The 144,179-nt window shown below is 41.8% G+C and overlaps 2 protein-coding genes and 1 long non-coding RNA gene across 8 annotated transcripts in view; 2 read left to right on the top strand and 1 right to left on the bottom strand.

Annotated features, from left to right (window-relative positions):
- Positions 1-7,745: 7,745 nt before the first annotated feature.
- On the bottom strand, positions 7,746-81,763 carry LOC122558478 (11-beta-hydroxysteroid dehydrogenase type 2-like). The gene is made up of 5 exons (XM_043707106.2): positions 81,358-81,763; positions 77,582-77,794; positions 66,140-66,325; positions 13,099-13,236; positions 7,746-10,565 (listed from the first exon to the last, which is right to left on the bottom strand). The coding sequence occupies exons 1-5, from the start codon at positions 81,638-81,640 to the stop codon at positions 10,213-10,215; spliced, it is 1,173 nt and encodes a 390-aa protein (XP_043563041.2). The 5' UTR covers positions 81,641-81,763; the 3' UTR covers positions 7,746-10,212.
- LOC148147352 (uncharacterized) lies at positions 10,445-51,847 on the top strand. Its single transcript, XR_015759971.1, has 3 exons — positions 10,445-10,582; positions 13,146-13,277; positions 51,604-51,847. It is a non-coding gene; the product is annotated as an uncharacterized LOC148147352 (long non-coding RNA).
- Positions 81,764-91,647: 9,884 nt separating the features above from the next.
- The window catches only part of zdhhc1 (zDHHC palmitoyltransferase 1), a 61,801-nt gene continuing 9,269 nt past the window's right edge, over positions 91,648-144,179 (top strand). The window contains exons 1-8 of one of the 6 annotated variants that reach the window (XM_043707108.2): positions 91,648-91,729; positions 104,116-104,334; positions 111,345-111,520; positions 113,107-113,208; positions 120,279-120,403; positions 131,455-131,610; positions 134,172-134,284; positions 142,977-143,062. In XM_043707108.2, the coding sequence (XP_043563043.2) occupies positions 104,116-104,334; positions 111,345-111,520; positions 113,107-113,208; positions 120,279-120,403; positions 131,455-131,610; positions 134,172-134,284; positions 142,977-143,062 (977 nt within the window). In that variant the 5' untranslated portion in view covers positions 91,648-91,729. The other 5 variants (XM_043707110.2, XM_043707109.2, XM_043707112.2 and 2 more) reach the window with 5 other exon arrangements.

Consider the following 144,179-nt stretch of genomic DNA (forward strand, 5'->3'; position numbering starts at 1 on the left):
GACTGCACATTCTTGCTTACAACAACAATCTTACACCCAATTACTGCACAAGAATCTATCTACCTCTGCCTTCAAATTATTCAAAGACTCTGCTTCCAGCACATTTTGAGAAACACTGTTCCAAAGACTCATGATCTCTGGGAGGATAAAATCTCCTTAACTCTTTCTTAACTGGGTGACTCCCTGGTCAAACACTGATCCCTGGTTCTACATTCACCTGACAGAAGAAGCAAGCTTTCGAGGTACAACCTGTCAATACCACTCAAGATCTTATATGTTTTAATTAAGTTGTGTCTTACTCTTTCAAACTTCAGTGAATAAAATCTCACCTGGTCCAACTCTTCCTCATAAGACAACCTGACCACTCCAGTTATTAGTGTAGTAACCTTCACTGATCTGCTTCCAATGCATTTGCAATCTTCTTTAAATAGGGAGACCAATACAGAACAAATTACTCCAGATGTTATCTCACCCATTCCTTGTACAACTGAAACATTAGCTTCATACCTTTGAAAGCATATTCTCCACCTGGCTTACATGCTTTATTGACCTAAATTAACTAGGAAACTTCTTGAATAGTTGCCTACGTATGTTGTTGATGACTAAGATCCTTGATATTGTGATTTTGGGTACATTATTATAGAATGCTAAGAGTAACTGAATTCAAAGTGGCAAAATCAAAGCTCTGTATCACAGATGAATCACAAGTAAAAAAAACACTGATTGTTTAATGAATCATTCTTCTGTATCAGTGATTCCAAAGTTTTTCAGTAACATGGCATACCTCGATGAGACAGACAATTCCATAATACATCTACTTTTCTCAGTTGAATTGATTACTCATAAATGTTGCATTTGCTTGCATTTGCTATGGTTATTGTCTTACAAGAGACGTCTGCAACAGTGGACATATACGTTAAAGAAGGATCAAATGCTTAAATGTTTCATATTTCATAATGACACATTTTCAAAATCTGCTTAATTCAAATATTTCTAACTATTCATGAATCTGTTCCACACACTGCATTGAATTCAATGAATCACAGCAAAACACAAAGTACAGTAAATTGCAATTTACCAGGTTTACAGAAACCTGGTTCAACCAGTGATAAAGAATAAGAAATTGGGACAGGAATAGGCTTTTCAGACCATCAGGCCTGCTCTGCTGTTCAGTTGGCTCATGGCTGCTCCGACAATCCTCATATCTGCTTTCCTACCCTTTCCCGTAACTCTTGACTCCCCCCACCCCTCGACCTCGATCAAGAATCTATCTCAGCCTTAAACATACAGAAGGACTCCACCCCAATAACTCTCTACGGCAAGGAGTTCCTAAGACTCACAACCTTCTGACAGAAGAAATTCCTCCTTATCTCAGTCTTAAATTGCCACCTTTATTCTGAGACTGTGCCCTCTGGTCCTAGATGCCCCTATGAGGGGAAACATCCTCTCAACATTTGCCCTGTCAGGCCCCTTAAAAATCCTATATGTTTCAATGAGATCACCTCTCATTCTTCTGAGTGAAGAGAGTGCCAACCTGTTTAGCCTTTGCTCATAATACAAGCCCTCTACACCAGGGATCATTTAGTAAACCTTCTCTGAACTGCCTCCAATGAAACGATATCTTTCCTACCCTTATCTTCCAATCCCCTTCAAATAAGGGCCAACATTCCATTCACCTTCCTGATTATCTGCTGCACTTGTGTACCAGCTTTCTATGTTTCATGTACAAGTACTTCCAAGTCCCTTAGTGTTGCAGCCTTCTACATTTTCTTAATTTAAATTATATTCTTCCAAAATGAGCAGCTTTACATTTTTTCACATTATACTCCATCTGCAAACATTAGCCTGCTTAATTAATCTATCAATATCACTCTGTAAACTATTTGTACCCTCTCACAACTTGTCTTTCCATCTATGTTTTGTCATCTAAAAGGTTGGTTACAGTACATTCACTTCCTTCCTCCAAGTCATTACTACTGTAAATAATTGCAGTCCCAGCACTGATTCCTGTGGAACCCCACTGGTCACAAGTCACCAATCTGAAAACCAAAACTTCATCCCTTTAGTATGGGCACAGACCATTATGATCTGAAGAGGAATTTATGAAATTCAAAGAATTCATGAACTTTGTTCACATGAAATTCCTATGGCAGGAAATATAGGAAAATGCCTTACATGGAGAAGACTACACAATTCACAACCTCCTTGATCTGTAGAATGTGGCTGTCATCACAATATGTGGAAGAGTTTTGGAATTAATACCTACCATGTCAGTGTTCCTTCCTGCAGTGCTGATTCCGTTGCTATTTTCCATTTTCATTTTGTACTGCATCATGGGCTTGCACACGCTGATGCATTATTTTTGAAATCCTGGGAGAGATATCTATACCGTCCCTAACCAGTTGCAGTAATGAGAGGTGTGGTTTCAAGATACGAACGATTCTTCTAGCTTTATTACAACTTCTGTTTCTATTTGACAAATAGGTTTTTGCATCCCTGGCACCCTATCTTCCATCCTTCACAAAAATGATGATGGAAAAAGCCTCAAAAATCGAATCATAGTGACATCGTCCATTATTTCATTCTGCACTGTTGGGTTGCATTCTTTGTTGATTGAAATTTATTTATAAAATCTTTAAATCAATTAAGGAAGAGACGTTTTTCTTTACTCTTTCACAGAGTGAAGATATCGCCGGCTAGGCCAGCATTTGTTGCCAATCCCCAATTTTCTGTGAACTGACTGGTTTGCCAGGTCATTTCAGACAGCAGTTAGGAATCAACTACAATGTTGTGGACCATGTGTCGGCCAAATCAGGTATGGTGCCCGATAGAGGCTGGGTTATTAAGTATATTCAATGGTGAGAGAGACAAATTTTCATGAGTAATGGATTCAAACAATCAGCAAGGGGAAAAGGCAGAAAAGTAGAGTTGATCAGATCAGTCTTGATCTCGTTAAATAGTGAAGCCAACTCGATGGGACAAATGGTCTACATTTGCTCCTACATTTTATGCTTTTCCCTGAAGGTTATTAATAAACCGAATGGGTTTTTATGACAATTGACAATGGTTTCATGGGTACCATGACTGAAACAAATCCGGATATATTAATCGAATTTAAATTCCATCAGCTACTGCGATGAGATTTGAACCCAAGTTCTGAGAACATTAGTCTTTGGGGTGATGTGATGTAGTAATTCAGAGACCCAGGCTAGAGGTATTAGAGTTAGAATCAGGCTTATTGTCACATGTACTCAAGTACAAGGGATACAAAGTTGCCGTCTCCAGTGCCATCTTAGGTACAAAGATACTTAGATACAAAATCTTGGGTATAAATTAGAAAAATGAAAAAATTAAGTTAAAAGGTCAACATTACAGTCCTTATGAAGCTAGGTACAAAGATTGCCAGGTACAAAATCTTCAAAGAAACATCTTCAGCACTACATGTGGGATGAAAACGAGAACATGGAATGGAGAAAACCATTGTATACACTTCTTCCTTTGAGTTGGGACATAAATTTCCAAAATTTAAGCAGTTATGTAGATTACAAAGTAAATATATTATTGGAAGTAAATATATCAGAAGCATATTCTGAACAAAATCATTTTCAAAAGTAATGTTCCAATCTCAAATTTCAAAATGTTTTTTCTAAATTAAACAGAAACTAAAACACTTATTCTTACATTTGTGATGTATCAAGAATTAAACAGCTCATATCTTGGCTGCTGAGTCCTTACCATGCAAAAGACCTAGTACTTGACACAGGCATGATCTAAAATGTTCATTCCTTTGGAGGAAATCCACCCCGTTCTAAAGCTTTGTTGTATCAAGTACCCAAATGTGAGCAGAAGGCCCAAGAACAAGCACTCTTTCTAAATGGTGTTGCCCACTCATTGCTGGAGTTAGCCAATTGTTGAAAGCAATGATATTTTAATCCTTGATTCTTCTCCCTGATATATCTCTAGACACTAACTTGCCTCTTCAGCAGTCCTGAAAAAAAGCACAGGGATAAGAATCAAAGGCCCATGTTGACTTTCATATCTACCACCAATGATTCGTTGATATATGGAGGCCTCAGAAGGACACATTTCTGTCATCAAGTCACTGCTAAGCCTCCTCAGGCAAATCTTTACTGTCATTAACAAATTCATATTTATGGTAGAGGAGGTGATGTGGAGATGTTGGAATGGGATGGACAAGGACAGAAGTCACATAGCACTAGGTTATAGTCCAAGAGGCTTATTTGAAATCACAAGTTTTCAGACCGCTGTTCCTGATGAAGCATCCTCACTAACAACGTAGGTAGGAAAAGAGATTGGGATTCAAGGCAGAAATTCAGGGAGCTAGAGTGGAAACTTAGTGCTAGAACAGAGTTGTTATCTCCTGTTTGTTGCCCGTGCCATGTGCTAGTGAACCGAGAAATAGGGAGAGAGAGAAGTTGAACAAGTGGCTACAGGGATGGTTTCAGATACCTGGATAATTGGGGCTCATTCTGTGCTAGGTGTGAACTCTACAAACAGGATGGTCTACACCTGAACCAGGGTGGGGGGAAACCAGTATCCTGGGGGAATTTGTTAATGCTCTTTGGGATGGTTCAAATTAATTCAGCAGGAGGATGGGAACCTAAATTGTAGTTCCAATGTCAAGGAGGTTGAGAGTAGTGAGGTCAGAAATGAGATTTCAAGGTCGCAAGAGTTCACCAGCAAGCAGGAAGGTGGTTTGAAGTGTGTCTACTTCATTGTCAGGAGCATTTGAAATAAGGTGGATGAACTTGCAGCATGAGTTGGTACCTAGGACTATAATGTTGTGGCCATTTCATAGACATGAGTAGAGCAGGGCCAGGAATGGTTGTTGCAGGTTCCAGGATATAGATGTTTCAGTAAGAACAGAGAAGATGGTAAACGAGGGGAAGGTGTGGTATTTTTAGTCAAGGACAGTATTACGGTGGCAGAAAGGATGTTTGAGGACTCGTCTGCTGAGGTAGTTTGGGCTGAGTTTAGAAACAGGAAAGGAGAGGTCACCCTGTTGGGAGTTTCCTATAGGCCTCCAAATAGTTCCAGAGATGTAGAGGAGAGGATAGCAAAAATGATTCTGGATAGGAGCGAGAGTAACAGGGTAGTTGTTATGGGGTCTTTAACTTTCCAAGTATTGACTGGAAATACTATAGTTTGAGTACTTTAGATGGTTCAGTTTTTGTCCAATGTGTGTAGGAGAGTTTCCTGACACAGTATGTAGACAGGCCAACAAGGGGCGAGGCTACATCGGATTTGGTACTGGGTAACGAACCCGGCCAGGTGTTAGATTCAAAGGTAGGTGACAGTGACCACAGTGACCACAATTCAGTTATGTTTACTTTAGCAATGGGAAGGGATAGGTATATACTGCAGGGCAAGAGTTATTGCTGGGAGAAAGGTGATTATGATGCAATTAGGCAAGATTGAGGATGCATAGAATGGGGAAGGAAACTGCAGGAGATGGGCATAATTGAAATTGGAGCATATTCAAGGAACAGCTACTGCATGTCATTGATGTGTGTACCTGTCAGGCAGGGAGGAAGTGGTTGAGTGAGGGAGCCGTGGTTTACTGAAGAAGTTAAATCTCTTGTGAACAGAAGGAAGAAGGCTTATGTCAGGATGAGGTGTGAAGGCTCAGTTAGGGGGCTTGAGAGTTACAAGTTAGCCAGGAAAAACCTAAAGAGAAAGCTAAGAGGAGCCAGGAGGGGACATGAGAAGTTGTTGGCGGATAGGATCAGAGGAAACCCTGAGGCTTTCTATAGGTATATCAGGAATAAAAGAATGACTAGAGAAAGATTAGGGCCTGTCAAGGATAGTAGTGGGAAGTTGTGCATGGAGTCGGAGGAGTTAGGGGAAGCACTAAATGAATATCTTTCATCAGTATTCACACTGGAAAAAGAAAATGTTGCCGAGGAAAATACGGAGATATAGGCTACTAGACTAGACGGGATTGATGTTCACAAGGAGGAGAGGTTAACAATTCTGGAAATTGTGGAAAGAGATAAATCCCCGGGCCGGATAAATCCCATCCAGCCCAGGGACTTATTCTAGGATTCTCTGGGAAGCCAGGGAGGAGATTGTAGAGCTTTTGGCTTTGATCTTTATGTCATCATTGTCTACAGGAGTAGTGCCAGAAGACTGCAGGATAGCAAATGTTGTTCCCTTGTTCAAGGAGAGTAGAGACAACCCTGGTAATTATAGACCAGTGAGCCTTACTTCAGTTTTGGGTTAAGTGTTGGATAAGGTTATAAAAGATAGGATTTATAATCATGTAGAGAGGAATAAGTTGATTAGGGATAGTCAACACAGTTTTGTGAAGGGTAGGTAATACCTCACAAACCTTATTGAGTTCTTTGAGATGGTGACCATGAGATGGATAAGTGTAAAGTGGTCGAGATGGTGTATTTGGATTTCAGTAAGGCGTTTGCTAAGATTCCCTATGGTAGGCTATTGCACAAAATACAGAGGCATGGGATGGGAGGTGATTTGGTGGTTTGGATCAGATATCAGCTAGCTGAAAGAAGACAGAGGATAGTGGTTGATGGGAAATGTTCATCTTGGAGTTCACTTACTAGTGGTGTACCGCAAGGATCTGTTTTGGGGCCACTATTGCTTGTCATTTTTATAAATGACCTGTACGAGACCGTAGAAGGGTGGGTTAGTAAATTTGCGTATGACATTAAGGTCAATGGAGTTGTGGATAGTGCTGAAGGATGTTGTAGGTTGCAGAGCTGGGCTGAGAAATGGCAAATGGAGTTTAATTTGGAAAAGTGTGAGGTGATTCACTTTGGAAGGAGCAAGAGGAGTAAAAAGGCTTAAGATCAGATTCTTGGTAGTGTAGATGAGCAGAGATCTTAGTGTCCATGTGCATAGATCCCTGAAAGTTGCCACCCAGGTTGATAGGGTTGTTAAGAAGGCATACGGTGTGTTAGCTTTAATTGATAGAGGGATTGAGTTTTGGAGCCATGAGGTCATGGTGCAGCTGCACTTGGAGAATTGCGTACAGTTCTGGTCACCACATTATAGGAAGGATGTGGAAGGTTTGGAAAGGATTCAGAGGAGATTTACCAGGATGCTGCCTAGTATGGAGGGAAGGTCTTATGAGGAAAGGCTGAGGGACTTGAAGCTGTTTTTGTTCGAGAGAAGAAGGTTGAGAGGGGATTTCATTGAAACATAAGATAATCAGAGGATTAGATAGAGTGGACAGTGAGAGATGGTAATGACTAGCAGGAGGGGTCTTAGCTTTAAATTGAGGGTGATAGATATAAGACAGATGTCAGGGGTAGTTTCTTTAATCAGAATAGTAGGGGTGTGGAATGGCCTGCCTGCAACAGTAGTAGACTCATCAACTTTAAGGGCATTTAAGTGGCAATTAGATAAACCTGTAGATGTAAGTGGAATAGTGTGGATAGATAGGTTGTTACAAAATAATCTGAAGCCTATGGTACCAGAGGGCTGCATTGTAATATTCGATGTTCTATGGTACAGGAGACGCACTGCATAAGAGATGTGGTTTTAATAGAGATAAGTGCAAGCTGTTGTCATGGGTGGTTTCTCCGTGCTGGTCCTCTTCTGACCAGTTACTGCAGTCTTCGATATAGCTTCACTGAGACAAGAAGAAAATAGTTGTGCTGCCAGGGCTTTCAGGGTGAGGCTCCATACCTTTCATTAACTATCAAACTGTCTATGTGCAACAATGCCTTGTAAAAGAACAGTTCACAAAGAGCTTGGAGGATTTTTTAAACATTTGTATTTAACTTTTGAATGGCTTTTTGATTTATTTTCCAAGACCAGACTTCTTTGATCTGTACATCTTCACATTATACAATAAAAGCACGATTATATTGCAGCCAAATTAATTCTAATCACTTATGTGCCTGGATATATTGAAGGTGGCAAATTCTCATAACTTTGTTTTCCCCAAGTTTGGCTGAAATTCATAACATAATACAAAATTAGTGCACAAGATTAGAAATGTTAGAAATCATTAATTTGCAAAGGGAAACCTTGACAAAAAAAAAAGGGGCCATGGTTACAATACAGGACAGTAAATCAACGCCAACAAAATACAGGAGAGAAATCAAATTTAATTCACATACAATATCCCTCGCAACTGTGTCAATAAGCATAATGAAATTGGATTCTGTGCTTTAGACTTTTCAGTCCCATTTCAACAGTTTTCCAACAGATCGGAATAATAAATTGTTCCCACAGCAGAGTGCTAGCTGTCTGCAAGTCTCACAGTGAGATCCAATCTACTTTAAGAACAAAGACTCATAGGTTTCCAGCTATGCAGTTGCGATTGGAAATCATGTGCCTTAAGGCACCAAAAGATCTGAAAGTGCCTTGCTGGAACTTACCTGGTTCCCCCAAAGATTCAGTTCAAGCCCCACCATCAGTTTTCTTCAGGCATCCAACCGCTTGGGTTCCCAAAAATTAGCTGATGGGAGAAAGTAGCGCAAAGCCTGGGATGATCCTGTCCAAACACACTACTGTGCAGTTACTTCTGGTACAAAGAGAAAGTGAGGGCTGCAGATCAGAATCAAAACGTGTGTCGCTGGAAAAGCACAATAGGTAAGGCAGCATCCGAGGAGCAGGAGAGTTGACGTTTCAAGCAGAACCTCTTCATCTGGAATGTGATTTCCTGATGAAGAGCTTATCCTTACATCAACTCTCCTGCTCCTCAGATGCTGCCTGACTCGATGTGCTTTTCCAGCCTCTCAGTTTTTGACCCTATAACCCAATCATAACTTCAGGAATCCCAGATAATCTTAATCCCAGACGTCAGATATCTAACATAAAAGGGTCAATACATAGAGTCAGAGATGTACAGTATGGAAACATACCCTTCAGTCCAACCCGTCCATGCTGACCAGATATCCCAACCCAATCTAATCCCACCTGCCAGTACCTGGCCCATATCCCTCAAAACCCTTCCTATATACCCATCCAGATGCCTTGTAAATGTTGCAATTGTACTAGCCTCCACCACTTCCTCTGGCAGCTCATTCCATACACGTACCACCCTCTTCGTGAAAAAGTTGCCCCTTAGGTAACTTTTATATCTTTTACCCTCTCACCCTAAACCTATGCCCTCTAGTTGTGGACTTCCCCAACCCAGGGAAAAGACTTGGTCTATTTATCCTATCCATGTCCCTCATGATTTTATAAACCTCTATAAAGGTCACCCCTCAGCCCAAGCCTACTCAACCTCTCCCTATAGCTCAAATCCTCCAACCCTGGCAACATTCTTGTAAGTCTTTTCTGAACCCTTTCAAGTTTCACAACATCTTTCCGATAGGAAGGAGACCAGAACTGCACGCAATATTCGAACAGTGGCATAACCAATGTCCTGTACAGCCACAACATGACTGCCAACTCCTGTAGACAATACTCTGACCCATAAAGGAAAGCTTACCAAACACCTTCTTCACTATCCTGTCTACCTGCGACTCCACTTTCAAGGAGCTATGAGCCTGCACTCCAAGGTCTCTTTGTTCAGCAACACTCCCTAGGACCTTACGATTAAGAGTATAAGTCCTGCTAAGATTTGCTTTCCCAAAATGCAGCACCTCACATTTATCGGAATTAAACTCCATCTGCCACTTCTTCACTGTTTGATCAGATGGGTGGAGAAGAACATTTAATACATATCTTTGCCTTCGATGCATGTGGAGCTGGAAACGTACAGCAGCTCAGACAGCATCCGAGGAGCAGGAAAGTCATTTTTCGTCAGACAAAGGTTAAAGGTTATCGGCTTGAAATGTTGACTTTCTTGTATCTTGTATGTTATCTGACATGCTATGCTTTTCCAGCTCCACATGTATTGACTCTGGCTTCCAGCATCTGCAGTCCTTATTGCCTCCTACATAAAGGGACTCTATTTGATTTTCCTTTTTACTCTATCTAGAAATGAGGCATTCTACAAAAACAGTGAAGAAGAACATTCATTACATATCTTTGCCTTTGCTACTTCGTTACCATATCCATTTCATCAGCCACAGAATTAGTATTAATGTCCACAAATTGCTTTAAATGAGGCATCATTATTCACTGCTAACACATCAATTTACTTTCCAGGTACAATGTTCAGCTCAACAACAAACTAACTTACTCAATGTGGCCAGCAAAATTACTGATTGAAAACTTAATAATTTGAAAGCATTACATATAAAGCACAAGCCTCAAGCATTTAGAGTTTCATTGGCTGTTGTTAACCTTTCTTGCACCTTTTGGTGAAAGTCTATGAGCAATGAAAACTTGATTAAGAACAGTATCAGTGACCAAAGAAGGCAGGAAGTAGTAGAGAACTTTTAACACATCAATCACAAACTCAGTGGTGTATCTCGGCTTTGGGTATTGTGCTAACAAAGCCGTGACAATTGTGTCAATAACTGGGCCAACGTGCTGTCGGAAAAGTGGACCTATTGACGTGATCCTTCGCTGAATTTCATCAACATATTCTTCTCCATAATCGTGAAGGAGTTCTGGAGAGAGGCCTTCCATAAGTTTTTGATGTTGTTGCACCCAGAAGTTGACATTCCCAACTTGTGCTTTAAATACAAAAAAGGTAAAAGACTATTTGCATTCTCTTATTTATTCACCTTCTCTGATTTCGGTTAATAACCGAGTCCCAGGACTTTACATACTATAACTTTGTTGAATTCTTTTTTACAAAGTACTGAGCAAATTTGTAATATTTGTAGCCTAAGCAAATAGGCTGCCTTATTATTCTCAGAGTCAATTTTCCTTCAGATTTTCAAGCTTTTGGATTGATTTCTATACAATGTGATAAAAATGAGATAAAGGGTTGATCTCTTGCTAATGACCATCAATGGCTCACTTTGCACAGTCCACTTCAAACTGCTCATTATCAACCCTCAAATAACCTAACTTTGACCATACATATTATCATAGAATCCCTTACAATGTGGAAAGAGGCCATTTGCCCACTGAGCCTGCACCAGCCTTCTGAAGACCATCCCATCCCTGTAACCCCACATTTTCCATGGCTAACTCACCTAACCTACATATCGCTAGACACTATGGGTAATTTAGCCATCCACCTAACTTGTGCATCTTTGGACTGTGGGAGGAAACCAGAGCACCTGGAGGAAACTCGCACAGACAGGGGGAGAATGTCTGTGGGAAGTTTGCACAGTCACCCAAGGCTGGAATTGAACCTGGGTGCCTGGTGCTGTGAGACAGCAGTGCTAACCACTAAGCTACGGTGCCATCCAAGTTTTTTGAGCATGTTCTAACCAGTTTCATGCCACTTGTCCCAAAATTCAATTTTCAAATTCTTTCAATTTACATTGTTCCCTGCAAAAAACCATTAAAGACATTACAGTCATTCTTTATAATTGTGGCTTACTCAGCTTCTTTGCAATGTTCAATGTGGCTGATAACTCCATTGTCAACTTTCATACCTTCTCCATGTTCTACCTTTGTGGGACTGTTGTTACTTGATTCCATTCCTACCTTTCCCAACATAGCTATTACACTGCAACAATAGTTATTCCGATAGTTCAGTCTCTGCAGTAACAGAGATTCTGTCCATCACTCCTTTGTCTCACTTGCACTTTGCATTTAGCTACAGAGTCAGTTTGTGCATTCATGCTGACAACGCCAATGTTTGCATCCCCACTACCACTCATACCCCTATCACCACACCTTTTTGTCGTTTAACTGCTTATCTGCCTTCAAGTCACAAATGAGTCAGAAAGAAGTTTCCTCCAACAACAATTTCAATTAGTATAGTACTTTTTTGTCATTAAGCATTTCAAGGCTCTTCCCAGCCACAGAGGCAATATTAGGACAGAGGTGATATAGGTTTTAAGGAGCACCTTACAAGAAGAAAGAGGTAGCTGTCAAAAGAAATGTAAGAAGGAATTGCAGAGCCAATGGCCAAGGCAGCCAAAGAGCCAATCACCATTTTTTGATTATATTCATTTGTGGGATGTGGATGTCACTGACTGGCCTGTCCCTAGTTGCCCTTGTGAAGGGGATGGTGAGCAGCCTTCTTGGGTTGCTGAGGGTTGATCCACAATGCCATTAGGGAGGGAATTTCAGGCTTTTGACCCAGCGATATTGAAGGAACGGTGGTGAGTGGCTTGGAGGGAAACTTGAAGGTGATGGTGTTCCCGTATATCTGCTGCTCAGTCGTTTTCGATGCAAGTGGTCATGGGTTTGGAAGGTGCTGTCTGAGGATCTTTGTTATGAACAGTCTGGAATATTATCAAGCAGTTGTTCAGGGGAAGGATGGAATCAATAGCTAGAGAAGTGAGATTGGAGTGTATGCATAACAACAATGGCTTCACATTTACAAACATTTAATTGGTCAAAATATCTCTAATGATCAGGAAAACTCTACCATTTTATTTAACTCCAGCCAAAAACTCTACCTTCTTGCCTGATACATGATACTTCAACATCTTGCTGAAAAGGTGTTTCAAGTTCCATTCTACACAAACACCCTGACTACTATTAATATCTATTTGCCCATCACTGTCACATCAACTGAGTTCCAGTCCTCCTAGGAATCCCCTCTGCTCCCCCACCTTCACTGGTTTACAACTTTCAACCTCCTGGATGCCTGTCTGCTGCCAGTGCCTCATAGCTCTTCAGCTAATTATCTTATTAACATCCTCGTCTGGAGCATGCTTTTTACAAACCAGGCAATGCCCATTCGTTCCTCGGTGAAGTACATTGGGCGGCACGGTGGTTAGCACTGCTGCCTCACAGCACCAGAGACCCGGGTTCAATTCCCACCTCAGGCGACTGACTGTGTGGAGTTTGCACATTCTCCCATTGTCTGCGTGGGTTTCCTCCAGTTTCCTCCCACAGTCCAAAAATGTGCAGGTTCGGTGAATTGGCCATGCTAAATTGCCCAAAGTGTTAGATGAAGGGGTAAATGTAGGGGAATGGGTCTGGGTGAGTTGCGCTTTGGTGGGTCGGTGTGGACTTGAAGGGCCTGTTTCCACACAGTAAGTAATCTGAAAAAAACCTATCTTGTTCTAAATACATTACCAATGCAAGTTGTTGTTAGGTGCATTAATTGTTCTAACTAAATGCAAAGTATTTTACCGGTTTTGGTAGCACCAGGTTGGATAATGGATATGTTTACTCCCCAGGGTTTCATCTCTTGACGCAAAATGTCCGAAAAAAACTCAAGTGCTGCTTTGGATGCTCCATATGCTGACATGCCTCCAAGTGGTAGTTCCCCTGTGAACCAAAATCAGTCAAGAGATCAGTCAGAATGCAAGGCAAGAATGCTTCTGCTGTGTCAACTGATGAATGGCAAGCGAAAGGATGATCTAGAACATAGAACAATACAGCACAGAACAGGCCCTTCGGCCCACGATGTTGTGCCGAACATTTGTCCTAGCATAAGCACCCATCCATGTACCTATCCAATTGCCGCTTAAAGGTCACCAAAGATTCTGACTCTACACTTCCACAGGCAGCGCATTCCATGCCCCCACCACTCTCTGGGTAAAAAACCCACCCCTGACATCTCCCCTATACCTTCCACCCTTCACCTTAAATTTATGTCCCCTTGTAACACTCTGTTGTACCCGGGGAAAAAGTTTCTGACTGTCTACTCTATCTATTCCTCTGATCATCTTATAAACCTCTTTCAAGTCACCCCTCATCCTTCGCCGTTCCAATGAGAAAAGGTCGAGAACTCTCAACCTATCCTCGTACGACCTATTCTCCATTCCAGGCAACATCCTGGTAAATCTTCTCTGCACCCTCTCCAAAGCTTCCACATCTTTTCTAAAGTGAGGCGACCAGAACTGCACACAGTACTCCAAATGTGGCCTAACCAAAGTCCTGTACAGTTGCAACATCACTTCACGACTCTTGAATTCAATCCCTCTGCTAATGAACGCTAATACACCATAGGCCTTCTTACAAGCTCTATCCACCTGAGTGGCAACTTTCAAAGACCTATGAACATAGACCCCAAGATCCCTCTGTTCCTCCACCTTACTAAGAACCCTACCGTTAACCCTGTATTCCACATTCTTATTTGTCTTTCCAAAATGTACAACCTCACACTTGGCAGGGTTGAACTCCATCTGCCACTCCTCAGCCCAGCTCATATCCAAGTCCCTTTGCAGCCGACAACAGCCCTCCTCACTATCCACAACTCCACCAATCTTCGTATCATCTGCAAATTTACTGACCCACCCTTCGACTCCCTCATCCAAGTCATTAATAAAAATTACGAACAGCAGAGGACCCAGAACTGATCCCTGCGGAACTCCACTTGTAACTGGGCTCCAGGCTGAATATTTACCATCTACCACCACTCTCTGACTTCGACCAGTTAGCCAATTTTCTATCCAATTGGTCAAATTTCCCTCTATCCCATGCCTCCTGACTTTCTGCATAAGCCTACCATGGGGAACCTTATCAAATGCCTTACTAAAGTCCATGTATACTACATCCACTGCTCTACCCTCATCCACATGCTTGGTCACCTCCTCAAAGAATTCAAATCAGACTTGTAAGGCAAGACCTACCCTTCATAAATCCGTGCTGGCTGTCCCTAATCAAGCAGTGCCTTTCCAGATTCTCATAAATCCTATCCCTCAGTACCCTTTCCATTACTTTACCTACCACCGAAATAAGATTAATAGGCCTGTAATTCCCGGGGTTATCCCTATTCCTTTTTTGAACAGGGGCACAACACTCGCCACTCTCCAGTCCCCTGGTACCACCCCCGTTGACAGTGAAGATGAAAAGATCATTGCCAACGGTACTGCAATTTCCTCTCTTGCTTCCCAGATAATCCTAGGATATATCCCATCAGGCCCGGGGGACTTGTCTATCCTCAAGTTGTTCAAAATGTCCAACACATCTTGCTTCCTAACATGTATCTCCTCTAGCTTACTAGTCCGTTTCACACACTCCTCTTCAACAATACGGTTCCTCTCATTCATAAATACTGAAGAAAAGTACTCATTCAAGACCTCTCCTATCTCTTCCAACTCAATACACAGTCTCCCACTACTGTCCTTGATCGGACCTACCCTCATTCTCGTCATTCTCATGTTTCTCACATACGCATAAAATGCCTTTGGGTTATCCTTGATCCTATCCGCCAGAGATTTTTCATGCCCTCTTGGCTCTCCTAATCCCTTTCTTCAGGTCCCTTCTGGTTATCCTGTAACCCTCCACTGCTCTGTCTGAACCTTGTTTCCTCAACCTTATGCAAGCCTCCTTCTTCCTCTTTACAAGACATTCAACCTCCCTCGTCAACCAAGGTTCCCTCACACGACCATTTCTTTCCTGCCTGACCGGTACATACATATCAAGGACACATCGTATCTGTTCCTTGAAAAAGTTCCACATTTCCACAACATCCTATGCTCCCAACTTATGCTCCTCAGATCCTGTCTTACAGCATCGTAATTACCCTTCCCCCAATTGTAAAACCTACCCTGTTTCACGCACCTATCTCTCTCCATAACCAAGGTGAAAGTCACAGAATTGTGGTCACCATCACCAAAATGTTCACCCACTAACAAGCCCATCACTTGTCCCGGTTCATTACCGAGTATCAAATCCAATATGGCCTCCCCTCTGGTCGGACAATCTACATACTGTGTTAGAAAAGCTTCCTGGACACACTGCACAAACACCGCCCCATCCAATCTACTTGATCTAAAGAGCTTCCAATCAATATTTGGGAAGTTGAAATCGCCCGTGACTACCCTGTGGCTTCTGCACCTTTCCAAAATCTGTTTCCCAATCTGTTTCTCCACATCTCTGCTGCTATTGGGGGGCCTATAGTAAACACCCAACAAGGTGACTGCACCTTTCCTATTTCTGACTTTAGCCCATACTACCTCTGAAGGCAGATCCCCCTTGAATGCCTTTCTGCAGCTGTTATACCATTTCTAATTAGCAACGCCACCCCCCCCCCCCCCTTTTTTACCACCCTCCCTAATCCTACTGAAACATCTGTAACCAGGAACCTCCAATAACCATTCCTGTCCCTCTTCTATCCATGTTTCCGTGATGGCCACAACATCGTAGTCCCAGGTACCTATCCACGCCTTAAGTTCGCCGACCTTATTTCTGATACTCCTTGCGTTGAAGTATATGCACTTGAACCCATCTCTGTGTCCGCAAGCATTCCCTGTCAGTGCTACCTTCTTCAAAGCCTCCCTACATTCTTGGACATCCTGACAAACAGCTAGCCGACTTGCTGGACTACAAGTCCGGATCCCATCCCCCTGCCAAATTAGTTTAAACCCCCCCGAAGAGTGCTAGCAAATCTACCTCCCAGGATATTGGTGCCCTTCTGGTTCAGGTGCAACCCGTCCTGCTTGTACAGGTCCCACCTTCCCCAGAATGCAGTCCAATTGTCCAAATAACTGAAGCCCTCCCTCCTACACCATCCTTGCAGCCACGTGTTCAACTGCACTCTCTCCCTATTCCTTGCCTCACTGTCACGTGGCACCGGCAACAACCCAGAGATGACGACTCTGTCTGTCCTAGCTTTCAGCTTCCAGCCTAACTCCGAGCTCTTGAATGACCTCCCCACCTCTCTTCCTACCTATGTCGTTGGTGCCAACGTGCACCATGACTTCTGGCTGCACACCCTCCCCCTTAAGGATTCTGAAGACACGGTCCGAGACGTCTCGGACCCTGGCACCCGGGAGGCAACAAACCATCCGAGAGTTTCGCCCATGCCCACAGAATCGCCTGTCCGTCCCTCTAACTAGAGAGTCTCCTATAACTAGCGCTCTCCTCCTCTCCCCCTTTCCCTTCTGAGTCTCAGAGCCAGATCTATGATCCAATTAATTAAGTCAGAGAGATAATTACACAAAATTAAAATTAAGATGGTATGGGAGACAAACCAAATGGCTGGAATAACATGATAGATATAAGAGTTGCATGCCAAGGATCTAACCAAAGTAACAAGTAATCCAAAACTGTACAAACTAATTAAGGTAGAGAGATCATAACAAGTTATCAAGGTGGCGTCAAAGCAGAACACAAGATTTTGCAAACACAGAAGAGAGTATGGTGAGGTTACATGTAGAGCAATATGAACCCAAGATCACAATTAAGGTGTCTTCACGGGTACGGAACTTGGCTATTGGTTTCTGCTCAGTGATTCTGTATTGTGTACCTTGAAGGCTACCTTGGAGAACGCTTACCTGAAGATCAGAAGCTGAATGCTCTCGACTGCTGAAGTGTTCCCTGACCGGAAGGAACATTCCTGCCTGGCAATTGTTGCATGGTATCCATTCATCTGTTGCCATAGCATCTGCTTGGTCTCACCAGTACCCCACGCCTCAGGGTATCTTTGCCTGCGGCATATGAGGTAGACAACGCTGACCGAATCCCATGAGTACCGGCCGTGTATGTGGTGGATAGTATTTGTGGCAGTAGTATTTGTGTCGATGATCTGACATGTCTTGCACAGGCTGCCCAGGACAGGGTGTGAGGTGTTCTGGTCAAATGTTGTCCTGAAGGCTAGGTAGCTTGCTGCAAATGACGGTCTGTTTGTGGTTTGGCAGTTGTTTGAAGGTAAGAAGTGGAAGTGTGGGGATGACCTTAGAGAGATGTTCATCATCATCGATGACATGTTGAAGGCTGCGAAGAATATGGCGTAGTTTCTCTGCTGTGGGGGGCTGTATTGGATGACAAAGGGTAGTGTATTGGTCGTGTCCTGTGTCTGTTTTTGGAGGTGGTCAATTATGTTTTTCGCTGTGGCATGTCAGAACTGGTGATCGACGAGTTCAGCATTGTATCCCGTACTTATAAAGGGCAAATTTCAGCATCTTTAGGTGTCTGTTGGGTTCCTCCTCATCTGAGCAGATCCTGTGTATGCCCAGGACTTGTCCCATTGGAGTAGCTTCTTTAACATATTTGGGGTGGAAGCTAGAGAAATGCAGCATCGTGAGGTTATCTGTGGGCTTGGGGTAGAGTGAGGTACTGAGGTGTCTGTCCTTGATGGAGATGCGCGTATCCAAGAATGAGATTGATTTTGAGGAGTAACCCTTGGTAAGTCTGATGGTGGGATGAAACTTGTTGATATCATAGTGTAGTATTTTAGTGATTCCTTACCATGAGTCCAAAGGAAGAAAATGTTGTCAATGTATCTGGTGTAGAGCGGTTCAAATCCCACTCTTAGGCTGGATAACAAAAATTAAAGTGGACAGTGCAGTGCAGTATGGAGTGCTGCACTGGCTGAGGTACTGTCTTTCAGACTTTGCACCATTGGCCTGCTAGTGCGTACATTAAAGACTTGCACAGAAGGAGAGAAGAGAAGTTATCCCTGATGTCGTGGTCTACGTTTACCTCTCAGTCAACACCACACAGTATCTGGTTATTTCCACACAGCTGTTTGTGGGAACTTTTACAGGTGGCTGCCTCCTTTCCTACATTACAGGGATAACTACACTTCAAAGAACACATTGGGAGATCTGGTGGTTGTGAAGAGCACTGTACAAGTCTTAAGTTTATTTGTCTTTTCATTAATGTAAGAGCACACACACACACACACACACACACACACACACAGGACTGTCTGAGCAGGATAAGCACAAACTCTCTACTGTAAAGTCTGGCAGTGTATGGTCTCAGCTCCCCACTAGTGTCACACCTAATCTATATTTTCATCCCACAAGTCTCGCTGCTGTAGTATCATCAATTGGTCTCCTTGACCTGATGCAAAGTCCAACTTGCACAAAACAGCACTGGTTCACATCTCCTTGTCAACCTCAATTGGCATTCAGTCTTTCAGAGAAAATTCCATACCCCGTACTAAAATCTTATCCTGGTCATACCCAACACTTGAATAGCAGCCTCCCTAGTCCTTTTGACTTTGCTCATCATGCCATGTTCTTCTGTTTCTGGTCGATGTTGCTTCCATCCTTTCTAGAAATAGGATATAGGATTACATTTGATGAAGAAAGAGGCCATTTAGCCCAACTGATCTGTATTGATATAGCCCCACATGAGTTACTTTCAACTCTATTTCATCTAATTCGAGCTGCATATCCTTCCACTCCTCTCTCTGTTATACTCATTTCTATTTCCTTTAAATACCTCAAAATATATAACCAACTATCCAAAATTCTCTCCTTAAATATCTTCATCATTCCACTACATCATGCATGCCTTGATTAAAATTTGCATTGATTACCAGAGTAGGTAAAAGGGAGATATCACATCAACAAATTCAGCAGCAGTCCATGAGAAAATATCCTAAAAGAGAGAATAGCAGTTTTTGCTTGCACACTGGGACTGGTTAATTGAACTGCAATAGTGAGTGATAACCCTGTGTGTTCCTTTACAAGGTGCATGGAATTCTAAAATTGTTTCAGAAAGCAGTTATTTAATGGAACCTTTCATTTAATATACAAAAGTGCACTTGCAGTGCAGATGTGAATTTGGATGGATTGCTTGTGTGAGCACATATTGCTCATCTGAAAGTACTGATAAGTTTTCAAGAACATTAAGTGACCATGTTCAGCAGCCAGGGTTGCAAATAGATCACTTTAATATGCAAAATATTTCAGTTATCTGAAAAAAAAGAATTGGATCATCACTTGCATGTTCTAGAGCCCAAAGGTCATATGCAACTTTGCATAGCTAAATATTGACAATTTAAAAGGCTCTTAGCAAGGTGATTCTAAATAGCACTCAGAGTTCAAACTTGAATGAGTTCCTGTGTTTTGAACTTGTAAAAATACAATTTGTACTCAATGTTGCAAGGTACTTGGAGACAAGAGATAGTATGGGTAATATAGTCCAAATGAATAAATTCGATACATTTTGGAGTGCAGCTAATCACAGAAGCAGATAACCTTTGCTAAATATTTACTTAAACAATGCAACATAAGATTTCCAGTTGAGAGATTTTTCTCTGAGCTAACAAGAGGTGTGATTGTTCAAGGGCAGGATAATAACCCCTAATGTGAATGGGCCATGTGGGGATTAAAATGTAGCTCTTCTATAGTGGAATGAAGGTTTCAGGAGTGGTGGATGAATGTGGCATGTGAGCACCTTGTATTACTCCCTAAGGTACCATGCCACATTATCACATCCTCAAAGGCTAAGTTTTAAAGAGTGTTTTAAAGGGAGAGAGAGAGAGAGAGAGAGAGAGAGAGAGAGAGAAGTGAAGATGTTAAAAAGAGAGTGCTCCAAAATTTAGGGTCTAGGTAGCTGAAGGGATGACCACCAATGGAGAAATTGTTACAAATCAGGAATGGACAAGGAGCCAGAATTGGAGACCTGAGGGAAAGGGGAGATGGGAGCTAGCAGAATGTATGTAATAGGATCGAAAGGTTATGGTGAAAGGAAAAGGGCAAGGCTGTAAAGGATTTGAAAAGAAGGTTGAGAACTTTAAATTCTGAGATTTGTTGAACTAAACGTGAATGTTGGTCAGACAGTACTCAGATCATTTCTCAATAGGCTTCATGTATGTTTGGAATATGTTGACTGGCAACTCATCCAGCACGTTCAACATTCACTTCCATCACTGCTGACACTCAGTAGCAGTCGTGTTTACTGTCTACAAGATGCACTGCAGAAATTCATCTAAGCCATTGATCTGTATTACCTAGAAGAATAATGGCAGTAGATTCACAGGAATACCACCACCTAAAAAGGTCCCCTCCAGATCACACACGATCTGACTTGGAACTATATCACATGGTCAAAATAGGGGAACTCCCTCCCTAACAGCCTGGAGGGTAAACTTACAGTACATGGACTGCAGGTGATTTAAGAATGATTTGGAGGTGCCAGTGTTGGACTGGGGTGTACAAAGTTAAAAATCACACAACGCCAGGTTATAGTCCAACAGGTTTATTTGGAAGTACTAGCTTTCAGAGTGCTGCTCCTTCATCAGGTGGTTGTGGTGTATAGGATCTTAGACTGTTGGACTATAACCTGGTGTTGTGAGGTCTCGAACTGAGATTTAAGAAGGCAGCTCATCAGCACCCTCTCCAGGGCAATTAGGGAAGGATAATAAATGCTAGCCCAGCCAGTGACTCCCACATCCTATCAAGAAATGAAACAAACAAAATGTGGGTGGCTGAGCACCTCAAACATTCAAAACTCGATTCAATTCTCTGGACTCTAAAAGAAATCCATGGCTTTCCATGCCCCTTCTCTCAGCTGCAATGCCTTGGACTCTTCGTCCTAATATCCAGCTTACAACATGGAGCATTCTGTCAAGTCCTTCGTGACTGCCTACTATTACACAACTTTTGCTGTCGACCCATTGACTATTGTACCATTCCTAATGGCTTCAGGTGGAAATCTGAATTGAAAAAACAAAATACTTTAGTGGATCTATGCCAATTAGTACACTCACCCCAATACTGTTGAAAATATCACAGTTCCAGTAAACCAATTTGGTAACAACTTGAATATGACAGATTCAGCTTTTGGCAGATTAATTCTGCTAACACACTGATTCCAGTGGCTGAAACTAGAGTTGGTATCACTTGAGCAAATCTCATCTTGTGGTCACAAAGGTAGACAGTATAGACATAGAATAAAGTAGAGGCTGAATTTGGAAACCAGAATTGCAAGAGGCTTCAAGTAGTGAAATAACAAAACTGTTCAATGCAGTCATTAGATGGAAAACAAATCTGAGACTGGCCCCATCAAACAAGTTTACAGACAGGGACTCCAGCCATCTCAGGGTGAACAGTGCCATCCCTGATGAATTATCTTGAGTTACCTTATGATCCATATTTCGGGTAGGTTCTGGTGGTCTAGAAGAAGCCTCAGTGACACCATTCTTGTTTCTGAAACAGGACATTGTGGATTTAAATACCACTCTGGAGACTTAAGCACATGAACGGAGTCTTACTGTACTGTGCAATACTGAGGGAATATTGCTCCAGAGGTGCCAATTTCCAACTGAAGCTCGAACAGCTATCTCACGTGCATATAAAAGATGTCAGGACACTCTTTTTAAGAAGAATTCAGCATGAGATTCTCCCCAGTATACCTCAACCACATTGTTGATTTGATTTATTATTGTCACATGTACCTAGGTGCAGTGAAAAGTTTGATTTTGCACGCAGTACAGGCAGATCATGCCGTACAAAAAGTGCATAAGGGTAATAGTTTGATCACAAATTAGCTACATTAAATAATTGGCTACACTTTAAAAATATTTCATAAAATACAGAACATGAAAGGTATTTATATAAATGCAAATTTTTAAAAAATGTGTCGATCTTTACAAAGATGATCATTTTCAGCCTTCACAGAGTCAAAGAGTCATACAGCACGGAAACAGACCTTTTGATCCAACCAGTCCATGCTGAACATAATTCCAAGCTAAACACTTTAGTCCCACCTGCCTGCCCTGGGCCCATATCCCTTCAAACCTTTCCTATTCATGTGCTTATCAAAATGTGTTTTAAACATTGCAATTGTACCCACATTCACTACTTCCTCAGGAAATTCATTCCACATGTGAACCACACTCTTGTGTAAAACATTTGTCCTTCCTATCTTTTTAAAATCTCTCTCCTCTCACCTTAAAAAAAGTGCCCCTAGTCTTGAAGGCCCCCATCCTAGATAACTACCATTAACTCTGTCTATACATCTCATTATTTATAAACTTCTATCAGGTCACGTCTCAACCTCCAATGCTCCAGTGAAAAAGTCCCAGCTTTTCTTTATAACAACTCTTCCATACCCAGCAACACCTGGTAAATCTCGTCTGAACTCTATCTAGCTTAATAGCTCTAGCTTAATCTTATAGCTGGGCGACCAGAACTGGACACAGTATTCCAGAAGACGCCTCACTGACGTTCTGTACAACCTCAACATGATTTTACAACTCTTATGCTCAAAAGAACTGAGCAATGAAGGTAAGCATGCCAAATGCCTTTTCAACCATTTGCGTCTATGACGCAAATGTCAAAGAACGGTATTCCTGCACCTCTAGGTCCCTCTGCTCTATAAGACTACCATTAACTGTATAATCTTTACCCGAATTTGTTGTACCAAAATGCAATACCTCGCATTTATCCAGATTGAGCTCCATCTGCCATTTTTCAACCCATTGACCTATTTGACTAAAGATCCCTTTGTAATCTTAGAAAATCTTCTTCACTGTCTACTATGCCACTAATGTTGGTGTTACGCAAAGTTATTAACCATGCCTTCTATATTCTCATCCAAAATCATTTATATAAATGACAAATAAAGCAGGACCCAGATTAGATCCCTGTGGAACACTGCTAGTGACAGACCTTAATCTGAAAAGCAACCCTCCACCACAAGTGTCTCCTGCCATTAAGCCAATTATGTATCCAATTGGCAAGCTCCCCCTGAATCCCATGTGACCTAACTTTACTAATTAGTCTACCATGCAGAGCCTGGTCATATGCTTTACTAAAATCCAAATAAACAATGCCTACTGCTCGGCCACCGTCAACATTTTTGGTAACTTCCTCAAAAAAAAAACTCAATCAAGTTTGAGAAAGATGATTTTCCTCACACAAAACCATGCTATTCTGAAAGAAGTTGTGCCTCTCCAAAATGTCCATATCTTTTATAATCGCCTCCAACAATTTACCCACAATGGAAGTCAGACTGACAGGTCTATAGTTTCCTGGTTTTTCCTTATAACCTTTCTTAAACAAAGGTATATTAGCCATCCTCCAGTCATCAGACAGTTACAGATAATGCAAATATTTCTGCAAGAGGTCTTGCAATTTCCTCCCTCATTTCTGGGGTACATTAGTTGAGATCCTGGACATTTGTCCAGGGCTATATTTCCAAGACCTCCCAACCTTCCTCTTCTGTAATGTGAATTGTTTTTAAAGCAAAGTTTATTTCTCTGCATTCTCTAGAATGTCTTTCTCCATAGTAAAACCTGACATGAAATATTAATTTATAGTGTCTCTTTTATCTCCTGGGGTTCAACATAAAGATGATCTCCTTGATCTTTAAGGAGCCCTACATTCTGTCTTGTTACCCTCCAAAGGCAATGATAACAAAAATGTGGCAGGCAACAATTGACAGAGATCCAGATATTATAAATACTATAAAATATAGTAGAAGATTAGATTGAAGTGGGAGGAAAGTTGATGTTGAGAACTTGAGAAGTTGGGAAAACTTCCAGCACAAAATGTCAGACAAGACAGTAGGATAAATGGTTATGATGCATTCATTTAACTTTCTCATTACACATCCCACCTAGCACCAGTCTTTCAGATGCTGCTCAGAGCTCAATTAAAACTGGCCACAAACTGCCATTACATATAGGTCGATAAGAAACAGAATTAGTGTAGGCTTAGAGCTTGGTTTTTTGAAATAAAAGAAACATTTGGTCATTTCTTGCCCAGCTTGATCTCCAACCTAGAGGTTTTTCAGATCGAAAGTTGCGTTCAATTTGACTTCTCATTTGCCTTCCAACTTTTCCAACCCCAGTCTTGACAATGTTCCAGCATAAAAAACTCTTGATCACTCAACTAGTTTACACAAGTATAAACAGAAGCAATGAATGTTGCAGGAAAATGTTAATACTATTAATGTGAAACAGTCTCCAAAAGTTCAACAGTGAGACAGATTTTCTTGTTCCAGAGACCACACACAGCCTTTCTGCAGCCGTGACTTTTAAGACCAAGAGATACAACAGTAGCAACACTAAATAAATTAACAGCACTTTTCAATCGTGACTTAATTGCCATTCTTTTATTCTTGCTGGGATAGTATCCACGAATTCATGACCTTAAACTGGTCACATGCTGTTGCTTGACATATTTCTATTCCTAAGCTAGCTCACCTCTGGGAAAAGCACAAGGAAGCAGGAACACATCCAGTGGACTGAGCCCTCACACTCCCCACATCCAAAGCTGCTGCCATAGATATTCTGCCCAACATTTCAGTCCTCTGGGTTTTTAGCTCTCTCCAGAGATGCTGCTGGATTGGCCAAGGGGTTCCAATATTTTCTGTTTTTATGTACAAAGTGTAACTTTTCCCCCGTGAGTAATGTCGACATTATGTTAGCCTTTCTAAATTGCTTTTTGTACGTGCTTGCTAGCTTTCACGATTTCCACATGCTCACCAACATTTCCTTCCTCCTCCCCATCTCATTTTTCACTCCACATTTGTCTGTCTTTCTTGGATCCAAAGTGAATGAGCTTACAGTTCCTCAAATTGCACTCCATTTGCCACAATTGTGCCTGCTCAGTTAATCCCTAAATTTCCTGCTACAGCTTCCTGCTCCCATCCGCATAATTTACTGTCTTGCAACTTACTGTCATCCACTAATCAGATAGTTAAATTTACCCATTCATTCAAATACATAATAATTCATAATAGAAAATGTCTCTGACAACAAGTCATACTGTAATTACAATCCTCTTGCCAAAATAGCAATAACAACAGTACATGGAGGCTGAGTGCATACTGCCCACATAATTGTTTCTTTGCTTCAGTGTAGGTATATGGTTGGCTCTTAGCACCAATGCACAATCCCATGGGAGGTAACCTAATTATTATTTTCTGTACAATATCAAGATACGGATGGTGTGAGCATACTTTACAAATGTTTCTACAATTGTTGGTCCTTGTGTAGTTAATTATATGCAACACTGGAAAAGGCAGTATGAAGAGACAAAACCACAGCGCTGGATGCCAAGTTTTAATGTTTTCAAGCAGGTGTTCTATATATTTTTGCAGTAATTACATTGGGGTCATGCATCGATATTGGTGAAAAATCCCTTCTTCCTTAGGCACAAACTTTTAATTATGTTGTAAATAAACTGGCTGTGTCAAACCAACCCATCTGTGCAACTACGTTGAGAGTTTTGAAACCTTAAATGATGCACTTCATTCATTTCAAGCCCAAAATGTTTTCTTTAACTTCCATCACAATGTGTTCTACAAGGATTCAGAACCAAAGTTTGTGAAAAGATTTGTAGCTCGGGTGCTCGTTGCTGTGGTTCTGTTTGCCGAGCTGGAAGTTTTTGTTGCAAACGTTTCGTCCCCTGTCTAGGTGACATCCTCAGTGCTTGGGAGCCTCCTGCGGTGGTGTTTCCTCCGGTGTTTATAGTGGCCTGGCCGGTATATTGGGTCCAGGTCTATGTGTTTGTTGATGGAGTTTGTGGATGAGTGCCATGCTTCTAGGAATTCCCTGGCTGTTCTTTGTTTCACTTGCCCTATAATGGTAGTGTTGTCCCAGTCAAATTCATGTTGCTTGTCGTCTGCGTGTGTGGCTACTAGGGATAGCTGGTCGTGTCGTTTTGTGGCTAGTTGATGTTCGTGGATGCGGATCGTTAGCTGTCTTCCTGTTTGTCCTATATAGTGTTTTGTGCAGTCCTTGCATGGGATTTTGTACACTACATTAGTTTTGCTCATGCTGGGTATCGGGTCCTTCGTTTTGGTGAGTTGTCTGAGAGTGGCTGTTGGTTTGTGTGCTGTTATAAGTCCTAGTGGTCGCAGTAGTCTGGCTGTCATTTCAGAGATGTTCTTGATATATGGTAGTGTGGCTAGTCCTTTGGGTTGCGGCATGTCCTCGTTCTGTTGTCTTTCCCTTAGGCATCTGTTGATGAAATTGCGAGGATATCCGTTTTTTGCGAATACCTTGTATAGGTGTTCCTCTTCCTCTTTTTGCAGTTCTGGTGTGCTGCAGAAGAGGAACACCTATACAAGGTATTCGCAAAAAACGGATATCCTCGCAATTTCATCAACAGATGCCTAAGGGAAAGACAACAGAACGAGGACATGCCGCAACCCAAAGGACTAGCCACACTACCATATATCAAGAACATCTCTGAAATGACAGCCAGACTACTGCGACCACTAGGACTTATAACAGCACACAAACCAACAGCCACTCTCAGACAACAACTCACCAAAACGAAGGACCCGATACCCAGCATGAGCAAAACTAATGTAGTGTACAAAATCCCATGCAAGGACTGCACAAAACACTATATAGGACAAACAGGAAGACAGCTAACGATCCGCATCCACGAACATCAACTAGCCACGAAACGACACGACCAGCTATCCCTAGTAGCCACACACGCAGACGACAAGCAACATGAATTTGACTGGGACAACACTACCATTATAGGGCAAGCGAAACAAAGAACAGCCAGGGAATTCCTAGAAGCATGGCACTCATCCACAAACTCCATCAACAAACACATAGACCTGGACCCAATATACCGGCCAGGCCACTATAAACACCGGAGGAAACACCACAGAAGCGCTTCGCAGGAGGCTCCCAAGCACTGAGGATGTCACCTAGACAGGGGATGAAACGTTTGCAACAAAAACTTCCAGCTCGGCAAACAGAACCACAGCATTCAGAACCATTTCCAGGAAGCAAGAGGTTTTTGGAAATATTATATACTACAGAGAGAATTGAAACAGAGGTGAGGTAAGATGAGGGAGCTGTATTATTGTTTGTAATCTGTTCCTCAAATACTTTAAACAGCTCGCCATTGCAGAAGTCATTTTTGGCACTTAACTTTACAACTAAAATTAAACTTCAATACAAATATTTAGCTGCTCACTGCAGAACAAGATAAAAACAGGCGAACTCAGCCAATTAGTCCAACTTAGATCAACCATCAAAAAAAAAGCTCAAGAGGGTAATTTCCTTCAAGGATTTGCCATGAAAATTCAATCCCTGACCCCCACAGACAGCTGCATTATGGATGATGTTTTGAAAAATCATTTCAAAGCTTTGGTTCAAACTGTTCTCACTCAAACATTTTGAGAATGAGAGAATATAGTTTTAACATAAACAGCAAAAGAAGTAGTCATGACATGAGAAAAATCCATTCCACAGTGGGTGGTTAGGATCAGATTTCAAAGGTCCTTGAGTATCAGTCACCCTTCCAATACTTCTCTTGTGGGTCTGAAGCTTAGACTACGTATGGCCTCTTCAAGCCCCTTGAGGAGTGTTGCTTGGGAGCATCAGGTGGGAGGACAGTTGAAGTAATATCAATGACCTTGAAGCAGTCAATAGCATCAGTATTAAGGCCATGATCATCAAAAATAACACCACTGAGCCGGTCACATGATTAGGATGCCTGCATACAGACTATCACAGCAAGTCATCTTCACCCAGCTCAAGGAAAGCACTCAATAACAGGAGGACAAAAGACACATTTCAAAAACTCTTGGACAATGCTATTTGGAAGAGGAAGTACAGGAAAGGAAGCGGAGAAAGGAATGCCAACAATCTCAAGGCCAAGGGCCAATCCCTCCTCCCGCAAACATTTGCCAAACATAGGATCTGGTTTGTGGCTCTGGGATCAGCTCATTTCGCACAGGAGGGTCCTCAGAATCCCTGACCAGTCCCTAGGTTTACCATCAAATTCATTAGCGAGTACTTACTGCCTCCAACAGTTAACACCTGGACTGCACTGCCTGACAATGTGGTGAAGGCAAGATCAATCACAGCATTCAAAAGAGAATTGTACAATAATCTGAAAAGAAAGAATGTGCAGGGTTACAAAGAGAAAAGTGGGGGAATAATATTAAAGTGAATTGCTCATTTGGAGAGCTGGTGCAGAGATGATGGGCTGAACAGCCTTCTTCTGAGCTGTAGCTATTATGCAATTCTGTAGTGAGGAATTTAATTCCCAATGCCATGTAATCTTTGCAGGAAGCCTTTCCCAATGTCAATCTTAATTTACCATATAGTGTACATCCCCTACGACTTTCTGTCCAACTTTAAAATGTAATATAACTAGTGCATTGCCAGTAAATTGGGTGACTCAAGGTGAAACTGACAGTTACAATATTGCCTGAGAATTAGCTTTGTGCATTTACTCATACATTGGGGTTAATATAATTGAGATCCAGCCAACAAGACAGTCCTGAAAAGTTACTTCCATTAAACTCTGTTTTCTATGGAGAATTCAAACAATATATAGAGCTCAGGATGTACCTGCCATTGTTGGCTGAGCAGGAGTCAACTTAGGAAAAGGATGTAGGAGACACAGAACAGAAGAATCCTCATCAGGTATCACTGGAACAAGTACACAACAGGATCAGCTAACGAATGTTGCAAAGGCAGGGCATGAGAAGCAAAATTTGCTTAATGCTATCTTGTCCACACAGGCATGCACAGTCAATTAGCCATCTTATATTGCAATGTAAAAAAGAGATACTTGGGGTGCTCAAGCGATAGATTGGTAAATCAGATAGAATATCAACATGCCCCAGAAAATATTGGCAGACTCTGCTGCAGTTTTACTGTAGACACAGGACTCAATTGGAGTTTGGTTAGCTGTCAGGCTGGAAATAAGAGTCATGATTTGGAGATGCCGGTGTTGGACTGGGGTGTACAAAGTTAAAAAATCACAACACCAGATTATAGTCCAACAGGTTTAATTGGAAGCACACTAGCTTTCGGAGCGATGCTCCTTCATCAAGTGATTGTGGAGGGCTCGATCGTAACACAGAATTTATAGCAAAAATTTGCAGTGTGATGTAACTGAAATTATGCATTGAAGAATTGATTGTCTGTTAAGCCTTTCATCTGTTAGAATACAGTGATAGTTTCACTTCTTTCATGTGTAAATCTCAAAACCCTTTTTTTTTTTTTTAAAAGTTGCATTCTCGGGTTAGCTGTTAACAATGGTGATAGCTGGACAATATGTTGAAGGTGTTAGCCCCCTGTGTTCTCTGTCAATGACCTGATGTTTAGATTGATTCTAATCTAAAAAGTGAGATAAGAGTTTTACATAAATTCATGCAGTTTTTGAGCTCAGGAGTTTTACATGAAATGTATGCAGTTTTTGAGCAAAGTACAATGTAACTCTGCAAGTACAAATTCACCACGCAAAATGTGTGTGTCTGTGGTGAGTGCAGAGTGTCTTAAGTCTGTGAGGGGGTGCATGTGGGAGTGTGTGTCTGTGTGTGTAGTGCAATAGTGATCACCTGTAATGGTGACATGAACCCAAGCTCCCGGTTGAGGCCCTCCCTAGGGGTACCGAACTTAGCTATCAGCCTCTGCTCGACCACTTTCCTCTGCTGCCTGTCCCGAAGTCCACCTTGGAGGATGGTCACCCGAAGGTCCAAGGCTGAATGTCCTGTACCATTGAAGTGTTCCCCAACTGGGAGGGAACCCTCCTGTCTGTTGATTGTTGTGCGGTGCCCATTCATCTGTTATCGTAGCCTTTGCTCGGTTTCCCCAATGTACTATGCCTCCGGGCATCCTTGCCTGCAATGTATAAGATAGACAACGTTGGCTGAGTCACATGAGTACCTGCCATGTACAAGGTGGGAGGTGTTCCCACACGTAATCGTGGTATCTATGTCCACAATCTGACATGTCTTGCAGCGTCCACCGTGACAGGGTTGTATGGAGTTGTCCTGAGAGCCGGGCAGTTTGCTACAAACTGATCTGTTTGAGGATTAGCAGTTGTTTAAAGGCAAGTAGTGGAGGTGTGGGGAAGGTCTTGGTGAGGTGCTCATCCTCATTGATAATGTGTTGCAGGTCACGAAGAACATGGCGTAATTTTTCAGCCCCTGGAAAGTACTGAACAACGAAGGGTACCCTGTCAGTTGCAGCAAGTGTCTGTCTCCTGGAGGAGGTCAGTATGGTTCCTTTCTGTGGCACGTCGGAACTGACAGTCGATGAGTTGAGCATCGTACTCCGTTCTTGTGAGGGCATCCTAGAGTACTTCATCCTTGAGAACCGTACTTCATCCTTGAGAATTGTAGCCCTAGGAAAGATACAATATTCCATTCAGCTGGACCCATTTTAGGTTTCAAGTGCTTTGAAACAGCCCAGTTGGCCGGGATGCATTTTCCAGAGCTACAAAGGGAGCTGAAAGGAAGGGATTTTATTTTAAGGAAAATGCATTTTTTGTGTGTAAAATGAATCTACACCCATTCTCTTTATGTTTTCCACTGATTCAATGATATTTGTTTTGTAGCCAGGAGCTGGTATTCTGACCATTATGGTTGATGGAACTGTTGGCTGCACTGGAATTTATGAGATACATCTGGAGTGTAACACCTCGTGAAAGTGTTATTAGCTTATTCATAGGCACCACTCCTATCGAACAAACCAATACTTAATTGACAAGAACAGAGCTGGCTCCCTTGTTAAAGGTTAATTCGAACTCTTGTGCATTCCTTTTCCCTATAGTCAATGCTCAAACAAACATTCAACTGATTAGGCCCAAAGCCTTGGAATGTTTTTCCTAAACCTCACAAACATTTTAGCTCTTCTGTACTCCGTGACCATTCTCCTTAAATGACCAAATATTGCCTGCTGTTTTGATACCTTGCTATGAACTGTTGTCTGATATCACTGCTGTGAAATGGCTTGAGGTATCTTATTACATCAAAAGCACTATATGAAGGCAGGATGTTGTCTTAGTCAAGATACTTCAGCAATATTGACAATAAGTTGATCAACTTGTGCCACTGCAAGTAGGTTGTCAATAAGATTTTGATAACAATTTAGAATTTACTTTGTTTGTGAATTGCCTGTTCCATTAGGGTACTGGTGAGTGACCTCTCCCCTCAAAGAGGTCTTGCAGTTTAAATAGTGACTAATTCTAATTCTCCAGTCAGACATGCTGGAAATTTTGGAGCCTGTGCATCATAACTGCAACAGCAGTCAAAGTAATTACACTGTCTAAACTAATCAGAATGGAACCAAATTCCCCTTGTGGGGAGAGTTTTGTTATCTGATTGAGCACTTTCATTGCCAATAGCCTGCTTAATTAAATGACATGGTCTAAAAAAAATGATACTTGTCCATACATCATTTGCCTTAGGTTTAAAAATAACAAAGTAGTAAAAACACTAAAAAGGTCATAATCAGGAGAGCAAGCTTTGATTTGACCCAGCTGTGGATACTATATAATTCTGAACATTTAGCAAACAGCCTCAATCACTTAGCAGCATACACCAAAAGGCAGAGGCAATTGTGAGTCGAAACCCACCAGACACGGTTGGACAAGAGATTAGTGGAAGGATTTTGCTTTTTGGTGTGGGACTCATTCATCAGGGTCAAATGTCGGTTACAACCTCAGACACAGTCATCCAGTACTCCTTTTCCCTTGACTGGCTAACTAGTAGCCAGAGTGAGAGTGTGGGATCTCATTACAGACACTGTCTGGGCTGTCTCAGCTGCAGAGACAGACTTAGTCCTCTCAATCAGCACTAAAGCAGCAGCACTCGCCCTCTTTCTCAGTATAAAATGTTTTAAAACATAAAAATACTGTCAGAAACAGGGCCACCATCATGGAGGCCCAGTCCTCTACAAGACAGCCTGCTAGTGTAGGCGGAGAGGGAAATAGAGTCCCTCAAAACCTCTCTGTCACTGAGCGGCACTCCAGTTGGTTGGTCTGGTGCAGGACATGACTCAGTGTCTGAAGGTTCTCATGGGTGCTTCCTCCGACACTAGAGCTTTTAAAGAACCTCAGTTGGCTACCAGACACCTCTGGATGGTCAACCCTCTTGCCCTCCCCATCATGGCTCCAGCATGTTAGTCAGTGGGACAAATTTCCACCAGTCAGAACCTGCGGTCAGCTAGTCACATTGGAAACTCTAGCACCCAGAAAAATCAGACCAGGACCTATGCTGGGAGCTGCAGTTGATAGGCTCAGCAATTGAAGGTTTGTGGACCAAAAAGGAAGATAAAAAACTTAAAACTTGTAAAAGCTAAGCTGCCTCCAATATGATCCCTTCTGAATTTAAACAGAAGAACTTCTGGCTGCACATGACTGAATGCTCACCGATGCCCGTTAGATCATTATCACAGGCAAATCAAATGAAAACACAGACAGATTACCATTAGTCCAGACTAATGAGACATTTCAAATCATTTCACAAGTAAACATATACTATCTTGGGAAAGTCACCAAGAGGAGTGAATAGCACTTTGTCATGTCTAAAGATCATATCACCCAATATAAAGTTGGGCTTAATGCTTCCAGATGTTTTCTCCATACATTCTGGTAAACGTTTTGCAGTCACAGACATTTTTCAGAGGTTTGGAAGCTTTCAAATGGGTATCGTCAGGATGGTTACAGACGATTTGAAAAGGATGTTGGAAGAGGAAGACATCCCGTGGGGTCATGATGCTATGCAGGGGGATCCACAGCAGCATAACAGAGGTGCCCAAGATAAATTTAGAGGATACAGAGATGCAAAGTCATAGAGGGAACAAGTTGCGGAAGGTGCTACGCATGTGAGAGTGTTATCTGAAGAGCAATGCTTTCACAAGTTCTGACTGGAATGGCGCTATCGATACCTGTAGCTTCCTTCTGGAGTTGTTCCCAAATGGATCAGGCACATTGGATTAGCCTGCCGCCATTGAAGTCACCACTGTTCCCAATTTCTTTTTCTCTGGTCTTTCCATTGTGTTATTAGGGATACAATATCTCAGTCACCTGCATGTAAATAGTCATGGCTGATTCACTGGGGCATTGAATTATTTCAATTGGCTCTGCAGTGACAATAGCCAGACTGAATTCACAACTCCGGCTGCCTTGCCAGTAGTAAAAAGGGTTCCATCAATCGCATAGATATACATTTCCAAGGACCATGCGATCAACCAGGTCTTGCCAATCGTAAGGAATTTAATTTGATCAACGTACAATTAGTGCGCACCTTCAAAGATTTATGTAGATGTGTGCCAGACTTGTTTCTGCTCTGACACCATAGCAGTCCCACATTTCAAACATTTATTTTCCTGGTAAAACAGTGAACAGCTGCCTCACTTGGGCTTTTCAAGCTGGATGATGTCGCTGGTGAGGAATTCCAGCAGTTTAAAACCATGAAAAGCCAAGAATGGGTTAATTGTGGTTACTAAAGGCACATCTTCTCTGACTAAACTGATTGAATTATTTGAAGCAATAGAGGGGTTAGAAAAGTAGTGTAGTAGGTGCTGTATACATAGGAACCTCAATTATCCGAGCGACACAGGCAGGGAGTACTTTGTTCGGCTAATCGAATGCCAGATAACAGTTCAGTCAAGCATTGGGACCTTGTGATCTCGTTTGGATAATTGAATGCCGGATAATTGAGGTTACTCTGTTTACATTTTTTTTAAAAAAGACATCTGTAGTGTATCTTTTCTGATTCTGTTAAAATAGTGCATCTTAAAAGGAGTGATGGGAACTTTGATATGTAATTGGCTAAGGGATAGGAGGTATGGAGCAGTTTAATGGATGCTTTACCGTCAAGACGGAAGGATTAATGGGACTCCATGGGGTCAGTATTTTCTTGATTTGTATGTAAATGTTCAGACTTCATATTGGGAGTATAATTTTGAAGTTTGTGAATGAGACAAAGGTATTGACGTAGGTTAGGAGAAAGTGAGGACTGCAGTTGTTTGAGAGTCAGAGTCAAAAGGTGCAGTGCTGGAAAAGCACAGGTCAGGCAGCATCTGAGAAGCAGGAGAATCGACATTTCGGGCATGTCCCAATGAAGGATTATGCCCAAAATGTTGATTCTTCCGCTCCTCAGATGCTGCCTGATTTGCTGTGCTTTTCCAGCGCCACAATTGACAGATTGTTTGTCAGGGTGTCAACTTATGACCACTTCTGGGCAGCTGACAGAGATCCAATATCTCTGGTGGCACACTGGCTTGATGTTATCTGCCTCCTTGTGGGAATGGGCCTTTGAAAAGGAGAGGTGATTTTTGCAGTGGGTTTTGTCACATTTCATCCCATGCAGCTTGTTTCCACTGTATCAAACATCAAAAGGATGTGGAGGACATCAACTTGATGACATATACTCTTTGCTCTGCCCAAAATTCACTAGTCTTCCAGTCAAGGAGTGACCCTCAGCTAAGTGTTGCAGGTTGGCAAATTCCAAAGTCCAAGACTATGTGCTGAGGGACCACCATAAAGATTGGGGCAGCTACCACAGAAACTCAATGGGGAAAGATGCTGCTTAAGGTCATTAAGACCATTGCATAGCAACAGGCAGGAAGCTGGAGAACACCTCAGTCTGGGGACCTTACAAAGAATGTAGAGTGTGAATCAAGAACACTGAAAATTTCAGAGAAACATTTTACACCTACTGGACTAATCTATTGCAATGGTATTGAGTGGACCATACTGAATGGTGACAAGGTGAATTTTCTTGTCCATTGTGTAAAATTCAAGTTGAAATGTTTTGCATGGTAGTTTTACAGATCCGATCTCTCATAGAAATGGACAGTGATCCAGCATTCTATAGCCCTCCCTCCTGTACCAACTCTTCGGTCATGCATTCACCTATTCTATCCAACCATTCCTATAATCATTATTATGTGGCACTGGGATAAATCCTGCATTTCAATCTATTTTGCAGCTCCCTAAATTCTCACTGCAGGATTCATCTCTCTACCTAGTTCCTTGATACAATTGTGAACTCTAATTGTTTGCCCTCCCCCTTCAGAATGTTCTGTAGCCATGGATATCTTTGACTCTGGCCCCAGGAAGGCTTCCTGGAGTCACATCCATGGCCACAGAACTGCCTGTCTATATCTTTCCCCAGTAGAGTGTCCTACCACTGTAGTTCTTCTCTTTGTCTGCTTCCTGTTGTGCAGCTGGGCTTGGGCTGCACTCCCCAGTGGAACGGTCACATTCACAGTCTTCCAACTCAGAAAATCCCTTCATCAGTAAGGTGCACTTTCCTGACCAGCTGGCTGCCTCCCTGCTTCTGATTGATTTTGTGGCAGGTACACGGATCGGAAAGGTTTAGAAGGATGTGGGCTGAACACTGGCAAATGGGACTTGTCCGGTTTAGAAACCTGCTTGGCATGGAGGAGTTGGGCAGAAGGGCCTGTTTCCTTGATATATGACTCTATGACTCTATCCATTTCTTCCTTGACTGGACTTGTTAATTTGCAAGCTGATCACATGTAAAGATGTGCTATCCACATAACTCTCAGCCTTGTGGGTGCGCTGTAATACCTTCAGTTGGCACTCAAATTGGTCAAACTGGTGGCACTGCCTGCAGATGTGGTCATCCAAATTGCCAGGAGAGTTTAAGAGTCCCCACATACTGCTGTCTACAACAAACTGTTCAGCACTCTCCTGCAGTACTTTAAATGAAATTACTCTTATTTTAAAGTTCTACTTGGCATAATTTTTTTAAAGCTGAAAATGTGTTGCTGGAAAAGCGCAGCAGGTCAGGCAGCATCCAGGGAACAGGAGAATCGACGTTTTGGGCATAAGCCCTTCAGGATCTGTTTGGTGCCATTTGACACACCCGCTCTCCTCAGGTTTGAAGCTGCTCCAATCCTTCCAAATTGCAGCCTTGGAAGGATTGGAGCAGCTTCAAGCCTGAGGAGAGCGGGTGTGTCAAATGGCACCAAACAGATCCTGAAGAAGGGCTCATGCCCGAAACGTCGATTCTCCTGTTCCCTGGATGCTGCCTGACCTGCTGCGCTTTTCCAGCAACACATTTTCAGCTCTGATCTCCAGCATCTGCAGTCCTCACTTTCTCCTCAAATTTTTTAAAGTTTGTTTTACTTTAAATCTAAATTGTAGATTAGTAAAATGTAGAAATTCCTCACTCTTATGGTGACAAATCTGTTTCTTATCCTGTGCCTGTACATTTTCCCTGTGCTAGCTTAGAAATGTATGTATTTAAAATTCCCTTTGTCAGAGGGATGTTGACCACATTAAAGCTCTACTATTGAAGGAATGCTAAGACCTTAAGAGTGGGTACTGGAGGTTTATCTGGATGATTACATGAGGGACTTCAGATATGTGGAGAAATTGCACAAGTAGCAATTGTACATCTTGGATCAGAGAATACAAAGTGAGATGTAAGAGAGGGATTCAAAATGAAGAAGAGTTTGAAATGTTTCACACTATTTGCTGCTTCCTCTGGCTAGTGGGTTGATAACCAGAGATCATCAGCTTAAGGTAGTCAGCAAAAGAACTAAAGAGAAAATTGAGGAGACATTTTTTTCACACAAAGCATAGTTAAGATCTAGAATGCACTTCCTTGAAGTACCAAATCAGATTGCAAGATAATGAACAAAGAGTAATGGGATAATAAAAGAAATAATGAAAAGAACTAATTTGGCATGTTATAGCATACTAAACGGAGACCTTTTTCAGAGAGCTGTGGGATATTAATGAGTTAATTTGCTGAACTGACCTGCAGGAAATTGAATGTCCAGAGGCTAGGATGGGATGCCTTACAGATAGGTTAGAAGGAATTTACATTCCCATCCCTTGCCATTCAGAGCCATTTACATGGCCACCTCCTATTATTCAGAGTTAATTTACATTTGCATCATCATCCTATTCGAAATCAATAAGAACATTGCAGTTGGAATTTTGACTACTCCCTGCAGTTTAAAAAAACACTTGCAACAGATTTGACTATTAGGGATGACTTACAATACATGGTTTTTTGAGATGATTAGGTCATTGCATTGTGTCTTGAGTGGCATGTGACTGTGAGGGAGTGGTTGGGTGTTGTCTTGTGGGCATTACTGACTGTGATGTAAAGATTTTGTATAAAGAAAGAACTGTTTCCTTTATTCAGAGAGATTCCCTTGACATGGCTTCACAAGAATAGCAAAGGGTGTTAAAATGTTTCTCCAGAAAGTTTGTTGTATTTGCTTAAGAAAATTTGGTTGTTGCTCACAGAAGTTGGCATATTGCAATTGCATGAAGTGTGTAAGAATCTCAAAACAAACATAACAGCTGGACTGATGGCTGTCTAATGCAAGTTGATGGGAGTTAATAATACACGTGCACATTTCTCTATGGATCACAACCTTAATGTGGAGGAGATAATCCCTTGAGCAATGCCATTGTGAGATCCTTACTCTAGTCGGATCACCCATAGTGGCACTGTTTGTGGGAGATGCCAGACAAAGGATGGTCCAAAAATGTCCTCAACAGCAGAACAAGTGAAGGAAGACTGAACCTTTCAGCACTGAAGGAAGGCTGCAATGGCAATTGGTTCTGATCGTCATGGTTTGGCACTTCACCTAAATCTGACCCACAACCTGCCAAGATCTTTTTGGAAATTAGCATGCACAAAGTTCCCAGTGTTAAACAAAATCCTGCACAGATTTTCATCTGCGTATCAGGAAAGAAAAGGAAGCAAATCTTAACACTCTGGAATTCATTTCCTGATGGGACTCCGGCTCCTTGTGTCAAAAGATCTGTGGGCTGAATTCCAGCCAGCTCAGAGGGCACACGGCAGAAAAACTCAATGCTGAGGAAGTTTCATTCCAATTGAGGGGCAGCTAAAAAAAAAAGGTACCAATGGTGAGAACCCAAACCACCTGTACTTGTAAAAATGTGCCCCATGTAAAGCTCAAATGAACCATTTAATGAGGCCATCAACCTCAATCAGAAAATATGGCCCACTAATTTTCTGTCTCTCCCCCACTATCTTTGAACCAAATCTTGCATTAATACCCTGTCCAATTAATTATGTCCAGAATCACTGAACATTGAGTCCAATAAACTAACACATTAACAGTGCTGTGGTCCTCTAGACAGCATGGGGTTGGGACTTTGAAAGTGCTGCTGAATGCACTTAATACATGGAGAGGGGGAAATGGCGACAGCAAGACAATGGTGAAGAATTGCTCTAATACACATGACTGCAGAACTGAACAGGAAGGGATGTTCCACCTCTTCTGTCACCCCTGCACTATGAACATTTGTTGGGAGCTCCAGCCGTATTTCACTTCAACCAGTATTTCATGCAGTCCAAACAATATCTGGCTCTAATACAGATTTAGCACAGACTGGCAATCTTTGGCTTTTGTTTGCAATCCTGTGCAAAGCCACTGTTTTAAAATCCAACTATTTGAGTAAGTAAGTTCACCACATTCCCAAATATAATTGATCATCATTTTTTGACAAAGCTAAGAAAACTGAAATGTGTTTTTCCTTCAAGTCAAATAGCAATGCATCAATTCAATTGTAAAACAGCCAACATTAAAAAAAACACTAATGGGTGGAAAGCACAGCAGGTATTCACAACAAAAAACTAATTCATTCATTTTACAGAAAAGTGACCAAGAAAGATTTAAGACGTGCCAAACATCACAATTCTGGTTTATTCGATTGCTTGATGCTAGCCAGAAAGCATGCTGGTTTATTGGCTATTATCCAGGAATATATTCTGGCCATTGTTGGGGGTTAGTTTTTCTAATCTCTAATCAGTCAGTTAGCAGTACATAACTGCACTTTTGAAGCTTATCTGCATAACATAGGCAACTGGCCAAACAGCAGCATTCAGAATGTAGAACGGCTGTCAACGAAAGCTGGATATTTAGTGACATGCGTATCCTCTTTTTAACAATGGCATTATTTCTCCACATATTTACATGCCTCTGTCCTAAGGCTACAGTCAAAAAAAAACTATGACCAAAACAGGAACAATGACTCTGGAGTTCCATATCTAAAGCAACTGGAAGCAGTTTCTCCTTACCTTCTTTATCTAAACACCGGGGCCTTGATTATGCAATTGAAGGCCTCCCTGTACGTGGATGACATTGCTGTTTTCTGCTTGGATTAGATTAGATTCCCTACAGTGTGGAAACATGCCCTTCGACCCAACTAGTCCACACTGACCTCCGAAGAGTAATCCACCCAGACCCATTGCCCTCTGACTACTGCACCCAACGCTATGGGCAATTTAGCATGGCCAATTCACCTGACCTGCACATCTTTGGACTGTGGGAGGAAACCCATGCAGACACAGCGAGAACGTCTGTGTGGAGTTGGCACAATCGACCTAGGCTGGAATCGAACCTGGGACCCTGGTGGTGTGAGGCAGCTGTGCTAACTACTGAGTCACTGTGCCGCTCTTAACCAGTGGCACTCCACTGGTTCAAAGGTAGAAGACAGAGGGTGCTGGAGAAGGTCTGTTTTTCAGAATGGTGGCCTGTGACCAGTGGAATGCCACAATGATCCGTGCTGGTCCTCTACTTTTCATCATTTATATAAATGATTTGGATATGAACATAAGAGGTATAGTTAGTAGACTTGCAGATGACACCAGAATTGGAGGTGTAGTGGACAGCGAAGAAGGTTACCTCAGATTACAACAGGATCTTGACCAGATGGGCCCTTGGACTGAAGTGGCAGATGGAGATTAATTCGGATAAATGCGAGGTGCTGTATTTTGGGAAAGCAAATCTTAGCAGGACTTAGACACTTAATGGCAAGGTCCTAGGGAGTGTTGCTGAACAAACAGACCTTGGAGTGCAGGTTCATAGCTCCTTGAAAGTGGAGTTGCAGGTGGATAGGATAGTGAAGGCGGCTTTCCTTTATTGGTCAGAGTATGGAGTACAGGAGTTGGGAGTTAAAAATCACACAACACCAGGTTATAGTCCAACAGGTTTAATTGGAAGCACACTAGCTTTCGGAGTGACGCTCCTTCATCAGGTGATGAAGGAGCGTCGCTCCGAAAGCTAGTGTGCTTCCAATTAAACCTGTTGGACTATAACCTGGTGTTGTGTGATTTTTAACTTTGTACACCCCAGTCCAACACCGGCATCTCCGAATCAGGAGTTGGGAGGTCATGTTGCGACTGTACAGGACATTGGTTAGGCCACTGTTGGAATATTGTGTGTAATTCTGGTCTCCTTCCTATCGGAAAGATGTTGTGAAACTTGAAAGGGTTCAGAAAAGATTTGCGAGGATGTTGCCAGGGTTAGAGGATTTGTGCTATAGGGAGAGACTGAACAGGATGGGACTGTTTTGCCTGGAGTGTCAGAGGCTGAGGCGTGACCTTATAGAGGTTTACAAAATTATGAGGAGCATGGTTAGGATAAATAGACAGAGTCCAGAACTAGAGCGCATAGGTTTAGGGTGAGAGGGGAAGATAAAAGAGACCCAAGGGACAACTTTTTCACAGAGGATGGTACGTGTATGGAACGAGCTGACCAAGGAAGTGGTGGAGCTGGTACAATTACAACATTTAAAAAGGCATCTGGATGGGTATATGAATAGGAATCAGAAGGGTTGGGAGGGATGTGGGCTGGGTGCTCGCAGATGGGATTAGATTGGGTTGGGATTTCTGGTTGGCATGGATTGAAGGGTCTGTTTCCATGCTGTGCATCTCTGACTCTATATGGCTGCAACCACCACTGACAGCACAGTAAAACCAGACTTGTTGGCTACATGGGAATAGCCACTTCTTGCTACAGCAGGGCTCAACATTAAAATAATCTGAAGGACCTAGCCGCATGACACAGTGGTAGTGAGTCCACAGTCCTAAAGATGAAGGCATTTCCCCTCAGTTTAAAAAAGGCAAATGAGCACTTAACTATCATTTTAAACACCTCTGAACACCTTTTAAAACCCATCATATTTTAAATACCTTTAAACACTTTTCCAATGACACAGACAGAGAAAGATTATATTTGTAGCAATGTAACTTAATTATAGAAAATGCTCCCCAAATCCCTCATGGAATCTTGCAATATGATTTTGTAGGCATTATTTTAACTGGTTTATTATGTTGATTTACAGATTCATAAAGAAAGCTGTATAAATTAATTATCGCATCTGACTAACAGTTGGTCAAAATGGAGAGATCAGAATCTGGTTGACAAGTGGGGATGACCTTATTTCTATATATTTATATCTTATCAATACTCAACTCGCCACATTTGCATGCGTTTTGCAATTCTCCACCCTTCTCCTGAGGAACTAGATGACAACAATACCTGACTTGGTTACCTGGCAGATGCAGCTTGCCGAATGCTTCTAAAAGGTCTCCATTTTAACGTCCCTTCATCAATGTGTCTTTGAATGCTCCATGAACTGTGTTCTCTACTATAAATCCACTGAAGTCCACATCAAACCATCAGCCTCACCACATCATTGTAGCTGATCTCGGACCACTCTGAATTCACTTCAGCCCTTCAGGAAGTCACTTTGGAAGTCAGGGTACTTTCATCTTGCATGCTCCTGCCAGGTCATTTTGTGCAGAGAGGCACACAGTCATTTCAAGCACTTATAGAGGGGGCAGCTCATGGTTCTGGAATTCTTTTCTTAGTGCTTAATAACTTGGTGGTTACTTGAAGCCTGACAGCCTCTGTCAGAGAAGGGACAATAAAGTACCAGTGACACTGGTTTCAAAGGTTTCAAGGTAAGTGCTAGATAGGACTCTGAAATTCGAACATCCTAGATATTCAAACAGCCCATTAATATAAAAGAATACAAGGAATAATTAAGTACGGTCACCAGAGAAATAGTATTAGACAAACTAAAGCTAAAGGCAGATAAGTCCCCTGGCCTTAATGGCTTGCACCCTGGAATCCTAAAAGTGGTGGTTACAGATATAGTGGATGCATTAGTTGTAACTTTCTAAAAATTCTTGGATTTTGAAGCATCAGGATTGTCAAACTGCTAATATGACACCCATATTCAAAAGGGAGACAAAAGATGGGTAATTTTAGCCAATTAGAGTCATAGAGTCTTACATCATGGAAACAGACCCTTAATTCCAACTAGTCCACACCGACCATATTCCCAAACTAAACTAGCTCCACCTGCCTGCGTTTGGCACATGTCCCTCCAAACCTCTTATTCATGAACTTATCCAAAGGTCTTTTACATGCCATACTTGCATCCACCACTTCCTTTGGCAGTTCATTCCACTCTTTAAAAGAAACATTTCTCCTCATGTCTGGTTTAAAGCTTTCCTCTCACCTTAAAAACATCCATCCCTAACCTCTCTTGTTGGAAAAGTGCTGGAATAAATTAAGGAAATAATAGCAGAACATGTGAAAAATCATAATCTAATCAAGCAGGGTCAGCATGTCTTCATGAAAGGGAAATTATGTCTGCCTAATTTATTAGAGTTGTTCGAGGAAGTCTCAACCAGAGTGGATAGAGGTGAAGCAATAGATAAGCTTATCTTGTATTTCAAGAAAGCATTCAACAAAGTACCTCTTAAGAGGCCAAGTCTTTAAGATAGAGCCCATGGTATGGAGGATAGTTAATTGGCATGGATAAAAAAATTGGCTTATGGTCAGGAATCAGTGAATGGGGATAAAGGGGTTATTTTTCAGGTTGGCGACTGTGACCAGTGGGGTTCTGCAGGGATCAGTACGGTTTAGAATAAATGTTCATGACTTGGAAGAAAGAACTAAATGTATTTTAACCATATTTGCAAATGACAAAAATGGGTGGAAAGGCAGGTTTTGAGAGAGATACATTCTAGAGAGAGATATTGATAGATTAAGAAAATGGGTAGAAAGTTGGCAAATGGAGTATAATATGGAGAAATGTGAAGTTACTCATTTTGGAAGGCAGAACAAAGAAACAGAGTATTATTTCAATGGGGAAAAAACTGCAGAAATCTGAAACACAAAGGGACTTTGGGGGGGTCTTGTGCTTGAAACACAAAAGATAACAAACAGGTACAACAGATAATCAGGAAGGCCACTGGAATATTGACCCTTATTTCAAGGGGGTTGGAATACAAGAGTAGGGACGTCTTGTTGGACAAAACGATAGTGAGACCACATCTGGAATACTGTGAGCAGTTTTGAATCCTTTATTTAAGGAAATCATTTCATTGGAGGCAGTTCAGAGAAGGTTCACTAAAATGATCCCTGGTATGGAGGGATTGTCTTGCAAGCAAAGGCTAAACAGGTTGAACTCTACTCACTGGGATCTATGAAAATGAGAGGTGATCTTATTGAAACCTAAAGGATTCTCAAGGGGCTTGATAGGATAAAATATCGACAGTATGTTTCCCATCATGGGCGGGTCTAGGTACAGAGGTCATAGTCTCAGAATAAAGGGGCATGAATTTAAGACTAAAAAAAAGAGGAATTTATTCTCTTAGAGTTGTTAGTCTTTGGAATCCCTTACCACAGAGCTGGGAGGACAAGTACTTGTGTCTATTTAAGGCCGAGATAGATAGATTATTGCTCAGGAGGGGAATCAATGGGTTATGGAGAAAAACACAGAAGAGTGGACGTAAGGAATGTCAGATCAGCCATGATACTACTGAATGCTGGAGCAGGCTCAAGGGCTGAACATCCTACTCCTGTTTCCATTTCTTATGGTCTTATCCTTAAATGAGGTGGAAGACTAAATTCAGGAAAGCTTCGGATAGTGCAGAATTCCAAACTCATCGGTTATATCAATATTTTTAAAAGAGCTAGGTATTCATCTCTAGAAGCTCCAACAGTATGAAGGCTATGTGAGAATTCCTTCATTCACTAAGGTATGAGTTTATTTGTGTTATATTCGGCAGTTACTCTCAGTGTCTTGGTATGAAAGTCAAAGTGCAATAAATCATCTTTCTATTCCTTTCTTGCTCCCCACATCACCAGACTAAAGCACTAGCAACAAAGAAAGGCAACAATAAAAATTTCTACAGGGCACTAGACAATGCTGGCTTACAAACCTTTCCTTATGAAGGAAGTTATAAAGTATCCATGCCATCCTCATTAAAGATATTTCTAATGCTATTTCTAATGCTGCAAGCAGATTTAATTAGGGTTCAGCGAAAAGACTCTCTGGAGACAGATATTCCAAATTACTCAAAATAATCTTAGAGACCTCGTATATAAACTGGAACAGAAACATCAACTTGTGATTGAATGACCTGTTTGAAAAATATTTAGTGGTTTGTGCTGGAAGGAGTACAGGACAATGCCTGTGTCCTTGTTATATTGGACTGTCAGCCAGATGGTTTAGTAACAGATGGTACCAGAGCCCTTTAGCCATCTGTCAGGACTGTTGTTGAGAATAATGCAGTAGAAAAACCGCTGAGTCTCGGAAAAATAAGGGACTTATTTCCTTATGCTTATAGTTATAAGTTTTCATTAAAATGTTTCTCTACCAACATATATTTTGACCAGCACTCACTAAACATTGCCTTCCACACATTCACAATGGATCAACTGTTAACACTTTCAGAATGAGGATTTCTATTATCTGCAAATACAGAGCCATTAGCAAGCATAGCAGCAACCACCTGAATCCCACCACATTACAATAAACTCTGTCCTTTATGAGCTGAATTGCAACAAGGAATTATCTGCAACTGATGTAAAAATGTTGAGGAGTGTGTTTAGAGGCTCGAGAAAGTTACACCCCTCAAACTTTTGTACACTGATCACTGACATAAGCTGCAATTTGACTAAATGTTACACACGTTTTGTTATTGCTGAAAGGGAGAGAAGGGCATATTGAGATGATATCTGTCTGAGTTTTGAACTAATAACTCTTGCTATTTGTTGAAACATACTAAAATATAATTCCCATTGACAGTTCTTCAATATTAAAGCTTTGCTAGATTTCAAATTCAAAATTAAAATTTCTAGTCTATACTGTTAGAATCAGGGAAAAGAATAAGTTTGAACTTGGGTTTCATTTATATTTAGAGTTCCTGGAGCTAAAAATTTGTTAAGTCTCATTTTCAGCACAAATCCTCCAACCCTGGCGACATCCTTGTAAATCTTACAGTCTACCCGTTCCCATTAAAGGTTCTCAGCAATTAAACTTTAAGCTGCCTCCTCAGTTAAGTGGCTATAGTGATGTGCTGAATGGAACCAATGTATACATTAGGTTGCCCACTGATCCCGCACTCTTCTCAATGGCACATTGTCAGAAACAAAGCTGCACTTTTGAATCATAGAATCCCTACAGTGTGAAAACAGGCCCTTTGGCCCAACATGTCCACACCGACTCTCACCCAGACCCATTACCCTATCCTATTCCTCTACATTAAACACTGACTAATGCATCTAACCTACACATCCCTGAACACTATTGGCAGTTTAGTGTGGCCAATTCACTTAACCTGCATACCTTTGGATTGTGGGAGAAAACTGGAGCAAACCCACACAGACAGTGGCAGAATAGAGTCAGAGATATAGAGCATGGAAACAGATCCTTTAGTCCAACTCAACCATGGCAACCAGATATCCCAACCCAATCTAGTCTCACAAACTTGATTGAGTTTTTTGAAGAAGTAACAAAGAGGATTGACGAGGACAGAGCGGTAGACAAGATCTATATGGACTTCAGTAAAGCCTTCGACAAGGTTCCCCATGGAAGACTGGTTAGCAAGATTAGATTTGAAACTTTATTGCTGGAACAGCACAGCAGGCCAGGCAGCATCCAGGGAACAGGAGATTCGACGTTTCGGGCACAGGCCCTTCTTCAGGAATGAGCAGAGAGTGTTCAGTAGGAGAAGATAAAAGGTAGGGAGGAGGGACTTGGAGGAGGGGAGTTGGAAATGTGATAGGTGGAAAGAGGTCAAGGTGAGGGTGATAGGTCGGAGTAGGATGGAGGCGGAGAGGTCAAGAAGAAGACTGCAGGTCAGGAAGGCGGTGCCGGGCTGGAGGGATCCGGCTGAGACAAGGTGGGGGGAGGGGGGAATGAAGAAACTGGTGAAGTCCAAGTTCATCCCCTGCGGTTGGAGGGTTCCCAGTCGGAAGATAAGACGCTCCTCCTCCGACCGTCGGGTTGTTGTGGTTTGGCGGTGGAGGAGTCCAATGACCTGCATATCCTCGGTGGAGTGGGAGGGGGAGTTGAAATGCTGTGCCACAGGTTGGTTGGGTTGGTTCGTCCGGGTGGCCCAGAGGTGCTCTCTGAATCACTCCGCAAGTAGGCGGCCTGTCTCCCCAATATAGAGGAGGCCACACCGGCTGCAGCGGATGCAGTAGATGATGTGGGTGGAGGTGCAGGTGAATCTGTGGCGGATATGGAAGTTTCCCTTGGGGCCTTGGAGAGAAGTGAGGGGGGAGGTGTGGGCGCAAGTGTTGCACCTCCTGCGGTTGCAAGGGAAGGTGCCGGGAGTAGAGGTTGGGTCGGTGGGGGGTGTGGATCTGACAAGGGAGTCGCGGAGGGAGTGGTCTCTACGGAAAGCTGATAGGGGAGGGGAGGGAAATATATCCTTGGTGCTGGGGTCTGTTTGGAGGTGGCGGAAGTGACGGCGGATGATGCGCTGTACATGGAGATTGGTGGGGTGGTAGGTGAGGACCAGTGGGGTTCTGTCCTGGTGGCGGTTGGAGGGGCGGGGCTCAAGGGCGGAGGAGCGGGAAGTGGAGGAGATGCGGTGGAGGGCACCGTTGACCACGTCGGGGGGGAAATTGCGGTCCTTGAAGAAGGAGGCCATCTGTGTTGTACGTATTTTGAACTGGTCCTCCTGGGAGCAGATGCGGCGGAGACGAAGGAATTGGGAGAATGGGATGGCGTTTTTACAGGGGGCAGGATGGGAGGAGGTGTAGTCCAGGTAGCTTTGGGAGTCGGTTGGTTTGTAGTAGATGTCAGTGTTGATTCGGTCGCCTGAGATAGAAACAGAAAGGTCTAGGAAGGGGAGGGAGGAGTCCGAGACTGTCCAGGTGAATTTGAGGTCGGGGTGGAAGGTGTTAGTGTAGTGGATGAACTGTTCAACCTCCTCGTGGGAGCACGAGGTAGCGCCGATACAGTCATCAATGTAGCGAAGAAAAAGATGGGGGGTGGGGCCAGTGTAGTTGCGGAAGATGGATTGTTCCACATACCCTACGAAGAGGCAGGCATAGCTGGGGCCCATGCGGGTGCCCATGGGTACTCCTTTTGTTTGGAGAAAGTGGGAGGATTGGAAAGAAAAGTTGTTCAGGGTGAGGACCAGTTTGGTCAGTCGAAGGAGGGTGTCGGTGGAAGGGTACTGGGTGGTACGGCGGGAAAGGAAGAAGCGGAGTGCTTTGAGTCCTTCGTGATGGGGGATGGAGGTGTACAGGGACTGGATGTCCATGGTGAAGATGAGGCGTTGGGGACCGGGGAAGCGGAAATCCTGGAGGAGGTGGAGGGCGTGGGTGGTGTCACGAACGTAGGTGGGGAGTTCTTGGACTAATGGGGACAGGACCGTGTCGAGGTATGCCGAGATGAGTTCGGTTGGGCAGGAGCAGGCTGAGACGATGGGTCGTCCGGGGCAGTCAGGTTTGTGGATTTTGGGTAGGAGGTAGAAACGGGCGGTGCGGGGTTGTGGGACTATGAGGTTGGAGGCGGTGGATGGGAGGTCCCCTGAGGTGATGAGGTTATGGACGGTCTGGGAGATGGTTTGGTGGTGGGGGGTGGGGTCATGGTCAAGGGGACGGTAGGAGGAGGTATCTGCGAGCTGGCGTTTGGCCTCAGCGGTGTAAAGGTCAGTGCGCCAAACTACTAACGGTGCCCTCCACCGCATCTCCTCCACTTCCCGCTCCTCCGCCCTTGAGCCCCGCCCCTCCAACCGGCACCAGGACAGAACCCCACTGGTCCTCACCTACCACCCCACCAATCTCCATGTACAGCGCATCATCCGCCGTCACTTCCGCCACCTCCAAACAGACCCCAGCACCAAGGATATATTTCCCTCCCCTCCCCTATCAGCTTTCCGTAGAGACCACTCCCTCCGCGACTCCCTTGTCAGATCCACACCCCCCACCGACCCAACCTCTACTCCCGGCACCTTCCCTTGCAACCGCAGGAGGTGCAACACTTGCGCCCACACCTCCCCCCTCACTTCTCTCCAAGGCCCCAAGGGAAACTTCCATATCCGCCACAGATTCACCTGCACCTCCACCCACATTATCTACTGCATCCGCTGCAGCCGGTGTGGCCTCCTCTATATTGGGGAGACAGGCCGCCTACTTGCGGAGTGATTCAGAGAGCACCTCTGGGCCACCCGGACGAACCAACCCAACCAATCTGTGGCACAGCATTTCAACTCCCCCTCCCACTCCACCGAGGATATGCAGGTCATTGGACTCCTCCACCGCCAAACCACAACAACCCGACGGTCGGAGGAGGAGCGTCTTATCTTCCGACTGGGAACCCTCCAACCGCAGGGGATGAACTTGGACTTCACCAGTTTCTTCATCCCCCCTCCCCCCACCTTGTCTCAGCCGGATCCCTCCAGCCCGGCACCGCCTTCCTGACCTGCAGTCTTCTTCTTGACCTCTCCGCCTCCATCCTACTCCGACCTATCACCCTCACCTTGACCTCTTTCCACCTATCACATTTCCAACTCCCCTCCTCCAAGTCCCTCCTCCCTACCTTTTATCTTCTCCTACTGAACACTCTCTGCTCATTCCTGAAGAAGGGCCTGTGCCCGAAACGTCGAATCTCCTGTTCCCTGGATGCTGCCTGGCCTGCTGTGCTGTTCCAGCAATAAAGTTTCAACTTTGATCTCCAGCATCTGCAGACCTCACTTTCTCCTAGCAAGATTAGATCTCATGGAATACAGGAAGAACTAGTCATTCGGATACAGAACTGGCTCGAAGGTAGAAGACAGAAGGTGGCAGTGGAGAGTTGTTTTTCAGACTGGAAGCCTGTGACCAGTGGAGTGCCACAAGGATTGTTGCTGGGTCCACTACTTTTTGTCATTTTATACAAATGATTTGGATATGAACAAAGAGGTATAGTTAGTAAGTTTGCAGGTGACACCAAAATTGGAGGTTTAGAGGCACCTAAGAAGGTTACTTCGGATTACTATAGGATCTTGACCAGATGGGCCAATGATATAAAGTGGCAGATGGAGTTTAATTTAGATAAATGAGGTGTGGCATTTTGGGAAAGCAAACCTTAGCAGGACTTATACACTTGATAAGGTCCTAGGGAATTTTGCTGAACAAAGACCTTGGATTACAGGTTCATAGCTTCTTGAAAGTGGAGTCGCAGGTAGATAGGATAGTGAAGGCGGTGTTCGGTATGCTTTCCTTTACTGGTCAGAGTATGGAGTACAGGAGTTGGGAGGTCATGTTGCGGCTGTACAGGACATTGGTTAGGCCACTGTTGGAATATTGTGTGCAATTCTGGTTCCCTTCCTATCGGAAAGATGATGTTGTCAAACTTGAAAGGGTTCAGAAAAGATTTACAAGGATGTTGCCAGGGTTGGAGGATATGTACTATAGAGAGAGGTTGAATAGGCTAGGACTGTTTGGCCTGGAGTGTCGGAGGCTGAGGAGTGACCTTATAGAGGTTTATGAAATCATGGGCATGAATCGGGTAAACAGATGAAGTCTTTTTCCTGGGTTGGGGGAGTTCCGAAGTTGAGGGCATAGGTTTAGGATGAGAGGGGAAAGATATAAAAGAGACACATAAGGGGCATCTTTTTCATGCAGAGGGTGGTGCGTGTATGGAATGAGCTGTCAGAGGAAGTGGTGGAGGCTAGTACAATTGCAACATTTAAGAGGCATTTGGATGGGTATATGAATAGGAAGGGTTTGGAGGGATATGTGCTGGGTGCTGGCAGGTGGACCTACATTGGGTTGGGATAGCTGGTTGGCATGGACAGGTTGGACTGAAGGATCTATTTCCGTGCTGTACATCTCTAGGACTCCATGATTCTACTCTCTCGAAACTCCCACATCCGTCAAGAGGAGTATATTACTCTACCGAAGACAGTTTTTGCTCCTTTCAATGTGCAGACACAGAAAATAGCACGTCTTATTGCTCTACAAAACACAGCTTCAGGCTAACTTAATACTTATGGCTTATATTTTAAAAATTTAATCAAGAGACAGATCTCAATAAAACACAAATCAAGAAATAACCCACTATACTCACTATTGTAGACTTACAGCAAGGCTACATTTAAAACTATTCACTTATTTGTTTCAGTGCTGTGACCTTTCCCACACAGGTTCCTCCAAGATCAGTTGTGAATTTCACTGTTTGGTAGGTTTTCCTGGACGCACTCCGATGCCCAGTGAGACATGAATTCAAATAGTAAAGGGAGTAACTGTGCAGATTCACTGCTGTGTCAGTTAGCAGTGTGGGTCTCCCTCCCTCTCTCTATCTGACCTAACACAGGCTTCAAGTATACAAATATAGCATCAGGGAAGTGTTCAGGGTCACAGGGTTGGAAGCTAGAATGAAGAGGTTGACACAAGGAGAAAGATCACATCTCTTGCAGGGACCAGGAGATCTGCCCAAAAAGGGTAGAATTGCTCCACGAAGGGAATGGTCAAGGAGGTAAATGCCTAGTGTCTGGGCCCTGAGGGTATGGCAGGATAGTTCTGGAACTGTTTAAAAAGACAACCTCCCCAAGGGCAATTAGAAATGGGCAAAATTTGCTGGCCACCTCAGCAATGTCCACTTTCAAATGAAGGAATAAACGAAAAAAGCTTATGTCAATGGTCAAGGTCAGCGAATGCAACATTGTATTTTCACAACTCCACCAACCGCTCTCCCTCAGCAGCACTCTATAACACTTATAGCTCAAGACTAATGACCCAGATAGCCCACCTCACCTTCACACACCTAACAGTGATGCTTAGTTTACACCTACCTCCGGCTGTTCAGTTGTGGCAGGCTCTTCATTCAAAAAAAAGTGTGCTACACGACCACTGTCATTCTGCTCTTCCTCTGTCTGGAGAAAGTGGGCCACAGTTGACGAAACTAAGAGGTCAACTGTTGGGAGACAGGATGCCTCCATCGTGTTCAGCCTGACGGAGAAGATGGTTTTGCATATCATGGCCCAGCTGCAACATAGCAGGGGAAGAGCCCTTGCGGCAGGCTGTGACTCATCGTGTGAAAGCATTCAAGATGTTACTTCTTTATGCTCCTGCCCAAATCTCCAGCTCACCCTCATCCTTCTATCTGGCTGTGCACCTCTCACTTTATACCTTCACCCCATTCCCACATGTCAACCTTTTCCTTTTCAATTTGCTTTCAGGTACTGAAGAGGTGAGGAATACTACTGCGAGTAACTCATCTCCTGACTCCCTAAAGCCTGTCCACCATCTGGAAGGCACAAGTCAGGAATGTGATGGAATTTTCGCCACTTGCCTGGATGGATGCAGCTCCAACAACACTCAAGAAAAGTTTGGGAGAAGATTTGTAGCTCGGGTGCTCGTTGTGGTTCTGTTCGCCAAGCTGGGAATTTGTCTTGCAAACGTTTCATCCCCTGTCTAGGTTACATCCTCAGTGCTTGGGAGCCTCCTGTGAAGCGCTTCTGTGATGTTTCCTCCGGCATTTAGTGACCTGTCTCTGCCGCTTCCGGTTGTCAGTTCCAGCTGTCCGCTGTAGTGGCCGGTATATTGGGTCCAGGTCGATGTGTTTGTTGATCGAGTCTGTGGATGAGTGCCATGCTTCTAGGAATTCCCTGGCTGTTCTCTGTTTGGCTTGCCCTATAATGGTAGTGTTGTCCCAGTCGAATTCATGTTGCTTGTCATCTGCGTATGTGGCTACTAAGGATAGCTGGTCGTGTCGTTTCGTGGCTAGTTGGTGTTCATGGATACGGATCGTTAGCGGTCTTCCTGTTTGTCCTATGCAGTGTTTTGTGCAGTCCTTGCATGGGATTTTGTACACTACATTGGTTTGTGTACGACCAGCTATCCTTAGTAGCCACATACGCAGATGACAAGCAACATGAATTCGACTGGGACAACACTACCATTATAGGGCAAGCCAAACAGAGAACAGCCAGGGAATTCCTAGAGGCATGGTACTCATCCACAGACTCGATCAACAAACACATCGACCTGGACCCAATATACCGGCCACTACAGCGGACAGCTGGAACTGACAACCGGAAGCGGCAGAGACAGGCCACTATAAATGCCGGAGGAAACATCACAGAAGCGCTCCACAGGAGGCTCCCAAGCACTGAGGATGTCACCTAGACAGGGGACGAAACGTTTGCAAGACAAATTCCCAGCTCGGCGAACAGAACCACAACACAAGAAACTTGACCCCATCCAGGACAAAGCAGCCCTACAAGCATCCACTCCCTCTACCACCAACACTCAGTAGCAGCAATGTGTACTATTCACAAGATACACTGTAGAAATTCACCAAAGGATCCTCAGACAGTACCTTCCAAACCCCTGACCACTTTCATATAGATGGCCAAGGGCAGCACATACATGGGAACACCACCACCTGCAACTTCCCCTCCATGCGGACTTGGAAATATATCGCTATTCCTTCACTGTCGTTGGGCCAAAATCCTGGAATACCCTCCCTAAGGGTGTTGTGGGTCAACCTCCAACACTATTTCTAATTTGAGTGAATGTTGCATTTGATTTTTCCTTGCATTTCAATAGCTAATAAATTCATTCAATCTTTCTTTAAGTCAAGTAAAGCCAGTTAAATTGGCTCCTTTTAAAACAGAAATAAGTTGGGACTGGATATGGTATCAACAAGGGAATGGATCCTTTAAAGTCAACTTTGTTGTGACCTAAAGTGGGGGTTGGCACAGGCCAGGGTGACGAGGCACATGGACACAAGATAGCCGCTGAGCCATCAGTTGGCTACTTGACACATAAGATGGCCGGCAGAACACAATATGGAGAGAGACAGCCGAGTAAATACAGACACTGCCTGGGGCCACTAGAATGTTAGCACAATGCACTTACATCCTAGTTGATTAGTTTAAGGCGGGTGAGAGAAGAGAATACACATGAGTAACAAACACTGCCCACTGAAATGTCTGGGTCCAGTCAACACCTTTGAAGGAAATGCTAACTGTTTGATACAGACTCAATACAAAGTGCTAATAGCCAGGGCTTCAATAATGGTCCTTCTCAGGAAGAGTGATTCTTGCCCATTACTACAGCAATGGACTTCCATACAGACAGAGAGGGGAGAATGTACGTGTCTGCAGTAATAGGAGGGAGGAAATGTGAAATGCCAATAGACACAGGAGTGGCCGTATCTATCACAAACTTACCCTTATCCCACACAAATAAAATTATTCACTTAACTGGGGTAGAAGGGGATTAAATACCAGCTTACCTAAGCAGAACTACCCTTGTAGAAATAAACAATATACATCCCCAAGAGATTCTATGTATGCTAAAATATTGAGGGCACCATAATGGGCAATGATCTCATGAGAGAACATAATTTCTAATCGATCGTGCAAAAGGGAAATTGATTTGGTTTGTCCCAGACACAACAGTCAGAAGACAGATTCAGAAACTTACAAGTCACCTGGAAATTTTCAAAGTGGCTACTGTCACCAGTAGGGACTGGAACCTCAAAAAGCGGGGAAATTCAGAGCCATCTGTGCCTCCATCGATGGAGTCTGGGCAGAAACAAAGTTAGATACAGGTCTAGTTAAGGGTTTCCTGGACTGGAGCACAAGCCCCACCGGCAATACCCAATAAAACCTGAAGCAAGAGTCTCCTTAGTTTAGAGCACTGACTTTGTGCTGGCTGGTGCTCCAGTCAGTGTGTTCCTGCTGGAACTGAAGAGGAGAAGAGTTTTCTTTGTCAAAGAAAAACAAAACCCGAAGCAGAAAAAGCTGTTGTGGAGATAGTGCAACGACAAGTGAAACAGGGAATCCTGAAAGAAATACAAGTACAACTAATTCCCCAACATGGCCCGTACTAAAGCCTGATGGGAGCTGCAGGCTCACCATTGATTATACAGGACTAAATAAGGTCATCTCCAAATTGCACCCCATTGTAGCAGATCCCTCCACCATCTTCAACTGCTTGGCCTTTGAACACAGGAGTTTCACTGTTTTATACATAGCCAACGGATTCTGGTCTATCCCATTACACCTAGAGTCCCAGAACAAATTCGCTTTTACAATAAGGAACAGGCAGTATACGTAGTTTCGCCTGCCACAAGGGTTCCACAACAGCCCCACTATTTTTCACAGAGTGATGAGCGACATTTCTGAAGAGAGTAGATTTATCAGAGGGTAGCACTGCCCTCCAATATGTAGATGATATCTTAATTGCCTCAGAGTCCAGACCAGGGCACCAGGAAGCTTTAGGGGTATTATTGCATGAATTGGAACCGCAGGGTTAAAAACGTTAGCCCCACAAAGGCACAGATTGGCAAAACAAAAGTCTTATACCAGGGTCACCTTATATCCCACGACTGCAAGAAGGCAATCCAATAGGTGCCACAACCTGCCACTATCAGGGGAGTCAGAAAGGTCTTGGGGCTGTTCAACTACGGTCGGAGCTTTATACCCGAGTTCACAAAATTGGCTGAACCGATCCAGAGATTAACTAAAGGAGGCAAGCCTGCCTTGGAACATGTAACCTGGGGATCAGAACAGGAGGAGGCATACAGTCAGCTTAAAACTGGACTCATTTCGCCCCCCCCCCCCCCAGCTAAGGCTGCCAGATCTCAGCAAAGATTTTCACATCCACTGTAATAATGAGGGAGGGTTTTACTTCAGTGGTAACCCAAGAGCACGCTAGCAGGAGAAGACCCATAGGGTACTACTCAACTGCCCAGGTGCACAGCAGCCTTAAACTGTGCTGCTTGGGCCGTTAGGGTTAGCAAGCCCATATTAATGACACGGAACAACACACTCTAGTAGAGATGCTAAACACAGGGAAACAGAGCTATCTCCAATATGAGAAGGAGAGAATGTGGGAGGTAGTTCTTTTACCCCCAAGTCAGTCCATGGTAATAGTTTGGGATACGGGGAGAAACCCCAGCTGAGGGAATTCTAGACACAGGGGAACTGCACAACAGTGGAGATAGAGATGGGGATGAAGATGGGGAGAGAGTAAACGATATACACCCATCAGAGGAGACCCTCTTCGTGGACGGGTCACGAAAATATGTAGCAGGCTCGCCCCGAACAGGATTGGCTGTGGTAAATGATAAGTTAGAAACAGTTATGTCCGGGAGGATTGATGGAAGTCAGTCCCCACAGGTAGTGGAATTGGTAGCACTCACCAAAGCACTGCAACTAGCAAAATGGGAAAAAAAAGGGTGAATATATATACAGTCAATATGCCTTTGGTGTATTCCAAGACTACATGGTGGCATGGGGTAGAAGAGGGTTCACCACCATGTGGGAACCCCTATCAGACACCAATTAAGAATTCAGGCACTATTGCATGCCAGTGAATAGCCAAAAGAGGCTGCAGTAATAAAAATAAAAGCCCATCAAAAGAAGCCAGCAAAATAGCCTAAATTGGTTAAAATTCAAAGGAAACCAGGTAGCAGACCAAGCAGTTCAGAAAGCCCTAGAGCAAGAAGCCATTAACGAGACGGCAATAGCCACTATTGAATTAGCGAAAGACACTATCCAAATTCAGCAGCTAGAGGACACCCCGCAGGAAGAGAGAGAACAATGAAAACTGCAGGGGGCGTTCAAAGGGGAGGATGGTGTCTGGAGGCAAGCAGACAAGGTGCTAGCACCAGCGTGTATACAGAACACATTGCTCGAAATGCATCATGGGCTCTCCCATACAGGTAGAGGCTATGAGGAGAGGGGTGGTGGAAAGGAATTAGGAGAGGAGAGATGTGGCCAAGTACTGCCGCTGATGCATGGTTTGTGCACAACATAACCCAGGGAGACCCATAAACATTAGGATGGGACATCAGCCCAGACCTAGGGGACCCTGGGAACACCTTCAGATAGATTTTACAGGGCCACTACCATCCTCCAGTGGGAAATCTACTTCCTGGTCATCATAGACCAATTCATCCGGTGGGTAGAAGCATTCCCCACCAAAAGCTGCACAGCGACTACTATAGCCAGAATATTAGCAGAGGAAGTAATCCCTTGGTGGGATATACCAGTCCAGATCAACTCAGACCAAGAGACACATGTCGCAGGCAAGGTCATGAACACTTGTCTGCCAATTACTTGGCATTAGACAAATTTCACATCCGCTATCACCCCCAGGGATGTTAGAGAGAACAAATAGAATGTTCAAAAATACTTTAGCTAAGGCTATGCAAACCTCAGGCAGAACATGGGCTGAAGCACTGCCAGTCATACTAATGAGATTAAGAGCGACCACAAATCAGGCAACTGGGCTAACACCATTTAAATTAATGACCGAACAAGCAATGCTATTGCCAGAGACAATAATCACAGGTGTAGGTCCACTACAAGACAGAATTAGGCGCTGTGATAGAATTAAGCGTCCAACTGAAAGGGATGCAGAAATCTGCAATTGATAAAGACGACAAAAAGGACAAGGCAGGGGAACTCGAAATCTTCCCAGAGGTCCCGGCAGCAGGAAGCCGCGTCAGAGTGCGAGCATTGCCCGACAAACCAGGCTTTGCCCCAAAATGGAATGGGCCATACTACGTGGTAATAAGTGGGGTCACCTGGGCCTGCCTGGGCATTAAAGGAAAAGGCACATGGAAGCATTGGACCCAACTAAAACCGTTTAAAGACTCCTGTGACCAAACTAATGTCATTGACCATTCCCCAGGTGCAAATAGGTACGGTGGACAAGACGGTCATCCTGGGGGAGTACTGAAAACCCAATTAAACAAACCACACAGAAGCAGGACTTGACTGATATACATTTTGCAGTCAAAATAAAGTTACGTCTGTATGTATTTCACTGTTTTTAAAGTGTTGCAACTGTCGTGAGCATGTCAGGATTTGAAGTTAATCTCTTCTATAAAACCCACTGAGCTTGCATGAGAACTGAACTGTCTGCTACCCACTGGCACCATCAGTGGAATCCCCATCTGTGGCCACCCCAGTGTGGACTCCTCCCCACCGGTGGGCACCTCAGGAGTGCCATGTAAAACAGCAGAGGGGGAAATACAAATGGGGACGAGATGTGTGCAGCTGGACAGGACCACCGGCCCATGGGGCCGGGCTCCCCAGCCTAGGGAAGGGAAGACCCAGTTAAAAGCTGGTATTACCAACTGTTTCACAGGACAGGGAAGGGGATGCGTTTATGCCCTGGTTCCCAAATATGACCCATGCATCCAGACTCCGTGCACTTATCAGCACTGTACGGTCACCATGGGACAGTTCCCCTGCACCTGCAGCGAGCAGGCATGCTTGAATATGACCGCAGGCAGACAATTCATACCTGGTCAATGCAATGACACCCATGTCAGGTCTGCCACATGGACGTACCCGTTCGATACTTACCAGCTTGTGCGGGGACTCAGGGGATCAGTGACAACGTGAGTGGACAGACAGACGGAAGGACAGTACAATGTATGTTACTGAACAGAGAAGGGATTTGTTTTCCTATTTAAGGGGATTTACACGACAGATACCCCAGACCTCCCAAACCTGGTTGCAGTAGGGACAATTGCACCCCTTACTGTACCATCCCTATTGCAGAAGGATAGTGACCCATTCCATCAGTCAGGAGTTCGGTGCTGACTGGCAGGTCCCCATCTCTTTGGGGTCATCTTTGAGATATGGATATTTGGGATCTCTATCTTTGCGGGGGGGGGGGGGGGGGGGGGGGGGATCTGCAGGGGTCATCAGCGCTAAAAAACTAAATTACCTTGTATGTGGCCTGACTATCTTCGGCAATAGTTCCTCAAAAGCTCTGGAAACAATTAATACAGAACTGGCTGAACTCCGACTCTACAGATGCGTTACGTGGTGGATTATCAAATAGCACAGCAAGGGTGAGTTTGTACCATTATTGGTGACAATTGTATCACCCATGTTATTGATGCCTCTTATAACATTACAGAAACCATCAAGAATATCCGAGACCAACTATGTAATTTGACAGGGAGCCACCTTCACAGACAACTGGCTAAACTGGTTGATAAGTAAATCCTGGAGACCCTACTTGGCACACAGGATAGTTCTCCTCATTAATGCAGTGTGGCCATGGGTGTTTAAGACTTTGTTGTAGAGCGCTACTGACGAGAACTGTACCAGCAGCGAGTGTCAACATGGAGAGCCCCCAATGAAACCTGCACTGCATGATACCCCTAGAGAGGACCTACCTCTCATGTAAATTGGGTGGTCTGCAGGAAATGTCCCCTTGACCATAAAGAGGTGATTGAAGTAAGAGATGGCACAGGGCAAGGTGACACGAGGAACATGGATACACAAGATGGCCGTTGAGCCATCAGTTGGCCACTTGACACAAAAGATGACTGTCAGACCACAATATGGAGACAGACAGCAGAGCAAATACAGATACTGCCTGGGGTCACCAGAATGCCAGCACAATGCACTAACAACCTAGTCAAGTAGTTGAAGGCGGGTGGGGGAGGTAATACACATAAGTAACGTACACTACCCAAAGTGTCTGGGTCCAGCCAACATCTTTGATGGAAATGCTAACAGCTTGACATGGACTCAATACAAAGTGCTCATAGCCAGGGCTGCAGCAATCGCCCTTCTAGGGAAGAGCGATTAGTCCCCATCACTACAGTAATGGACTTCTGCACAGATGTTGTCAATTTCAATGTCTGCATTGAAACTAACAACAACCACGCTGAAATTAACAAAGGCTGCACTGGAACTGAAGGACTGTATCGAAGCTATCAACGATTCTACAATGATTGCCATAAACAAACCATGTTACAAAGACAATAATCTCATCACTGACCTACTGTACAAGATGTATAAAAGTGTCTTGACATATGCTCTGGAGGGGAAGAGAAGAATCACAGCTGACCACTGTGCTGTTGGTGTCTCTCTCTCTCTCCATGGAGCTCCGGTATTTCCTTGTATAATAAACGGTCATTGAACCCTGACTGACTCCGAGGCAGGTGATTTTCCCCTATAACAGGCCAATGGAGGGAATGGGTTGAATAAAGAAAGGGGGCGAGTTCCTTCCTGCTCACCTAGGATGATAGGAATTGGTGTAGCTCAGTTGGCTAGGTTGTTGGTTTACAGAGCCAACAGCGTGGCTTCAATTCCCATCACTGGTTTGAGGTTACAACGGAGGACTTTCCTTCTCAACCTCTTCCCTCACCTGAGGTCTGGTGTCCCTCAAGTTAGATCACTACCAGTCACTTCTCTCTAATGAGAGCAGCCCCTATGATCTGGCAAGACACCACAATAACTCCCGGGATCATAAACTGGAAATTCTCACCCAGGGACCAGTCATAACAATTGTTAATACTTCTTTAAATAATAAAATTCAGCACTTTTCTGATGACTGATGACATGTTGAGTTCCCGGTTTTGTTTTTCCCCACCTTTCTTAATTTGTAGAATTACATTTGCCAACATGTTATAATCCAAGTTTAAGTGGAGCTTAACCCAATAGAACATCTCGCTCTTTCCTGAGTATTAGTACAGGTACCCCATGAATTGAAACTCCTTCTGACAAGAGTTTTTGAGTAATATACCTAATTGTCTCATTGGTTCTACCCAATGCCTTTGGTATAGGTTCAGGTAACATCCAGAGATAATGACTATTGAGAATCTGCATTTTAAATTTGGACCCCAACCTCTTAAACTTTGTCAGCAAAGATATCATTTCTAATTCTATTACACGGTTGGCTCCCACACAGATAAGGAGAGGTCATTAACCCAGCACTTGGTATACAACACTACTTTTGGAATCCCAGTCACAGGGAACAGTATCCATCCTCCCAATTATACTGTCTCCTAGTACTACCATATTCATATTTGCACCTCACATTGAATGCCATCCTGCACCATTCTCATTTTGCTTATTCACCTTGTAGTCCTTGCTCTCTTCAGCCGAGGTAGAAAGTAAATTCTATCTGCTGGTCCAGCATGTTGCACCCTGATACCTGCCTGACATTGTCAAACCCTCCCATTCCTGACTGCTCAGCAGTTATAAAGTTCTATTAACCTAGATGATAGGATTGATCCCCAGAACAAAAGGGTCGAGGTAATGCTTTCCCTCCTTGATGCCCCACAATGTCTAAGTCAGACATCAGCTCAGTAGCTCTGACCATCTCAGACTCTTATCACAGAAATGGCTGTGCTAAATTGTAATACATTCCACAGATTCCCAAATGTTGTAGTCACCGCACAATATCAGCTCTACCATGTCTAAGTTTATTTAATAAGAGAATTAGTTGCTAATTTAATAAGAGAATTAGTTGCTAAAGTAATAGCGTGGGGCAATTTGTTCAGGAAGTTGGAGGATCACAGGAGAGTGTTAAATTGGTATTTCACACCTGTCTTTACTCAGGAGGAGGAGGGTGCAAGTACAGAATGACTGAAGTTCTTGAGCAGATTAATATAAGAAGTGGAAAGGTTTTGTTTTAAAAGTGGACACATTCCTAGGTCTGGATGAATTGTATCCCAAGCTGTTGTTGGAGATGAGGGAGGAAATTAAAAAGACCCTGACCCAAAGATTTGAATCATCTTTGGCCACAGAGGACTGGAGGGCAGCTAATGTTGTGCCACTCTACTGGAAAGATAGCAGGGAATTATAGACCAGGTGAGTCTGACATCAGTGGTCGAGAAACTATTGGAGAAAATAGTGAAGGAGAAAATTAAACTCTATTTAGAGAGCCAAGGTTTGATCAGGGATAATCAGCATGGTTTTGTCAGAGACACGTCACGTCTAACAAATCTGGTAGAATTTTTCAAGGAGGTGACCAAGTGTTTGGATGAGGGTAGGGTAGTTGATGTAGTTTATATGGATTTCAGCAAAATGACAAGGATTGGCCAGGTGGTTGTCAGTGTGAAGGAAGATGTCAAGTTACAGGAGGATATAATTGGATAGTGGATCAGTGTCAGATGGAATTTAATCCTGACAAATGTGAGGTGATGCAGTTTGGAAGAAGGAAAATGACAAGGGACTACTCAATGAATGGCAAGACACCAAGGAGCACAGGGGAACACCGGAATCTTGGAATGTTTGTCGACAGATCCTGAAAGTGGCAGGACAAATTTATTGGGTGGTTAAGACGATAACTTGCCTTCATTTGCCATGGCATGGATTACAAGAGCAGGGAGGGTATGTTGCAGCTGGACAAAAGGCCACAACTGGAGTACTGTGGAACAATTTTCCAATTAGATTTGGCCCACCGTTGTCTTGTACGGAAGGTGAGCAAGGCAGAATGGGTTTCCATCAGGATGTTTACGTTGGTAAACACTTTGTCACTGAGCTGAAGATATATGACAGCAGCAAAGTAAAGAACATACCAGAGATGATAGTGCCAGAATACAACCCCATTTGACCCCACTGAAAATCTCAAAGAGTGCTTTGTCACAGTTGACCTTACCCAGTGTGTTTCAATGAAAAGTGGCAATCACATTGAGCAGCTTGGCAGGCAGTTACGTTTCTCCAGCAGCTGAAATAGCACACATGGTCAAATGCTTCTGTGGGATTGATGAAGGCAGTATATAGTGGTCTCCTTGTTCATGATATTTCTCCTCAGCTTCTAGATGGAGGGGACCATGGCAATTGTCAACCTTCTGGGTTTCATCTGCTGGCGAAATCACACTGGGTTTCAGGACAGATGCCAGGATCTGCAGCCTGATGAGAGCAACATAAGCAAGTACTTTCCCCTCCAATGCTCAGCAGTGAAATGCCTCGAGAGTTGTGACAGATCCTTGTTTGTATACAGGTTTACATACCTGTATCCATTGTTTGTATACAGTGGCCAACCATGGCCACTGCCTCATCCCTCCAGCAGAGACAGGTTCTGCAGCAGTTCTAGTTAGCTACACCTCTGTTTGAGTGACATACCTTCAGCACCTTGAACTTTGTCTTGGCAAACAAGTCAATAGCTTTGCTAAACTCCTCCACCATGGGTTTGATATCTAGCACTGCAATGATGGGCAGACCGGCTTTCTTTAGTAGACCTGTTGCTTCTTTGATCCAAATATACATGTGCCTAGCCACTCTGTCATAGGATATCTAGATATTCTAGCCAAACTGTAATCAGTAGTCATTGGTGCAACACTAAGCAGTCTGTTGGACATTATTTTGTGCATTCAGTGTCTTCTTGCTCAGATCTTTCTTATAATTAATGAAAGCAGATCACTTCACTTTAATGACTTCAGCAACGTTAGCTCCAAATCAGCTAACGTTTCACTCTTTTGCTTCCTATGTATTGATATTATGGAATTGTTCCATTTCACTTCTGCACTTTCACATGGGAACCCCATCAAAGGTTTTTCATTCAAAGCAAAAAGGCCACCGTCATATCAATGTCCGTTGTATTGTCTATCTTAATAAGAATCAACAATTCTTTGACTTGATTGAATAGGTATTTGCCAATGCCAACAAGCTGCTTAATACATGCTGTGCACATACCAGACTATTGTGTATATTCTCTGAATTTGCAGAATATACTATCAACACAGGATTTGAACCAGCCAGAAGGAATTCAGTAAGTAGTCCAGAGCAGACTAAATATTTCATTTGTCATAATTTGTCATAAGTTTTCTTTTGAAATTATAATATTCTGTTACATTCCTAAACACTACATTCTTATTTTTGTAATGCCGTGCAAGATTAAAGGGAAAAATAATTAATAAAAATGTTTGAAATGTTAATCTCATTCATTTTCACACCTAGAATGAATAAACAATACAGATCTAAATTAATTCTAGCTTTCACATTCAAAAGAAATTAAAAATTGGGGAGGTGGGAGTGAGTGACTGGGGATTGAGGATTGGAAGGTGCCTGGGGAAGAGGATGAGATCAGGTATTGGTGGAGGATGGGAGGGGCAGTCAGTGGGAATAACTGAGTTGTGGTGGGGGTGGGGTTCAGTGGGTTGATTGAGGCTCAGTTTTATTGTTATTCAGGAGTTAGGGTGGACTGTAATTTCTTGAACATTTCCTGACTACCTACTAAGGTAAGAGATAAAAAAAAACTGCAGAAGCTGGAATCCAAAGCAAACAGCCAGGAGGCCTGAGGAACACAGCAAGCCAAGCAGCCAAGCCAAGGTGGTGCAGAAGTTGACATTACAGGTGTAACCCTTCTTCAGGACTGGGAGTGGGTGGGGGGAGCTGCAGATAAAGGGGGTGGCAGGGGGCAGGGTGGTGAAATGGGGAGAGGTGAAGACAGGTAGAGGGTAAGACCTGGTTGGTCACTGGGGAGGAATGAATGGCATGGTTAGAGAATCCAAAGTAGACAGGCAGGAAGTCAGAATCCTCTGAAGATTCTGATGATTTCGGAGTTGCTGGAGGGTTCCAGGTGCATGATAATTGCCAACTTGAGGTTTAAGAAGCCTGGGCAATTACTGTATACTCTGTGCATCGGGATTTCCAAGTGACCCCAGCGTCCATTTCTCAGGATACATCTGGTCTCTGACTTTCTTGGCCATTATTGCTCAGCACGTAGTAGCTTATTTTATTTTTGTTTTGTAAGCTGTCCTTGGGGGAGTTTTTGCTACTTTCTTTCTTTGTAATTCATAGCTTTAGGAAATTCTCCAAGAGTCTGTTACAGAAATTACATTTTACCATTCTATAAATTGTATCTTTAAGTGCAATTTATAGGTTTCTTACTAAAACTCTCACTTGCCTTCAGAGGAAAAAAAAAGTAAACAAAAACATTCCATAAAACTGGGTTGTATTTGATTTCCCTTTAGATATACAGACCAGTATAAGACATTTCAAAGTTATCTATTTCTGCCATCTAGCTGCTTTATGCATTATTATTTTGTTTTCCAATATCTCATCCATATTTCTTACTCAATAACACAATTGTTACTTTGCTCATCAATGTGATGAGCAGAAGCTTTTTCGCCTTTAGATTTTAATAGAACTTGCAGATGACCTGTTCGTTAGATGATACTTGCCACAACACGAATGTCTACTGGAATTGGAAATGGTGTCTTCAGCTGCAGATCTAGCACTCAAGCAAATACACAGTCACCACTGTGAATGATGTTTTCACAATTTATGTTGTAACATAACCTGGAGGGAACTGCCAGTTCATTCCAGAAGGATATCATATTTGGCAGCTACATGTTTCTTTATGTCCTCAGCTGGGAGATTAATCCAGGCACAAGTTCTAAGGTATTCATCTCAGTTGGAGCTCTCATGCTGTTTTTTCTTGGAATGTGTTGGAAGCTGTGAGCACATGACTTCAATGTTGACAAAAGGTATGTGCACAATTCCATAGCATCATTTCTGATGATGCAAACTTTCACAACAGCATTTCTGAAAAATCTTTCTTTACCCCAAATCAAGGATTCCCTAGTTGTTCTTGACCAGGCCTTCAAATGTGTTTGACCCATTTCCAACACTTGTGCTCTCACTGCTTGTCCTCCTCCCAGAATGGTGATAAGGTTCACTTTGTCCTCTTTCCACCCCACCATCATCTACAGTCAAGGGACCATCCATTGCCATTTCTGACCTTGTCAGACGATGTCATACAAAAAATCTTCCCCGACCCTATCAGCATTCCAAAGGGATTGTTTCTCTCAGCAACACTCTGGCTTACACCTCAATCACCCTAACACCTTTCCCCTGTGTAATGGCCAATACCCATGCAGTTGCAGGAGGAGTAATGCCTGTCTTTTTAACTCCTCGTTCCTTGGCCCAAGATATAGGTGTAGCAGTGATTTACTTTTATGTTTTTCAAATTAATTTATGGTATTTTCTGTTCAGAACACAGCTTACTGTCCAGTAGGGAGACTAAATGAGGTTAGATTAAAGTGGTGGGCTTTTGCCCAAAATGTCGATTTTTCTGCTCCTCGGATGCTGCCTGATCTGCTGTGCTTTTCCAGCACCACTAATCTAAACTCTGGTTTCCAGCATCTGCAGTCTTCACTTTTGTCTAGACTAAATGAGGTTAGCTGACTGCTTTGTGGAATCTCTGCACCCAGTCTGCAAGGTAGGAGCATGAGCTTATGGTTGCATGTCATTTTAATTCATGCCGAGACCTCGGTCCTTGGCATGCTGTGGTGTTCTAGTGAAGCTTGGCACACACAAGGACATCAAGTCATCTTTCAGTTAGGCACTTTATGGCCTTCTGGACTCAAGGTGGTGTTCAAAAACTTCAGCTCATGAACTCTGCCTCCCATTTTCATTTTGCTTTTTCACCATGTGCCAGTCAGAATCATGATTTTACATTTTTGGTTTCAGACAGGGCTTTTCATTATTCTCCCACTTACACTCTTTACTACAATGATATTAAGTTTTTTTTAAAAAAACTGTTTCTTTACTACATTTCTCTCATTTAATCTCTCTTGCCCTCTTCCCTATATCAGACCTTATCTTTTGCTTTCTGCACTTTCTATATTCAATGGCATTAAAATCTATCATGTTTCTCTTTTAAAGCAATATATTGTGGTTGCTGCAAATTGGAAACAAACCCAGAGAACTTGCAATTCTGTTGAAGAGTCAGACTACACTCGAAATGTCAACTCCATTTCTTTCTCCACAGATTCTGCTAAACCTGCTGGGTTTCACCAGCATTCTGTGTTTGTTTCACATTTCTATCTTTCCTCAGCTCTGGAGATGAACTACAATCAATCCAAAATGTTAACTTTCTTTCCTTTTCTACAAATGCTACCAGAACTGAGTTTCTCCAGCACTTTTTGTCCATCTTTCACATCTGCATTATTTGCTTACATTTTTAGAGCAGCCAGCTCTGAAGTGAACATACCTGAGGGACTAGAAATGTTAATAATCCTTCCTTTTGCTCGACGAATAAAGGGTAAAAATGCCTTAGTAACTTGGACTGTTCCAAGGAAATTGACTTCCATACATCGTTTGTAAGCATCTGTTGGGATGATTTCTGCATCACCAATATGGATTATGACACCAGCATTATTAACTAATGCAAAGAGTCCTAGAAGTAGAAGAGAAAAATAATTTGCTTTTGAAATAACTTTTGTTTCATATATATTGTTGTTACATCTTGGGAGGAAAAAACATGGTTTTATAAGATAACATTCAACCATATTATTTAATATAATCTTCAAATTTTGCTAGAACCTTGAACATTTTTTAAAAAGGTGGTGTCTTATTCCAAGTCTTCAGCACACTATATGCTACATAGATCAAATTCATCCCATGTATTTAGTAGAATGAGGCTCAGGACAATGCTTCACAGTGTCAGTGATAGTTTAACCATGAACTTTGCCTACACTATACGCTTGTCATCCCTGTATCATAAAAAATAGAGTTAGCTATCTGGAGAGCACCAGGTATTCACTAATCAGCATTATATTGATGCACAGGACATAGTTATTTGAAAAAGAACATGTGTACACATTATGTCTATTTCAACTCAATAAAATGGGAGCTGGGTCATTCATTGGTTCATTTCTCAGGGTAATACCATGGTCAGTCACAGTCAACCTGTCTAGATTAAACAGAGCCTAGAAATGAACTGTTGGTCAGTATTAATGTGTATTCTTCATAACATTGTGTCTACCAATTGCCAACCAAGCAGCACTCTCCTTTCATACAGTTTAAATATTGGCTTTTCCCTTGGAAAGATTTGCTGCAGCATTTAAATATGACAAGGTTTTATATCAGGAAACTCCAAGTTACTTAACCAATATTAGAAAAATCCAGGGCATTATGACCAAAAGCTTGGTTGAAGTGTTAGGTTTTAAAAGGAGGTCATGAAGTTAAAAAGAAGAGGGGTACAGGGCCTGGGCAACTGAAGTTGTGGCTATTAATCCGTGAAACAATTGAAATTGTGGATGGTCAAGAGGCAACAAGAGAATTTGATGAGTAGAGATATCGGAGAGTTTTGTAGGGCTGGAGGGGATTACAGAGAGAGGTTCATGTGCAGTCATGCAGTGATTTGGAAGCAAGGATGAAAAGTTAAAATCAAGACATTGTTTAATTGAGAATCAATATGGATTAGTGACAACAGAGGCGATAAAGTGAATGGGCACAATGTGACTTAAGCCACAGGGATCAGGGTTTTGGATAAATTCAAGTCTACAAAGGATAGACATTGAAGACCAACCAGGTCTGCACTGGAATCATCTAGAAGTTAAAAAAAAAGGCATGAATGAGGTCTCCAGTAGTGATGCACTAAGACAGGGGTTAGATTATGTGGGTGTGTATGTGCTGCCCATGACTGAACAGCACAAAATAGCAGATGGCTGCACATGGCTAAAGCAGCAGAACATAGATACCAGTAATTGGAGAGCACTTGGGAAAATATTTGTTTGATGTAGCCTACAGAAGTTAGAACAATTGTAACTCTGAACACCCAAGGTAACAGAACTGAAATAGAATATGCAGCTCCAGTTGTTTATACACAAGATACAGAGAAGAACATTTCACACAATGAATAAATAATTCAAGAGATTCATTAATTAAATCAGTTGCAATACTAACAGGTTTTAGTTAAGATCCTTCAAGTCATCATAGATAAACATTCTGAAATTGTTGTAGATTGACCAATGTACAAAAAAAAAATTATAAGTATTAGAGGAACAGATTCAAATAAAATTATGAGAGTAAACTAGTCTCAGACAGTGAAAAACAGCCTCCATATTATTACATGGACAATTGAATGACAGGTACAGAAACTAGCAGTTTTTGGAATGTGGGGCGAATGAGCACATTGTAAGACATCCAAGGATAAAAGGTAAGCATGCCTAATAAAAAGTGATGAGAAAGAAACTGCTCATAACTCAGCTAAAGAATTCTAACATCAGGTGTAACCATATAACTTTGTTCGAACAGATACTATCATGTTACGAAGTTGAAGACATTTCCCATACCTTTAAGAGAGACTGAATGCTGTTTTGCACTGGGAGCTTACAAACACCTGTCATATGACCAACTAGCAGTCCCAGAGTGTACTGGAAAATTGAAAATATATAATGTTTGGCTATTAAATGAATACCTGAGTTTTGGTTACTATTTTGAGAACAATTTGAATTTAAGCAGTTGAAATGATGCCCCTGGATACTGAAACCCAATTGAATGAATTTATTGTTTTGCCAACATCAAACCAATGAGACGATCTGATGTTGTGGGTATAAAAGAAAAGTAGGCAGATTGAAAGTCACACAGAGCGAGAGCGTGAGAGAGCAACCCAAAAGAGTGAAACACACTATCAAAAAAGGTACCTTTTCATATGAAACATCTTCACTGTAAAAGAAAGAATACAACCATGGAAAATCTTCACCCGAACAACGACAGACACTGGAGACTACATGGCTTTGAAATTAAGTTGATATAATTTTAATATTTATTGGTACAGTATATTGTTATAGAGTTGGAGGCAGATAATAAGCAGTTAAGAGAAAGGGGGGGCTTAGAGTTGAATACTTGTCATTTAATGTTCACATTTAAAGAATAAACTTATACTATTATTGTTAAATAGTGGAATTTGGGAGATCTCGGTCACTCATTGTAACAGATTACAAGACAAGGTGAGCTTTTCTGTGTGTTTAGTTTAATTAACAGAGGGGTTCACCACTGTGTCATAACAATAACAATAACAATGAGTAAACAAATCAATATTCTTTTGCATTTCCTGTAATGAGGCTAACAAGGAATTTTTTTAAAAAAGTCCTCAAGTGATAGGCAAGTATCCAATTATTGTATATACCCATTGTTAAAAAAAATAAATTTTTAGACTTTTAAAGTTCAATTTATTGGGTTGACTATTACACAAATACTAATTTCGAGGGGCTGAAATTCATGAGACAGTCCAAAGTACCATGTTATTAGCAGAAGCTCGGTTAATCTCTAAATGAGATTTGATTCTCTGGCATGTCAAGAGTAATAGGCGTTTCAACCATATTTCCAATGCATGATAATTTGCAGTCTTTCTTCAGTCAATTTCTGATTACTAAATGGTTAAACTGTAATATCATATCTTCTCGTTCAGCAGGCAGCTTTTGTACAATCTCAGTTCTCTGCTGATGTACTAAGTCATGCCTTCTCATGGACCTTGTGCCTCATCCAGCATTTGCCTTAAAGTCTGAAATTCTATTCTTGTTTGAATCATTTTGCACATCGATTCGGATAGCCTCACAACTAACACATTTTCTATTGTGACAATTTTCAAGTATCCACTCAGCATTATTTTTTCTCTGAGTGTGACCACTTGCTAGGTTTACCTCTGTTGGCACACTTTCTTTTTAGCATTGTCTGAAATTGGTTAGATACCTTTTTCCAGTCACTCAAGTTTCTCTGAAACACAAAATTCTCTTGCTGCTTCAAAGTTATTTGTCCTTTCTGCAAATTCAATAATTTGCAGTTTAAACATGACTTTTTTAAAATTCTCTTTTCCAGAGGGTATTTCTACACAAAAAGAAGAAGAAATTTCAAAACCTCAGCTATGTATATGACTGTATTTGAGTGCTACAGGGGAATTGAACCACCTGAACTGCACACAAAGGGAGGTTGTCACCCGACTCTGACCTGATGCACTTAAAATTTTTACGCCAAATTAGTGTGAACTGTACATCAAAACACAACAGCACAAAAAAAAGAGTTTGTTTCCTCATTGCAACATTTATATATAGGATAATATCTTAACTGACAAATGTTGATCTGTTATCTGTGAAGAAATACGGTCAACTTTTACATGAGATATGGAAAATTCTAGCATTTTTGGCCAAAAATAGGGTTGACATTTAAATGAGATTGAATTAGAGTGGTGCTGGAAAAGCACAAGCAGGTCAGGCAGCATCCAAGGAGCAGAAAGGAGAGAGAAAAAAAAATTTAAAAAAAAAAAACAAACGTTTCAGGCAAAAGCCCTTCATCAGGAATAGCTTTTGCCTGAAACATCAATTTTTCTGCTCCTTGGATGCTGCCTGACCTGCTGTGCTTTTTCAGCACCACTCTAATTCAGACTCTGGTTTCCAGCATCTGCAGTCCTTGTTTTTACCCTTTTAAATGAGATTGACTTTTACTTGAGTATATATGATAATTGGCAGTTAACAATGCAGCTGGGAAATGTCTGGAAAGGAACGTACTTGAATACTGTGTCCATTGGGAAAAGTCCCACAAAGGGGAGATTAGAGAGTTTGGGAAACATCATGAGACCATGGAGGACCAGGGGTTTACCACAAACCTGTCCATTTCTAGCCATGCAGTCATAAGATTAGCTTAATTGGAAATATATGTAATAAATTAATATGATTGGTTTGTAAATGTTAAAGGCAGGATGAAACAAAAAAGGTATAAATTGTATGTTTTCCTTTGTTTGATGAAGAGATTTTCAGAGTTTCTTCCCACTGGCGTAATTTCAATCAACTTTTTGATACTGGAAATGAACTCCTGAGTATCAAGTGAATCATTTGGCCATTCCACCCCAACAGGGTGTAAGTAGGCAGTATTATTGATGACATGAATAATTAGTTGAAATCTCATCTTGGGGCCCAATGTTACCAATGTTGTGAACAGATTGTGTTAATATGAGACTGCTGACAGGAAGAGGAATTGAGTTGTTAGCTAGGGAATGGAGACTGAAAACAATGCATTTTGAACAATGGTGTTTTGATTTCTGTAATGTTCTTGAGGGTCTTCAAGTTTAAAGAGGCAGGGGGAGGGACCAAAATCACGAGGTCTCAGATTCCAAATTATTGGGACCTGCTGTACTTACTTTTCTAGGCTCTTTATAGAGGAGATAACAATGTTAAATATTATATTCTTTTGTGGAATGGGACCCTGCCCTTTAATGCAAGCAAGACTAGAAAGAATTATTTGTTGTTAAACACAAGCCAGGCGTGACTTGTGAACTCTGTCATTAAAGATACTGTTGAAATGGTATTATGGTTGAGGTTAAACCACAGTGGCTTTTTTATACATTTGCTGAGAAAGTGCAATAAAATTTCAAGAACATTTCTCTATAAACCAAAAACTAAAATCCAAATCGCAGTCAGCTAGAGAGATGATGTCTGGTTTGGATTTATTATTAGTGACCCATTAGCTGGGACAACTAGTCCTGAAGGTTGCTGTCAGAAAAATACTAATTATTCATATATTGTGCAACTACCCTCCTGAGTCCTGTAATAATGTTGGTAACTTGACAATGAGACCCAGTCCTATCAACATTGATCAATACAACTCATGAACTACAATATCAACCTCAGATTAACTGTGATTCTTGCAAGTTGAATTCAGCAGCAGTACTTTTGTCAAAATAATGCAACATATGCCTTCACAGTCTCACCAGAATGCTTGCTGGCATTGTTATATGGCTGAAACTATATATTTCATCAATACTGTAAATCAGCAGATTGTCAAGCAAGTATTCAAGGAGCATCTTAACAATGGTTTATAAGCACAATTCCCAAAATGTAGTTTTTGTCAACATTTTCAGAACAATGCTAAATGCTAATTGTTATTAGCTTAAGGCAGCACATAAATTTGAAACTATACCCTTATTTTTCAAGAGCATTTAAAAGATGCCAGTTTTCCTCGATTCCCATTAATAAGTAAGGGACATAGGATGGATTCTGACAGGGGCCTGACTGATATGGGCTCTGATGATAAAAATGGCACAATCGCATGAAAATTCCAACTAGGCCTATCTCAGGGGGTGGAACTACTTGCTGCATCTTTTAACTAAGTTCTGGGTGACAAGCTGATATTCTCAGTAAGCAGAAGTGAGTTGCCATAAAGTGGGATAACGTCTTGCTAGCAATTTTATTAACCATAGGTATCACCCCATTAATATGCAGCTTTCTACCTTTTCATCTGCCATTAGCAAACTAGACATTGACTTCCATGTAGAGATTTCTCAATGTGGGTACCTGGCAACACCAGCTCACCACTGTCTGGACAGCCACAACATTGCTCACCATGCAGCAGTATCTCAAGACATGCCCCACTAGACAGGGGTTCCACGCATCCCTCATCACTGCCATCTGATGACTGCCAACCCCAGAGGATCCTCACGTTACTGTTCCAATCTACTTGCAGGATGCTGACAAAGTTGGAACCTGCATTTCAGGGTGCAACTGCAATTAACACTGCAAGGTTGCTGCAAGAGCATTGTGCACTAGTGACAGGCACTCAGCTCATGGACCAGACCAGGCTGCACCTTAGAGTTGCTTGCATGCTCTTTTAAAGTTCATTTATGTAGCGCCTGCATGCTCAGAGCATTGCTGCCTTGCCTTGCAAGGCCAGTTAGCAAGTTGGGGCTTTAGAGTTTAAAGTACTGTTCTACTGATACACTGTTTTGTGCTGACATACAGATAGGTTGCCTGTCAGTCAGTCAGGACATGTCAGTTGTGGGAGAAGGGGCTGCTTTGCTGTACAGCATGCCAAGATGTCAACCTAACATGTACAGCATGTGCCAGTTGCCTGTGCAGCAAACACACACTGCGAGTACATTCAACCAAATGGCCGTGTCGAAAGGATAGTACTTAGTCTAGTCAAAGAGATAGAGGGTCACTGTTGGTAGGGGATTGTGATACTGCCAGGTCAGCCCTATAGAGGAATGTGAATCATCAGTCAGGGAGCTGCAAAAACAGAGAACAGAAGTCTGACCAGTCATGCTAATGACAGTTCGGTGAAGTCAGTCAGATGTCTGCAGTGAATACAATCCTCGGGGACTGTCCATTGAGCAGTAGGAAGGGTGTAAGTGCAGTTCATTGCTAAAAGGGGGTGTGGCAACCAAGGCTGGAGAGTGAAATCAGTGATGAGGTGAGGATAAGGACAATGACAAGGTTGGGATTAGGGTGAGGAAGTCAAGGGGGTACATGGTACAGCATCGGAGGGCACGGTAGGCTTCAGGAGGGCTGGGGGAAGGTGTTATTGGCAGTGACCACCATCATGACCTCCACTTGGGTGGAGCACAGGACCATAGCAGACATCAATAAAGATGCAATGCCACTGTCCAGGGGGCAAAGAGGAAAGTTGGAAGCAAAATTCAATGTGGTGGATTTCCACATTGGGTGGAGCTAGGGGGAGTGGAAATGGGCTGAGAGAATACGGAGATAAAAAAAACCTGGCAATCAGGCAGAGCCCCATGCTGCTGGTGTTCACCAAAAGCTATATTGTCTGCAATCACTTACCACTTGCTAGACACTAACTGCAACAGGAAAATGGCTGGGACAATGCTCAGGGTGGACAGAGTCAGTGTTAGTTTGATGGACAAAAGCACAGGCTGTATGACTGCTGGATGCTAGGACATCGAAAAGGTCAAACACATGAAGCATGCACTTGCAAAATGGAGCTACATTTAATTTGCAATCATTTCATTGTCCATGTGCAATGCATACAGAGTGAACGCGATTATGATTCAAAGGCAATTTGCACCATGTTGTTGGTTTTATTGAGCAATAGTATCTTATTGATGTAGAAGTTAGTAACAGTGACTTAAAAATAAGGCTAACACTGACAAATGTGAATGACAACTTTTCAAACTTGCAAGGGTGCTGTGGAACCATCTGCCTTATAAGTATTATGATGGACTGCACTGAATGCATTAAGTGTTGAAGTGGATGTGGGTCCAGGATGGGAGGTTCAGAGTACAGCAGCCATCCGTTATTGATATTACGTGTTGGTGACTCAACAAGCATAGCACTTGCAATCTAGTGCCTATACTGAAGCGGAATGTATCATGGAGGTATGGCCCTCATTATTAGAGTGCTGCACGTCTTGCTGTCTGGAGGAGGGTGTGCTTTATCAACAGGATACACCATCTCTTCTCAGAGTTAACAGCCTGTTTTCTTCTTAATGTTAACAACATAGATCATTGCCAATAAGAGAGTGACATACCCAGTTGTTGGTGGCCTGTTAGTCACTGTGGTTGTCATGTTAAGACGACAGGGCAGGGATGCTTGCAGGGGAGCAATGTCCTTCAGGGGAGACCTAGTCGTACTATTGCTAGAATATTAATCCAGAGACCCAGGTAATGTTCTAGGGACCTGGGTACCAATCCTGCAGGTGGTTAAATTTTCAAATCAATGAAAATCTGGGAATTAAGAATCTAAGTGATGACCATGAAATCATTGTTGATGAAACCATCTGGTTTATTAATATCCTTTAGGGAAGGAAACTGCCATCTTTCCTGGTCTAGCCTATGTGTGACTCCAGACCCACTGTGCCCTCTGAAATGGTTGAGCAAGCCAGTTACTTCTATCAACTCCTAGAAAGGAAACAAAGAATGAAAACAGATGGACCACCTGGCAGCGATGAGGCACCCAAAACAACAATGATAAAAACAAACCTCTGCAAAGTCCTCCTAACTAACATCTGGGGAACTAGTGCCAATATTGGGAGGGCTGTCACACAGAATAAATCAATCACTCAACAGCTTGACATAGGCATACTCACTGAACAATACCTGACAAACAATATCCCAGACACCATTATCACCATCCCTAGCTATGTCCTAGCCCATCGACAGGACACACCCAACAGAGATGGCAGCACAATGGTATACAGTCAGGAGGGAGTTACCCTAAGAGTCCTCAACATTGGCTCCAGACACCATGAAGTCTCATGGCATTATGTCATACATCAGCAAGGAAACCTCCTGCTAATTATGACTTACTGTTCTCTCAGCTGGTGAATCAGTGTCGAACAACACTTGGAAGTAGTACTGAAGGTGACAAGGACATAGAATGTATTCTGGGTGGGGGATTCAAATGTGTATCACCAACAAGTGACAATACCACCTACAGTAACAGCACAACTATAGTAGCATTATCACCAACAGTAGCAGCACAACAGACCAAGTCCTGATGCTCAGTAGGAGCAGCGTGTAACATCCACAAGATACACTACAGAAATTCAACAAAGATCTTTAGACAACACCTTCCAAACTCATGACCACTTCCATCTCGAGGGACAAGGGCAACACATACATAGGAACACCATCACCTGCAAGTTCTCCTTCAAGCTACTTACCATTCTAACTTGGAAATATATTGCCATTCCTTCAGTGTCATGGGATCCAAATCCTGACATTCTTCCCTACTGGCATTGTGGATCTACCTACAGCACATCTGCAGTCCACACTTTTGCAAGACCCAAGTAATGTACTGGGAACCTGGCTTCAATTCCTGCCATGGTGGAATTTGAATTCAATAAAAGAATCTGGGATTAAGAGTCTATTGATTTCCATGAATCAATTGTCAGGGGAAAGACCCATCTGGTTCACTAATGTTCTTTAGGGAAGGAAACTGCCACCCTTGTCTGCTCTGGCCTGCATGGGACTCCAGACCCACAAAGTGTTTGACTCTTAACTGTCCACTGGACAATTAGGAATGGGTAATAAATGCTGGATTAGCATGTCAACGAAAGAAACAGGCCTAACAACAAGTCCAGAGGCAGCAGTGTCGGGTGCTACAAGCCAGACAGGAACTGTTCAAGTAAATGACAGTTGGGTCTAGTAGGCAATCAGACTGCAGAACAGTCATCATATCAGCATTGTGGGGGCAATCTAAAGCCACTATTCATTTTGTTTGTATTTACTTTTGTTGACTATGAACAAAAGTTCTTTTTGGAAGTGTAATTGCTTGCCGGTATGTGATGACCCCCTATTGGACACTGACAATATGTGGATCTGCAGTGGGCACCGGGCACAGAGTAGTGGTGAGGTAGAGAGGGTGGTTTGATGAATTTTAGCTGACAACACAAACAGTGTGACCTGATGGTTAAACAATGACTAGGGACAGAGAATGGGGTTGAGAGTGTGAGGGACTATCAGTTGTACCAGAGATGTTCCAAGAGCAATATGGATTTCTGGCTGTTGTGTCATTATGTTGACAGTGAAGGACAACGCTGGATTGCCAATATCTGATTCTACAGTGGCTTTTAAAAAAAGATAACGTGGGCACCAGAAAGACTGGTCCTTTGGGGCATCCAGTGAGTGGCAGGTTGTTCTGGGAATGATAAGAAGTTGAATTGGGCTAGAATCGGGTGACAGGGATGCCATAGATTGATAGGGTGGGTAATTAATATGACAAATCTGCTAAGGTATGAGAGATCTGAATTTGCCTTGTGGTGAGCAACCCTCTGTGAAACTAAACAAGATTGACACTTGACCAAAAAAGTAACTTTCAGCTCATACTGTTTTTTAGAAGCTAAGCTCATTGTAAAGTTCTCCAAACAAGAAGTGGGTATCAAACAATCTTTGAAGGAGCTCTCAAAATTATCTTATAGGACAGACCATAAAAAGTGAACATGGTTTATTTTTAGTATTTCTTTCCTTTTAAATTCAAAAGACCTATTTAGAGCCAAGGAAGTTTCTGACTTAACCTTAGTGAATCTGAACAAACTGCAATACAGTTTTATCCAACACATAATATAAAATGAAAAAAAAAAAAAATTATTTTCTTACCTCAGATGCACTATGAATACATCTCAAGGCACTTCACAGAAGTGTTATGAAGAAGACTCAAAGAAGATCATAGAGATATTAGACTAAAAGCTAAGCTGAAGTCTTAAGAAGTGTCTTAAATAAGGAAATATGCCAGAGTGGTTTCGGGAGAAAATTCCATCACTTTAGGTCAAGGCAGCTAAAGGCTTGGCCACCAAAAGTGCAGCAATTATAATTAAAAATGCTTAGGGGTTCAAAATTAAAGAAACAACTATCAATGAGCATTGTGGGGCTGAAGAAGATTACAAAAGATAGGAGGAAAACAAAAAGGTGTCCAAGGAAAGGATTGAGAAGAGCACTGTTTCCTATAATAAGAAAAATACTTATGATTTCTTTCAGACCTAGTGGTTAGTTTGGATTCACATGAAAATCATCATTTAGTTTTTCTCACTAGCTGTACAACATCGTACAAGTCTCTGATTTTAAACAATTAGCACATACTGGAGGCTGCATTGTTAAAATTGTTCTGAAAAATCAGTAGATCTGATTGGTAAAGATTCTCATATCATAGCATTCATTCTTGGCATCAGAGAATGATCCATTTTTACAATTCTGATACTTGGCAATTGATGATAACAAATGGCTTCCTTGTGTATTTTAAAATTATTTGCTGTGAAGTCCCTGAACTTATTTTAAAATATCTGGTCACTGACAATAATAACTACATTCTTCACAGCTGCAAATTAATAACAGTCAAATACAACACTCTGAATTTTAGAAACAGCTTAATCATTGTGAATTGAAAATAGTTCAGTAAAGCGAACTAGAATATTGTTTACATACCCCGGTTATTTAGTTGTTTTGCAACTTCTTTTCGAACTTCTTGGATCATTGCATGATTTGTCACATCCATTTCAATTACGGTGAGTCGATCAGAACAGACCGACTTGAGTTCTTGAGCGCCATCGCTCTCCTCTTGAAGCACCAGTGCAAACACATGGAAACCAAGCGAATGGAGTCGCTTGGCCAAACTGTGTCCAAAGCCTGAGTCACAACCTAAATAAAGAGCAAAGACAAGCTTCTAACTGGCTGAAACTGAAGAAAGGCATGCCAAGACATGATGATCTAATTATTTTCTTCAAGTGAACAGAATGGGTGTAATCTTCTCAGGATCTGAACAAAGTGGTAAGGTGAGACAGTTAGGAAAATAGGATAAGAATGGGGAAGTCAGATTCTCAATGTCCGGAACTCCACAAGGGTTTCAATGACTGGATGAGAATATTGCTAGTAGACAGCAATGGACCCATTTGCATACATGGGTATCTTGATACTACTTAATCATGCCTCAGTTACAAAGGTTGCTAGTTTTTCAGTGCTGCGTGGTGCCAAATCCCAACTTGAAATTCAGGGAGGTACCTGGTAGCTCGGTCTCCTCGGAGTTACCAGCTTGACTACATCATGGCACATCTCAGACTCACTTACACAGTTCACCATTTAACTGCTGCACTTTGGAGCCCGATGACACCTTATATTGATGCCAGGCTGCTCTAGGCACAGGGATAGGCATCTATCTTGCATCACAATTAGGTGCATCTTTGTGCTTTTCACTTACTTCCTTCACATTTACGTATTCAGTGCTTAATTGAGTGCTCACAGCATCTCCACCTTGCCTGCTCATTTACAATTACAGCCCCATGGTAGTTCTGTCCAGCCTTGCTTTTTAGTGCAGACAGAAAGCCAAGCCATTTGCCATCCATGATCAAGCAGGTGGACACAGTGCTGAATGGCATCACACCTGAAGCACGTGCAACAGCTTAAGCAGCAGACACTTAATTTATTACAACCAATAGGCCATGATCAAAAGTTTAAGGGCAGTAGTCCTTACATCAGGCATGGGCAGGGTCTAATCTCAATCCAGGGGATTCAACACAGGCTGTCAGCCATTTGATACAATTAGGTGCTAGGAATGTGTATCATTACCGTCTCGGGAGATTTCCCAGTCAGTCTTGCACGTTGGTCTAACCAGTCCGGGGAATAGCACTAACCAGTCAGGGAGATGCAGAATCAGGGATCTGGTTCATCATCCGTCATATCTATCATTCCAAGTCAGTCAGGGATTGGCCATGGTTAGTCCTGAACATTTATTCACTGAAAACAAAAGGGTCTAAGAGGGGCCACTATTGTAGTGGGGAACTCATTGTCATTGATCCTACAATAATTTCAGTCTCCGAATGTATTTGTGTGAAATGGCTTGCGCTGTATATATTTGAATAAAGTCAGGTCCATGTAGTAGCATCCTATGGATGTCCTTAAAGACATGATAAATTGTCGTCTGTGGGTGCAGTGACTGCTGATTGCCCATATTACTAAGAAGCGGTTTGATTTTGATATTTCCCACATAGGCACACTGGAATTGGGACCAACGGGTTCACCCAAAACAAGTATTATTATCACAGTGGCCATTGCACAATGAATAGCCATGGAAATTGCACAGCAACATACAAGACTGCAAGGCCAGGATAAGCAACAAACTCATAGCTGCAGAACAGGCACCAAATGAAGAATTCAAAACAGAAGGTCCCCTCAGGATGCAGATAAAGTGCATGAGGTTTGCAGTCTTTTGTCTATGTAGGAGGTAGGGTGGGAGTCGGTAGGTTTGTAAGAAATGTCAGTGTTGAGTCGGTCATCATTGATGGAGATGGAGAGGTCCAGGAAGGGGAGGGAGGTGTCAGAGATGGTCCAGGTGGAATTTGTTAGTAAAGTTGATGAACTGTTCAACCTCCTTGTGGGAGCATGAGGTGGCACCGATGCAGCCATCAATGTAGTGGAGGAAAAGGTGGGGAGTGAAGCCTGTGTAACTCTGGAAGATGGCGTGTTCTACATAGTGGACAAAGAGACAGGCATATCTGAGACCCATGCAGGTGTCCGTGGCTACCCCTTTCTTCTGCAGGAAGTGGGAAGATTCAAAGGAGAAACTGTTGAGGGTGAAGACCAGTTCAGCTGAACAAGTAAGAGCGTCAGTGGAAGGGTACTGTTGGGGATGACGGGAGAGGAAGAAATGGAGGGTTGGAGGCCCTGATCATGGCAGATGGAGATGTAGAGGGACTGGATGTCCATGGTGAAGTTGGGGGCCAGGAAAACTAAAGTCTTGGAGGAGGTGGAGGGTGTGGGTGGCATCCCGAATGTATGTGGGGAGCTCCTGGACCAGAGAGGACAGGACAGTATCGAGATAGGTGCCTTACAAGGATGTCTGGTGAGGAACAAAGGTTACCATTTCCAACCATGGCTGATGACTCCAGTACCAAAGCTCTGACTACAGCTGAGTGTTGATACAGTGTAACCCCTTCATCCCATCAGGGCCATCATGAAGCAGACAGTAGGCCTTCTCACGAGGAGTTGCCAATGTTTGGACAGCTCTGGGGAGGTGCTTGCTGGAGCCTACAGACTGATTGAGATATATGATCCTGCAACTGAAGCAGGCAAAAAAAATATGAAAATGAGGAGCTGCTAAAGTGGCAGCATTCATCTTCTGAGGAAGAGGACGATGTTGAGCGAGAGGAACAGTACCTTCACAATGATAGAATATAGTAGTGTCAGATGTAACAGGCCAGACAGGACTCATTTGACATTCCCTTCCAATGGAACTGCTGTTTAACTGAAGAATGTTGAAGAACATTGAAATAAGTCAATTGGTATTACTGTAGTTTAAGCTGGAATGAAAAATGGAGAATGGGACTAGGCCATTTAGCACTGCCTCCTTGGCAACACTGAAACTAAAAAGCTGGCCTCTGTCTGTTGTGGACCAAATGAAGGACATTGAAAAACTTTAAGCACTTGTTTCCACATTGCCTTCTAATACCATGGTTCTGAAATAACTACGTTTTTGTAGCTATTTAGTTGCGTTAGTTAAGGATGAATTTGGATCATGATCACAAAGCTCTTTGCATGGAGAGCAAACTTTAAAACCAGAAGAAGTGCACGATAGTCAGCTTACTATTCATTTCTGAGTAGAGTTGATTAAAAACAGAGAAACATACTTTGAAGTAAGCACACGTACTGAATCCCAAAACTTTGGTATTAAAGCTTCTACAACACCCCATTGTCACCTGACAAAGGAGCAGTGCTCTCAAGGTTAGTGCTTCCAAATAAACCTGTGGGACTATAACCTGGTGTTGTGATTTTAAAACTCTAATGAGAGAGCAGCCCTATGGTTGGGCAGGATGGTAGAGACTTTACCAGACTTCATGTTGTTCTCAATGCAGATTACACTTTATCATTTTCATGAAACTTGCAGACGAGCTTTTATGGAACGCATGTCAAAGTGATGTTAATACTTCAAAAATGTAATTTATTTATTCATAAAAACTCTTTGTACATACATATAGTCACAAACGCAGTTCGGTTCTGTGCAGTAGCAGATCAAGGAAACAATCAAACATTGGAGTTTGACTTTATCCAAACAAACCAAAACACATAAAATGATGTCAGTACTGAAACAAATTCAACCAGCCAAACCTCTGGCTGCTCGAGCCAAGGGCAACTCATTTCGCCCCAGTCTTGCAAGTTTTGCGAATGCTTTTAAATTTAACATAACTGTGCGCAATTCCGTTAACGCTTACCAGTGATCAGAACAGCCTTCCCTTCCGGAGAAAGTATTCCATCGGAGCAGAACGACCGATAAACCAGATAGCAGGAGAGAGCGAAAAACACGAATCCCATGGCCTGCGGTAAGTAAAGGGAACACAGGGACGCAACCACCAATAACAGCAGCGAAGAGACACTGCTGACGGCGCTCAAGTTTAAACGTACTTCAGATTTCTGAAAGTGGAAAGCAACTGCTACCCCGAGCACCACAGTGAGGAGCCCATACAGGCCCAGTGCGAGGGAGCTGCTTTCCTCCATTTCGCCCGGAAGTTCCTGCGGTCTCCTTGGGGCATTCAGCTTGAAATGAACCTAAATGCAAAGGCAAACATTCTCAACCAACCAATCCCGAGTTTACTCTGACGAGTAACAATCAGCTATCCATGTGACAGTTTTCTGTGAAACAATATTCCTCAATTTGACCTCACAAATAACGTCCTGTCGGGCATCATGAAGCACTCACTTTATGTTGCTAAACATGTACTTGTGCAATTATTTCTGGCAAGGGATAGTTGTACAGGAGAGTGCAATTCTGCAAGACATTTCCTACATTGTTGTAACCTCACAGAATAAAATGTGAATTTGACTTGAGACAACCATTAACTAAGGTGTTCAGTTGTAAAAGACTGAAGACCAGAACAGTAGAACCTAAGAATTAAGCCTACCCTCGAAAATAAGTAAATTTAAAAGAATCTTTTGAAATAGAAGTCTTGATAATTTACAGAGCAATTGGGAGGGCCAGGCATGAATTAACAGTTATTTGGCAGGATGACATTTTCATGTTTTGACCCATTTCCCAGCTTCCAGCTGGTTAAATTGACAGTCCGGCGAGTGAGCAGGATGGAAATAGGAAGAGTTGCCAATCTGCCTGAGCCTCCACAGAGTTAAGGTTATCTCCAGGGCAGTGACACTGACAAATACTGGAGAGGAATCACAGGAATGCTAAAACAAAACTAGTGATCAATTTTTTTATTTGAACACTTTTGTTTATGAATTAAAAAATATTGAAGATGGACTGAATGGCATTTTGACATTCAGGAATATTCTTTTTGCATTCCAAATGGCCATGCAAAAGTGGGAGCAATGCCACATGTTTATCTTCACAATGTCGGGGCAAGACAGGTGATTAAAGGTTGGTATACAGTGAAACCTTGGAGAATGCCTTCAACCATAACTGTAAAAGCATGGTCAATGCATGGGAACATCACTACCTGAAAGTCCCCCATTAAGTCACACACTATACTGACTTGGAACTAGACTGTACTCTTTCAAAACAAGGAGTTGATCTCAACTGAGTGTTGCAGAATGGCACATTCCAACATCCAGGATTACATGCTGAGGGATGCAGTAAAGCTTGGGACAGCTGCCGCTAAGGCACAGTGCAGAAAGATCACAGTCTGAGGTCTTCCTGCTGAAGTTAATTGGAGCCCTATTCAGTTATCAGACCTGCTAGTGCCTCAATGCATGTAAACATATTCCTGTATGTGTAAGGGATGCTTTTGGTTTGTTGGAGTAGAATCAAACTTAAATGTTTTTTGGCTTGATATGCTACTGTACAGAACTGACTTGCATTTGTGACAATGTATATATAGAGCATTTTTATGAATAAAGTATATTTTTGAAAAACAAGTACAGGTACACCATTCATTTATTCTTACTGAATCAAAATCCTGGACCTCCCTTCCAAGCAGCACAGTAGTGTACTTAACTCCATTGATTGTAGCAATTCAAGAAGGCACCTAACCACTACCTTTTTGAAGGCAAATTAGCTAGCAATGCCAGCATCTCATAACAAATAAAAAAATCAAGCAGAAAGAGCGACAGTCAGGGTTTCTTGGGGAATGTTTCTTAGCAATTAAGGTAGGATTGTCGGCCATTGCAGTGGGAAAGATCCACTATTGTAACCTTTCATTCTCGACACTGTCGAAAAGTGTGGCACTGGAAAAGCACAGCAGGTTAGGCAGCATCTGAAGAGCAGAAGAGTGGACATTTCAGGCATTAGCCCTTCATCAGGAATGTGGATGGGGAAAGGGGCTGAGAGATAAATAGGTGGGTGGGGTGGAAGGAAACTGGGAAGGTGATAGGCAGATGCAGGTGGGTTGTGATAGTGATAGGATGGTAGGGACGGTGGAGTGGATAGGTGGGAAGTAAGATGGGCAGGTAGGACAGTTCAGGAAGGTGGTGCCAAGTTGGAGGGTTAGATCTGGGATGAGGTGGTGGGAAAGGAGATTAGGAAACTGGTGAAATCGATGCTGATACTGTGTGATTGAAGGGACCCAAGGCAGAAGATGAGGCATTCTTCATCCAGGCATCAGGTGGCTTGGATTTGGTAGAGGAGGCCCAGGACTTGCATGTCCTTGGCAGAATGGGAGGGGGAGTTGAAGTGGTTGGCCACAGAGCGGTGGGGTTGGTTGGTGCATGTGTCCCAGAGATGTTCTCTGAAACATTTCGTGATTTGGCATCCTGTCTCCCCAATGTAGAGGAGATCACATCGAGAGCAACAGACACATTAGGTGAGCTGTTTGGATGTGCAAGAAAATCTCTGTCCTTTGGGGCCTTAGACGGAGGCGAGAGGTTAAGTGTGGGCACAGGTTTTACACCTCTTGTGGCAGTAAGGGATGGTGCTGGGAGTGGAGGGTGGGTTGGTGAGGGGTGTGGACTTAACAAGGGAGTCATGGAGTGAAATATATCTCTAGTGGTGGGGTCTGATTGTAGGTAGCAAAAATGGTGGAGGATAATGCACTATATCTGTAGATTAGTGGGGTTGCAGGGGTGGACCGGGGGTTTCTATCCTTGTTGCGTTTGGAGGGGTGGGGTTCAAGGGCAGATGTAGTGGGAAGTGGAGATGCACTGGAAGGCATTGTTGACCACGTGGGAGGGGAAGTTGCGGTCCTTGAAATAGGAGGCCGTCTGGGATGTCCTGGCATGGAATTGCTCCTCTTGGGAGCAGATATGGTGGAGGCAAAGGAATTGGGAGTAAGGGATCGTATTTCTACGGGAGATGGGGTGGGAGGAGGTTTAGTCCAGGTAGCTTTCAGAGTCGATGGGTTTGAAATAGATGTCCATGTTGAGTCTGTTACCAGAGAGAGAGGTCCAGGAAGGGGAGCAAGGTGTCTGAGATGATCCAGGTGAACTTAAGATCAGGGTGGAAGGTGTTAATGAAGTTGATGAAGTGTACAACCTCCTAGCGGGAGTACAAGATGGCGCCGATACAGTCAGAGATGTAGCAGAGGAAAAGATGGGGGATGGTGCTCTTACTCCCAATTCCTTTGCCTCTACCACATCTGCTCCCAGGAAGAACAATTCCACTCCAGGACATCCCAGATGGCTTCCTATTTCAAGGACCACAATTTCCCTTCCCACATGATCAACAATGCCCTCCAGTGCATCTCCTCCACTTTCTGCACCTCTGCCCTTCAACCCCACCCCTCCAAATGCAACAAGGATAGAACCCCCCACCACCCCCGGTCCTCACCAACCCTCCACCAATCTCCAGATATAGCGCAGTATCCTCTGTTATTTCCACCACTTACAATCAGATCCTACCACCACAGATACATTTCCCTCCCAATCACTATCTGCTTTCCACTGACACCATGTCCTCTGCGACTTCCTCGTTATGTCCATGCCCCGACCCTTCACACCCAACACCTTCTCCTGGCACCACACGAGGTCTGAAACCTGCACCCATATCTCCCCCCTCATCTCCATCCAAGGCCCCAAAGGATCTTTTCACAATTGACAGAGATTTTCCTGCACATCCAAATACCTCAGCTAATGCATCTGTTGCTCTTGGTGTGACCTCCTCTACATTGGGGAGACAGGACGCCAACTCGTGGAACATTTCAGAGAACATCTCTAGGACACACGCACCAAACAACCCCACCACCCTGTGGCCGACTACATCAACTCCCCCTCCCACTTCACCAAGGACATGCAAGTTCTGGGCCACCTCCACCGCCAAATCCAAGCCTGGAGGAAGAACGCCTTATCTTCTGCCTTGGGACTCTTCAATCACATGGCATCAACATCGATTTCACCAGTTTCCTAATCACCCTTCACCCCACCTAATCCCAGATCCAATCCTTCAAGTCAGGGAGCACCGCCCTCTTGAACTGTCCTAAATGTTCACTTTTGTTCCCACTATCCGCTCCACCCTCCCCTCTGACCTATCACAATCACCTTCCCAGCTACCTAACCTCACCCTCCTATTTATCTCCCAGCCCTCTTCCACTACGACCCCCCCGCCCCCCGCCCCACCACATTCCTGATGAAGGGTTTATGCCCGAAACATCGATTCTTCTGCTTCTCAGATGCTGCCTGACCTGCTGTGCTTTTCCAGTGCCACACTTTTTCAACTCTGATCTCCAGCATCTGCAGTCCTTGCTGTTTCCATTTGGCCAATCTGTCAGTGTCCCTCTGAAGTCGCTCAGCATCATCCTCACAATTCATTATTCTCTCTAGCTTAGCGTCATCAGTAAGTTTGCGGATTTTGCCCTCAACAACCATCTCCAAATTGTTTTCATAAATCAGAAAAAGCAAGGGCCTCACTACTGAACCCAGGGGAACACCATTTTCAACTCATCTCCAATCTGAAATGCCTACCTTATAGCCAACTATTAGTCCATTCTGCCAAGGACCTATCAATCCCAAACATTTCTGATTTGCTAACCAACCTGCCCTGTTGCACTGTATCAATTGCTTTCTGAATGTCTAAAAATACAACATCCACAGGACTATCCTCATTCATTATCTGTGTCACCTTGTCAAACAACTCAATTAAATTTGTCAGACATGATCTTCATAGAGTCATAGAGATGTACAGCATGGAAACAGACCCTTTGGTCCAACCCGTCCAGGCCGACCAGATATCCCAGCCCAATCTAGTCACATCTGCCAGCATCTGGACCATATCCCACCAGACCCATCCTATTCATATACCCATATAGATGCCTTTTAAATGTTGCAATTGTACCAGCCTCCACCACTTCCTCTGGCAGCCCATTCCACCTTCTGTGTGAAAAGGTTGCCCCTTAGGTCTCTTTTATATCTTTGCCCTCTCACCCTAAACCTATGCCCTCTAGTTCTGCACTCACCCAACCCAGGGAAAAGACTTTGTCTATTTATTCCTGTCCATGCCCCCTCATGATTTTATAAATCTCTATAAGGTCACCCCTCAGCCTCCGACGCTCCAGGGAAAACAGCCCCAGCCTATTTAGTCTCTTCCCTATTGCTCAAATCCTCCAACCCTGGCAACATCCTTGTAAATCTTTTCTGAACCCTTTCAAGTGTCACAACATCTTTCCGATAGGAAGGAGACCAGAATTGCACGCAATATTCCAACAGTGGTCTAACTAATGTCCATATAGCCGCAACATGACCTCCCAACTCCTGTACTCAATACTCTGACCAATAAAGGAAAGCATACCAAATGCCTTCTTCACTATCCTATCTACCTGCGACTCCACTTTCAAGGAGCTATGAACCTGCACTCCAAGGTCTCTTTGTTCAGCAACACTCCCTAAGACCTTATCATCAAGTGTATAAATCCTGCTAAGATTTGCTTTCCCAAAATGCAGTACCTCACATTTATCTAAATTAAATTCCATCTGCCACTCCTCAGCCTTTTGGCCCATCTGATCAAGATCCCATTGAAATATGAGGTAACCTTCTTCACTGGCCAGTACACCTCCAATTTTGGTGTCATCAGCAAACTTACTACCTGTACCTCTTATGCTCGCACCCAAATCATTTATATAAATGATGAAAAGTAGTGGACCCAGCACTGATCCTTGTGACACTCCACTGGTCACAGGCCTCCAGTTTGAAAAAAACAACCCTCCACCACCACCCTCTGTCTTCCGCCTTTGAGCCAGTTCTGTAGCCAAATGGCTAGTTCTCCCTGTATTTCATGAGATCTAACCTTGCTCATCAGTCTCCCATGGGGAACCTTGTCGAATACCTTACTGAAGTCCATATAGATCACATCTACTACTCTGCCATCATCAATCCTCTTTGTTACTTCTTCAAAAAACTCAGTCAGATTTGTGAGACATGATTTCCCACGCACAAAGCCATGTTAGCTATCCCTAATCAGTCCTTGCCTTTCCAAATACGTGTATATCCTGTCCCTCAGGATTCCCTCCAACAACTTGCCCACCACCAACGTCAGGCTCACTGGTCTATAGTTCCTGGCTTGTCCTTACCACCTTTCTGAAATAGTGGCATCATGATAGCCAACCTCCAGTCTTCTGGCACCTCACCTGTGAATATTGATGATACAAATATCTCAGTAATAGGCCCAACAATCACTTCCCTAGCTTCCCACAGAGTTCTAGGGTACATCTGATCAGGTCCTGGGGATTTACCCACTTTTATGCATTTTGAGACATCCAGCACTTTCTCCTGTGTTCTTGACAATGCCATGTTGACTGTCTAGTACCAACTTATTTTTCCTCTAAGTGTATATTTACCTTATCCTACATTATGGTCTCCATCAGTTTTCCCACCATTGATGTCAAGATGACAGGTCTGCAGTTTCCTGGATTACTATTTGCCCCTTTCTTAAATAATGGTGTCACATTTGCAATCCTCCAGTCAGAGAATTATCATAGAGTCTCAACAGGCCATTCTGCCCATTGAGTCTGCACCAACCCTCCAAAGAGACCCCACCCTATCCCTGTAACCTCATATTTCCTATGGCTAACCCACCTTATCTGCACAACCCTGAAAACCAAGGCCAACCCATTAACCTGCACATTTTTGGACTGTGGGAGGAAACCCACACAAACACAGACAGTGGGAAACCCAGCAGACACAGGGAGAAATATGCGAACTCCACAGTGACAGACACCTAAGGCTGGAATTGAACCCAGAACCCTGGTGCTGTGAGGCACCAGTGTTGAACATCTGTGCCATCATGTCTAATCCTGTGCTCAGACAGGTCTGGCAAATCTCTGTCAATGGCTCTGCAGTTTGATGCTTTACCTCTCTCAACAATTTAGAATGTATTCCGTCGAGGTCTAGCAACTTCTCAATCCGGACTGCAACCAGCCTTTTTAACACCTTAAAGATATTTGAGTGGAAAAGCTGTGTCAATCTGTACAAGAGAACAAAGTCAGGGGCAAGAGAAAGAGGGAGCAACCTAGGTGTAGTTGAATGTGAAGATGGCACAAGAACGTGTATGGCAGACCAGTGCACCCCCTAGCAAATGTAGCTACAAATGCAGCAGCTAATCAAGATACTTTTTATATTACACGAATTTTCATCAGTGTTTGTGGATCATATTTGACAATTGATCTTTTATAATTACTGAACTGGTTCAAAGGCAGAGGGTGGTGGTGGAGGGTTGTTTTTCAGATTGGAGGCCTGTGACCAATGGAGTGCCACAAGGATCGGCACTGGGTCCACTACTTTTTGTCATTTATATAAATTATTTGGATATGAACATAGATGGTATAGTTAATAAATTTGCAGATGACACCAAAATTGGAGGTGCAGTGGACAATGAAGAAGGTTACCTCAGATTGCAACTGGATCTTGATCAGATGGGCCAATGGGATGAGGAATGGCAGGTGGAGGTTAATTTAGATAAATGTGAAGGGCTGCATTTGGGAAAGCAAATCTTAGCAGGATTTATACATATAATGGTAAGGTCCCGAGGGAGTTTTGCTGAACAAAAAGACCTTGGAGTGCAGGTTCGTAGCTCCTTGAAAGTAGAGATGCAGGTAGGTAGGATAGTGAAGAAGGCATTTGGTATGCTTTCCTTTATTAGTCAGAGTATTGAGTACAGGAGTTGGAAGATCATGTTGTGGGCTGCACAGGATGTTGATTAGGCCACTGTTGGAATATTGCGTGCAATTTTGGTTTTCTTCCTATCAGAAAGATGCTGTGACACTTGAAAGGATTCAGAAAAGATTTACAAGGATGTTGCCAGGGTTGGAGGATTTGAGCAATAGGGAGAGGCTAAATAGGCTAGGGCTGTTTTCCTGGAGTGTCGGATGCTGAGGGGTGACCTCATAGAGGTTTATAAAATCATGAGGGGGCATGAATTGGATAAATAGACAAAGTCTTTTCCCTGGGTTGGGGGAGTCCAGAACTAGAGGCTATAGCTTTAGGATGAGAGAGGAAAGATATAAAATGGACCTAAGAGAGAACATTTTCATGCAGAGAGTGGTGCATGTATGAAATGAGCTGCCAGAGGAAGTGGTGGAGGTTGGTACAATTGCAACATTTAAAAGGCATCTGGATTGGCATATGAATAGGAAGGATTTAGAGGGATTTGGGCCAAGTGCTGGCAAATGGGACTAGATTAGGTTGGGATATCTGGTGGCATGGATGAGTTGGACCGAAGGGTTTATTTCCATACTGTACCTCTCATAGTGAGTTTTGAGAAGATTTGTAGCTCAGGTTGAGGTTCTGAATGTAGGTTTGCTCGCTGAGCAGCAAGGTTCATTTCCAGATGTTTTGTCACCCTACCAGGTAACATCTTCAGTGGGCCTCAGGCAAAGCACTGCTGATAATTCCTGCTTTCTCTTGATATGTTTGGGTTGTGATGTCATTTCCTATGGTGAAGTCACTTCTTGTTCCTTTTCTCAGGGGATGGCAGATGGGGTCTAACTCCATGTGTTTGTGATAGAGTTCCGGTTGGAAATCCATGCTTGTAGGAATTCTCATGCATGTCTTTGTTTGGCTTGTCCTAGGATGGATGTGTTGTCCCAGTCGAAGTGGTGACCATCCTCATCTGAATGTAAGGATACTAGTGAGAGAGGGTCATGTCTTTTTGTGGCTAGTTGAGGTTCAAGTATCCTGGTGGCTAGTTTTCTGCCTGTTTGTCCAATGTAGTGTACATCTCTATGACTCTATGCCTTGTTGTAACTGTCATATTCTGATTTCCATGTTTAGAATTACAGCATATCTTGAGATTTTTTTATTCAAATGTAAAGGATCATATTAAGCAACTCTTTCTTTCAAATTACATCCCAGGTTAGTGACCTTAAACTATATTGCTGATGTGAAAAGTGTTCATACGGTCTGAAGTTGTAAATTCTTTGTGCTTTTGAATTAATTTCCATCGGTATTTAGCCAAGTCCTTAACCATAAGGACTTTACATAGGTTGTCTTTTGTGTGGTCAAATTCTTCCCGTTTTTTCTTGCATTTCCATAGCCTCCTCCCTACTTACATGAAATTATAAAATTGTGATACATTTCAAATCCTTTGAAATCAATGAAACTGGAGTGACTTTCTACGACACGAGGTCGGGGCTCCAAGTAGCTTTTGCTCGAAACGTCGATTTTGCCTGTCCTCGGATGCTGCCTGAATTGCTGTGCTCTTCCAGCAACACTGATCCAGAATCTGGTTTCCAGCATCTGCAGTCATTGTTTTTACCTCCTTTTTAGCTCCAAGTAGTGTTGCGAGCTAAAATGTTGGTGTCCCAAGATCAAGCAGCAACGGGCGCTTGTGGAACTCTGACCGAATTAAAACAGCTGTGCTCCCACTCTAACAAGTTCCTGCTTTCAAAGCCTCGACCCCTATCTCTCTCAGTTCTTACTGAGGAACTGGGACAATTTTCAAGGCTCGAAATGGGGACCACAGTGCCAAAAAATTGGAGGAAGCACTGTTTTGCAGTGAGGCAAAAGTGAGGAATGCAGATGCTGGACACCAGAGTTTAGATCAGAGTGGTGCTGGAAATCATAGGTCAGGCAGCATCCGAGGAGCAGGAAAATCGACATTTCGGGCAAAAGCCCTTCGTCAGGGTTTGCAGTGAGGCAGGTGAAAAACTAGAACAGTTTCACATAAACTTTAATCGACAAAAAATAATTTTAAAGACTACTTGATTAGAGATTCAACGATGGAAACAGAGTGACTGCTTTACTTTCACAAGTATGTTTTATAATACTTGTGAGAACATAAAGACTTGTCAACCACAAGGCTAACCTCCCCTTTTACATTGTTATCTCTTTTATTAATAACACATTAAGGAGCAACAAAAGTCCAGCCCAGAAGCTATAAAATACACAGATGTTAGATGAAATTGACTAAAGAAATCAAATTAATTTGTCAACACAAACCAATGAAATGAGTAGGTGAACACTGGCTGCTACCCATTTTTCTAACCAATCTGTTCACAAACGTTATTCTCTTCCCCCTTTCTCCCTCCTCCACCTGCTAGCGAATGTCATGACGCACTAGCGCGATACGTTCCATTGTCGCGTCACAGGGGGAACATTGTGACGAGTGCGTGCGTGCGTGCGCGCGCGCGGGGGGGGGGGAGGGAGCCTGGAGTGGAGAATGCGGCGGCGGTAACCATGGACGACAGCGTGCGGAGCGGCCCTCACCCCCGCTGAAAGGTAGTCATCATGTGGCAGCTTTTTTTCCGAACCGGCGGCAATGAGTTTCACCGGCCTCACTCACCTGTGTCTTCGGGGGTCGATGGTGGTTGTGCTGCAATATAAAGGGATTCTCCACTACTTAAACCTAAACGTGCCCCCGCTTCCACCCCCCCCCCCCCCCCCCAGCACCCCGAGCCGGTTCGTGTTGGCGGCGATTAGGTCTCACGATGCTCGCCCCACGATTTCTATAGTAATCAGTTGGACTGGTTTCTATCTGACGTAGAGCTAGGCCAGAGCCTCTGTGAACGGCACCATTTCTGTGTCACTAACTCAGATGCCAATAGTCCCAGTGAACTACATTATGTCGCTTCCCCTGTGATGCTTGTGCATAATTCTTCTTGATATGCAATAAACTATAGTTTGCGTTGAGAGAAGGACGAGAAGTACGCCGCAACGTGCTGTTATTGAGCAAAGAATAAGCATTTATGGATTAGCTTTATCGGAGAGTAACAGGAACGCTCCAAGGTGTTTCATAGAGGTGTCATTATAGCAATGGATAGTGACGCAATGAAAGATACCACTTGGAAAAGTGAATGAAGGTTGATCGAACAAGTGAAGGATCTTGAATAGAAGAGAGATAACGAGAGACTCGGGCTAAAGGAGAGATTTTGAATATGATTTTCATAAGGTGATTAAGGTGATTTAGTAATTTTAACTGAGATCTCTTAAGCCTTCATTTGTGTTAGAACTGTGGCATAATCGGGTTTACATTGAGACTAACCTGGTGGTGTAAATATTGAGTCAGGGCTTCTCTTCATTTTGGAAGGGTCCAGAACCTCCTATTTGTTCTGGAGTTGCGTTCAATTGTGGATTTTAACAAAGATTAAATTTCCTATGCAATGTGATGACTTACCCATTTATATTTAAGCATAATCTTTTTAGCACTTGCATTTACATTGTAATATACCACTGAAACAATTGTAAATGTTTTACTTCTGAGCTGTGGTTTTATTAATAAAAACATCCTGGAGGATTATCTGTTGCAGAATAAATGGTAATATCTTTAACATAAAATTGATGACTTGTTATGAGAATTGGGGAAGGGAACCTGCCATCATCATATTTAATTTTAGACTAATACGTTTGCAGTTAGAACCTAACAAGCTACTCAACTGTATTCAAAAAGACATCACACCAATATCACCTCCAGGGCAATTAGGGATGGATGCTAGTAGTGTCTACATCGTGTCAAGTTTTTTTAAAATTCAGAGCACCTCACAGTATTTGCTTTTAGGATTGGGAATTTATGTTTGTACCTAGCAGGAGATCCACCTTTTCTACTTTCTTTTTAACTGAGAAACTGATTAGAAATTACCAAGAATATGTTGTCCTAATAGATTGTGACACGACCTTATTGTTTTAAGTAGGCTTGGTGGATATTTTTAGTGAATTGATTCTCCTGTCTATGCAAGTTTCCAATATTGTATTGCTGTCAATCAATTTGCCTCAGTCACAAATAGCAGTCTTAAAAGTTTTGCAGCACTTTCAGCATTTTATTGTAAAGTTTACGATTTTTGATGACACGATGTCAAATTATTGTAATATTTATAATAAATAACACTAAATTATCTTATAGCATTGTGCAGAGCTTGTAGTTCATGGTAGGTCAAGCTAATTTTTACAGAAGGAACCCCACCTTCAAATTTACGTCCTTCTGATGTGAAAAGTTTGGCCTGCAGTAGATTTGTTTGGGACATGTATGATCCAGTCATGAAAAAATCCCTATAAAGGGCTAGTACTCACTATTAAGGGAGAAGTTGCAGTTGTTAGAGTGATTTTGTCCACAAAGGCACAACAGGTATGAGTAACAGATTCAAATTATTTCCTTGTTATAATAAATATTTTGCATTTATAAATTATTTTAAAAATGGCTACTATTAACAACTGAGCATGAAATAGAGGCAAGGTTTACTTTCTGCATTGTATTCAAAGAGGATAGTACTGCAGTGATGCACCAGGTTTTTCGAGTGAAATATCTGAATTGTTTTATGGTTATTTCAACTCAGATTATAAATCGCAAGCTGAAGAATCCTTTCTAGTTTGGTAGTTACCTTGAGAAATGAATTTGACAATACAGGTTTACTGTAGAAATTCAATACAATTCTTAAGTACAAGAACTTATTTGATATCTTGGGACTGCAGTTGTAATTTAGCCCATCACAGCATTAAGTCATTATTAGATCAGTGTTAATTAACTATTATTTGCCTATTCAGTGTCTGTTTAGTAAAGTGAACCAATTTATTTATAACTTTGAAGACTAAATTGAAATATTGATGTGACATACACTTGTCCAGTGTCTAAATATCATCACCAACCAGGGTTTGCAGTTGACGAATCCAGATATCTTGATAAGTCTTCCTTAAAGTTCTAAATGGGAAAATATATGCTTAAAGTTTTGGGTCATTGAAACCCTTTCAAGATTGATCAGAAGCTCAGCTGGTATCTATGATAAGATAATGCTACTTGGTCTGTTGAGTATCTCCAGCATTTTTTTATTAATATGTCAGATTTCCATAATCTGCGGAATTTTGCCTTTATATAATTTGACAAAATCCTTTGCAAAGATCCAAATATTTATCTCATAATCAGGTCTGTACTTTTAAAATATGTTTTAAAGTAATTTGTAAAATAATTTGCAGTTATATAAAACTTTGTCTTCCTGAGGTGGTGAAATGCTTTACAATCATTGAAATACTTTTGAGTTGTAGTCATTGTAAATAATTTACGATAATTTGATCTCGTTCAGTTGTGTTCTTTGAGGGATAAATATTGACCACGAGAAAACACCCATGTTGATTTTTATTACAGTCATGAGATATGTTAATCCACCTTACAGGGTAAACAAATGCTTGGTCACATTTGAATGAGGAGAACCCCAAAAATGCAATACTTGTTTAGTGCTGTACTGAAGTGTCAGATTTTGATTTCAGAAGTGGGTCATGAAGCCACAATCTTCTGAAGCAGGTGCAAGAATGCTGCCACACGCGCAGCTGATAGCATTTCAATTGAGTCAAGATAATTTCACTTTCTATTTTTACAAATTTGTGGAATAAAGTGAGGATTGTGATGATGCTATGGCTTTAAGAGGTGTATCTTGTCCTTTCTTTAAATGAAGAGGTTGAGACCAATTTGCTGAATGGTCTATTCCAAGCCAATAAAGTAAACTGCTTGTGAGGCCTTGGGTTTTTAAAAAAAGTTAGAACAATAGAAGCAGTATGAATGGATAGAGTCAGGCTCCCACACCAGTAGGATTTTAGTTCAGCTTTCAGTAGTTATTGGTGTTTTGAAGCTGCCATACATCACTCCCTCATACAGCAAAGCACTTGAGTTCTTTCTCCCTTTGCCAGAATTTTCTCTTGATAATCCATCCTCCTGGACTGGAGAAACATTGTATGTGAGACAATCTATTTTTACTGAATTTACCTTTGCCAATGAGATGTCACTATATTGGAACAGTTGCTGTTTAGTAATTAGATCATCTATTATTTTGTGAAGTTTTCAATAGAATTGGACCAGTTCTTTTTTCTGTTGTTTGTATTTTAACTGTGGAATAAGAATAGAATGTGTTTTGCTCAAAGCCGAGTAGTGTAACCAGTTCAATTATGTCTGAAACACAGCACCTTACAGTTGCCGATAAATAAAAAGTTAGTGTCTAGGCTAACTCCTTGATATATTTGAAGGGGGTTGGACCTGACCCATAACAGGACCACTGTCCAAATATTGAGATAATCCTGCTGCTTTTTCCAACCCCTGCCGCAGCCTCTTAACTGTTGGAATATGTCAGCTAACCAAGGGAAATTACTATAATTAATATGGAAGATGAATTTTGTTCCGACACAGCAAAATAAATAACATGCAAGTAAATTCACAAAACAAGTATTTCCTGCAGAAAAATCTGTTATTTGGCTCTCTGCTAGATCAATTCAGAAACAATCCCAAATACCCTGGTCTCTCCTCATAACTCCTGATTCAAATATTTATTCATTTTCCTTAAAATACGCAATTAACTCTGCCTCAGCATTCCCAGTGACAAAGCATATTATGATTCAACCACTGCATGCTGTTTGAAAATTTTAAGTACTAATCTCTCAACACTGATTCTGCAATAAGGGAATTAAACTTTCCTGTGTTAAATGTCCCATTCACCCTCTCTGCAATGGAATGTACCAATGTCACCAGACTCTCTCCTTTTAGCTATAATTTCCCAACCACAAGATGTTTAATATCAAAATCTATAATGCCATTTCTATAAGGGAGTACTCTAAATTGTGCCCAATATTCCAAACTTGGCACAATCAATTAAATGTACAAGTCTATTAAATAGGAATCAAGAGTTGTAATTGGTGCATTGATAGTGATTTTATGTTCAGTAAAGCACACAAAACTTCTTGACATAGCAAGGATCATGCAATTTATAAAATATGATGACTTCCAAGCTCAATTGGGAAGCAATTTGCTAAAACCTATCTGGTGACAGAAAGAAATAAGAAAATGTAATACCCCGAGATCCCTTCATGAAGTTTCTTGGGATTAAGATTCTGATTTCAAATTCTGTCTCTATGAAAATCCCGTCTAGAGAGCAACAATACAGATGTGCAATATAGACCAAGGATTATTAATTCATGAGCTTTCCAGGTCTCATGGATGGGTGGGTGAATTTGTCCCCAAGAGTTGCAAATGCCTTAAAAAAATTCTATCACTGGGACAACCAGTCAGAGAAAAGTTGCCTTCTAAGTTAAATAGAATTGATGAGAAGTTACTCATTTACTAACCAATCTAAGGTTGGTTCTCTTCTGTCAAGAACAAACAGAGAAACAGCCTGTGATTGGAGCAGTTGGAAAGTAAGAGAGTTGCTGGGGGGCTGTCTGCTCTGGGGAAGAGGATAGTCACAAGGGGTATAGTGGGAATAGCTAAGTTCAAGAGACATGGTGGTTAGGCGGTGCAAGGCACAAGAAGGTGGGAGAGGATGAGTAGGGGCAAGTGGTGTTGGGGAGGAGTAGAGTGCAAAAGAGAGATGAAGGAAAGGAGGATGGAAGAGTGGTAGGGGAGGAGGCAGAGGGGTGGTGGAGGAGAAGGGTGCAAGAGAGTTCCTGGAGAAGGAGGAGACAGATGAAAGTTGAGGGGGAAAGTGGGTTGGCAGGATGGGTTTCCAGTCCTGTCTTTAGTTATCTTCTAATATCATCAACTTTGCTTCCAATTTCCATCTATCCCTCGTCTTTACATGATCCAGTTCCAGTTCTTCCTTTCAAATCCTTGACTTCTCTCTCACCATTTCTGGGAGTAGATTCTTCATCGGTATTTGCCTTTTATCCATTGAGACAGATACCATGAGTAGACTCCTTCCCATCCTGTTTCACAGTGACAATTGCTCAATATTCCTAGCTGCTTTTTCTGTCTTTTCCATCAGCTGTTTCAATGTTACCATCTTTCGCGTTAATGCTTCCTTTTCCTTATCTGAAGATTCCTTTCTACAGTGGTTAACTGGGCCATCAACCAAGTTTATCTCATTTCTGTAATTTTGATCACTTGCCTTTCTTATCATCCCAGGAGTGCAATATGATCATTGTTTTAGGAGCAAATTGCCGCAGATGCTGGAATCTGCACTGAAAACAAAAAATGCTGGTAATCACAACGTGTCAGGCAGCATCCATGACTTCTTCAGAGCTCAAATGAAGAGTCATCTACACTTGCTCTTTCCTATGGATGTTGCCTGATTTGCTGTAATCTCCAGCGTTTTTTGTTTTCATCATCATAGTTATCCTTCCCTTCAGCCTCTGTATTCAATGGATTATCTTCTGCCATTACTGTCACCACAGAACACATCCTCCCATAACTAGGCCCAACTCTTTTTCAGCCTTCTAAAATTATAGTTTCCCTCTGAAATCCCCTTGTGTACTCTTATATTGTCCTTGCACCTTCCCCATCACTTTCCTTTTAACTGTTCAGGATCCCAACTTGGGATGCTGAACTAAATCATTGTTCCACAATGTGGCCTTCTCAGCAGAGGTAGAATCTCAGATTGGGCAATCACTTTGCTGATCATGTTTGCTTAGCTCTTAGTGTTTGATTTTGTTCATTCATGGATGTGGCATTTGCTGGCTTGACCAGACTCTATTGCCCACTCTGAATTACCCTTGAAGGTGGGGTTCAGCTGTCTTCTGAAACTGCTGCAATCCATCTGGTGTAGGTAGACTCTTGTTAAGGAGGGAGTTTGAGGATTTTTACTCATGTCACTGTTACTTTAGTGTTACCATCCTGACTTGGAAATAGTAAGTGGCCTGGAAGGGAGCTTACAAATGGTGGTCTCATGCTGTTGTCCTTCCAGATGATAGTGAACATGGGTTTGGAAGGTGCTGTCCAAGGAAACTTGGTGAATTTTTAGTGTATGTTGTCGGTGGTACGCACTGCTGGTACTGTGTCGGTGTTGGAAGGCATGAATGTTTGATGATGTGGTGCCATTCAAGTGGATTGCTTTCTCCTGGATGGTGTCAAGCTTCTTGAGTGTTAGTGGAGCTGTACTTTCCAGGGAAGAGGGGAGTATTCCATCACATTCCTGACTTGTGCCTTGTAGATGGTAAATAGGCTTTAGGAAGTCAGGAAGTGAATGATATGCCCTAGAAGCCCATAGCCTTAGCAGTATCCAGTGTCTTCATGTGGAGTGAATCGAATTGGATGAAGACTGATACCAATAACGCTGGGGCAACTGGAAGAGGCCAAGATAGATCATCCTCTTGGCACTTCTGGCTGAATTGGCAATGTCAGTGGACATGTACTCTGGAGGTGTAAGCTAATACTATGGGAACCCAGATTTGAAACCCATTATGGCATGAAATAAATTCATATTTATTACCTGAAATCTAAAGGTAACCTCAGTGATGGTGATTATGAGCACTATCATTAATTGGTGTTGTAAAAACTCAACTGGTTCACAAATGTCCTTCTTAGGAAAGAAAGTCTTACCTAGTCTGGCTCATGTAACTTCAGACCCATAATAATATGGTTAAGTCTTAACTTTCCTCTGAAATAGTCTAGCAAGCCACTTATTTTAAGGACACTTAAAGGTAGGCAACACATAAAGTCATAGAGATGTACAATTTGGAAATAGATCCTTTGGTCCAATTTGTCCATGCAAACCAAATATCATAAACTAATCTAGTCCCATTTGCCAACGTTTGGCCCATATCTAAACTCCTCCTATTCATATACCCATCCCAGATGCCTTTTCATTGTTGTAATTATTGGCCTTCCCCCTAATGGAATAAAACAGAAACTGACTGTGTTTGTAAGACACCTTTAAATGTATTGTCATTGCCCAAAGCCCATCAAAGATGCACTCGCAAACATAGATGTGCCTTGAGGTGATTCCAAACATTGGAATAGTTGAAACTTGTGGTGATAAAGATATAGTCATAGAGTCACAGTCATGCACGTGTATAACATGGAAACAGACCCTTTGGTTTAACTTGTCCACGCCGACCAGATATTCTAAATTAATCCAGTCCCATTTGCCAGCATTTGGTCTATATCTCTCTATGATAGAAAATTTCAGCAGTTGATGAACTGAGCCATTTGGTAGTACAATCCATTAATTTTATGCTTTCCGGTGGTGAGGAACTTGAAAAGAATACAGAAGTGAGGACGCTGGTAACATTCTTAGATGCAGCATAAATGTTGGATATTGTATGAGCTCATTCGGGCTTATTTTTTATCAGCATTCAATGCCCATTTTCTCTGCAAATGGTCTCTAAACTGGTGGAAATAGTAGTGCGGCCACCCCTATGCTCTCAGATGAGTAAATGGTGACTGTTTTTGTTTGGCTTATAAGGGGTTTCCCTTGCAAGGTTCTTTGCAAATCATCACAGATGTTCTTCCATCTGGTCAATTTTAAGACTAATATTCGTCAGGGGAAGGAGGGTAAACTTAAATTTCACCCATCTTAGTGCCATTTTTGAAGGGACTTTAATATGCCTAGCATTGTCTGTATCCTGTCAACAGCTAAAGGGAGTGTCTAGTGTAATTGCAGAGCTGCTCTCCCATAATGGCAACAAAGTATTCCTGTAAACTGCACAGTAATCTGAAAATTAGTTAGTTGTGCAAAAAGAACTTTTGAGGAGGACAACAGTCAAATGAATCTACGATACACTCCAAAAGTAGAAGATGCATCAATGTTGCCCTAATTTATTGAGATTATTCATCTTGTCTGTGTTGTCCTGTGTTTATCTGCAAACATTCCCCCTGGAATTTGGCACCAGGAACATGGTGCAGCACACTCTGCTAATTGCCACTTTCCTTGAGATTCTATTGTTTCGCTGCCAGTGATTCTCTGTGAATTGGTGCCTTGACTCGGCTTTGCCTAGTGTTTGTGTGAGTGTGGATGGCAGTATTTGCTGAGACCAGTAACTACATGCATGCATTCATTTGGGAATGCATATGTCAACGTGTGATATTACACGTGATGTCGTACACAAGTGTTGTATTGTGCATATGCAGAGAAGTGTGTATGATTTTGACCAGATTTAGTGATGGGGAGAGGAGACACAAGCCGCAGGCAGGGGTGGGGGTCCTTGGGAATGAGAAGGGAAGAGGACCCAGAAACCAAGGGATGGGGGTGACAAAGATCTCTGAATGCGTGATTCAAGGCAGCTCAAAATGCACAAGGCGTCAGCAAATGCAATCTACATAAGTTGGGGCTTGTGATCACAGCCTGTCAATTTTTGTATGTTCAAGGAGCTCCTTTTATTGATATTAGATGTTCAACAGTTGTGATTTGTCTAATCCACTTTCTCTTTCCCCTGCTTCTCCTCTTCCCCTCCCCACTGGTATTAGTGAGACTACAGATGCTAGAAATATGAAATCCAAACAGCAAATGCTGGAGAAATTCAGTAAGAACAGAGAAGATGGTAAAAGAGGGGAAGTTGTGGCATTGTTAGTCAAGGACAGTATTATGGTGGCAGAAAGGAGGTTTGAGGACTCCTATACTGAGGTAGTATGGGCTGGAGTTAGAAACAGGAAAGGCAAGGTCACTCTATTGGGAGTTTTCTATGGTCTCCAAATAGTTCCAGAGATGAAGAGGAAAGTATAGCAAAGATGATTCTCAATAAGAGCGAGAGTTACAAGGTAGTTGTTATGGGAAACTTTAACTTTCCAAATATGGACTGGGAATCTATAGTTCAAGTACTTTAGATGGATCAGTTTTTGTTCAATGTGTGCAGGAGAGTTTTCTAACAGAGTATGTAGACAGGCCAACAAGGGGCAATGCCATATTGGATTTAGTACTGGGTAATGAACCCAGCCAGGTGTTAGCTTTGGGGGTAGGTGAACACTTTGGTGATAGTGACCACAATTCGGTTTTGTTTGCTTTAGCAATGGAAAGGGATAGGTATGCACCGCAGGGCAAGAGCTAAAGCTTGGGGAAAGGCAATTATGATGCGATCCAGCCAGCTTTAGGATGCATAGGATGGGGAAGGAAACTGCAAGGGATGGGCACAATAGAAATGTGGAGCTTATCAAGGACACGCAATGGCTACTTCTTGAATATGTATGTACCTGTCAGGGAGGGAGGAAGTGGTTGAGTGAGGGAACTGTGGTTTACTAAAGAAGTTGAATCTCTTGTCAAGTGGAAGGAGGAGGCTTATGTTAGGATGAGACGTGAAGGCTCAGTTAGGGCTCTTGAGAGTTACAAGATAGCCAGGAAAGACCTAAAGAGAGCTAAAAAGAGCCAGGAGGGGACATGAGAAGTTGTTGACGGATAGGATCAGGGTAAACCCTAAGGCTTTCTATAGGTATTTAAGGAATAAAAGATGACTAGAATAAGATTAGGGCCTGTCAAGGATAGTAGTGGGAAGTTGTGCGTGGAGAATAGGGAAGCTCTAAATGAATATTTTTCATCAGTATTCACACTGGGAAAAGACAATGTTGTTGAGGAGAATACTGAGATACAGACTACTAGACAAGATGGGATTGAGGCTCATAAGGAGGAGGTGTTAACAATTCTGGAAATTGTGAAACTATCCTCTGGACCAGATGGGATTTATCCTAGGATTCTCTGGGAGGCCAGGAAGGAGTTTGCAGAGCCTTTGGCTTTGATCTTTATGTCATCATTACCTGCAGGAATAATGCTGGGAGACTGGAGGATAGCAGATGTTGTTCCCTTGTGCAAGAAGGGGAATACAGACAAGCCTGGTAACTATAGACCAGTGAGCCTTACTTCAGTTATGGGTAAAGTGTTGAAAAAGGTTATAAGAGATAGGATTTATAATCATGTAGAGAGGAATAAGTTGATTATGGATAGTCAACACGGTTTTGTGAAGGGTAGGTTGTGCCTCACAAAACTTTATTGAGTTCTTTGAGAAGGTGACCAAACAGGTGGATGAGGGTAAAGCGGTTGATGTCGTGTCTATGTATTTCAATAATGTATTTGATAAGGTTCCCCACGGTAGGCTATTACACAAAATATGAAAGCATGGGTTTAAGGGTGATTTATTAGTTTTGATAAGAAATTGGCTAGCTGAAAGAAGACAGAGGGTAGTGGTTGATGGGAAATGTTCATCCTGGAGTTCAGTTACTCATGTACTGCACGGATCTGTTTTGGGTGTGCAATACCTCACTGCTGTTTGTCGTTTTTATAAATGACCTGGATGAGGGCGTAGAAGGATGTTTTAGTAAATTTGCAGATGACACTAAGGTCGGTAGAGTTGTGGATTGTGCTGAAGGATGTTGTAGGTTACAGAGGGGCATAGATAAGCTACAAAGGGGCTTAGATAAGCTGCAGAGTTGGGCTGAGAGATGGCAAATGGAGTTTAATGCAGAAAAGTGTGAGGTGATTCACTTTGGAAGGAGTAACAGGAATGCAGAGTACTGAGTTAATGGTAAGATTCTTGGTAATGTAGATGAACAGAGAGATCTCAGTGTCCCTGTACATAGATCCCTGAAAGTTGCCACCCAGGTCGATCAGTTGTTAAGAAGGCATACGGTGTGTTAGCTTGTATTAGTAGAGTAGTTGAGTTTTGGAGCCATGAGGTCATGGTGCAGCTGCACAAAACTCTGATGTGGCCGCACGTGGAGTATTGTATACATTTCTGGTCACTGCATTACAGGAAGAATGTGGAAGCTTTGGAATGAGTTCAGAGGAGATTTTCTAGGATGTTGCCTGGTATGGAGGGAAGGTCTTATGACATAAGGCTAATGAACTTGAGGATGTTTTTGTTACAGAGAAGAAGGTTGACTGGTGACTTAATTGAGACATATAAGATAATCAGAGGATTAGATAGGGTGGACTGTGAGAGCCTTTTACCTTGGATGGTGATGGCTAGCACGAGGAGACATAGCTTTAAATTGAGGGGTGATAGATATAGGATAGATGTCAGAGGTAGTTTCTTTACTCAGAGTAGTAGGGGTGTGGAATGCCCTGCCTGCAACAGTAGCAGACTCGTCAGCTTTAAGGGCATTTAAATGGTCATTGGATAGGCATATGGGTGAGAATGGAATAGTATAGGTTAGATGAGCTTCGGATTGGTTTCACAGATTGGCGCAACATCGAGGGCTGTGCTGTAATGTTCCATGTTCTGTGTTCTAAATTCCGCAGGCCTGGCAGAATCTGGGAGAGACAAACAGAGTTAATATTTTGAGACTGACATGACTTTTTGTTCAGAACTTGACAGTCAGTATTTCGACCCTCTGTGTGCTTCACATAGAAGGAGCCAGTTGGAAGTTTAACATTAGGGTTCACTGTTTTATTCTAGTTCATTGTTTGGTTTTGTTTCCATTGTATGAGAAGCATTGTCCATGAATGTTCTGTAATGTTCTCGTTTACTTGGGCATTGTATTTTCTTCTTTTACTTGTGAAGTTCTAGGTTTGTGGCTGGCTCAGAGTGTTTTGCTGTCTCCTGCTGTTGTTGGTACTTGGTTCGGTATGGGCATTTTAGGAGGTTAGTGCGAATTCATATTATGCAGCAATATCCTTTGGTGAAGGAAACTTGCTGACCATTCCCTGGCTCTTAATTGCCGTATGAATTGCCTTCATAAGCCATTCAGTTGCAACAAACTGTGATCCTGAAGTGATTCAAATTGATAGTCTTCTGCCATTTTCTCAAAGGATGGACAGTAAATGCCAACCTTGTCAACAAAGCCAATGAATAAATTAAAGATCATCATCCTGAAATATATGTAAATAGTCATAGCTGATAAAATTATTTTAAACTTACTATGTGGACATTGAGACTTCATGTTGAGACAAAAGTAATTTAAAGCAGGATGGCCCTGCAGTACACAAGCTGTATTACCATGTTAGTATTGAGATGAAGAATATTGCTTGCACAACTGACTTTTCAATATTACCTTGCAGATGAATTTCATCAACAAGAATAGCAATAAGACTGCACCAGAGAGGAATGTACATACTTCAACAGCGGACAGCCATCATCGCTCAAGGACCAATGGCTGGACCTGGCCACTGCATCCATATCAGATAATTTGTTGGGTCATTTGGCTGTTCTTTGTTATTGTTGTGTTTGGTATATTTATACCTCTTCTTCCATCTCATTGGGTACCAGCTGGCTACATTGTATCTTTTTTTATATGGAAATATAACACACTCTTGTCTGTTTATGCACAGCTTATTCCAGAGATTGATATTTCTGACCAAATTGTTTGCACTGTGTCTAATTCAGGAAGTAGGGACACATTCTCCACAATTGTACAAATCATTTCTGCTCCAGTTGTGTTAGGCCTTTGACAGTTTGCCTCTTGACAGAAAAATCTAGTTCAGAAATGGGACAGAAAATTACACAGTTTATGTAAAGACAAATAATACCAAATCAATATAAATTTTAAAATGAGAATGAATGCTAGGCCAAAGTGTGCAGTGATCTGTCTTTAATATATAGGAAGTCTTCCTTTATTAACTTGTGGAGGTTTAGCAAATTTTGGTGTAGTGATGCACAATATAAATTTTTAAAGGGAATACAAGGGCGTTGTCACTGCACGGTCCGAATTACTGAAGATTGCCATCTGCTGATGTATGGAAACAAATGATCTTGGGCTCTGACCTGACTTTCAATTGTGCAATATGTTTTTTTTAACTTCAACAGTTTGTTTGTACCTGGTAGATGGATCCAAAAAATATAATAAAAGATTTATTTGTTGATGAAGAGCAAGGATTGATTTTGGTTTAGAATTAAAGGCAAAGTGGAGCCCATCTCTCAAAGGTTCGTCCATACCTGCAAATGGCTATTTTATATTATACTGTATTGCATTTCAATTTGCATACGAATCAACTTAAATGTACTCTGAAACGGAACCTGTTTATAAGCCGGGGGCTGCCTATGCAGTCAAATAAGTGCTACTTAAAGATGAAATTGCATAAACCTAATTTCCTAACTCATTCTATCCTACTTTCTAGTCACTGTCTGACACTGAGCCAGACAGTTTGCAACCTTGGCATCTCAGCTCATCCTAGGTGAGCATCCAGCCTCATGTCCTCTTTATCACCAAGAGTGCCTATTTCTAGTTTTGTAACTTTGGACACCTGCCCAGTTTGCTCATCTGGTGAAATCTTAATCCATGAGTTTGTCATCTCGAAAGTTAATTGTTCCAGTTCTTTTCTAACTGACATTCACACCTTGCAAACATGAGTTCATCCAGACTGTATCCATTACCACTTTGTTTCCTGCTCAACATTGTTTCCTAGATGTGCAATACCTCAATTTTTTGTTTAGTATCCTCACCCAGTTTTCAAATTCTTTAGCGTTCTCAGGCACTTCAATTGTTGTAATCTACACCAGCCCTATGCCTATCCAAAACTTGTGCTCCCTCAGCCCTCACATCTTGAGCATTGATTTTTGTTGCATTGCTGTTGGAAACTGTATGCAGGTCTGAAATTTAAGCTCTGAAATTCCCTTCTTAAATCCTCTCTTTTAAGATAGTCCTTAAAACCATCAATTTTGGTCACTTTTCTAATATAAAAAAGTTCAGATTTTGTTTGATAACCTACCTGTTAAGTATCTTGATGTTTTCCAATGTATTCAAATAACTTCGACAAGGTGCCACATGGGAGACTGACTGAGAAGGTTAAAGCACATGGAAGTGTGAGAAACTTAATGAGATGGATCAGAAATTGGTTGAGTAGTGGGACACAAAGGGTAATGGTAGAAAACTGTTTGAGTGATAATGATCTAGATGAAAATGTGAAGGGAATGTTAAGCAAGTTTGCAGACAACACTTTGATTGGTAGAGTGGTTAATAGTGAAGAAGATGGTTGTAGGTTACAGGAAGGTGTGTTGGTCAGATGGGCAGAGCTGTGGAAGAAGTATTAATCCTTGATACATACAAAATGATGGACTTTGGAAGAAGAAACAAGATTAGGGATTATTAATGAATGAAAGACACTGTGTAGCTCAGAGGAATCTTGGGATAATTATTCACAGATCCCAGAAATCAGCAGAGCATGTGAATAAGATAGTTAAGGCAAATTGAACACTTGCTTTCATCAGTCGTGGCATAGAGTATAAGAGTAAGGTGGTAATGTTGTAGTTATACAGAGTATTGGTCAGGCCACAGCAGGAGTACGGTGTGGGGTTTTGGTGACCTCTCTGCAGGAAGGATGTGATAGCACTAGACGGGGTACAATGGGAAGTTCACCAGGATTTTGACTGGGATGGAGTAATTGTGCTGTAAGAGAGATTAGATAGGTTTGGATTGTTTTCTTTAGAGCAAAGAAGGCTGAGCGGTGATTATATAAAATTGAGAGAGGTATGGATAGGGTGAGTAAGGAGCAGCTGTTCCCCTTGGTAGAGGGGTCATTTCAGGAGAGGGCTTAGTTTTTAGAGTAAAGGGCAGGGGATTCAGGGATTTGAGAAAAAGTTTTTTCACTCATAGGGCAATGGGAATCTGGAATTCACTGCTTGGGAAGGTAGTAAAGACATGAAACCTTACACCCTTTGAGTACTTGAAGTACCATAACACTCAACCATATGGGGCAAGTCCAGGAAACTGAGATTAGCACACCTTTAGTTATTTGGCGAAAGTAAGTATTGCAGATGCTGGAGATTAGAGTCAAGCGTGTGGTGCTGAAAAAGCACAGCAGGTCAGGCAGCATCAAAGGAGCAGGAGAATCGATGTTTCGGGCAAAAGCAGGTGAAGGGTTTTGCCTGAAACATTGATTTTCCTGCATCTTGGATGCTGCCTGACCTGCTTGTGTTTTTCCAACACCACACTCTTGACGCCTTTAGTTATTGTCAGTGCAGACTCGATGGACTGAAGGGCCTTTTCTGAGCTGTATGATAAAATGAGGAAAAAGAAATGTTGAAGATGCCACATGAATGCAAGTTGCAGTTTGCTAGAACACTAGAAGAAGCCCTTTGCTGTTGTTTCATGCCATATGTAGATAGCGCCTTGACTTCAATCTTATCTGGAAAACACCTCCACCAGTGTGTGTTAGCAGCAAATATGGTCTGAAGGAATGCCTGATTCCAATGGATGGAGGGAACAGGTGATAGATAATACGTAACTGTGGGATAACATGCAATTAATGTGTGAATGAAAAAAGAGAATCAATATTGCAGTTTTCTAAAAGATGGTGGAGAGAGGAGAGCCCGCCAATTTGAAGTGGGTGGATAGCAGCAGTCAGATATCTGATTGTTTACACATTGTAAGAAACTGTTGGACATAGTGAAAGAGGATGTTTGTCATGTTAATGCGCAAACAAAAAAGTGGAGACATTACTTATTCTCACTATTATTTTAATTGCTGTTATTATTTCAGATTGATTTCTCTAAAAAGAAAAAGAGGAATTTGTTATCCTTTAATATGGTTGGAAGGACTGCTGGCACCCTACTGGAATGAGGGAACAGATGATGACCATATTGTTTAAGAGTCAACTTGATTTGAATTGATTGTATAAATATAGTAACTCGGAGGAATTGGTGGGTTGAATTTTATGGAATGTGATTAATTGAACTAAAATTCTAACATAGACATGTGGATTTGAAATCTATTTACCTACAGTTGTCTTTTGGAATATAACATGTTCCTACCTCCAACTCCTACTTCATTGACTTATCAGCATAGATGTGCCCTTGGCTGAAGAGTATGATTCTCAGCCGGGAAACCTGAGAGTACTTTAAGGCTGAACCAAATTGTTTCTAAGTGATTTCATGTTGACTTCATGTTTTATTTTTGGCAATTCTTATTGTCAATAATTTAGATTCTAGAACAAGTATTTTCTGTGAGCAGGTTGAAAGATTTGACAAAGTATGAAGGTCTCTGGCAAATTTTATTGTGCATGCAGATGTAGATGAGTTAAAGAGGTCTGTTTGTGCTAAGGCAGCCTGGTGGCTGAAGGGTGTGGGATTACTTGCCCAGCTGTCTCTTCATAATCGCTCTTGTAGTCATCTCATTAAATAAAATGACTAATTCTTGGTTGTCAGACTGATTACAAAAAAGAGATTCACTGAGCATCATGCTTTGACATGTGCTGTAATTTTTATTTTTGCAGCAATCTTCATATGAATTCTACACACCAACTGAAAGCCCACAAAATGATTTTACAATTAGCCAATGCAATGCAGTAATTGGCTTCATGCCTTTAAATTGGAATGCATTACCAGGGATATCTATTTTATTGGAACAATTTTACAGACATTCAAGTGTCATCTGTTTGGAAATTTAACTGATGTAAAAATGTTTTTCATGTTAAATAATGGTTGTATCTTTGATATTTTGAACAGTGATTCCTGCTTAAATAAGCAACAGGCTGAAAACATTAAATTATAATGTTCTGCTTTACAAGTCATAAATTGTCATCTTGAATTGTCATTCAAACTTCTGCCTTACCTTCATCTTATATTAAATATGAACTTTCTTATTCTTTCGTGCCAATGTAAGCACTACTGGCAAGGCCAGCATTTGTTGCTCACCCCTCTCAGAATCCAATTTTTCATTATAAGATCACTGCAAGATGTGAACATTTCATAATTTGTCTAATTCAGGAAGGAAGATTAGATAGTTGAATGCCGGTAATCAACTATTTCAAAGGTGTATATTGACAATACACGTTCCTTGTTTATCTTACCATTGCAGTTAAGTTTATAATGAGAGATGATTTTATGAAGTGCATTAATTGTTTGCTATATATGCAACAAATAAACACTTGGCTGACTGACAAAGTTCATTTGAGAATATGGTCAATCTGTCTTAATTGAAATAACCTTGTGAAATTCTGGATAGATTTAGTGAGTAGTTTTACAAGTCAGACTGAGAATAGGTGTAAGTACTTTTAAATGAATAATTTTGAAATGCAATCCATATTTGTAGTTACGTTTAATGAGTGCTTTCACAAATCAGATTGTGAATGTGTGTATGTACTACTAAAATGAATAATTTTGAATGCAATCAACTTGTGGTTAAATGGCAAAATAAAATCAAGCATGAACCAAAGAAAGAACAAGAGCGTAGACTGATTAGTTCTTCAAGCTGGCTCATTGTTCAGGGCATTCATGTTTTACAGTAATTTTAAATTTAGCTATGTAGAATTTCTACCTTTTGAAACTGATTTTCTGTATTAATATTAATCTAAACAGAAAATTACATTCTCCAAACATTTGGGTTTAAACATTTGCTTCCCTTTGTAATTAGTGTCCTAAATAAATTGAGGGAATCTGCAATTTTCAGATGTGTGAAATTTGAGAATATGTTCATTGTTTGTTAGTTACAGAGAAAAACAGACATTCTCCTATTCATTACTCAGCTGGTCTTTTAGTTTGCAATTACTGCAAAAAAAGCGGGTCAATAAAGTGGTTAAAAGGACATATGGGACATTGGACTTTATTAGCCAAGGCAAATTGTTTAAGAGCAGGAAAGTTATGCTAGGACTGTATGACACGTTGGTTAGACCACAGCTAGAGTAGTGTTTGTAGTTCTGGAATCCTCATTATAGGAGGGCTATGAAAACAGTAGAGAGGGTACAGAGGAGATTTGAGCTGAAAATGTGTCGCTGGAAAAGCGCAGCAGGTCAGGCAGCATCCAAGGAGCAGGAGAATCGACGTTTCGGGCATGAGCCCTTCTTCAGGAATGAGGAGAGTGTGCCAAGTAGGTGAAGATAAAAGGTAGGGAGGAGGGACTTGGGGGAGGGGCATTGGAAATGCGATAGGTGGAAGGAGGTTAAGGTGAGGGTGATAGGCCGGAGTGGGGGTGGGGACGGAGAGGTCAGGAAGAAGATTGCAGGTTAGGAAGGTGGTGCTGAGTTCGAGGGTTGGGACTGAGACAAGGTGGGGGGGAGAGGAAATGAGGAAACTGGAGAAATCTGAGTTCATCCTTTGTGGTTGGACCTCCCCCCCCCCTTACTTCCCTCCAAGGCCCCAAGGGATCCTTCCATATCCGCCACAAATTCACCTGCACCTCCACACACATCATTTACTTCATCCGCTGCACCCGATGTGGCCTCCTCTATATTGGAGAGACAGGCCGCCTACTTGCGGAACGTTTCAGAACACCTCTGGGACACCTGGACCAACCAACCCAACCACCCCGTGGCTCAACACTTCAACTCTCCCTCCCACTTCTCATTCCTAAAGAAGGGCTCATGCCCGAAACGTCGATTCTCCTGCTCCTTGGATGCTGCCTGACCTCCTGCGCTTTTCCAGCAACACATTTTCAGCTCTGATCTCCAGCATCTGCAGTCCTCACTTTCTCCTTACAGAGGAGATTTGCCAGGATGTTGCCTGGGCTAGAGAGTTTGTCATGAAGAGAAATTAGACTGACTGGGTTTGTTTTCTTTGAGCAGAGGAGAAGGAGAGAGGACACTATTGAGAGGTATCAAATTGAGGTGCGTGGATAGGATAGACAGGAACTTTTCCCCTTGGTGGAGTGATCAATGACTAAGGGCCAATTTAAGGTAAATGGCAGGGTAGAGGAAATGTGAAGAAAACCGTTTTCACCCAGAGGGTGGTGGAAATCTGGAACTCATTGCCCATCGGGGGTGAGAGGCAGAAACCCTCATTATATCTAAATACTGTGCTTGTTAAATGTTCACTTGTGAATCTAAGGCACACAAGACTACGGACCAAGTGTTGAAAAATTGGTTTAGAATGGTTAGGTGGTTGTTTTAACCAGTGTGGATACAATGGGGTGAAGGGCCTTTTTCAGTGCTGTAGATCTCCATGACTAAATAAATAATTGGTAGTTTGATCATTTAAAATGTCTGTTAGTGAAATCGGGTCAAAGCAAATTGAAATCTGATGACGTAACATCTTGGAACTGCTTCATTATCCATGTCAGAATTATTTGTTGTTTTAATGCAATATGAATTAAGTCTATTGTGTCTTTTGATAATTATGTATACTTAAATTGCACAGTGTCAATTCTGCTCAGATATTTCATGTAAATGGCAGCTAGTGTGAGTTGCATTTGTCTAAATGTATTGCTGTATTATTCAATATTCTGTTTTGTATTAATAGTCACTATTATGTTTTATATGTCTCATTAATTTGTTCAAAAATTGATATGTGATGAATTATAATGAAACTGTGGTGTCACTATCCATATTATCGAAAACTATTTAACCTTAACCCTCCTCAGTGGCTCGGTGTTATGTTTATTTGCAACCTGATTGTTCATTTGACTTCAGCCAGCATTGACCCAGCTGATAAGAACGTTCGAGCCAAGCAGTATAATAAGCCAATTCCAATGTTTGACCGAAGCAAACGTAAACATGTTATTGAAAATCATCACTGCTATCTTTGTGACGTTGATGTGTAAGTATGCAAAATTATATTGTCAGACAGAATAATCTATTGTATACTTACTGACTGCAGTAGAAGCTGATGTTCTGTACTATCCATTGCAAGCATAATTGAATTGAACCAAACTGATTTCATGTTGACCCCTTCTGCCAGTATATCATCAATCTAAGCTCAGTTTAAATATGTGATTAGAGCCAAAACCAGCCAATAACCACAGTGACTCATCTTTGGAAAATAAATGACTGCAAGTCCAGGCTAAAAAATGAAAATTAATGCAGTTTTAATTTTTGTAGCCATTTTGATATTTGAGCATAGACTAGGAAGGCTCTAGTTTTGATGTTAGGTGTGTGATATCAGCTAGGATGCATGAATGGCCTTGGCAATCCTTGGCTAGGAAGAGGACCACTATGCCCTATTCCTGATAGTCACCCACTAACTCTTGTTAAAGAGGATATTGAGTAATCAGGCTGGAAGCTTGATGGTCTTTTCCATCATGCAAACAGTATAAAAGCTGTTCATAAAGTTTTGAGTACAATTATACATCACATCTAAATGTATAGAGTAGACATGCAAACATTTTTGACTATTAGTAGAAATTGTAGAACCTGTTTTTAATTACTGTATGTTGGGAAGGTAAAACATATTCAGTTTGCATTTTCTAATGTCCTCTCCAAGGCCCCGTCACAGTTGCCATCCTTCCCCATTGGTATTGCTTCAGAAATCATGTATTATTTATTGTGATTTGATGAATCAAACTATCTCCCTGTGACTTAAGTTTTGGAAAATATTGACCAAGTAAAGTTTTGTACAGTAGCTTCCTGCAGATGTTACATATAGATTCTGATTAAATCAGTATGCTGATTTCTGATCTACTGACATTCTAATGGTTGACAGGTTTCCCACATCACAATCCATTGGGTTTCTCCACTCGCTGCCATTATAATTTTGTCTGTTGAATGCTTTCAAGTGTCAGTGTTCTTTATTTCCTGTTGTCCCAAGTGTGGATGAAGATACTCGTTGGTTTTGGTCAAGATAAACCTTGCTAGTTCTATAATGCATACTAATTAATCACTACTGACGAGTGTATTGATAGCTGCAGATTTTAATAGTTGAGAAAGGTAGTTTTGAATGAGGTACATACACGATTAAAGGCAAGAATTTGAAAGTATTCATCTATAAATAAACAGAATTAGAGCAATTAACAATATGAAGAGAATAGTTAGTCCATGAGCCTCATGCGAGGTACAGCAAAGGTAAACCAGGTTGTGAGATCTGTCCTTTTGTTGTGTGAAGTGGGAAAACTGACGTATTCTCTGCCTGAAGCTTTTGCACCACAATCTTTGCAAAGGACAGGACGAGGAAGTAGATCCTGAATCCATTCCAAACAGAACAGGAATCAAAGCCTGTGCTTTTGGCACCAGTCTAATACAGACTAGCTGTTCAGCCAACTAAACCATCTGGCAAGCTGTTGTTTTTGCTTATATTGTAGCATTTTAATGGAAGGCTAGTGGCCTTTCTTTGGAAAAATTCCAGAAATGCTTATTTTCAGAATCTGAGAACTGTAGATAATCACATTTTTGCATTATACTTTTTTTCAGAGGTTTGAAGTCCAAACACTGCAGTCAGTGTAACAAATGTGTAGCAGCATTTGATCATCACTGTAAATGGCTCAACAATTGCGTAGGGGGCAGGAATTACTGGTACGTCTGATTATTTTTGTGTTGTATGTTTATGAATTAATACATTGCTTTAATATGATAGTGTTAAAATTTATCTGGAATAGATTGAACTGTTACAGAACTGAATTACAAATATTGCATTAAACAATGTGCTTTTGTTTTATTTATCATGGGAAGTAGGCATTGCTGGCAGAACTAATACTTATTGCTCATTCTTAATTACTCTTCAGTGATTGGTTTGTAGAATATTTCAGATAATAGTTAACCACATATCAGCTGGACCACATGACGATGGCAGGTTTCAATCTTTGAGGGCGAGGGCTATTACTAAAACTAGTATTTCTTTCCAGATTTTATTATCAAATGAATTTAAATTCCCTAGTTCCCATGATGGGATTTGAACTCCTGTTACCAAATCATTAGTCTGGGTCTTTGCATTTCTGTTATAATGCGTCTACTATGCCATCATTCCTGACGAGTTGAAGTTACAACTTTGTTCCCAAGATTAAATTGCACAGGAATTTTACTTGAAGTTTAAGAGTTTCTTTTTTAAAAAAAATCTTGCATTTAGAAAGTGTTTGACAATCTCAGGATTTCCTAAACTGCTTGACAGCCATTTAAATGGAATCACTGTTATCATGTAGCACAAACAATTTGCACAAATCAAACTCCCACGACTGATGTGGCAAGAGTAGTTTATTTGGATTTTAGTACTGTAAAGCCTTTGACAAGGTTCCGCATGGTAGACTAATTAGTAATGTTGGGTCACATGGTATTCAGGGTGAGCTTGCCAATTGGATACATAATTGAGTTAATGGAGACAGAGTAATAGTGGAGGATTGCTTTTCTTACTGGAGGCATGTGACCAACGGTGTACTGGGTCCTCTTTTATTTGTTATTTATATAAATGATTTGGATGAGAATCTCGAAGCCTTGGTTAGTAAATTTGTGGACAACACAAATTAGTGGCATAGTAGACAGTGAAGTAGGTTTTCTAAGATTACAAAGGGATCTTGGTCAAATGGGTCAATGGGCTGAAAAATGGCAGATGGAGTTCAATCTGGATAAATGTGAGGTAGTGCATTTTGGTACAACAGACAAGGGTAGGGCTTATACAGTTATTGGTAGGGCCTTTGGTAGTGTTGTAGAACAGAAGGATCTAGGGGTGCAGGTACAAAATTCTTAAGAAGTTTGCGGTACGTAAGATAGTGGTTGAAAAGGCGTTTGGCATGCTGACCTTCATTACTCAGTCCTTTGAGTATAGGAACTGGGAGGTCATGTTGAGGTTGTACAGAACGTTGGTGAGGGCTTTTCTGGAAGTTGTAGGAAGGGTATTATTAAGCTGGAGAGGGTTCCGAAGAGATTTACCAGGATCTTGCTGGGTGCGAAAGGTTTGAGTTAGAAAGAAAGGCTGGATAGGCTGGGACTTTTTTACTGGAGAGTAGGAGGTTGAGAGGTGACCTGATAGAAGTTTATAAAATAATGAGATGTATAGGTAAAGTTAATTATAGTTGTCTTTTCCCTAGGATGGGAAATGTCACGAGGAGGGGGCACATTTTTAAGAAGACGAGAGAGATTTAAAAAAAAGACACGAGAAGCAAATTTTTTTATACAGGGGGTGGTTAGCGTGTGAAATGAACGTCCGGAGGAAGTGGTTGATATGGATACAATTACAGCGATTAAAAGACATTCTGATGGATACATGAATAGGAAAGGTTTGGAGGAATATGGACCAGGAACAGGTGGGTGGGACTAGTTTAGTTTGCGATTATGTTCGGCATGGTTGGACTAAAGGGTCTATTTCGGTGCTGCATGACTATGATTCTATAATCTGTTTTCGAGATACTAATCGGGAGAAATAAGTACATGCCAGGATACTGGGGTAACTACTCTGCTCCTCTTCATGATAGTGTTGTGGGTTCTTCAACCTGCAAGGGCAGGTGGTACCTCAGTTTAATGTCTCATCAGGAAGATATCAATGAGTGCAATACTCCATCAGTATTGCACTGCAAATGTTAACCTGGTTTTTATGCTCCATACTTGAGTGGTGTTTGTCTTGCTCTGCATCTCTGGGTTTTACAACATCAGTTTCCCTCATTGATGTGAATGATGGAATTCAGATCTTTCTTGACAATTAGTATGCAGGAATATGTGGTAGTATATTTTGTGTTTATATATTTAAAAAAATGAATCCGCATATTTGCACTGGAGGATTTAAAGTTTTCTGCTTTTGGTATGCAATGTCAGAATGGCGTAGAGGACGTCCAGGTCATTTAACAATTAAAAATCACATGACAACAGGTTATAATCCAACAGGTTTAATTGGAAGCACTAGCTTTCAGAGCGCTTCTCCTTCATCAGGTGGTTGTGGAGTACACAATTGTAAGACGCAGAATTTATAGCAAAAGTTTACAGTGTGATGTAACTAAAATTATACATAACAAAGACTCAAGGTATTTTTCAAAGTTTCTTATCTGTTAGAGTGACCATGTTAGTTTCACTTCTTTCATATGTAAATCACAAAACATTTTTTAAAAGTTACATTCTCAGGTTAACTGTAACAATTGTGTTGAAGGTTAGATTAGATTAGATTAGATTAGATTAGATTAGATTACTTACAGTGTGGAAACAGGCCCTTCGGCCCAACAAGTCCACACCGACCCGCCGAAGCGCAACCCACCCATTACCCTACATTTACCCCTTTTACCTAACACTACGGGCAATTTAGCATGGCCAATTCACCTGACCTGCACATTTTTTGGACTGTGGGAGGAAACCGGAGCACGGGGAGAATGTGCAAACTCCACACAGTCAGTCGCCTGAGTCGGGAATTGAACCCGGGTCTCCGGCGCTGTGAGGCAGCAGTGCTAACTGCTGTGCCACCGTGCTGCCCACATTATGGCACAGTCAGGGAACACAGGTGTTAGCCCCCTGTGTTCCCTGACTGTGCCATAATGTTTAAACTGATTCTAATCTAAAATGAGTTAACAGAGTCTTACACGGATTGATGCAGTTTTTGAGCAAAGTACAATGTAACTCTGCAAGTACAAATTCACCCCACAAACGTGTGTGTATGTGTGTGTGTGTGCGCGTGCGCCTGGGGTGGGGGGTTGAGTGTCTGAGAGTGTATATGGATTACAGGGAAAGAGTATGGAGGTGGGCCTGGATGGGGTGCTCTTTGGAGGGTTGTTGTGGACTTGTTGGGCCGAATGACCTGTTTGCACACTGTAGGGATTTTGTGATACTGTGTGCACTCTCAAAGCAATGTAAACAATGCAGTAACCTCCATTTCATGGTTTTGATTTTTGTCTATCTATCCACATTTCTTTCTGAATTTCTGATCCTTTGTATTTCTCTCACTCAGGGAGCAGGTGAGCACTTCAGAAAGACACGTTTGATCACAATGAATTTGCACTCTGGGCGGATAAATCTCCAAAACAATGTTGATAATTTTAAATGACCAATTAATATGATAACTACCATTTTAAAAATTATGAAACTGCAGAGGTGGACATTAGAGCTTTTATTTTAGTTAAGAGGCCGAGCTAGAGAAAGACAAAAGCTAGGCCTCAAATTCTGATCACCAGAGAAATTCATGGGATTAGGAGCAACCTAAGGAGTTGGGTTTAATTAACACTAACTTTGGTTCACCTCTGGTTGGTCATCTCTTGAGCTGACCTTTGTGAGATTCACATGAAAGTGGGCTGCCTTTTAGCCTGTATGCTGCTCCTCTTCTAACCTGCTTTGACAGAAAAAGCTGCAGTGGCCTGTCTCTGATTGCCCCATCCCCAGCATTAGACTGTCATTCCTAAAGCTGTTCATATGTGTCCATGCCCCTAGCCCCCATGAAAGCAGCAGCTTGGTTCTTTCACTCCTTCTCCCCAAGCAGTTGATCTGCCTCCAACCTTCCACCTCCCATTTCAGGCAATCACTGTTGCAGCTGCAGACCTTGGGCTGTACAAAATCACTTGCGTTACATAGTCTCACTGCTCCTGCAATCTCAGGCTGGTTTTGTCCATATTGGCTGCCAGTAAGTTTGCCAGTGACAAACCTGTGGTAAAGAACCAGCCTCTGATCAGAGGACCAGCTCCTTGCAAAAGTTTCCAGCTACATTTTGATTGAATCAAGTAGAACTCCTTGGTGGTGGTGGGCTGTTCAGTTGGGCAAGCTTGCTCTTTACAGATGTCTATTTTATCACTGAATAGTATTGGAAAACCACAAACGAAAAATTCTGCAGTACTGTTATCAGGAAATTCCAAATTAAGGTGAGGACCTGAAATGTTAACTCTTTCTCTCTCTAGGAATGCTGCCACACTACCTTTGTCATTTTCTGTTTTTATTTCAGATTTCTAACATCCACAGTATTTTGCTTTTGGAACATTTAAATCTAGTCAATTGTCTATATAAATATCGGGATAACACATCTAACATAATGCTTTTGTTGCAGATCTTTGCATGATCTGACCGCTTTCAGGGACCAAGCTCAATATGTCTCTTTCGCAGCCCACCCATTTTCAAGTTCTGCTGGGAGTGCCAACCAGTACAGTGTAGCATAGTACCTTAATTAGTCAGTCCATTTCCTACTGCTTGTCATGCTTCCTGATTTACTTCATTCAGTTATTCTGACCTTGTACCTGATTATCCCACTCATATTTGTTATCTGGAAAATAAGTTGTTCTTCCCATACGTTTTCATGAGTAATAATAAATCTCAAATTGGAATAAAAGAAACTAACAAAAGGATCAATAACATGAATCAGAACTAAGAATAATTTCCCCAGGTGCTTGAGGTTCATGTATAAGCTGAAATTGAAGGATTTAAACTCGAGCAGGATCATTGGGGTTTTTGAAAACCTCTCCTGCTGAGAAGTATATGAATTTGCTCACACTGAAGATGTTGGCCATAACCGATGGAATGAGATTAACTTTTGCATTCCCATTTTTATGAAATAATGGTGGTGGTAATATTAAGTACGAACCTAATGTGTACATTATTTTGGTCTCTAATTGAAGACAAACATACTTTTTTTTTAAAGTAACTTGTCAGGTGCACATTTCAGGCACTGCATTGATAAGTACATTAAAAACTGAGCTGACAACTCATTCTCAGTTTTGTTCTGGCATTTCATTGACCCATTGGGCACCATTTGAGCAGTAAACCTAGAATTCCTGGTTGGTAATGATATTGTTAAATAAATTGGATAAAAATTCAGTCACTTTCATCATGCTTTGTTGCTCGCTTCCTGTCGTCTTGCATTTCAGCATTAACATACCCATGATATTTGTCCTGATTTTCCATCTGCTGTTTCTTCCTATAAACCAGATCCAACTTCTTTGACTTTGTTAACTTTCCTAGCAACCAATCCAGACCAAAACCACCTGCTCAGCTCACGATTTTGTCTGATGTCTCTAGTTGGGGGCCTGTTCTATCTGTCCATGCCCTCTGTCCACAGCATCTCTAGACTTTATGGTCACAGTCTCCCTTGAGTTCTGCTTAATTCTTTTGGGCCCAGAACCATGCTATTTGTTTCACTCTGTTTCACATCTATAGATACAGTGAAAAATATTTTAAGTTTCTATTAATTGAGCATTTCAATAAATTTTATGTTTCTAAATCAGTTCAGAAATCTGTTTGGAAACGTAGTATATTTCAATAGTTTTATTCAGCATTTTTGCCATTGAGGCCATAAATCTGAGCTGTACATAGAAACATACGTTTTGCAGCATATTGTATTTCTCATAGCCTGATGATATTGTGGAAAACAAGTCTTTGATTTAAAAAAGCCACAAAATATTTTTCTTTTGCAAAATCACTGTTATAGGCACAGATTTCTATGAAAAATAGAATTCTTTACGTATTTTCATTTCAACTAATAGAAGCTATTTCATTTTGTAGAGTTCACTAAAGATATCTGCTGACTGAAATTTCAGATTCTCAAAAAAGGATTTTGTGGTAGCGTTAAGTAGATTTTTTTATTCATTGATGGGATGTGGGCATGCTTACCTTTAATAATCAGACTGTGTAGATAATGTTATTTTCAACTCTTGAAGATTGTTTTTGGAAGTCTTCAAAGTAGAAACTGTCAGGAACTCAATATCTAAACCTGGGCAATTTTTAAAATATGCAATGAATATTTTATGTTTGTATTATTGCTGTAGGATCTCCTGTTTCTCAATCTTTAGTAAAAATACATGATTATTCTTAATGCATTATGTTTAAGTAATATTTGCACCAGGCAGTGGCCATTAAGAGACACTTTACCCAGTGTCCCTTGACATTCAGTGGTGTTACCCTCACATGGAGCCTCCACTGTCAACATCCTGGGGGATACCAAAACCAGAACCAAAAACTGAACTGGACTCACCATATAAATAGAGTGTCATCAAGAGGAATGTTACAGATAATAACTCCCGTCCTGCAAAGTCTGTCGATTATATAGAAGGCACAAGTCACGATGGAATACTCCCCACTTGCCTGGATTGATGTAGCTCCAACAACGCTGAAGCCTGACACCATCCAGGACAAAGCAGCCTGCTTGAAAGGCACCGTGTCCACTCGCTTCACCACCGAATCTCAGTAGCTGCAGTGCTCAGTATCTACAAGATGCATTGCTGAAATTTGCTAAAGAATCTTAACACTTGCCTCGAGAAGGACAAGGATACATGAGAGCACCACTACAGCAAGTTCCCTCAAAGTCTGTCATGATACTGACTTGGAAATATATTGGTGTACCTTCATTGTCATTTGGTGACAATCCTGGAATTCACTCCCTAATGCATTGTGGGTCTATGTACAGTGCATGAAGCCGGCTCACCACCACCTTCTCAAGGGTTGTTAAGGATGAGTGATAAGTGCTGGCTGAGACAGATGCCCATCCCATGAGTTAATTTTTAAAAATTGTTTGCTGTTTAATTCCTTCTGTACCCTTTTTACATCGGAGAACTATTATCAACTTGTTTTACGGCTGGTGGAGTTAATGGAATTTTTGTGGAGCACTAAAATGTTATCGTAAATTGTTTAGCATCATGTTGTTCCAGATATTTCATATTGTACAGGTATGAGTTTAATTTTTTTTTTGTTTCCTCATCTAGGCATTTCCTGAACTGTGTTATTTCTGCTGTCATTGGCATCCTGGTGGTTGTCTGTATTGCATCCTATGTGCTCATTGCATTCTTTGTTGATCCAAGTATACTTCGCACCAATCAGAAATTTGAAAGTAAGTTTACCTTTGGGATTTTAATTTTAAAAAGTCCATGTAATTTGTGACTAATGCACTGTTAATATATTAATATATACAGGATTGCATTTTAATATTTCAGTCGTTAAAATGCATTTATCCAAACAAAAGCAGAATTTAATTCGTTTGAAGTTTCTTGAAAAATTTGGATAAATATATGTTTGATATCTTACTTTGCTGTTGGTATCACTATCTTATCATTCAGTTCCAGACAAGTATCACTAGACTCTACAGATGCGAGCAGACCTGTTGAGTTTCTCCAGCTTTTGACTGATTTTGTTTTTGTTTCTCTGTTGAGTTGGCTGGTAAGAACTTGCCAGCTTTTTACCTGGATTTTCACATCTTTCAAAATGTTTGTGTGGACAGCGAGTGCCATTGTTTGAAATGTTGTATTTAAAATTGATTTTGGGGGATCCAAGATGGCAGTGACCCAGCAAGTCTGAGTCTACAGTGCTCCTCCCAAGACTTGGGCAAAGTGTGTCACCCACCCCCACCACACTCACCAAATCATTTAAAATAGCTGTTTAATTTAATTAGTTGCTGAGTATTAAATTTAAACAATCTAATCTTCAGTAAAAATGACTAAAGGGAAGGGAGCCCGCAGCTCTCAGCAAGTAGGAACTCCTCCCCCATCCTCTCCAGCTGCAGCTGAGGCGTCCGCAGCCGTCCCGGGGGACTTACCTACGGTGGCGAGCCTTGTGGAAATCATCTCCAAACTGGATGCGAAGATCGACGCTTTTATTGAAGAATCCCGAAGTCGATGGGACTCACTCTTGGCTGTGCTGCAAAAGCACGACCGAGACATTAAGGAAATCGAGCACCGAGTCGGAGGGGCGGAGCTAAAGGCCGTGACCTCCGAAACTACAGCGCAATCGGCCGTGGATCGGGTCTGGACTCTCAAACAGCGAGTCCGGACCTTAGAGAATCATATTGATGACCTCGATTATCGAGGTCGTCAAAAAAATATTCGTTTGCTGGGCCTTCCCGAACGGGAAGAGGAAGGCCAGCTTACAGCGTTTCTCGAACAGTTGCTGCCACAGCTTTTAAATCTGGAGGCTGGATCAGGCCAGGTAAGGGTAGAATGGGCCTACCGGGTTGCAATACACTGGCCCGGCTCGAACCAGCATCCCCGCCCGGTCCTGTTCCGGCTACAGAGCTATAAAGAGAGGCAGATACTCCTAGAAGCCTCTAGAAATCTTGGAAAAGATTCCCAAGCCATGATCTATAAAGGATCCAAGATCATGTTATTCCAGGACTTTTCCCCAGCTCTGGTCCGAAAGAGGAAGGCATTCGATGAGGCGAAGAAGTGTTTAAGGGACTTAAATATTCAGTACTCCTTATGCTACCCAGCGACGCTACGCTTTAACCATGAAGGATCCGTGTATAACTTCGGATCGCCGGAAAAGGCTAAGGAATTTTTGGACTCTCTTAGATAAATTGTAAGAGATAATGGATGTCGGTTTGCTTCCCCCCCCACTCCGGTTTATATCCCCCCTTTTCCTGTTTTTTACCTTACTGTTTAATATTATCTTGGGGGGTGGGAAGAGGGATTTATTTATTTGTTCTCTATTTAACAATTTTCTCCCCCCCCTTGGGTTTTTTTTATTATTATTATATAAGCTGGGGGGTCTAGTTAATGTTGGTGGGGGGAGGTGGTTCTAGTTAATGTTGGTGGGGGGAGGTGGTTACCTTATTCTATTTTACCTCTGTCTCTAGGAGTGAGGTTGTTTTCCCTTGTTATTTTGTATTATTATATTTAATTATTATTTGTTGAGGTTGTAATTTTATAGTTATATATCTTTATACATGGTATTAACATTACCAAATATATCCAGGTGTTGGTGTGGGTGGGGGGTGGGGGTAGGGTGCTCACTATTAACTCTAGCTTTGTAGTACATTTGAATTCTCCTCATCCTATTGAGGAGCGCCTGGGTCAAGGGTGGGGCACTGGTTGGGAGGGGATACGATGGACCTTTGGAAAGGAAGTGATACCCCCTGGAACAAGGGGGAAAATCTCCATTTAAATACTTTTTTTTAATTATTTAGAAATAGTTTTTTATTATACTGTTGTGAGTGTATTAGAGAGCCTTTATTTTTGTGAATTTTATATGCTGTATGCTCGGGATGTTCTGGATAGGTTTTCCCCTCCCGAGGGATCTCTGATCTGCCCGGACGATTATGGTTGATCGGTTGGTTAAGTGGTGCACCTGGAATGTCAAGGGGAGTAATTCGCCAGTCAAAAGGAAGAAAATATTATCAAATCTCAAGAAAGAAAGAGTTGATATAGCTCTCCTATAGGAGACACACCCTGTTGGATAAAGAACACTTGAAATTACGACAGGGTGGATTTGATCAGGCCTTTTTTTCTTCTTTTAGCTCAAAAAGCAGGGGAGTTGTTATTCTTATTCGGAAGAATTTCCCTTTCAAAATCCTAAATCAGATAAAAGATGAATCTAGACGATATATTCTGATTAAAGCCCTTATAAATGGAGAGAAATATGGGATTTTAAATTGTACTGCCCCCGGCACACCCCTTTAAATTTAAAACGGAAGCCTTCTCAAAATTGATGGCTCTTGGTGCCCATTTTACAATTATAGGAGGAGACTTTTATTGTATTATAGATCCGGAAATAGATAGGATTCCCAAGAGTACTGCAGGAGTATCTCCCAGATCTAGACAATTGATGGATCTGAACAAAGAATTAGGATTAGTAGATGTATGGAGATGTCTTCATCCACAGGGTAGAGATTTTTCTTTTTACTCCAATCCACATAAATGTCATACCAGACTTGATATGTTTTTTGCCTCCTCGATTTTTTTAAATTCCATATCATCTTGTAAAATAGGTAGTACAGCAATTTCCGATCACTCTACTGTATATATGGAAATCAAAGCAAGGAACAATGGGACATCCCCTCGGTATTGGCATATGGACCCCTTCCTGATGAAAGATAGTAAATTTGTAAAGTACTTCTCTCAAGAATTTAAAACTTTTTTAGAAATTAATTTAGGTACGACTAGCAACCCATCAATGATGTGGGAGACCATCAAAGCTTACGTGCGAGGTTTGATCATCTCCTACTCAGCGACCCAGAAAAAATTATAGGGAGAATAACAGCGTCTGCTCAAAGCTCGCTGAAGCAGCTGAAACAGCATACGCTGATAGACCTTCTATTATCAAATTGCAAAGGATTACAGCCCTTAGGACAGCTCTAAACACCACGCTTACCCAAACGGCTAAGAGGGAAATATTATTTGCAAATTAAAGATGAATTTGGCGACAAACCGGGTAGATACTTAGCATTTCTTGCAAAGAAAAAAAAGGCCCCTCAAACTATCACGTCTATCAAGGAAAGTACGGGTATTTTGACTCATGATCATAAAAGGATTAATGCTATCTTTAGAAAATTTTATCCTGATTTATATAAATCGCAGGATTGTGAAGACAGGACTAGGAGGATGCAATCATTTTTAAAAAATTTGACCTTTCCGGACCTAACTCCGGAACAGGTATCGGTCTTAAATGCTCCCCTAACAGTCCAAGAAATACTTGACGCAATCAGGTAACTTCAGAGCGGTAAGGCACCTGGCCCAGATGGTTTTCAAGCTGAATTCTATAAAGAATTTATAGGAATATTAGCTGGTCCACTTATGGACATGTATAACTACGCATACAGTCAGGGCTGTCTCCCGTCTTCGCTGAAAGAGGCAAATATCTCTCTTATCCTTAAAAAAGGAAAAGATCTAGAAGATTGTGCGTCATACAGACCAATATCCTTGCTAAATGTAGATTTTAAAATCCTTTTTAAAACGTTAGCATTGAGACTAGAAAGGGTATTGCCACATATCATAAAGGAGGATCAGACGGGGTTTATTAAGGGCCGTAGATCATCTAATAATATTAGAAGGGTTTTGAATATGATTCAAGCCTGCCATCAAAGAAAGATATCAGGAGTAGTAGTCTTATTAGACGCGGAAAAGGCATTCGATAGGGTTGAATGGTCGTCATATTTGTTTTATACATTGGAAAGGTGTTTACCAAATGGGTCTCAACATTGTATAGTGATCCCAAAGCAGTTGTGGTTACCAATGGATTGGTTCAGATAGCTTCAGTGTGGGTAGGGGCTGCCGTCAGGGATGTCCTCTCTCGCCATTGTTATTTACGCTAATAATTGAACCACTAGCAGAAGCTATACGGGCTGATCCTAATATAACGGCCCCGAGGATTGGTACAGGTAAACATAAAATTACCCTTTATGCAGATGATGTTCTTCTATTCCTCAGTAATCCTCTGATGTCTGTACCTCGCTTAATCCAAGTTATTAATATATTTAGTGCATTCTCAGGCTATAAAATTAATTTCTCAAAATTGGAGGCTATGCCAATGGGTGGCCTTGCTATGATACCTCACTTAGTGGACGGATCCCACTTTCCCTTTCGGTGGTCCCTGGAGGGTTTCTTATATTTAGGTATTTTTATTACCCCAGTATTTGGTCAGTTATACAAGGCTAACTTTGTGCATTTACTGGAAAGGATAAGGCAGGACTTCCAGCGATGGGGAGACCATCCAATTTCCTGACTGGGTAGAATAGCACTAATTAAAATGAATGTCCTGCCCCTTCTCCTATACCCTATGAGAATGCTGCCGAGGCTGGCACTACGTAAATTATATGGCTGGTTGGGTTCCTTTATCTGGAATCATAGACGGCCCCTCATTAAGCTGAAGAAGCTACAGCTTCCACAGGCAAGGGGAGGATTGGACTTCCCAGATTTTAGGAAATATCAGTTAAGTTCCCTATTAAGTTACATAGCTGATTGGGTCTTGTCTGATCCGCAATCAATCTGGCTGGACATCGAGGCTTCTCAAGTAAAATGCCCACTTATTAACCTTTTATTTTCAGACAAGAGGAAAATCATTACGGATCACTGTAAAAACCCTATAATACTAAACACAATTAAAGCTTGGAATATAATGCGGCAAAATGAGGGCAACTCACATAAAACATCCCTCTGTGCGCCGATAGTGGGAGCATGGGGATTCCAACCGGGGTTTACAGGTGCCACTTTTAAACTCTGGAGATCCAGGGGTATCTCATGTCTTCGAGACCTATTTAAAGAAGGGGTTCTGATGTCTTTTGAACAGCTGCGTCAGAAATTCGGATTATCTAATGGAGACCTCTTTTGATACTTCCAAATTCGAGATTATATACAGAAGAAGACTACATTAATAGATAGTCTTTATAAATCACATAGAGAATGTAGAGTACTACGACCAATGGGGGTATCTTCCGTCAGTACTATTTATCATTTACTACATGATGAAGTGTCGGGAGATATGGACAATCTGCTTAAAACATGGGATCAGGATTTGGGACTAGAAAACTTTATAGAAACATGGAATGACATTTGGGAAAACGCCAGAAGAATCACCATTTGTAACAGAACTCAGGCTATCCAACTGAAGATACTTCATAGGGCCCATATAGCACTGGATCGATTGGCAAAATTTAAGGCAGGAGCATCTCCAATGTGTCCCAAATGTAAAATAGAGGTGGGCACTCTTGTACGTTGCCTATGGACCTGTCATAAGATCCGTAGATACTGGACTAAAGTAGCAAGTATCCTGACAGAAATTTTAGGAACGGAAATTAAAGTGGACCCTGTATCTCTCCTTTTGGGCTTTCGAACTTACCCTCCCTGGATATGCATGGGAAGAGATTATTTTCTATTCTCTCTTTCTGTGCAAGGAAGATACCCCCATTGGTCGTAGTACTCTACATTCTCTAGCCTGAGTTCTGTTACAAATGGTGATTCTTCTGGCGTTTCCCCAACTGTCATTCCACGTTTCTATAAAGGGCCTGTTTCCACACTGTAAGTAATCTAGTCTAATCTAGTCTAATCTAGTCTAATCTAGTCTAATCTAGTCTAATCTAGTCTAATCTAGTCTAATCTAGTCTAATCTAGTCTAATCTAGTCTAATCTAGTCTAATCTAATCTAATCTAATCTAAAGGCAGAGAAGGTCTAGAGGTAAATAGGAGGGGTGGGGGTGTGGCTTGGGGGAAGGTAGCTGGGAATGCAAGAGGTGGATGAGAGTGGGGGGTGATGGGTCAGAGTGGAGGGTGGAGCAGATGAGTGGGAAGGAAGATGGATAGGTAGAACAGTTCAAGAGAGCGTTGCCGAGTTGGAGGGTGATTCTGGGATAAGATGGGGGGAGGAGAGATGAGAAAACTGGTGAAGTTGATATTGATTTGTGTGGTTGGAGGGTCCTGAGGTGGAAGATGAGGCAATCTTCCTCCATTTGCCGTGGGGCTAGGATTTGGCGGTGGAGTAGGCCCAGGACTTGCATGTCATTGGCGGAGTGGGAGGGAGAACATTGAAGTGTGCAGCCACAGGGCAATGGGGTTATTTGGTGCGTGTGTCCTGGAGATGTCCTCTGAAATGTTCCGCAAGTTGGCATCCTGTCTCCCAAATGTAGACAAGACCACATTGAGAGCAATGGGCACATTAGGTGAGGGATTCAGCGATGGTAACACCATTGAATGTCAAGGGGCGGTGGTGTTATTATCATTGCCTGACATTTGTGTGGTGCAAATGTGACACCTCCATGGATGTGGCAGAACTGCAGAGCTTGGATGTGATTTGTTGGTGTTGTGGGATCACTTAACTCTGTCTGTCACTTGCACTAATACTGTTTGGCACTCAAGTAATCCTATTTAGTAACTTTACCAGATTCATACCTCATTTTTAGGTATTCCTGGTGCTGCTCCTTACATGCCCTCTTGCACTGTCTTGATCCCCTGCCTTGATGGCAATGGTGAGTGGGGGATGTGCCAGTCCATGATGTTACAGATTGTGTTGGAATATAACTCTGTTGCTGTTGATGACCCACAGCACCTTTTGGATGCCCAGTGCTGAGTTGCTAGATCTGTTTAAAGTCTGCAGATGCTGGAGATCAGAGCTGAAAATGTGTTGCTGGAAAAGCGCAGCAGGTCAGGCAGCATCCAAGGAACAGGAGAATCGACGTTTCGGGTTTATGCCCGAAACATCGATTCTCCTGTTCCTTGGATGCTGCCTCACCTGCTGCGCTTTTCCAGCAACACATTTTCAGCTGTTTAAAGTCTGTCCCATTTAGCAATGATAGTGCTACACAAAACCATGGAAGGTATTCTCAGTATGAAGGTGGGACTTCATCTCTACAAGGATTGTGTGGTGATCACTCTCACCAACACTGTCACGGACAGATGCATCTGCAGCCGGCAGATTTGAGAGGATGAGGTCAAGTATGTTTTTTCCTCTTTCCAGATTCAGTCTAGCAGCAATGTGCAATAGGGTCCAGCCAGCTCAGTCATTCATGCTGCTGCTGAGCCACTTGGTGGTGAATGTTGAAAATCTCCCACCCAAAATACATTCCACATTCTTGCCATCCTCAGTTGTTTCTTCCAAATGATGTTCAACTTGGAGAAGTACTAATTCCTCAGCTGAGAGTAGACGATATGTGATATTCAGTAGGTGGTGTCCTTGCCCATGTTTAACTGGAAACCATGAGATTTCATCGGGGTCCAGAGTCAATGCTGAGGCCTTCCTAGGGCTTATGCCCGAAACGTCGATTCTCCTGTTCCTTGGATGCTGCCTGACCTGCTGTGCTTTACCAGCAACACATTTTCAGCTCTGATCTCCAGCATCTGCAGACCTCACTTTCTCCTTCCTAGGCAACTCCCTCCTGTCAGCACACCATTGCTGGGGGTCTGTGTACTGATTGGAATGAATTGGCCAGGTGGATCTGATTGACTAAGATCCTTGACTGGGGCTGTTAGCTGAGCCAGTCAGGGACCCCTGGCTGAGCAGATAAACAGGAGTCTCCGAGAGTCTCGTCATTCTCGGGTCTGGCTCTGAACTAGCTGGTCAGAGTCCATGTACTGTGTATGAATAAATAAAAGGTGACTTGGTGCCAACTTCTCTGCAATTATTTCAGCCTGTCCTGCCAATGGATAGGATGTCGCCATGAAGGTGGCGGAGGAGTCTGGGACGTTGTCTGTAATGAATGATTCAATGAGTACAACTGTGTCAGATTGTTGCTTGACTAGTTTGAGACAGTTCTCGCAATTTTGGCACTAACCCCCAGATGTTACTCTGGATGACTTTGCAAGATCTACAGGACCGTGTATGTCATGTCGTTTCCTGTGCCTAGGTCAATGCCAGGTGGTCCTTTTTTTTTGTAGAAACATTGGTGCTACAACTGAGTGGCTTGCTAGGCTGGTCAGAGGGCAGTTGAGAGTCAACCACATTGCTGTGGCTCTGGAGTCACATGTAGGCCAGTCCAGGTGAGGATGGCAGATTTCCTTTCCAAAGACTCATGGCCCTTGTGAAAAAGTATTTTGTCTCATCTCTGTTTTAAATTGCCAACCCCTTACTTTTCTCCCAAAAGTGGAAGCATCCTCGCCACATCTATCCTCTTAGGATTCCTTAGATCATCTTTATTTCAACAAAGGGGCTTCTAACTCTTCTAAACTCCAGCAGATACAAGCCAAACTCATCCAACTTTCCCTTAAAAGATGAACCTGTCCATTCCAGATATTAATCTGGTAAACCATTTCTTAGCAGCAGCTAACGGAATTACCCCCTTCCTTAAATAATTTAGCCAATGGTGTACATAGCAGTCCAAATGTGGTCTCACCAATTCCCTGTGTAACTGAAGCATAACCTCCCTATTTTTTTATATTAAATTCCCCTCGCTCTAAACAATAACATTCTATTACTTTCCTCATTAGTTTCTATACCTGCATAACCAGCCTTTTGTGATTTGTGCCTCTTTGGAACTGAATAATAAGATAATGATCTCCACATCAATATATGCTATTATACATATATTTATTCAAATTCTTTTCAAGAAACCTCAAGTGAATTAAATTCTGCTTCTGTTTGGATAAATGATTATTAAAACTGAAATATTAAGATGTAATCCTGTATGTACTAATAAGGCGGAACCCTCTGCATCCAGAGCTCTGCAATCTCTAAAAATTTAGATTATATGCTTTCTTGATTCTCCCTGCCAAAATTAACAATTTCACATTTTCTTATCTTTCTCAGATCTTTGGTGAAGCATATGTCATTTTATAACCTTGTGTTATAAGTAGAGAAATGCATTGCAGATGAAGTATAGTGTGGCCAAATGTGAGGTTATCCACTTTGATAGCAAAAAGAGAAAGGCACATTATTGTCTGAATGGCAATAGGTTGGGATGGGTTGCAAAGAGAGCTACATGTCCTTGTATGTTAGTCACTGAAAGGAAGCATGTAGGTAAAGAAAGTAAATGTTACGTAGGCTGTCAGGGTGTGAGGATTCGAGTACAGGAGCAAGGATGTTTTGCTACAATTCTACAAAATGCAGCCTTGCAGCTGGAGTGGTGTGTACACTTTTGGTCTCCTTATCTGATGAAGGACATTCCAGCTATGGAGAGAGTGCAACAGAAATTTGCCAGACTTATTCCTGGGATGACAGACTGACACATATGAAGTGAGACTGGATCAGTTAGGACTAAATTCACTGGAAATTGGAAGAATGAGGAGGGACCTCGTAAAGATTGATAAAATTCTAACAGGAGTATACGGGGTAAACACGTGTACCCAATGAGTGGGGAATTCATAACCAGGTGTCACAGTTCAAGGAGACAGGGTGGGCCGTTTAGGACTGAGATAAAAAGAAATTTCTTCACCCAGAGAATGGTAGGCCTGTGCAATTCCCTGCCACTAAAAGCAGTTGAGCCTAAAACCTTCAATCCTTTTGAGAAGGAGTTTGATATAGTTCTTAGGACTAAATGAATCAAAGGTTATTGGGAGAAAGATCAGCCATGATCATATTGAATGAAGAGCAGGCTCAAAGAGCCAAATGGCCTACCCTGCTCCTGTTTTACTCTACATTTTCTCTATTTAGCAACCACATCTTCGTTCCTTCATCCAAGTCACATAAATAAATTATACAAAGCTGAGGCCCCAGCACTGATTCCTGTGGCACACCACTCATTTATTATACATTTCTACCTGAAAAAGGTCCATTTATGTTTCCTCTCTGCTTAAGAAGGGACAACAGTAGGCCACTCAGCTCTTTACAGTAGGCCACTCCTGAAGAAGGGCTTATGCCCGAAACGTCGATTCTCCTGTTCCTTGGATGCTGCCTGACCTGCTGCGCTTTTCCAGCAACACATTTTCCACTCAGCTCTTTAAGCAGCTCCACCAATCAATAAGACCACGGCTGATCCAGTTTTAATCTCAACTCTCTATTCCTGCATACTCCTGATAATCTTTCATTCCTTTCGTACTCAAGATCTTGTCTTAAAAATATTCAAAGATGCCAGATCCACTGCTTTTTAAGGAAGGGAATTCCAGAGACTCAACCCTCAGAGCGAAAAAATGTTTCCTCAACACTGTTTTGAATGGGTGACCTCTGATTTTTAAACTATGATGCCCAGTTCTAGATTCCCTCACAAGGATCAACATCCTTTCAAACTCCACCCAGTTAAACCCCCTCAATCTGATATGATTCACCTCTTTCATTTCTAAATTCAAGAGAATACAGACCTGTCTAGCCTTTACTGATAAGACAGTCTGCTCATTTCAGATATTAATATTGTAAACCTTACCTAAACTGCTTCAAATGCATTAACATCCTTCAGAACTATACATAGTGCTCAAGATGTATTCTCATCAATGCTCTGTATAACTGTAGCAGAATCTCCTTGTTCTTGCATTCAATTCTCTTCACAATAAAGAGATAACTATAGATATCAGAATTGAAGTAAGTGCAATACAGACGAATAATACCATGAAAAAGTTTAGAGATTACAAAAGAAACGTTAACATACACAAGATTTGCCTGTAAAAATGGTGGTGAATAATTTGGGAAAGTTGAGATCTTCTGGTTCTCATTCTTTGTAATTAGATCTGTAATGAAGAAGCAAAGTATATTGGAAGAGAACTATAGTGGAGTATAAATTCAATTAATGAAGTGTTTTAAATTGTTTTATTTTAACAGCTATAAATGATACAAATATCTGGTTTACATTTCTGCCTCATGCTCCTGTTCGTACAAATGCTACTGTCATTCTTCTAGTGTCTGCGATGACTGTTCTACTAGGTCTGATTTCAGTGTCACTTTTGGGTCAACTTCTGTGCTTCCACATCTACCTCTGTAAGTAGCATACAAGATGTTAAGTGCACTTATTTTATCAATAAGATTTGCGACTGCATTACTAAAATTATTAACCTTTTCTTTTGAGCTTTAAATTAGGTGTTGAAGAATTTCTGAATGCTTATTTTGAATGTTAGACTTGATAAAAAAATTCTGTGCTACAGAGTTGCAAAAATTAGTTAAATGTCTGTCTAATTTGGCAGGCTGTAGAAAATAGATATAAAATATTGAAACTAAACTATTTGCCACAGGGGGGCAGTATAATCTAATCAGAAGTGTTACCATAACCCATTTAAAGTAAAAATCACACAACACCAGGTTATAGTCCAACAGGTTTAATTGGAAGCACACTAGCTTTCGGAGTGACGCTCCTTCATCAGGTGATAGTGGAGGGCTCAATATAAACACATGCAAAAATTTATAGCATGATGTAATTGAAATTATACATTGTAAAATTGATTGTCTGTTAAGCCTTTCATCTGCTGGAATACAGTGATAGTTTCACTTCTTTCATGTGTAAATGACAAAACCTTTTTTTTTTAAAGTTGTATTCTTGGGTTAACTGTTAACAATGGTGATAGCTAGACAATATGTTGAAGGTGTTGGTCCCCTGTGTTCTCTGTCTATGCCATGATGTTTAGATTGATTCTAATCTAAAAAGTGAGATAACGGAGTTTTACATAAATTCATGCAGTTTTTGAGCAAAGTACAATGTAACCCTACAAGTACAAATTCATCCCACAAAATATGTGTGCATGTGGGTCTTTGTCCGTCTGTCTGGGTTGGGGGTTGTGAGCGTGAGAAAGTGTATGTATGTGTGTGTGTGTGTAGTGAGTGCAGAGTGTCTTAAGTCTGTGAGGGGGTGCATGTGAGTGTGGGAGTTTGTGTGCCTGTAAGGGTGTGTGTGGGTGTCTGTGTGCACGTCTGTGTGTATGTGTGTCCTTGTGTATGTGTGTATAGGAATGCCTGTGTGTATGTGATAGTGTGTGTGTGTGTAGGAGTATCTGTGTGTGTGTATAGTGCAATGGTGGTCACTTGTAATGTGACATGAACCCAAGGTTGCGGTTGAGGCCCTCCCTATTGGTACCGAACTTGGCTATCAGCCTCTGCTCGGCCACTTTTCTCTGCTGCCTGTCCCGAAGTCCACTTTGGAGGATGGTCACCCGAAGGTCCAAGGCTGAATGTCCTGGACCACTGAAGTGTTCCCCAACTGGGAGGGAACCCTCCTGTCTGTTGATTGTTGTGCGGTGCCCGTTCATTCGTTGTCGTAGCCTTTGCTCGGTTTCCCCAATGTATCATGCCTCCGGGCATCCTTGCCTGCAACGTATAAGATAGACAACGTTGGCTGAGTCACATGAGTACCTGCCATGTACAAGGTGGGAGGTGTCCCCACGTGCAATGGTAGTGTCTATGTCCACACTCTGACACGTCTTGCAGCGCCTACCGTGACAGGATTGTATGGAGTTGTCCTGAGAGTCGGGCAGCTTGCTACGAACAAAGATCTGTTTGAGGTTTGCGGTTGTTTAAAGTAGGAATTCATCCTATAGTTTTCTGTTGTAACTTCTATGCTGAGGGTGTCTTATTCCAGGGAATGGTTCTGTGATTATAATTGCTCTTTTCGTATGAAAACGTCAGAGGTGAATGTTGATTTCTTAACCATAGAAAGCACTCTGACTGATCTAATTTCTGACCTCCCTAAACATGCAAGTTTTGTAGCAGAGGCTGAAAACCTCTTTGGCTAGTGTTATGAAATCTATTGTGTCCATGACAGCAAGCAGACATGACCTCAATGTAACATACAGAGCAAAAGTCACCCTGACCACTGTACTGAGGAGCCAGCTGAAATTACAAGTCTTGGGGTGAGGTTGGAGCCCACCGCCTTTCTGAACTAGAAGTCAATGTGTTACAACTAAGTCAGGCTGACCCCTCTCAAATCACATGCTACTCATGGTTTTTTGTCCATTAACGGATCTAAAATTGTGGACTGAATGCCAGTATTTTCCTGATAAAAGCTGCAAGTAAGCCAGGCTTCCTCTGAAAAATTGTCTGGAACTGGAATATTCATATAATATTGTTGCAGAAGAAATCATCTGAACCGTTGGAAGATAGGAATCCATATAATGATGTGCTTTACAGGGAAGAACAGTTTGCTTGTTGAGTAAAATATTAAGCTTTAAAAAGGGGCATTCTAAAAGAAGTGCAGACATCCAAATCCTCTAATATATTACTGAGAAGCAAAGTGCACTTTAGCATTTACCAAGACAAACTTCAACAATATTCTTTACTTACGTAGTGTCTGGCATGGTTTCTATAAAAAGAAGATTTTGTTTCATTACTTTGGAAAGATGTCAAGCATTTTTGGCACATTTACATACATCTTCAATTCACAGCTGGATGTTTCTTATTTACATATGGATTGGGATTTTCAGTAATTTCGGAAGCCATCACTAATGTGAAAGATAAATTTTAGAAGAATTAATCACCTCTCTCTAGATGCAATGTTTTATGATTAAATATAAAAATGACTGATCATGCATTGTCAGAAGTTTTTTTTGTTGTAGTGTGGAACCGACTCAGCACTTATGAATACATTGTGCGCCAGCGTCACCGGCGAGGGTCCAAGGTCTCACCCAAGAATTCAAAGGCGCAAGATTCGCCAACGCTATCTGATCAGGTAAAAAGATTTAAGTCTTAAAATGATTTGTCCACATTATAATTCCACATACTGTTTAATGCTACTTATACTTTTAATTAATGTTAACTTCCCAGGGCCAAATTGATAGAGTCATAGAGATGTACAGCATGGAAACAGACCCTTCAGTCCAACCCCGTCCAGGCCGACCAGCTATCCCAACCCAATCTAGTCCCACCCGGCCCATATCCCTCCAAACTCTTCCTATTCATATACCCATCCAGAAGCCTTTTAAATGTTGCAATTGTACTAGCCTCCACCACTTCCTCTGGCAGATCATTCCATACACATACACTCTCTGTGTGAAAATGTTGCCCTTAGGTCACTTTTATATCTTTCCCCTCTCACCCTAAACCTATGCCCTTTAGTTCTGGACTCCCTGACCCCAGAGAAAAGACTTTGTTTATTTATCCTATCCATGCCCCTCATGATTTTATAAATCTCAATAAGGTCATCCCTCAGCTTCCGATGCCCCAGGGGAAAACAGCCCCAGCATGTTCAGCCTCTCCCTATAGCTCAGATCCTCCAACCCTGGCAACATCCTTGTAAATCTTTTCTGAACCCTTTCAAGTTTCACAACATCTTTCTGATAGGAAGGAGACCAGAATTGCACACAATATTCCAACAGTGGCCTAACCAATGTCCTGTACAGCCGCAACATGACCTCCCAACTCCTGTACTCCATACTCTGACCAATAAGGGAAAGCATACCAAACGCTGCCTTCAGTACCTGCGACTCCACTTTCAAGGAGCTATGAACCTGCACTCCAAGGTCTTTTTGTTCAGCAACATTCCCTATGATCTTACCATTAAATGTACAAGTCCTGCTAAGATTTGCTTTCCCAAAATGCAGCACCTCGCATTTATCTGAATTAAATTCCATCTGCCACTTCTCAGCCCATTGGCCCATCTGGTCCAGATCCTGTTGTAATCTGAGATAACCTTCTTCGCTATCCGCTACACCTCCAATTTTGGTGTCATCTGCAAACTTACTAACTATACCTCTTATGCTCGCATTCAAATCATTTAAATAAATGATGAAAATTAGTGCACCCAGCACCGATCCTTGTGGCACTCCACTGGTCACAGGCCTCCAGTCTGAAAAACAACCCTCCACCACCACTCTCTGACTTCTACCTTTGAGCCAGTTCTGTAACAAAATGGCTAGTTCTCCCTGTATTCCGTGAGATCTAACCTTGCTAACCAGTCTTCCATGGGGATCCTTGTTGAACGCCTCACTGAAGTCCGTATAGGTCATATCTACCGCTCTGCCCTCATCGATCCTCTTTGTTACTTCTTCAATTAACTCAATCAAGTTTGTGAGACATGATTTCCCACGCACAAAGCCATGTTGACTAACCCTAATCTGTCCTTGCCTTTCCAAATACGTGTACATCCTGTCCCTCAGGATTCCCTCCAACAACTTGCCCACCACTGACATCAGGCTCACTGGTCTATAGTTCCCTGGCTTGTCCTTACCACCCTCCTTAAACAGTGGCACCACGTTAGCCAACCTCCAGTCTTCCGGCACCTCACCTGTGACTATCGATGATACAAATACCTCAGCAAGAGGCCCAGCAAACACTTCTCTAGCTTCCCACAGAGTTCTCTGGTACACCTGATCAGGTCCTGGGAATTTAATCCACGTTTATGCGTTTGAAGACATCCAGTACTTCCTCCTCTGTAATATGGACATTTTTCAAGATGTCACCATCTATTTCCCGACATTCTATATCTTCCGTATCCTTTTCCACAGTAAATACTGATGCAAAATACTCGTTTAGTATCTCCCCCATTTTCTGCAGCTCCACACAAAAGGCTGCCTTGCTGATCATTGAGGGGCCCTATTCTCTCCCTAGTTACCCTTTTGTTCTTAATGTATTTGTAAAAACCCTTTGGCAAATAGAGTTAAGGAAAATCCAAAGCTATTCCATGTCCCCTTTTTGCCCTCCTGATTTCCCTTTTAAGTATACTCCTACTGCCTTCATACTCTTCTATGGATTCACTCGATCTGTCCTGTCTATACCTGACATGTGCTTCCTTCTTTTTCTTAACCAAGCCCTCAACGTCTTTAGTCACCCAGCATTCCCTATACCTACTAGCCTTTCCTTTCACCCAAACAGGAATATATTTTCTCTGGATTCTCGTTATATCATTTCTGAAGGCTTCCCATTTTTTCCAGCCGTCCCTTTACCTGCAAACATCTACCCCCAATCAGTTTTTGAAAGTTCTTGCCTAATACCGTCAAAGTTGGCCTTTCTCCAATTTAGAATTTCAACTTTTAGATCTGGTCTATCCTTTTCATCACTATTTTAAATCTAATAGAATTATGGTTGCTGGTCCCAAACTGCTCCTGCACTGACAGCTCGGTCACCTGCCCTGCCTTATTTCCCAAGAGTAGGTCAAGTTTTGCACCTTCTCTAGTGGGTACATCCACATACTGAATCAGAAAATTTTCTTGTACATACTTAACAAATTCCTCTCCATCTAAACCCTTCACAGTATGGCAGTCCCAGTCTATGTTTGGAAAGTTAAATTCCCCTACCATAACCACCCTATTATTCTTACAGATAGATGAGATCTCCGACAAAGTTTGTTTCTCAATTTCCCTCTGACTATTAGGAGGTCTATAATACGATCCCAATAAGGTGATCATCCCTTTCTTATTTCTCAGTTCCACCCAAATAACTTCCCTGGATGTATTTCCAGGAATATCCTCCCACAGCACAGCTGAAATGCTATCCCTTATCAAAAATGCCACTCCCCCTCCTCTCTCGCCTCCCTTTCTATCCTTCCTGTAGCATTTGTATCCTGGAACATTAAGCTGCCAGTCCTACCCATCCCTGAACCATGTTTCTGTAATTGCTATGATATCCCAGTCCCATGTTCCTAACCATGCCCTGAGTTCATCTGCCTTCCCTATTAGGCCCCTTGCATTGAAATAAATGCAGTTTAATTTATTAATCTTACCTTGTCCCTGCCTGCCCTGCCTGTTTGACTCGCTTCTGTTCTCAACTGTACCCGTCTCAGATCGATCTCTTTCCTCACTGCCTCCCTGGGTTCCACCCCCCCCCCCCCCCCCCCACCTTACTAGTTTAAATCCTCCTAAGCAGCTCTCACAAATTTCCCTGCCAGTATATTAGTCCCCTTCTAATTTAGGTGCAATCCATCCTTCTTGTAGAGATCACTTTTACCCCAAAAGAGATTCCAGTGATCCAAAAATGTGAATCATTCTCCCATACACCAGCTCCTCAGCCATGCATTCATCTGCTCTATCCTCCTATTCCTGCCCTCACTAGCTCGTAGCACCAGGAGTAATCCAGATATTACTACTCTCAAGGACCTCCTTGTTAAATTCCTGCCTAACTCTCTGTAATCTCACTTCAGAATCTCAACCTTTTCCCTTCCTATATCATTGGTTCCAATGTGGACAATGACCTCTTGCCGGCCCCTCTTCCCTTTGAGAACATTCTGCATCCTCTCTGAGATGTCCTTGATCCTGGCACCAGGGAAGCAACACACCATTCTGATTTTTCACTGCTGGCCACAGAAACATTTGTCTGTACCTCTGACGAGAGAGTCTCCTAACACAGTTGATCTCTTGGAACCCGACGTACCCTTCGTTGCATTAGAGCCAGTCTCAATACCAGAAACTTGGCTGTTCGTGCTACGTTCCTCTGTGAATCGATCATCCCTACATTTTCCAAAACAGCGTACTTGTTTGAAATGGGGATAGCCACAGAAGACTCCTGCACTAGCTGCCTACCTCTCTTACCTTTCCTGGAGTTAACCCATCTATGTGACCACATTTGCCATCCATCACGCATTGTTGCTTTGCAAATTCCTCATTGCCTCTAACTGTTTCTCCAAGGGATCCATTCGATCTGATAGGATTCACAACCAACAGCATTTATTGCACATATAATGTGCAGTAACCTTTTAACTCCCACGTCTCACAAGAAGTGCATATCACTCCACTAAAGGCCATTTTTGCTCCTTCACAATCTACAGACCCAGAAAATAACACTATCTTATTCCTCTACAAAACACTGCCCCAGGTTAAATTAATAGTTATGGCTTATATTTATGATCAAATATTCCTGGCGAGCTAATTTTATTTTGAGCTTTTTTGAGGCAAGGGGATATTAATTGGTGCAGTCCTTGCTACACTGTAGTGTGGGTGACCGTGACAGAGAAATGAAAAACGTTTTGCATGTTATTTCAAATAGTGACATTGCTTTTCAAAACAAGATTAATACTACTGAAGTGCAAGTGTCACCATAGAATCACAACAGTAGAGAAGGAGGCAGTCTATGCCAATTCTGTGCAATAGGAAATCAGTAAATCCTACTTCTCCGTCTTTTCTCCGTAACCCTTCAAATTCTTTCTCTTCAGGTAATTATTTATTACCTTCTGAAAGCTAAGATTGTATCTACCCCCACCAAATTCTCTCAAAGTGCATTTCAGTGTATAAAACTAAAAGGTGTTTTGTCATGTTGCCTCTGCTTTCTTTTCGATATTTGCCTTAAATTTATGTTTTCTGGTTCTTAACCTTCCACCAATCAAGCATTTTCTTCTTATCAACTCCGTCCAGATGCTTCATGATTTTGACTACTAGTGTCAAATCTCTTTGTAGCCTTTACTTTTCTAAGAAGAATGATTCCAGCTTTGAGTTTTCAATATAAATCTTTCATCCTATGAGCCATTCTTGTAAATCTTATCTGCACCATCTCCAATGCCTTCCTAAAGTACAGTGCTCAAACCAATACTTGATGAAGGTTCATTAGCATTTCCTTTCTTTTGTACTCTCTGCCTCGAGTCATAAAGTTGAGGGTCTCATTTGCCTTAATAATGGATTTCTTAACCTGCCCTGTCATCTTCAATCTGTGCACACATATTCCCTCTGCTCCTGCATCACCCTCTTTATAATTATATCCATGAATTTGAGATACAGATGAATGGAAGAAGACTTATGGTAGGGCAGCCCAATGTGCGATACAGTGAATAAAATAATTGAAAATGTAATAATTTCTGTTTTTGTAAGAAATGTGGCAGCCAGTTTGCATTCTCAAAAGTCCCACAAGTTTGTTCTTGTGATATTGTTTGAGGGCTAAATAAAGGTGAGGACAGAAAGTAGAATACTTGCATTCCCGAAAGCCATTTATTTAAGGAGGATGCAGGAGCATTGTTTTACAATTCTTTTTCTTAGAATGAAACATAATAAACACAATTCCAAATTCAGCAGCACTATGGTTTAAGTAAGAGTCTCTACACTCTACTTTTCCCGAACAGGTTGATTAAAAAAAAATGACCACGGGGAAGTCATAACATTGAGGTGGAACTTAACTCAGACCTTCTCACTACTGTGCCAATGGACCTGAAAATATGAAGCCTGACAGTTGAACCCAGGCCAACTACTTGGAAGGCAACTACTTTTGCTATTGCCCCACCATTTCACAACTAATAATAAACAGGTTTAGCAGGATCTAAAACTGTGTGGAAGATCCCAATAGATCAAATCCATTTTTTAACCACTCAGTCACAGCCAGTGTGCTGAAGTGAAACCCCAATTCGTGTTCTCCATTTGATCAAACCAAGCACATTTGATATACATTGAACAGGATCTTTTGAATGCGGCTTAGATGGCATTCTGGACCTTGACATCATGTTCCATGTGAAAGACAGTATCTCGAGTTGCAACCTGCATTATTTGTTTGGCAGAAATAACGGAACATCAGGCACAATTTTCCCAAAGCTCTTGTTGTGCCCAAGACCTGAACTGTGGGAAATGTTACAATTCTGCTCAAGGAAGAGGAAATAGATGCACCATGAAATAAATAAACCATTTACTCTGTTCCCATTTACCAGTGAGAATCTGGAATTTGTAATACCAAAAGACAAGGCAAGTGAAAAATAGTCAAAAGTATTGTTTATCTAATTTGTATTTTTGTGAAGGGACTAGAATAAAGAGAATGTGACCTATGGTACATGTATGGATTTTCAGAAGGAATAGATAAGATGTGACATAAGAAACTTGTTCTGAAAGTTTATATATATGAAGAGGGATGATTTGGTGAAAAATTAGAGCCTGAAGGAATTGGTGTGTTTTTGGCTTACCACGCTGGTATCCTTGGGTTTTTGAACTCTGATTTCATATTGCCATTATATTCATGACTTGGGCATTGGCATAAAAACATGATGATAAAGTTTGTTGGTAACAACTTGAGTGATTTTGCAAACTAAGGAAGGTTGTTGGAGGTTGTAAGCAAGTTGATGGATAGGCAATAGCTTCAGCTCGATGCCAGAAATCTGAAGTGCATTTTCAGTATAACTGCAAAAGGGTGTATGTCCTAAGGAAATCTGGGACATCTGAAATCCGAGAATAACTGTTGTTAGTATAAACCTAAATTGGACTCTGGATTATTAAAAGAAAGTACTAGATCAATGATCAGAAACATTGGGCTAGGTTTTTGAAACCAGTTGGAGGGAGGGTCAGGTGTCACGGACTATAATTTCCTACTGTCAACTGGTTTGCTGGTGCTGGTACCATCTACCTCATCGTCTTCAGGAAGGCTGCAGAGGGGCTAATTTTCTATAAGCAGTAGGTAGTCATTTGAGGAATTAATTGGTCTTCCTACCAAACTTTTTTTTTGTCTGGGCTCCACATTGCAACTGGTTAAATGAGTCTGTCCGGCAGGAAAGGTGTGGTGTCACACTTCATCCGCTGCACATCTTAGAATCCTGTCTGTACCTGTCATTACCACTGAGAAACAGCTACAATTTCAGGCCTCTGGGAGAGGAGTTGTTCCACCACAATCACAACTAGTAATTATGTCTGCCTTTCAATCTAAATTTTAATACCTAGTCTTCAGAGGATACTCCCATCTAATGCTAGTCACTTTCTACTTCTCTTGCTACCTTGGAAGCTGCATCTCCCATTGCAACTGGTTGGATTGCCAGCGTACCCACATTGTGGAAACCACCTCCTCTGCGTTAGGTGGCAAATGCACCCTCCAAACACTGATTAGCCAATCCTGCAAAAATAGTTGTTGGGTGATAGTTCCACGCAGAGTTGGGATGCGCATCTTTTTGTGATTGCATCATCTTTCATTATGGATATGTGGAGGAAACTTGGAGACATTAAGTTATTTAGAGATTTCATCAATTGAATCGTATCATGTGATTTTTTTTAAAATTGTGTTCAGCACTGTGTAGGTTGTGATTTATCTAATTATTGCAGTCAATTTTTTTTTTATTGCTAAAAATGTGTTGCTGGAAAAGCGCAGCAGGTCAGGCAGCATCCAAGGAACAGGAGAATCGACGTTTCGGGCATAAGCCCTCCTTATGCCCGAAACGTCGATTCCCCTGTTCCTTGGATGCTGCCTGACCTGCTGCGCTTTTCCAACAACACATTTTCAGCTCTGATCTCCAGCATCTGCAGTCCTCACTTTCTCCTCGAATTTTTTTTTATTGCATTACCTCTGGGACAGGTGGGACTTGAACCGAGTCCTCTCTGGTCAGGGGCAGGGACACTCCCACTTAGCCATGAGAGTGCCCTTTTTATTGCTGTCAAAAGTTTAATCTCTAATGTCAGCCTCCTGATGTTTTTCTGGAAATCAGGCAACCCAGAAGTCGGTGAGTAAAGAAGTCAACTGAGAAGCTTTAATCTCTATTCCTGAAATCGTTTTTCTTTCTTGAATTCAATACACTATTCAAATGTCAGTATTTCTTTCAGTGTCGTGAAGCCTGAAGTAGTGGATTGTGACCAATTCTCAGCAAGTTGAATCCAGGTTGATCGGAGTCAAAACTTGACATTTATCATCAATCAGTAAATCAGCTTCATTGACAGGAAATTTCAGCATGCATAAGAGATAATCACATTTTATCCCCGGTTTCCAGATTTTGGCCCAAAGAAGTTTGTTTTTGTTTTTTGCCTTAAAATATCATCTCTGCAGAGCCACTGGGTATTTCCAGCAGTTTTTGTTTTTGTCAGATTTCCATCATTTGCAGTATTTTGCTATTTCAAATACCTTGCAAATATAACAGGATTTTATAAGGTAATTACAGAAGAATATTTCTTTAGGTGGAAAAATCAAGAATGAGAGCATATAACCTTAAATTTTAAATTATGCCAAACAAAGGGTGATAGAACTTTGAAAAGCACTTTGCCACAAAAAAAAGTCTGGATGCTGATGCAACCGGGAACTTTCAAGACTTGGATAAATAGATTGTAATCAAATAAGAGCAATGAAATATGTGATTCTATATAGTTGATGGGTACAGATATGTGTTAGATATTTGTGTTTATAATATTTCAATTGTGACCCTTTATTATGCAATTTATTATAGCCTTTACCTGCCATCCTGTGTGTATTCTAGCAGAGGTTATTGTCAGTGGTAAACTGTATAGACATTAACTAATCTCAGTCTGGTACCTTTCTATTCTGTTACAGTATACATAAATATTCATTTTACCTACCAACACGACTGGGAATTTGAAAGAATGAAGTATTCTTTTCTTAGTAGTGTATGTTATTATGAATGTGCATTCAAACTCTGGAAGAGACTAATAACAAACTCTTATTTGGCAAAATAAATTGTACTTTGTAAAGCAAACTTTCAAAATGTTTTACCAGAAATACTGATATGAAATGGATTTTTTAATGTTTTCCAGAATTTTGGAACTACAGGTTCTCTAGGATACACTAATGATGGAATTCCGTTTGAAGGTACCTCATTAACAGTATCATTGACAAAGGAGTAAGTGTTCATACAACTTAATTTTTCAAATAAAACAAAATAACAATTAACGGACACACTGTATTAAATATACAATCAAGTAGTATGCAAATATGTCAATTGTATAAGAAGATCAACTAAAATCCTTGTACTTAATTTGTAATTAAGTTAACATCCAAAAGCAGCGATTGGAAAACAGTGGCAATAATGTTGTTTGCCTATTGTATGAGAAGGAATTAATCTGACTGTGAGGTTAAAACTAATGAGACTCCTTTGCAATGAGTCATTCTGATTAATGCTATATCTTATTCTCTGGAGTGCATTCTATTGCATCTCAGAAGATTGCATTATTCTATCTGTACTGGATACTAATAATGACACTCATTCCTGGATTGTATTATTCAATGCAGCACATAGTTTGAATTTGAATTACGTGTGCTGTAATGATTGGGGCAGAGGTTGAACCATATCTCTCATGTTGGTTTGCTTCTTTATTAGATTGTTGGTTTGTATATAATGTGATCTTGTGTATATTATCTAAGATCTCTGGTGTTTTCTACACAATTGTGATACAAATCATTCTTTGCGAGGACTTTCAGATATTATTTATATTTTCAATCAATTGGCATGAGTGTTTGTTCTGAATCAGGAAAGGCCTTTTTGTGAAGGTGCCTTCTAATACAAAATGGTGACTTTAAGTTAAAAGCACAACATTAAAAAAATTTTTTTCATCTGTCAGTTGACTGTTAGGTCAGTAGCCATAGATATCTGAATGCTTTACTTAGTCTAAATACATTATTAAGCCCAAATTAGCTGTGAGTCAGAAGTGTAAATTCTCTGCTGTAGTATGAAGGAACTAGCCATTCAATTATTTCCTTTTTGGATATTGTCTTCATTAATGACAGTACTAATTTAATTGTATCTTGCTACAGTTTTGCTAATTGTAAAGTGTATCTGTCAACAAAATGACTATCATGTGAATTTATCAGAAAGGTTATGAACTTTTGACCAACAGTGTATGGGGGAGAAAAGTAATGATTTGCTTGAGAGCTGACCCTCTAAACTCTATCCTGTTTTTAACAAAATGCAATTAACCTTTTTTTTCCCTCAAAAATAGCTTGAGACCTAACTCCACTTT

The sequence above is a fragment of the Chiloscyllium plagiosum genome, unplaced genomic scaffold, assembly GCF_037043375.1.
Source record: "Chiloscyllium plagiosum isolate Xiang-an unplaced genomic scaffold, Cpla_swu_hap1 HiC_scaffold_17, whole genome shotgun sequence".
NCBI classification, from domain to species: domain Eukaryota; kingdom Metazoa; phylum Chordata; class Chondrichthyes; order Orectolobiformes; family Hemiscylliidae; genus Chiloscyllium; species Chiloscyllium plagiosum.

Bases quoted from the DNA above. Each gene is read 5' to 3' on its own strand.
- LOC122558478 (XM_043707106.2), bottom strand. From the start codon at position 81,640: ATGGAGGAAAGCAGCTCCCTCGCACTGGGCCTGTATGGGCTCCTCACT. The intron at 13,237-66,139 runs GTATGTTCACTT...TTTGGTTCACAG, and splicing joins TAACATTTCTAGTCCCTCAG to GGGAACTACCACTTGGAGGC. The intron at 10,566-13,098 runs GTAAAATACTTT...TTGTATTTAAAG, and splicing joins ACCTGGTGCTACCAAAACCG to CACAAGTTGGGAATGTCAAC.